We start from the raw sequence: 144,179 nt of genomic DNA on the forward strand, positions 1-144,179 counted from the left end.
CCGTATTAAATGCCAGGCACTGGCTAAATCTTTCACATAATTATCCTATTTAATCATCACAACAACTGCATGAGATTAACATTACCACTGCCCCTATGTTTGGAGTAAAAAGAAAAAAAATAATAATAACCCTAAGACGCAGAGAAGTTAAACAGTTTGCTTAAGGTCATCCAGCTGTTGAACAGCAGACTCAAGATTTGAACCCAAGGGGAGCCCGGGTGGCTCAGTTGGTTAAGCTGCTGCCTTCATTCAGCTTAGGTCATGATCTTAGGGTCCTGGGATCCAGCCCCACACCAGTATCCATGCTCAGCTGGGAGTCGGCTTCTCCCTCTGCCCCTCCCCCTGCTTGTGCTCTGTCTCTGTCTCTCTCAAATAAATAAATAAAGTCTTTTTAAAAATTTAAAAAAGAAAAAGATTTGAACCCAGGCCAGTGTGTTTTAGTCAGTTCAGGCCGCTGTAACGAACACCCCAGACGGAGTGACTTAAATGACAAACATTTATTTCTCATAGTTCTGGAGACTGAGAAGGACAAGACCAAAGTGCTGGCAGATCCAGTGACTGGAGAAAGTCCACTTCCTGGCTTGGAGATGGTTATCTTCTCGTATCCTCACATGGTGAGAGAAAAGCAAGCTCTCTCCTTTCTCTTCCTGTAAACGGCACAAATCCCACCACAAGGGCTCCACCCTGATGACCTAATTACCTCCCAAAGCTCTACCTAATACTATCACATTGAGGGTTAGGATTTCAACATCGGAATTTTGAGGGGACACATACAACCCATAACCCCGTGCAACTCCAGAATGCCCACAGCATACCACCTGGCCACTCAGACACCAAGAATGTGACATATTTGAAGCAATATTAACTGGTATTCCAAACATGAAACAGAAACAAATCACTGTGCAGGGGGAGGAGAGAGTGGTCCTTTGACCTTAAAGCGAAGACAGACCAGCAGAGCCATCAGCTCTTTGTATAAGCCTCCCTGGAAAAGGTCTCCCTCCAAAATCTTCTTCCTTTCATCTCTCCCAGCCTGCCCCTTACATCACAGCCCAAAGCCTTCTGTCTGGGGGTTATAAAGAGGTTTCTCAGTAGAAACCAAAAAGAAGGGATGGGAATCCAGGACCTGCCTGGGTCCGCATCCCACTGCAGTTGTGCAGGTGGGAGAGAGCCCTAGACAGAGCCGGAGAGGAGGAGAGGGCCACTGGCGTGGTGTATAGGGAAAACACACATGCCATCCCTCTTTGTAAAGGGTGCATCCTTCTTGTTGCCATTCACCCTGAGGACCCATGAAGATGTGGAACTGTGTATTGGGAGCGAGTCTTCGAAAATGCTGTGGGAATGAGGAGGAGACAGAGGAGGATGTAAATTAGAATGCTTATGGTTGCAAGCAACAAAATCTGAGTTCCGTCTTTTAACAAAATTTATTTAGTTAGTTAGTTAGTTAGTTAGTTGTTTTGTTATTTCACATCATCAAGGGAAGGTTGAAGGATCAGGCTTGAAAAATTGATTAACAGGACCAAATGTCTCCAAAGGGCTAAGAAACAGGAAATGGAACTATCATTGTGGGAGACTGCCACCATCACTCTTCATATGCCTCAATTGACATTCCATGTCCTAGGAAGGTCATAACATTTGTTCATTATACCCACATCCTAGAGGTTGAGATGTGGGCAGAGGCAGGATTTAGATCTTCCGGCTTCTGTAGTTGGAGGAAAAGCATTGCTTTCTACCAAGATCTCACACATGGGAAATGGCTTCCACATAGGAAGGCAAGTAGATGCTGGGCAGTGTCCTCCCTCCCCCCACCAAAATATCCACCATTACAATGGTCATGACATGTATTGGCCTAGACCTTTTATGATTTTTCAGACATGTTTTGTTATTTACCATGGGTATTCAAGATGAAAGTGTGAATTTTGTGTTTATCAATGAAATCTTTTTGTGCAAATATGTAAGACGTACCTAGAAATCCTACCCAGACCAAAGGATAGTATGTTTCAAGTTAGGACCTACTCTCTATGGAATTCATCTTGAATAGTCAAGAGAGAGAACACAGGACAATGCCAAAGAGAGAGGTTACATTATATCCATGAATGGATCATTACCTAGTATGAAAATAGGAGGAAGCACAGAAAGTAGAGGTAAATAGGAAAAATTTGTGGGGTGATTACCAGGCCACTGGAATACACTGACCATGAATGGAATATCCTAAAAGTAAAATAATTTAGCCTTGAGTTTGCTTATTAATCTTCCTGTTTCCCAGGGTAAGCTGGGATTCTCACTTTAGTCATCTCTACATTTTGCAATATGATAAATAAGTTTTAGGATGAACCAGGACAGAATGTCTTATCACCCTAAACACAACGTACCTTACACTGTTTTCCTAGCCAAATATCACTCCAATAGTTTAGGACTGCCAGTGATGAGCTGAAATATTTGGTTTGCACCATGAGGCTCAGCAAGGATTTTGTTTCACCTTATTCCAGAGGGACCATGCTCACAGACTGTGTGGGTAAAACCTCAAAAGAAATTTTAATAGAAAAATTGCTTTTCTATAAGAGAGGGCCACTGAATGGTAATACCCACTCTTAACTCCTGTCTTATTTTCTTTAGTCTCATCAATTTCTTTCTCCCCTAGAACACTGTAGCCATGCCTATTTTTCTCTGTCAAGGATTATTTTCCTTGTTCTTCACTGAACTCTTCCCTAGAATGTGTATTTGTCAGGAATTAATTCTGTTGCTATAGACAGAAAGCCAGCCTGAAATAGTTTAAAGGAAATGTATTGGCTCATCCAACTTGGAAATCAACCTAAATGGTGGATCTGTAGGTGTAGCTAGATGAAGGTGCGCAGTGTGTTATCAGACCTTGGTTTTTCTTCATCCTTCTGCTCCATTTTCCTCTATCCTGGCTTCATTGTTGGTGGCTCTTGGTGGGCTCTAGAAGCTTCAGTTAACATGGATACCCTTTTTCTCCCCTTGCTTTAGCAATTCTTCCACCACTGGGAGCCAAGACTGGCTCTTCTTGGATCAGGAGCCCACCTCAGAACCAATATCTGGAGCCAAGGGTACGAGTTGCTTGGCCAGCCTAGGTCACATGACTACCCCTATGGTGGGGAGGTGGGGTCTCTTGAATGACAAAATCCCCCAAAAAGGAATACTGAGCAGGTAGGAGAGTATGCAAAGTCAGACTACAAACATTGAGATCTCCCTATTTTCAGCCTTCAAATTAGTTTCCAATCTCTCTTCCTTCCTTTTGATTCTTATTTCTTGATGTGGAATTCTGAGCTGGGAATTGAACAGAGACTCAGAAACACCCATCCAGTCCTGCCATGGTCATCCCCACGCCTGAGATCCCGGAAGGAAATATTGGGTTACAAGACAAATGGGTAGAGAAACACTTTATTTTGAGCCACTCCAGAGCAGGTGTTCTAAGCACCCCCTGAATGGACCACTGTGTGTGACCTGGACTGGGGACTTTCACTGGGCAGGAGGTACCACCACCTCACGGAGCTGTTTGCATGGAATTATTCTTCCTCAGAATTACACCATCCAGAATAGCATTCCAAAACTTGTTCTTTACCACCAGTATAATGAAACTGATGAAATTTAATGTTCCATTCAAATAATACAGTGAGGTTTATTTGTAGGTATTTATCAGCTCCTTATGTAATAAAGTAATCATATTTTCCTAATTCCTCCCTCTTATCTCAGGTGTGTTGTAAGGATCGCCCACTTTCCTGCTTCCAGCATTGGGAAAATATAGAAAAGGAAGAGATAAAGAGGAGTGGGTGAGGTTTTGTATGCAATTTGTGTGTGATGCTGTGTGACCAGGTATTACATGTACCTTGTGTCCTGACCTTGAGCAGAAGAGGAGGACTGGGAGGATGAAATATTTTTTGCGAAGAGTCCTATTGTTGAATCACCTGTTTGCTCATCATGCTGGTCAGATTGTGAGCATATTGGGGGCTTCCCTCTGCCATTAACTCTTACTGGTTTCTTATGGTAAACCAGGAACACCAATCCTGGGCAGACATGGTCAGGGCATGAAGATGTTTTGTACGTAATACTTGTCACTCTTGTTTTCTGAGAAACTATAGGTACTGTGCTAAAAATGAAATATATTTCGGGGCACCTGGCTGCCTCAGTGGGTAGAACATGTGACTCTTGATCTTGGGGTCATGAATTCAAGCCCCACGTTGGGCATGGAGCCTATCTTTAAAAAAAAAATGAAGAAAGAAAGAAAGAAAGGAAGAAAGGAAGAAAGGAAGAAAGGAAGAAAGGAAGAAAGGAAGAAAGGAGAAAGAAAGAAAGAAAGAAAAGAAAGAAAGAAAAAGAAAGAAAGAAAGAAAGAAGGAAGGAAGGAAGGAGGAAGGAAGGAAGGAAGGAAAGAAGGAAGGAAGGAAGGAAGAAGAGGAGGAAGGAAGGAAGGAAGGAAGGAAGAGAGAGAAAGAAGAAAGAAGAAAAGAAAGAAAGAAGAAGAAGAAAGAAAGAAAGAAAGAAAAAAGAAAGAAAGAAAGAAAGAAAGAAAGAAGAAAGAAAGAAAGAAAAAAGAAAAAGAGGAAGGAAGGAAGAAGAAAGAAGAAAGGAAGGAAGAAAGAAGAAAAAAGAAGAAAGAAAGAAAGAAAGAAAGAAAAAGAAAGAAGAAAGAAAGAAGAAAGAAAAGAAAGAAAGAAAGAAAGAAAGAAAAAAGAAAGAAAAAGAAGAAAGAAAGAAAGAAAAGAAGAAAGAAAAGAAAAAGAAAAGAAAAGAAAGAAAGAAAGAAAGACGTTTAAATGCTTATTGATACTTTCAGGTTACAATCTCTGCTGCTTTAAAACAGGGCCTTCCCAATGAATGTGCAGTGGCACGCAACATTCTCTCCCCTTCTCCTTCTCTTGACCTCAGAATCTGGGTTTCTAAAGGCTGGTATATTTGCCCAGCACCGAGGATGCGACATTGTCTCTTATTCACTTCAGCCCCCAGCCCAGGGTTGTTTACCAAGTGGGCTCTGGTGCAACAGACCCCCACCTGCTCCAAGGGCACCCAGATACTTCATTCTTAGCTCTATTCCCTGTTGTCTCCAGGAGCTTCAGTGACTTTTCCAGACGTCCCCACTTCCACCCAGACCCAAGGGAGTCAAGATGGGAGTGGTGGGAAGATGTTTTCAGTCTTCCTCTGGCTAAATAGACCACTTTGTGGTATACTTCCCTCCCAGGTAACCCCAAGGCAGTGTGGAAGCCCTCCTGGGGGGAACCAGTTAAGAGCTTCTCAGATCTGGGATTCTCAGCAGCTCTGGGTCTGTACCTTCTCCCCATGCCTCATGGAGTTTTCATCAGAACAGAAAGTAGGTCCCACACTGGGTTCCTAAAGGCTGGCGTATTTGCCCAGCACTACTCAACCTGATGTCTCCAGCTCCCTCCCACTATACTCAAAGAGCTTTCCCCCTCCTTTTGTGGCCAACGTGCTTACACTGTGGCCCAGAGCCGGGGTTCTCAGACATGGGTGTGCATCACCTGGAGGGCTCGGTACAATACAGGTTGCTGGGCCCATCCCCAGAATTTCTGATTCAGTGGATGTTGTCAGTAGAATAAAGGTCCCTAGTAATGATCACAGTACGTGAATCTCCAGAACCTGTGAATATGTGACCTCGTGTGGCAAAAGGGACTTTGCAGATGCAATTAAATTAAAGATCTTAAGGAGATTATTCTGGATTATGTGTGGGCCCAGTGCCATCACAAGGGTCCTTATAAAAAGGAAGCAGAGTCAGAGGAGAGGAGACCACAGAAGCAGAGGTTGGGGTGATGCAGCCACGAGTAAAGGAATACAGGAGACCTGGAAGCTGGAAGAGGCAACAAATGAATTCACCCCTAGAGCCTCCAGAAGGAATGCACTTTTGCTGACAACTTGGTTTTAGCCCTGTAGGAGCCATTTCAGAATTCTGACTTCCTGAACTGTAAAATAATAAATGTATATTTTTAAACTGCTAAGTTTTTCATAATTTGTTACAGGAGCCATCATAAGAACCTAAAATATGACTGCTTTGGCTCCTGGGAATCTGCATTTCTAACTGACTCTCAGGTGCTGGTGATGCTGCGGTCCAGGGATCACTTTGAGGACCACTGCTTTAGAGTGAAACACATCATCCTCAGTCCTCTTCCAAATTCTGGTTATACAAACCCTTTGCTCTCTCAAGATCTGAAGCATGCAAATGAAAGCTTTGGCCTTGACAACTCTCATCTCCAAAAAGTACCTATTCTGGAAATCAGTGGTTAAAGCTTGAATTTTTTTTTTTTCTTTTCTTTCTGTTCTGCCGTAAAGCAATGATGGAGAACTACAGTGCAGCTGGCATGACCAACCATTAAAACTTTATCATATTAATAATTTCATAACTATCTATCTCACCACCTTATTTATTCTTTTCTTTTGAGGGAAAACTGCAGAACATCGTCAAGTTTATCTATTCTCCTAAAATCTCCATGAGGTTGGAAAATAGAAAAAGAACCTGCACATTCTAGAAAGGAAATGGAACAAAGAGAGGTTTGCAATGTCTGGACCTCTGCTTCCCTCATGTCAAGCTGCTGTTTTTTTCTAGTTCCTTTTATGTGCCCCCTGTTCACCAACTCCTCCCCTTTCGCCTCCCCCAGGTGAACTCGACCCCACCTCTCTTGGTACCTGACCTTGCTCCCTTTGGCTGGCTTCTCCAGGTAAAGATGCTGGCTTTTCCATCCTGGGATGTTCAGATGGAGGTGACAGTGATGGTTACTTTGGACACCAAGCCAGCCACTCACATGCCCTGGGTTTGCCAAAAGGCCTCTGGGGCCCTTCTTGAGATGGGGGACCACATCCTCTTATCTCTAGGCCTCCAGGGAGAGGAAAGGAGAGGAGGTGTGTGGAGCGCTGATTACACACTGGAATCAATACCTTGTATACAGTAGGTACAGCAGGCTATCAATTCATGGTGAGAAAGACTCCACTTGACTCTGGTCCTTGCCAGTTCCTCCTCTCTTTTCCCTTCCCTACCTCATTTTCCCCATCATCTTTTTCTCTTCCTCCTCTCCTGACAGGCGGTGGAGTCCAACCAACCTGGATTTCAATTCTAACTGCCTTTTGCTAGCTGTGTGACAATGAACTAGCACCCACCCTCTCTGATCCTTAATTCCCTTACTGTTAAGTAGGGGTAGAGATACCTACCTTGGTTCTCCGATGAGAACTAGATGAGAGAGTATCTGAAATGTATCTGTGCAGAGCAGGCACTCGATTAACGTCATTTCTACCCACTAGCCTTCTCACCACTAAGTCCTGGTCAATCAACAGAATTCACAGGGAATGCAAGGTAGGAAACCACAACTTTAATGGGAAGTTCAAGTTTCCCTTTCGTTCCAAGACTAACATTTCCACATATTTGCCCGTGTGGCCTGTTCTTCAGTAGGCCTACTTAATTAGCGCTCTGGGCAAGCCCCCTCCAAAGTTATGCAATTTTTGCTAAAATAATCAAATATGCCAGTAGGACTAAAGGAAACAAAGCAGATCAACGAATAAGCCATCGCCCCCGGCGCATAAAAGGCGAAGGGGCTCTTAGCAGACACAGCATGTCGGATGTCCAGGAGCACAGGGGACATATCTGTGCTGGCCTTCATGTTGATCAACTTAAGGTAATTCCGCTGCTCGAGGATGTAGTCCCGGCCGTAGTCTTCCTGAACGTCAGAGCTCAGGTGGTCCAAGATGTCCTTTTCTTGCTTGCTCCACTCTTCGCTGGAGCCTGCAATGTCTGCGATGCAAGCAGAAGGGGGGCTCAGATACTGGGGAGGCCGTATCGGGCATGTCTGACCCCCTACCAGGGAAGCAGGCCCTTGTGAATTGGCTTCTGTTGGGAAGGATGGGCGTTCTCAAACACCTTTTATGTAAATGTGCTTTAAAATGGTATTTAATATATTTTTTTTGACATACATACAGAAAAGTTCACACGGGACTGGGTTTCCACAAACTAAATAGCCCGTGCCGCCAGCGGCAGAAGAAGAAGGCAAACCGGCCTGGAAGGCCCCACTCCTAGCCCCCTTCCCAGGAGCCACTGTCCCAAGTTAACAGAACAGAGCAGTTTTGCCTGGATTTGGACATTACGTAAATGGAATCATATATTACGCTGTGAGATTCATCCATGTACCGTGCGGTTCAATTCCCGTCAGTGCAGTTTTCCATGTGTAAATATGTCATAAATTATTGGTCCATTATACTGTGATGGGTATTGGGGTTGTTTCCAATTTGGGATTCTTACAAATCGTGCTGCCACAAACATTCTATTACATCCATTTTCATGATAATTATATACAATATAAAATGTAACATATACAATATAATATACATGCATATATATGCATACACATATATACATCTATATATAATTTTTAATATAGAAGTGATAACCTATTTCTAGGTATAAAATTAAATACACAATGTTGACTATCATCTTATCTACCTAATAAATATAATTTTAAACAATATATAACAAATATACATTTAAATATACACTTAAATTTTAACATACAAATTATATGTGATTAAATATATAAACATTTAATATAGAAGCAATGGTTGCTTATCATATATAACTTAATTATATATATTTACTTGAAAATAGAGTAGCAATGCCTGCTCATTACATGAAATAAAGTAAATAATAGGATGTATATGTTTTTAAAATTAACCTCTCCTAAGGTAACTTACAATTTTGTGTGTCCTTCTGTATTCCCTCCTTGTTCATACAAACATATATACGCATAGAAGGCTTTGGCTTAACTTTATATTACCAGGAACAAACAAAATCCAAAAAGGCTCACACTATACAGTGTTTTCCAAAGATATGATTGCTTGCTTAGTAATAAATCACAGACCTGCCTCTGATAGTCAAGCCACAGATTTAAAACAGAGCAGCAGAAATTTCCCACTGAATAGCTTTTAGGCAACCACTTCTCTATCAAAGGACTTTGCAGTCATTCCTATGTTTCAACATTTCAGTGATGCTGCCACAAATAGCCTTGCACAATACATCCTTTTGTATTTTACTGTTGTTATGTCTGCAGGCAACTCCCACAATGCGGTTAGCTGGTCAAAAGGCATCTGCATTTTGAATTTTAATACCTTCTGCCAGATTACTTTCCAGAAAGGATGCAGCAGCTCATGCTCCCTCCTGCAAAGTGTGTGATCGCTCCAGGGATGGCTGTGGGATGAGCCTGGGTTTACTAGCTTGGGTGACTCCAGGATATCAGGTCTGTGGGGAAGCCTGGCTGTGAAACGTAATCCAGTGACTTTCAATTATACTCACAGAAATGCAAATGGATTTGCTCAGTTCTTTTCATGAAGGCACAAGACCACAAATAAAGAAACGATTACCCTGACAAGTACTCTCGAGGTTTCTGGGTCTAGAACAGCATGTTGTGTGAACTATGTTCCTCCAGCTAACTCTCCCCCAGTCTCTGCTTTCCCAGACTGAGGGATTCCTTTTCCTCCCCACTTCCTCCCTCTCTAAACACCTCATGGACTTTCTAACCACTTCTGTGGGTACTCTGTGCAGAGACCCCAAAGCTCTTTTTATTGGTAACAAAGCCACCAGACTTCTGTCAACTTTCGTCTGCCACTTTTGACACCCACAAACCCATCCTCTGCCACTTTGGGGCCATACACAACGAAATTGTTAGGGTGACCTGGACCTAAATCCCATCTCGGACTCGTACCACCTCTGTGGCTCTTAACCTCTCTGAGCCTCAGTTTTCTTCCTACCCAGCCCCGCCTCCCCCATACTCCTGGTGGGATGTGTGACACTCCTCGGAAGCTCCCAACTGTCTTAATGTTAATGCCTTACTAGACGGAAAAACAACCTGAACTTGACAATGGCAAAGGCCTCCAGTATCTTGGAGGTCCTCTTTAGCGTAGGAAAATCCTTTTGAAACCTCCCTTTACTTACCTCCCCCAACTCCCAAGTGTATAATCAGCCACCCCTCACAATCCTGGGGCAGCAGCTCTCTCTGCCCACGGGTTGTCCCTGTGCTTTAATTAAAACATGTTTTTGCCCCAAAGATGTCTCAAGAATTCTTTCATGGCCATTGGTTCCAGACCCCACTCCACCAAACTTCACCTACATTCCAAAACCACATCCAAAGGACCTTCAGCATCCCTTTCAGGGTGAACACTGAGGGAGGGACTCTTAGGCTTAGACACCTACTCGTTCTGAAGCCTCCAGGCTGGATGACAGAGACTTTAATTCCCCATTTGGAAAGCTCTTGTCTCATGACTGCTGAGAACATGGTCAGAGCCGCCTTGGATGAGCTATAGGCTGCCAGCTTTTCCATTGGGACCCCTCCTGTGGGAATGAGAGAAAAAAAATATCAGGTCTGATGTTTTCATTTGTTCATCCACTAAGTGTTTAAACAGGACCTACCGCGTGCCAGGAACTGGTATCAGTGGTGACTAAGGTGGAAAAAGGGCAGGTAAGGGGGCTTCTGTACCCAGGTTAGTGCCTGTTCTTGGTCACAACCATGATCCAGCTTCCCTTGCTTCTGCCGTCCATGGCAGCTCCCTCACAGCTGGTCCAATGACAAACCAAGTGGAAAGGTCAATCTGTCCTGGTTTCTAAGCTAAATGTGATTCAGGTGAGATAAAGAAGATCTGCCCCAGCCTCTGACCTTCCAGTTCAGCCAACCACTGTTCTGAGGTTCTGGGTGGACATATCTGGGGGAGGGGTACTGGTCAGCCCATTCCAGCACCTGTAGTTGAACAAACTGGAGCTAATACTTGTCAAAACAAGGCATAATGCACACCGTAGGGACTGTGGGGCATCTTTGTATGAGGGAGTGAGAAAGGGCTTATTCTAGGAGGGCCACCTAGGGCTGGGGGGGATGCTCTTTATTGCACCTGGACCACACTTTGCTTAGAAGCTGGGAGAAATTGATCCTTACACCAGGTCTATCGGATGGACCACATGTGCAGGAGGAGCTATGGAGAGCAGAAGCAAGGGGAGTCAAAGAAGTCAAGTGACCTTAATGGAGTAAGAGTCTCTGCAGATGTAATTAAAGTACAGATCTCAAGATGAGACCAACCCAGATCAGGATGGGCCCTAAATTCAATAATGGGCTTTCTTGTAAGGGACCAAAAATAAAACACACAGAGAACCAGGGGAACAGAACACGTGAGGGTGGAGGCAGAGATGGGAGGGATGCTGCCACAAGCCAAGGACGGCCTGGAGCCCCCCAAAGCTGGGAGAGTCAAAAAGGCATTCTTCCCTAGAGTCTTCACAGGGAGTTGACCCTGGCGACACCTTAATTAATTTTAATTCTGGTCTCCAGAACTGTGATGGAACAACTTCCTGTTGTTTTAAGCTACTGTAATTTGTTACAGTGGCCCTAGGAAATGAATACGGATGTGTTCCTGGTGTTCTTTTCTGGAAGACACCGAGACTGGGGAGGGCTGCAGACAGTGAGGCCTCACAGCACTCAGGGGACCTCATGGGGAACCCAGGGAGAGTGGACAATGACATGAGGGCTCCCAGCTTTGGCCAAGATTTCTCTAGTCAAAGAAGCAAGCACTGGGTGAATGGCTAAATGAACTCAGACACAGCCATGCAATGGAATACAACTCAGCCATTTTAAAAAGTTCATTGAAAGGACTGAACTTGAGGGGTCCCTGGCTGGTTCAGTCGGTGGAGCATGCAGCTCTGGATCTTGTGAATTCGCGCCCTGTGTTGAGTGTAGAGATTACTTAAAAATAAAATCTTTTTAAAACAAAAGGGAATAAATTTGATACACACAACAGCATAGATGAGTCTCAAAATAATTACGGTGAATGAAAGAGCCAGACAAAAAACAGTGTGGACTGTGTGATTCCATATATTTAAAATTCTAGGAAATGCAAACCAATCTATAGTGATATAAACAGATCAGTTGTTACCTGCAATGGGGCAGGGGAAGGATTAGAAAGGCAGACAAGGAAGCTTTTGGGGATGATGGACAATTTCACTATCTTAATTGTGGTGATGATTTCCTGGATACATACATATGTCTAAACTTACCAAATTGTGTACTTTAAAGATTTTATTTTATTTATTTTAGAAAGAGAGTGTGCATCAGCTGGGGGAGGGGCAGAGGGAGAGAAGCAGACTCCCTTCTGAGCACCGAGCCTAATGTGGGGCTCGATCCGATGAACCTGAGATCATGACCTGAGCTGAAAGCAAGAGTCAGATGTTTAACCAACTGAGCCACCCAGGAGCCCCACAAATTGTGTTCTTTAAGTACGAACAGTTTATTGTATATCAATTATATCAAATTTTAAGGGAAGGGAAGGGAAGAAAAGGCAAGGGAAGGGAAGGGAAGGGAAGGTCAGGCAAGGCAAGGCAAGGCAAGGCAAGGGAAGGGAAGGGAAGGGAAGGAAGAAAACACCACCACCTGGCTTCCAGAGACCATGCACATCAAGAAATGCCAAAGATGACTTCATGGTTATTCTCTGCCTAAATCCCCCAGGACATTTGCACAACCATCTCTGCATGGGTGGAAGACTTCCTGTGTTCCCTGCTTTTAACCTTTCCAGGCATCCCTGTGCCACTAGCTTTCCCAGCCTTCAGCAATTTCTCAGCAAACCAAACATGGGTCCAGTTTCCTATATGTGCTTGTCCTTGTTCTTCTGACTTCACAACTTTGGAAATGATTCCTTTCCCCTGTGAGAGTCTCTTTTCTTTTTTTTCTAATTGGGTATGTTTCATCCATGGAGAACATCTTCCTTAGCCTGAGTTCTCTTCGCCTGCATCCTACCTCTATCCCCAAATTAAAGTTGTCAGTGTATTTGAGACAACAAAATATGGCTCATACTCACATCTAACATTTACTAAAGATCATTTATCAAGGTATACTTAAGTCATCACCTTATGGTCTGTAATGGGTAGGACAAACCATTGTTTTTTGATAGGCTTTCCACTACATCCTCCTAGACCCCTATAAAACACTGAATTCATTTCTGCACACAAAGAAAGCATGACTCCAATGACCATGATGTGGTTTCTTAAAGAACAGTCTTAGTAGAGACATTAGCAATTCCCATGCCTTAAATTTGATTATCTAGCCTTGATCTGAAAGCATAGAATGCAATTAAAAGGAAAATGGGGAGGGGGAGGAGCTACATAGCGGAGGAGTAGGAGACCTGGATTTCGTCTGGTCCCAGGGATTCAGCTGAATAGGGATCAAACCATTCTGAACACCTACGAACTCAACAGGAGATCGAAGAGGAGAGTAGCAACAACTGTCTGAACAGAAAAGCAACCACTTTCTGGAAGGTAGGACATGCGGAGAAGTGAATCTGAGGCGATATTCGGGAGGATAGACGGCGGGGGAGGGGGCCTCCGTCGGCCACTTCTGGCAAGTGATAGAGCCGCGGAGCACAAAATCAGAACTTTGAGAAGCCGGCTCCGCTGAGGGACGTCGCTCCAGTGGCTAAGCGGGGGGTGGAACCCTCGCGGGACAGTGTGGTCTCAGGACCCTCGGGGTCACAGAAAGACCGGGGGTGCCTGAGTGCGCCAGAGCTCCCAGGTATCGGAGCGGGGAAGCCGGCTGCAGACACGGAGCCAAGGCGCGGGCTCTCAGCTCGGGGTGGCCATAAACCGTGATCCGCGGCCCAGTCGGTCCACTGCGCCTCCAGCAGGGACCCAACAAGCGGCAGAGCCGGGGAGACTCCCCTTCCTCCCCCGGGAGGAGCAGCGCGGGAGCGCACCGCAGGGATCTGCTGGGTTTGGAGACTCCACACGGGGTCGGGTGCCAGAGATAGAAACGCTCGGTCACAGGCCGGGTGAGCACGGAGTGCGGCTGGAGACCGGGGAAACGGGAGTGACTGCTTTTCTCTGGGGGCGCACTGAGGAGCGGGGCCCCGAGTTCTCGGCTCCTTCAGGCGGAGATTGGGAGGCCGCCATTTTCATTCTCGTCCTCCAAGGCTGTACGGAAGGCTTGCAGGGAACAAAAGCTCCCGAGAGCAAACCGGAGCAGCTTGCTTAGCCCGGACCAGCAAGGGTGGGGCAATTCCGCCTCCGGCAAAGACATTTGGGAACCACGGCAACAGGCCCCTCCCCCAGAAGATCAGCACAAACAGCCAGCAAGCCAAGACCAAGTTTACCGATCAAGGAGAACGGGAGAACTCCAGCGCTAGAGGAATACTGCACACAGAATTCATGGCTTTTTTACCATGATTCTTTAGTCTTTCAAAGTTAATTTTTTAACTGTCTTTTTTTTTAATGTTTCTTTTTCCCTATTTCAACCAACATCTTAGCAATCCCTTTTTTAAAAAACATTTCTTTTTCATTTTTAGAGTCATATTCTACCTCTTCATAGTAGTTACCCTTATTTTTGGCATATATATAAGTTGTTCTCTCTTTAAAATTTTGAGATACACTTTCTTCTAACAGATCAAAATATACCCTACATCTCTAGTGTATGGCTCTGTTCTAGTCTCCCGCCTGATCACAGTCTCTCCTTTTTTTTTCTTTGTTTTTTTTTAAATCCTCTTCTTTCTTTTTTCAACCAACTTCTTATCAATTCCTTTCATAAAATCTTTTATAATTTTCATCTTTACAATCATATTCCATCCCTTCATTGTATTAACCCTTATTTTTGTACAGATACAAGTTTTTCTTTCTTTAAAATTTTGGGAGGCAGTTTCTTCTAACAGACCAAAATATATCCAAAATCTAGTGTGTGGCACTGATCTATGCACCAGCCTGATCATATTTGATCATATTCTGTTTTTTGTTTTGTTTTGTTTTGTTCTGTTCTGTTCTGTTTTTATCTTTTTCTTTTTTCTTTCTTTCCCTTTCTTTTCCCCACATTTCAGGTCTTTTCTGATTTGTTTAGAGTATATTTTCTGGGGACGTTGTTACCCTGTTAGCATTTTGTTCTCTCATTCATCTATTCTCCTCTGAACAAAATGACAAGATGGAAAAAAATCACCTCAACAAAAAACAAGAGGCAATACCAACTGCCAGGGACCTACTCAATACAGACATTAGTCTGATGTTGGAACTAGAGTTCAGAATGATGATTTTAAAGAAACTAGCTGGGCTTGAAAAAAGCATAGAAGTTATTAGAGAAACCCTTTCTGGAGAAATAAAAGAACTAAAATCTAATCAAGTCGAAATCAAAAAGGCTATTAATGAGGTGCAATCAAAAATGGGGGCACTAACAGGATGAATGAGGCAGAAGAGAGAATTACTGATATAGAAGACCTAATGATGGAAAATAAAGAAGCTGAGAAAAAGAGAGATAAACAACTACTGGATCACGAGGGCAGAATTCGAGAGATAAGCGATACCATTAGACAAAACAACATTAGAATAATTGGGATCCCAGAAGAAGAAGAAGAAAGAGAGACGGGGGCAGAAGGTATATTGGAGCAAATTATACAAGAGAACTTCCCTAATGTGGGGAAGGAAACAGGCATCAAAATCCAGGAGGCAAAGACAACCCCTCTCAAAATCAATAAAAATAGGACAACACCCCAACGTCTAATAGTAAAACTTACGAGTCTTAGAGACAAAGAGAAAATCCTGAAAGCAGCTCAGGAGAAGAGATATGTAACCTACAATGGTAGAAACATTAGATTGGCAACAGACCTGTCCACAGAGACCTGGAAGGCCAGAAAGGACTGGCATGATATCCTCAGAGCAGTAAACGAGAAAAATATGCAGCCAAGAATACCATATCCAGCTAGGCTGTCATTGAAAATAGAAGGAGAGATAAAAAGCTTCCAGGACAAACAAAAACTAAAGGAATTTGCAAACACGAAACCAGCCCTACAAGAAATATTGAAAGGGGTCCACTAAGCAGAGAGAGAGCCTAAAAGCAACATAGACGAGAAAGGAACACAGACAATATACAGTCACAGTCACCTTACAGGCAATACAATGGCACTAAATTCATATCTTTCAATAGTTACCCTGAATGTAAATGGGCTAAATGCCCCAATCAAAAGACACAGGCTATCAGATTGGATAAAAAAACAAGACCCATCAATCTGCTGTCTGCAAGAGACTCATTTTAGACCCAAAGACACCCCCAGATTGAACGTGAGGGGGTGGAAAACCATTTACCATGCTAACGGACACCAAAAGAAAGCTGGGGTGGCAATCCTTATATCAGACCAATTAGATGTTAAACCAAAGACTGTAATAAGAGATGAGGAAGGACACTATATCCTACTTAAAGGGTCTATCCAATTAGAAAATCTAACAGTTGTAAATATCTATGTCCTTAACATGGGAGCAGCCAATTATATAAGCCAATTAATAACAAAAGCAAAAAACACACTGACAACAATACAATAATAGTGGGGGACTTTAACATCCCCCTGACTGAACAGATCATCTAAGCAAAAGATCAACAAGGAAATAAAGACTTTAAATGACACACTGGACCAAATGGACTTCACAGACATATTCAGAACATTCCATCCCAAAGCAACAGAATACACATTCTTCTCTAGTGCCCATGGAACATTCTCCAGAATAGATCACATCCTAGGTCACAAATCAGGTCTCAACCGGTACCAAAAGATTGGGATCATTCCCTGCATATTTTCAGACCACAATGCTTTGAAACTAGAACTCAGTCACAAGAGGAAAGTTGGAAAGAACTTAAATACACGGAGGCTAAAGAGCATCCTACTAAAGAATGAATGGGTCAACCAGGAAATTAAAGAAGAATTAAAAAAATTCATGGAAACCAATGAAAAGCAAAACACAACTATTCAAAATCTTTGGGAGGAAAGTATATAGCAATACAAGAGGAAAGTATATAGCAATACAAGCCTTTCTCAAGAAACAAGAAAGGCCTCAAATACACATCCTAACCCTACACCTAAAGGAGCTAGAGAAAAAACAGCAAATAAAGCCTAAACCCAGCAGGAGAAGAGAAATAATAAAAATCAGAGCAGAAATCAATGAAATAGAAACCAAAAGAACAGTAGAACAGATCAATGAAACCAGAAGCTCGTTCTTTCAAAGAATTAACAAGATTGATAAACCCCTGGCCAGACTTATCAAAAGGAAAAGAGAAATGACCCAAATCAACAAAATCATGAATGAAAGAGGAGAGATCACAACCAACACTAAAGAAATACAAACAATTATAAGAACATATTATGAGCAACTAGATGCCAGCAAATTAGATAACCTGGAAGAAATGGATGCATTCCTAGAGATGTATCAACTACTAAAACTGAACCAGGAAGAAATAGAAAACCTGAACAGATCTATAACCACTAAGGAAATTGAAGCAGTCATCAAAAGTCTCCCAACAAACAAAAGCCCAGGGCCAGATGGCTTCCCAGGGGAATTCTACCAAACATTTAAAGAAGAATTAATACCTATTCTTCTGAAACTGTTCCAAAAAATAGAAATGGAAGGAAAACTTCCAAACTCATTTTATGAGGCCATCATTACCTTGATTCCCAAACCAGACAAAGACCCCATCAAAAAGAATTACAGACCAATATCCTTGATGAACATGGATGCAAAAATTCTCACCCAAATACTAGCCAATAGGATCCCACAGTACATTAAAAGGATTATTCACCACGACCAAGTGGGATTTATCCCTGGGCTGCAAGGTTGGTTCAGCATCTGCAAATCAATCAACATGATATAATACATTAATGAAAGAACAAGAATCATATGATCCTCTCAATAGATGCAGAAAAAGCATTTGACAAAGTACAGCATCCTTTCTTGATCAAAACTCTTCAGAGTATAGGTATAGGGTCAGAGGGTCCATACCTCAACATCATAAAAGCCATCTATGAAAAACCCACAGTGAATATCATTCTCAATGGGGAAAAACTGAGAGCTTTCCTCCTAAGGTCAGGAACACGGCAGGGATGTCCACTCTCACCACTGCTATTCAACATAGTATTAGAAGTCGTAGCCACAGCAATCAGACAACAAAAAGATATCAAAGGCATCCAAATCAGAAAAGCAGAAGTCAAACTCACTGTTTGCAGATGATATGATACTTTATCTGGAAAACCCGAAAGACTCCACCCCAAAACTGCTAGAACTCATACAGGAATTCAGTAAAGTGGCAGGATATAAAATCAATGCACAGAAATCGGTGGCATTCCTATACACCAACAGCAAGACAGAAGAAAGAGAAATTAAGGAGTCGATCCCATTTACAATTGCACCCAAAACCATAAGATACCTAGGAATAAATCTAACCAAAGAGGCAAAGGATCTATACTCAGAAAATTGTAAAATACTCATGAAAGAAATTGAGGAAGACACAAAGAAATGGAAAAACGTTCCATGCTCATGGATTGGAAGAACAAATATTGTGAAGATGTCACCACTACCTAGAGCAATCTACACATTCAATGCAATCCCCATCAAAATACCATCCACTTTTTTCAAAGAAATGGAACAAATAATCCTAAAATTTGTATGGAACCAGAAGAGACCCCGAATGGCCAGAGGAATGTGGAAAAAGAAAAGCAAAGCTAGGGGCATCACAATTCCGGACTTCCAGCTCTATTACAAAGCTGTCATCATCAAGACAGTATGGTACTATGCAGAAGAATGAAACTGGACCATTTCCTTACACCACACACACAAATAGACTCCAAATGGTTGAAAGACCTAAATGTGAGACAGGAGTCCATCAAAATCCTTAAGGAGAACACAGGCAGCAACCTCTTCGTCCTCAGCCACAGCAACTTCTTCCTAGAAACATCGCCAAAGGCAAGGGTAGCAAGGGCAAAAATGAACTATTGGGACTTCATCAAGATAAAAAGCTTTTGCACAGCAAAAGAAACAGTCCACAAAACCAAAAGACAACTGACAGAATGGGAGAAAATATTTGCAAATGACATATCAGATAAAGGGCTAGTATGCAAAATCTATAAAGAACTTCTTAAACTCAACACCCAAAGAACAAATGATCTAATCAAGAAATGGGCAGAAGACATGAACAGACATTTTTCCAAAGAAGACATCCAAATGGCCACCAGACACATGAAATGTGCTCAACATTGCCCGGCATCAGGGAAATCCAAATCAAAACCTCAATGAGATACCACCTCACACCCGTCAGAATGGCTAAAATTAACAAGTCAGGAAACGACAGATGTTGGCGGGGATGCGGAGAAAGGGGAACCCTCCTACACTGTTGGTGGGAATGCAAGCTGGTGCAGCCACTCTGGAAAACAGGATGGAGGTTCCTCACAAAGTTGAAAATAGAGCTACCATACGAGCCAGCAATTGCACTACTGGGTATTTACCACAAAGATACAAATGTAGGGATCCGAAGGGGTACGTGCACCCCGATGTTTATAGCAGGAATGTCCACAATAGCCAAACTGTGGAAAGAGCCAAGATGTCCATCGACAGATGAATGGATAAAGAAGAAGTGGTATATATGTACAATGGAATATTATGCAGCCATCAAAAGGAATGAGATCTTGCCATTTGCAAGGACATGGGTGGAACTGGAGGGTGTTATGCTGAGCGAAATAAGTCAATCAGAGAAAGACATGTATCCTATGACCTCACTGATATGAGGAATTCTTAATCTCAGGAAACAAATGGAGGGTTGCTGGAGTGGTGGGGGGTGGGAGGGATGGGGTGGCTGGGTGATAGACATTGGGGAGGGTATGTGCTATGGTGAGCGCTGTGAAGTGTGCAAGACTGTTGAATCACAGATCTGTACCTCGGAAACAATGCAATATATGTTAAGAAAAAAAAAAGAAGAAGAAGATAGCAGGAGGGAAAGAATGAAGGGGGGCAAATCGGAGGGGGAAAAGAACCATGAGAGACAATGGACTCTGAGAAATAAACAGGGTTCTAGAGGGGAGGGGGTGGGGGGATGGGTTATCCTGGTGATGGGTATTAAAGAGGGCATGTTTTGCATGGAGCACTGGGTGTTATACACAAACAATGAATCATGGAACACTACATCAAAAACTAATGATGTAATGTATGGTGATTAACATAACAATAAAAAATTTAAAAAAAAGGAAAATGAACATGAAAATGTATGGAACCAAATACACACAAGTACAGGTCAAGTTGGGAAAATCTGAATAACACTGGTGGATTACCATTATTAGTATGCTGCTTATAATATTGTACTATAGTTTTGCAAAACAACTATTGGAGGAAACAGGGTAAAGAGTACATAAGATCTCTATTCTTTCTTAAAACTCTAGGTAAGTCTATGATGATCTCAAAAATTTCAATATAAAAAGAGCATAACATCTGCACCCTTGTGTTCATTGCAGCATTATTTACAACGGCCAAGACATGGAAACAACCTAAGTGTCCATCAGTGGAGGAATGGATAAAGAAAACTTAGTATATATATGCAATGGAATATTATTCAACTGTTAAAAGTTAGGAAGGCAATCCTGCCATTTGCACCAACATGGGTAGACCTTGAGAATCTTGAGGGCCTTGAGGGCATTATGCTAAGTGAAATAAGTCAGAAAGAAAAGAAATACTGTATGATCGCACTTTACAGATACAGGGAATGGGTTGATGGTTACCAGAGGTGGAGGGTGCGGTGAAATGGGTGAAGGTCAAAGAGTACAAACTTCCAGTTATAACATAGGTAAGTTCCAGAGATATAATGTACAACATAGTGATGGTTAATGATACCATATTATATATTTGAAAATTTGCTAGGAGAGTAAATCTTAAAAGTTTTCATCATAAGAAAAAGAAATTGTATCTATGTGAGGTGATAGATGGTAACTAAACTTTTGTGGTAATCATTTTGCAATATATACATATATCATATCAGTATATTATCTACCTTAAACTAATACAAGGTTATATGTCAACTATATCTCAATAAAACTGGTGAGGGGGATGGGGAGAGCATAGGCATTGAAGAAGAGAGACCTAGAATAATTCAATTATCATCCTTATTCTTACATGATTGTTAAAACTTTGGTCTGGCTCACATAATTTCGTTTTAGGAAATACTCATCCTTACCCCCCTGTTTTTGTGGGAAGACTATTGATTAATGTTTCTGTCTTCCTCATTGAAAGGGGCAGACTGACCCACCACAATACTCCATTCCCTGGACCAGGAGATTGGGTTGGGGCTGAGCATGTGACCTCAATTGAGCCAGAATCCTGAGGATGGTGGAAGGGAGATGACCTTATTGTTTATTCCTGGCTATGTGAGTAGGATAATGGTGGAAAGCCAGAACTCCCAGGGGTCATTTCTGCTACCATATTGGAGAAGGTAAGCAAAGGAAAGCAGAGGAGCAAGAAAGGGAGAGGAGAAGTTGTAAGTGGGGGGTTGCGAAGGGAAACAGGAGACGAGCTGGGGGGAAGAGCTATGATGAACCCATTTTATGACTTAGTTCTAGTCAGTGGGTGAGCCAATTAATTCCTTTTCCCTCTTCTGTTTTAGTTAGTTTGAGGATTGACCCTGTCACTTAAAAGAAAGAGTCCTGAGGCTTAACTGATGGAATTTCATTATAGCATCTGGCATCAAACACTAGACTCTGGGGGAGACAGAGGAAAAAGAAAAAAAACATTAAACTCTGGTTTCTGTCTTGCCTCAGATAACCAGCTGATTTTTTTTTTTTAAACATACGCTCCACACCCAGCATGGAGCCCAACCCAGGGCTTGAACTCACACCCCTGAGACCAAGAGCTCCACCCTTAACTGACTGAGTCACCCAGGTACCCCCAGCTGATTCTTTTTAAAGTTTTAGTATCACAAAATGTTAAGAGTTCCAAACCCAACTTTTTCCTTTTACTGGTGAGAAAGGCCCAAGAAGGTAAAGCAACATGTTCTAATTTGCAACCCAGTTTGCAGAGTTACACCCATCTCACTTCTCCACAATTTTACAGATAAGGAGAACCTGGCTGGCTACCATGTCGGTTAGCAGAGGGCTGTGGTAAAGAGCCGATTTTGAAGCCAGTGCTGCCTACGTTCAAATCCCAGGTCTGTCATTGATGAGTAAAATAAATTAAAATCAGGAAAGTCATTTTATGTTTATGTATCTCTGTTTTTTTCATCTGTAAATTGAGAATGATAGTATATGCATCACAGAGCTGTTGTGAAGGTCAAACATATTAATATATTAGAATGGTGCCTGGCACAAAGTAAGCTCCCTATACGAGCTTTCTTGTGTTAGGGCTACTCAAGGTTTTCAGAATTTTTCAATAGCCCAAAAGGTTCTGTATGTTTGGTGTTTCTTAGAGTAGTAAGCGCACCTGTTTCAGGCTTTCCCAACAGTACTTGTTTATGTGGATTTCTAGGACCCATCCTAGACCTACTGAAGCAGAATCTGCAAATGAAACCAATCCAAGTGATTCTTTTGACTACTAAGCCTTGAACTATTACCTTAGGGTTTTGGTCACATATTTCTGAATATGTGCTTTCAGGGTGACCTACTGCGTTACAGATGATAGGACAGGTGGTAAGAATTGATCATATCCCATATTATCAATCTACACAGAAAACGTGCTTTGGACCAAACAGTTAAGACACGTTTGTCTTTTGTATGATATCGAACCCTGTGAAGTTGCCATTATTAGACCATTTCTGCCCTACAAAATGGCAGTTCTGTAAGGTTCAACCTCATAGATTCAACCCTGCTGTTAATGTTTCCTAGTAGTGTCTAAGATTCCTGGGGGCATAGGATGAGGTAAGTGCAGATGTCCAAGTCTCGCTGACCGAGATCCTCACAGGGTCTCAGAGCATGCTTCCTTCTTGACTTTATGCACCCCTTCATTGCCTATCCAGTTAGATTTGTAATTTCTGTTTTTGTTCCGTTCAGGTTAAATTCCTATTGCCAGAAGTCAGCAAGGCAAGAGGTTGCCAAGAATGTGGTAAGTTTATTTCCATTTCTAAGGGAAAACTTGACTTCCAAAACAGAGGGCTTATCTATTGGGACGCAAAAGAACTGGTGAGGAACACACAACCCTGGGTAAACGTGTGGGTTATAGCGTTAATGACCGTACAGAGTACTGATGTAATTCCAAGAAGGCTGTCTTGGAAATCTACATACTCATCCACTAGCTGACATCAAATAAAACCAGAATGCCCAGAGAGACAAATATACACTTTGTGCTTATTTTTAAATTTTTTTTTAAAGATTTTATTTATTTATCAGGGAGAGACAGAGGCAGGCAGAGGGAGAAGCAGGCTCCTTGCTAAGCAAGGAGCTCGATGCGGGACTCGATCCCAGGACCCTGGGATCATGACCTGAGCCAAAGTCAGACGCTTAACCGACTGAGCCACCCAGGCGTCCCTAAATTTTGTTTTTAAATTCCAGATCTGTGGTATATAACTCGGTAGGCACAGAATCACCTTGGGAACATTAAAACACAGCAAAACAAAAAACATAAACAAAAAACTTAATGCCCAGGCCCTACCCTAGAACAAAGAAATAAAACAATTCTGGCAGTGGGACCTGAACATCAGTATTTAAATAAAACTCTGAAGGTGATTTTAATGTGAGGACAGTTTTTCTGAGTCAGTGGTTCTCAATGTTGGTGAGTATCAGAATCACCTGGGGAACTAATGAAGCAGCCAGAGGTCAAGGCCCTTCAAGGAGAAACGAGCCTCGGCTTTTGTGGTGTTCCCACATTCCCTGGGTGAACCTGATTTACTCCTGTGACCCCAAATTTTGAGACCCTCTGTTAATTGTTTTAGAGCAATAGTTTTCATACTTAGTAGCTATTGGAATTGCCTGGGGAGCTTTAAAAAAAGTCTATTCCTCCCCCCCACCTTCCCACGTGATTTAATTGATTTGTGGTTCATCATAGGCACTAGAATGTTTAAGAAGCTCCCCCAGGTGATTCTACTGTGCAGACAGTGTTGTTAAACATTTCTAGAGAACATTTCTGAAAATTTTCCATATATTTCTATCCTCTGGACATGTAAAAGCTCATACCAGCTTGAGATCTGAAAAAAAAAACCTAATCTCTGATTTGGCTGTAGAAGGTGCATATGATCTCAGACGTTGGATAGAGACCTGGCAGTGTTTACCCTTGATCTAAATCTCACAGATGTGGGGGGTAAGATATGTTGTGTTTTGGGAACTGAGATTAAAGAAACTTTCTAATGTTGTGCTGGAAGAAGGGGAGTTTTTGTGAGCTGTATAAGCCTGGATCAAAATATATTCCTTTCAAATTAGTTGAGTGAAAGCCACTCTCAAAAGGTTGCATATTGTATGGTTTCATTTATATGACATTCTTGAAATAAAATTACAGAGATGGAGAACAGATTCATGGTTGTCGGGGTTGGGAATGGGGTGAGGGAGTGGATGTGGCTGTAAAGGGGCATCTTGGAGGGTCCCTGTGATGGAACCCCTCTGTGTCTTGATTGTGTCAGTAGGTCACAGGAAGTGCACACATAAGTGAGTGCAGATATAACTGGTGAAATCTGAGTAATTCTTTGCACTGCAGCAATGTCTGTTACATGGTTTTTAAAATTTAAATTTGGGGCGCCTGGGTGGCTCAGTCATTAGGTGTCTGCCTTTGGCTCGGGTCATGGTCCCGGGGTCCTGGGATAGAACCCCGCATTGGGGCTCCCTGCCCTGCGGGAAGCCTGCTTCTCCCTCTCCTACTCCCCCTGCTTGTGTTCCCTCTCTCGCTGTGTCTCCCTCTGTCAAATAAATAAAATCTTTTTAAAAAATTTAAATTTAATTTAACTTAAATTTAAATAAAATTTAATTAACATATACTGTATTATTAGTTTCAGAGGTAGAATACAGCACCCAGTGCTCATTCCATCAATTTGCCCTCCTGAATACCATTCACCCAGTCACCCCATCCCCCACCCACCTCCCCTCCAGCAGCCCTGTTTGTTTCCTGTAGTTAAGAGTCTCTCATGTTTTGTCTCCCTCTCTGTTTTTGTCTTACTTTATTTTTCCTTCCCTTCCCTTATGTTCATCTATTTTGTTTCTTAATTCCACATGAGGGAAATCATACGGTATTTGTTTTTCTCTGACTGACTTATTTTGCTTTGCATAATATCCTCTAGTTCCATCCACGTCATTGCAAACACACACACCCCACCTCTTCTTTATCCATTCATATGTCGATAGACATCTGGGCTCTTTCCATACTCTGGCTATTGTGGACATTGCTGCTTCAAACACTGGGGTGCAGGTACCCCTTCGAGTCACTGTTTATATCCTTTGGATAAATACTTAGTAGTGCAATTGCTGGGTCGTAGGGTAGCTCTATTTTCAATTTTTTCAGGGACCTCCGTACTGTTTTCCAGAGTGGTTGCACCACATTACATGGTTTTGATACTCCATGTTTATGCAAGATGTTATTAGGGGAGGTGGGATGAAGGGTAAACAGAACTTCCTTGTACATATCCTTGCAACTTCCTGTGAATCTATTAATTATTTCCAAATAAAAGTTTAAAAAATACATACTCCCTTTAAGACAGGCTTAACAAGGGAGAATTGCTTAGCTCCCATGTAGGTCTTTGGCTGAATAAAGGTCCATAAAATCTCCTAAAATTTTGGTAAATAAAACTAAAAATTTAAGTTTTTGGAGTTTGTCATTGGAGGCCAAAAAGTAAGGCCTGGCTCATTTGAAATTTTAAAAGATGACAAATCCTCCTGGACAAGCTAGAGCTTTAGAAACATCTGCCAAGGGTGCAACCACATTTAAAGTGACAGTATACTTCTTTCCTGATGAGGGAGCAGAAGGCAAGCTGAGGACAAAGCATAAGCTGACACCCCTGAAATGCCACACCCACTACTCCTGGGTGGGATGTGTGACATTCCTCCAGGAAGCTCCCAACTGTCTTAATGTTAATGCCTTACTAGAGGGAAAAACAACCTGAACTTGACAATGGCAAGGCCTCCAGGATCTTGGAGGTCCTCTTTAGCGTAGGAAAATCCTTTTGGAAAACTCCCTTTTCCTTACCTCCCCCACCTCCCCCACCTCCCAAGTGTAATCAGCCACCCCTCACAATCCTGGGGCAGCAGCTCTCTCTGCCCTCGGGTTCTGTCCCCATGCTTTAATAAAACCACCTTTTTGCACCAAAGCCTTGTCTCCAGAATTCCTTCTTGGCCATTGGCTCCGGACCTCACCCCACCAACCCTCACCTATATTCCAAAACCGTATCATTTCTCACTCTATCCCACGCATACCCCCCATCACAGATGTGACTAATGTAAAAACAAAACTTTGCACTTAGCGCGGTACTTGCTTAGGACATACCAAAATTGAATGTTAGGTTTCCCCACAACAGATTCTAAGTAGCCAATTCTAATAAAATACTTGGGGTGACTTACCCAGTCACCAATGGGATTTATTTTAACCAACCACGCACAGACCTACAGACTCTTTCTGATGTGGGAAACAAAGGCAGAGGAAATGTAGATAAAATGAAACGTCCTTACAACTTGCAGCTCATTGACAAATGCTTTAGGCAGGTGGAGTATAAGGTTCTTCCGGGAAACTCCGGGACAGTCTTAATGTTAAGCCTTGCTAGAGGGAAAAACAACCTTAGGTTGACACTGGCCAGGCCTCCAGTACCCCAGGAGTCTTCTTTAGCATATGAAAGTCCTTTTGGAACTTCCCTTTGTCTTTACTTCCCCCAACCCCACAGTATCTAATCAATTGCTCCTCACAGTAGCTCTTTCTGTTCATGGATCCAGTCCCCGTGTTTAAAACTAAAAACACCTTTTTGCACCGAAGACGTCTCAAGCATTCTTTCCTGGCTGTCCACTCCAGACCCCGACACTACTCCAAATCACATCGTTTCCACCCTTCCTCCTAACTGCAAACTTTCTATCCTTACTTAGTGTAGCCACCATGACTATAGCGTCCCTTTCTCCAGAAGATTCCACCTTCTACCACCCAGTTTGTCTGTCTCAGGGAAATATTCAGTGGCTTTGTTCCCTGGCAAGTGAATAAACTCAGCGTTCATGTTGTTGATACTGTTGAGGTAGTTTTGGAATACAGGTGGGGTTTGGTGGGGTGAGAAGGTTGTTCTTCCCTCTAGTAAGGCATTAACATTAAGACAGTTGAGAGCTTCCTGGAAGAATGTCACACACATTCCACCCGGGACAGGTTGGGGGGAGGTTGCAGGATGTCAGCTTGTGCTTTGTCTTCAGTTAGCCTTCTGCTCCCTCATCACTGTTGGTCATGGACTAAAAATGAGGGAAACTTGAAGTTACAATTTTGGAGCTTTCAAAAGAATAGTGTCGACCCCCTCTCTCTCGCTGTTCTGAGGCATGGACTTTTCCTGACTCCCTTGGTATGGCATAAGCAGTAAGTTAGTAACATATCCTAAGGTTCTACCAGCCAAATGGCCCTGATGTCCTCTGAGATAACACGGGACCTCAAAACCTCTTCAGCACTGTCTGATCACTACCTACCTGATCCTCTCTTTTCTACCTAAAACTAGCATATGGGCACATAGGAATTATGGGACTCAAAGGGTTTTGCAAGTGGATGCCCCAGCAGGGGACGGAAATAGTGCAACCTTTCAGCCTGAGGCTGTTGATACTGTGATTTGTAATAAGAGATATTTATTTGGCCATTTCTAGCACAGAGCTCCTAAAACCCTTGGAATTTCCTAAGTGATGACCTCAGCAGATGTCTTTTGTTATGTTAATAACGAGTGACAAGAGCTCACCTAAGGGCGGGGACTGGTTGCCAAGGGAACCAACCAGCTGATTCAAGGGGCAGAACTTTCAGTCCTTCCCCAACCCCCCAGCTCCTGGGAGGGGAGAGGGGCTGGACATTGAGGTCAATCACCAATGGCCAAAAGATTTAATTACTAGTGCCCAAGTAATGAAGCCTCCATAAACACCTAAAAGGAAGAGGTTTGAAGAGTTCCCAGGCTGGTGAAAATGTAGATTCAGAGAGCACGGAAGCTCCCTGGCCTTTCCCTATGCCTTGTCCTACATATCTCTTCATCTGGCTGGTGATCTGTAGCCTTTAATATTCTATGTAATAAACTGGTAATCCAGTAAGTAAGCAGGTTTCCTGAGTTCTATGAGCAGCTCTAACAAATTAATTGAACCCAAGGAGAAGGTCCCTGGAAACTTCATTCTATAGCTGGTGGGTCCAGAAGCACAGGTGACAAACTGGCATCTGAAGTAGGGGGTGGAGGGGATGTCTTGTAGGACTGAGCCCTTAACCTGTAGGATCTGATGTTATCTCCAGGTAGATATTGGCAGAATTGAGTTGAATTACAGGACTCCACAGTGGAATTGGGTATAGGACATATTTATAGGATGACAAAAAGAAAAACTATAGGCCCAAAATGGAGTCACTTATGCTAGGCCACATCACCCAATGAAGGCTTGATACCTAACCTAATTACATTTTGAAACTCCTACAGAAATATAGTCTTAACTGGGTCCGTCAGGAGTTTTCTGACTGGCCACACCAGTGAGGTAATCTGTCACTTGGGCCCTCTCCATTCCCCCACCACCACCCCCAAAGGAAGACGAAGTGTTGATAAGACCCTCTGCTCTTCCCCCTAAGGGAAAGTGAATTTATCTGAAACAATCCTTTCTTTTGCTAGTTATCTCCATGCCCCACTCTCCTTCCTATAAAAACCTTCCATTTTGTACAACTCCTCAGATCTCCCCTTTACTTGCTAGATGGGGTGCTGCCCAATTCATGAATCAGTTAATAAAGCCAATTAGGTCTTAGAAATTTGCTCTGTTGAATTTTTGCTCTTTAACAAGGGGTCCCAAAGTCCCATGCCCACAGCAGCTGTCTCATTCTCTAATACCTTCCTAAGCCAGAACTCAGATGACCTTGTTTTAGGAAAATGTAATGCGGGCTCCCAGCCAGTTTCTCCCTCCTCTAAGGTCATCTGGAGTCAACTCAAGTAACAAAGTCCATTCCTTTATTGAGCTTTTCCAAGCTGAAAATACAGACTAAGCACGTGGCCCCAAGAGAATCAGGTTTGCTAATCTCCTTTAGGCATGGTTCGAAGAAATTTGAGACTAATAGCATTTGGTTGTTCCTTGTAATCCAACAGTCCCTGGGGATGTGACAAACCATTTGAATATCAAAGTCAAAGTTTGGGACCTTGTCATTCAAAGTGTGGTTGGTAGCCAGGAGCAGCCCTTGGAAGCTGTTAGAAGTGCAAATCCTCAGGTCTCACTCCAGTGCAATTGAATCAGAAATCTGGCGGTGGGTACAATTTTTTTTTATTTTGGTAAAATGCATATAAAATTCACCATATACCCTTTTTAAGGTACACAATTCAGTGGCATTTAGTATTTTCACAATACCATACAAACATCACTGCTATCTAGCTCATTCTCATTGTCTCAGAAGAAAAACCTATAACCATTAGGGGCACAGTTGGTTAAGCATCTGGCTCTTAGTTTCAGCTCAGGTAGTGATCTCGGGGTCCTGATCTCAGGGTCATGAGATTGAGCCCTGGGACAAGCTCACATAAAGCCCCCTGTCCAGCCCCGAGTCAGGCTCCACGCTCAGCCCTGAATCTGCTTAAGTTTCTCTCTCCCTCTCCCTCTGCCCCTTCCCTGCCATACTCATCTGCTCGCTCGCTCGCTCTCAAATAAAAAAATAATCGAGAGAGAGGGAGAGAGAAAGGAGGAAGAGAGGCAGGGAGGGAGGGAGGGAGGGAGGAAGGAAGGAAGGAAGGAACGAAGGAAGGAAGGAAGGAAGGAAGGAAGGAAAGAAGGAAGAAAGGAAGAAAACCCTGTAGCCATTAAGCAGTCCCTTCTTATTCCCTCTCCTCCCGCCCCTGACAAAGGCTAATATGCTCTCCATCTCTCTGGATTTGCCTTTTTTAGACACTTCATATAAATAGGATCATCTAATATGTGGCTTTTTGTGTCTGGTTTCTGTCACTTACCATAATCTTTTCAAGGTTCATTCATTCTGTACCATGTATCAGTGGTTCATTCATTTCTATGGATTAATAATATCCCATTGTATGAATAGATGACGTTTTGCTTATCGTTTCATTAGTTAATGAACAATTTGGGTTATTTCCACCTCTATTATGAATCATGAATGCTATAAACAACTGTGTACAAGTTTTTGTTTGAACACCTGTTTTCTGTTCTCTTGAGTATATGTAGGAATTGAATTGCTGGGTCATATGGTAACTCTATGTTTAAGTTGTTACGGAACCACCAAGTGTTTCCATAGAGGCTGGGCCATTTTATGCTCCCATCAGAACTCATGAGTGTTCCAATATCTGCACACCCTTGCCACCGAGTGTTGTTTTCTGGTTTTTGTTTTGTTTTGTTTTGTTTTGTTTTTTGTAGCCATCCTAGTGGATATGAAATGCTATCTCACTGTAGTTTTGATTTCCTGCTGTTGTTTTTAACTAGCCCTCCTTGGTGATTCTAATGCATCAGAAATTTGAAAAAGTTGTCCAGGGACCAATAGCATCCACTCAGAAGCTAGTTTTAGAAATGCAGAGTCTTAGACCAATTAAGACTATTCTGTCAAATTCTGCATTTTAATAAGATCCCCAGGTGATCACAACATACCTTGGTGTTGTTTGAGAAGCACTGGTGAAGGAGACATCCCTAATTGTTAACGCTTCCTAATCATCTTTTAAATTTGCTAGAGTGAGGGTCTGTGTTTTTAATGCCCCATTTATCTAGTTTATTCTTGTTGGACAGTCTGGAAAAGCGAGAGGAACACAGAACTTGGAGTAAAACAGGCAAACCCAGTTTCCACTACTGACTCTATTGCTCACGGGCTGGATGACCCCAGGCTAGTGTGCTTGATCTAGAAGAGGAATTAATATCTGCATCCTGCACCCATTAGAGTTAAATGACTTTAGCCATGTGTAAGCATCTAATACAACTCAGCGCCAAGGAGTTCACTCAATCTGGTTCTACCTCCTCCCCTCCGGACACTAGTCCTGGTTATCTTGTGAGAGTTTTAGGGAAGCAAATCTCAGCTTTGGCCTTCTGCCACATCAATGAGCCTCTGAGGGACTGGCTAAATGATTTGCCAGATGATTTCCTTAAGGCAGCCAGCTTGGCAAGAAGTTTAGGATTGATCCTACAGTCAACTTCCCTGGACTAAGTAGGACCTTGCTCAAGGCTGGACCTGTGAATTCTATGGGATACTTATAATTTATAGAATTGTAAGAATCTCTAGGGCCACTTACTTTTGGTGTAAAGTAATTTTAATGCATTTTCAATAGCTCGGTGGGGTGGGCACCTATTACTGTCTCTCAGTAGAGGGTACTAGGGTACTTTCTATGCACCAGTAGCTATTACTTTCTAAGCACTCAGAACCCACAGTGCGTTTAAATCTCCAGCCAAGACCAGAGGTTCTCGACTAGGGGCTGTTTTGCACGCGCGCGCGTGCACACACACACACACACACACACACACACACACACACACCTCCCCCCAGGGGACATGTGGCAACACTACTTGCATCTACTGGGTAGAGAACACAGTCACTGCTAAACATCCTGGAATGCATCAGGCATCCCCACAGAGAAAGACTTAGCCTCTCCCCAGATATCGATACTACTGACGTTGAGAAACACTGCCCTAGACTCAGGGGCTGCAACAGCCTATCACAGACAGATGATAAAATGGACTCTTAGAGAAGTGGGGTGATCTGCCTGCGATCACCCAGCTAGTGACAGAAGAGCAGGATTCAAACCACAACTGGCTCAAAATCCCTGAGGCCGGAGTTGTTTTATAATGTTTGTTTTCAACCGTTCCTGTTCAAGCATAGCTTGCAACTGTTTACTCTGAAATTTAGGAGGAAAATTGGCCAGAAAAGGCTTTTAGACCGCTCAAAGATTTTTCTCCTGCCCTTTGTACAATCAATCAGAGCCACCTCCCAGTTCCTCTGAGACTCGGTTAAATATTTATCCAACTGCCTTGCAGGGATTTGGGTTAAAGAGCTGTTGCGTTTCTGAGAGGGCTGATAAACACGCTGATAGGGTTAAGACTCTCCCAGAGCAGTTGTGGTCAGAGGTGGAAATAGTGACTTGTTGGAGTTATCTGCCCAGGGGCTAGTGTGTGACAGGGAGCAGCAGGTTGAAAGGTAACTCGGTGTCACAGTCCGGGGTGGCTGTGCCAGTACGTGCAGGATGGAAAGCCACAGGCACACATAGAGCCAGCCTGTCCCCCAGAGAGGCCCCTTAGGTCTGCCACCTGCCAGGTGTGAGGCTCCTGCTTACGTGCGTGTCATTGCATGTGGTCTCCCCATGGCCCTAAGAAGCAGCAGTTCTTATGCCCATCGTCCTATGCGGTCACTTGCACCCAGAGGCTCAGGACCTTGGTCTGGGCCACTCAGTTGCCAGTGATAAAGACAGTATCAAAACCTGGAGGCAGTTTGTCTCCATGCTGTGTGGCTGGCTTCCTCTTCTTTTTGAAATCTGATTCTACCTGCGTAGCTACATGGTGTCTCTCTCACTCTTTCTGTTTCTTATTCCTTTCTTCAGGGATGGGAGTTGTGCAAGGGAAGGGTGTATTTATAATGTGGTTGACCCCTCTGTGTATCTTCTAGAAAAGAATTTAAAGAAGCTATGTTTCTTCCCTGGCCTGATCCTAGAACTTCCCAGCCATAGGAGTAGATTTAGATGTAGGCTCTTTGACCTTATCCCCGCCTGGGAATGGGGGTGAGGCTGGAGCAAGCATTCGGCAGTGGGGCTAGTTGGTGGAGGTGATAACTTTGGGAAGATTCCTTGAGGCTCTTGGCCTTGTGGTTGACATGGTGGTAACACCTGCACCAGCTGAAACAACAGGGGAGGCTGTAGCTTGGTGAGTCAGAACGTGAAGCCAGAGTTCAAATTCGAGCGGTAGCTGGAGGGCCAGTCACAGAACTCTTCTGGACCTCGGTTTTCACAGCTGCAAAATGGGGATACTAATACTATGCAAGGGTGTTGGGATCATATATCTGATAGTACCCCCAAAATGCTTGAAGCATAAGAAATGCTCTGTAACAATTACTAACATTTATTAGATATCCACTGCATGCCAGGCACTGTTCTGAGTATTTTAACATCAGTTTTAATGGTGACGACTGTCCTGTGAGGTAGGTTCAGTTATTATCCTCATTAACTCTATCTGAGAAGATAAAAAAAATCAAAGTGCAAAGATCTTAACCTGACACTGAAGGTCACAGAAAGTGATAGTAAGAGCTAACTCTTACATAGAATTTTCAGTGTGCACACAAACACTCGCACATGAATGTTCATTGCCACGTTACTCACAGTAGCGAAAACGTGAATGTCCATCCACTGACGAATGGATAAACAAAATGTGGCCTGCCATACGGTGGGAAACTACTCAGCTTTAAAAAGGAATGGAGTTCGGTTACATGCTTATAAGAAGGATGAACCTTGAAGAGATGAATGAGGAAAAATTGTGGAACCAGCAGGGGGAGGGAGAAACTCAACCAGAGGAGAGGTGTCTAGTGGCTGAAGATCTTGGGGAGGAGAAAAGAAGCATCTAAAAGCGTTTTCATTAAAATGAGTTTTGTGGGGCAGCAGCTCCTTCTGCCCACGGGTCCTCTCCCTTTGCTTTAATAAAATCCCCTTTTTGCACCAAATAAATAAATCAATAAGGCAAATGAGTTTTGTGGTATAGGATATAACTCTTTCTTCAATCGTCGCACAAAATCTTCTTTTAAATTAAATTTTAGTTAACATACAGTGCAATCTTGGTTTCAAGAGTGGAATTCAGTGATTCATCACTTACAGACAACACCCAGAACTCATCACAACAAGTGCCCCCCTTAATACCCATCACCCCTCCAGCCCATCCCCACCTCCATCTCCCTCCATCGACCTTCAGTTTGTTCTCTGCTGTTGAGAATCTCTCAGGGCTTGGGGCGCCTGGGTGGCTCAGTTGGTTAAGCAACTGCCTTCGGCTCAGGTCATGATCCTGGAGTCCCGGGATCGAGTCCTGCATCGGGCTCCCTGCTCGGCAGGGAGTCTGCTTCTCCCTCTGACCCTCCCCCCTCTCATGTGCTCTCTCTCTCTCTCTCTCACTCTCTCAAATAAATAAATAAAATCTTTAAAAAAAAAAAAAAAAAAGAATCTCTCAGGGCTTGTTTCTGGCTCTCCTTTGCCCGCCCCCCCCCCGTCCCATATATTCATCTGTTTTGTTTCTTAAATTCCACATAAGAGTGAAATCATATGGTGTTGGTCTTTGACTTATTTCACTTAGCATTCTATACTCACTCCATCCACACCGTGGCAGATGGCAGGATTTCATTTTTTGATGACTGAGTAATATTCCATTGTCCATATACACCACATCTTCTTTATCCATTCATCAGTCAATGGACATTTGGGCTCTTTCCATAGTTTGGCTATTGTTGATAATGCTGCTATAAACACCGGGGTGCAAGTGTTCCTTCAAATCTGTATTTTTGTAGCCTTTCGGTAAATAGCTAGTAGTGCAATTGAAGGATCATAGAGTAGCTCTATTTTTAACTTTTTGAGGAAACTCCAGACTGTTTTCCACAGTGCTGGACCAGTTTGCATTCCCACCACAGTACAAGAGGGTTCCCCCCTTTCTCCGCATCCTCATCAACACCTGTTGTTAATTTTAGCCATTCTGACAGGTGCACAAAGTCTTTAGTAAAATCTACACTAAAGATCTGAGCCAATCTGACGTTGGCTTTGCTTTTGGGGGAATGCAATAAAGTGCTAAGTATTGATTCCGTACAATATGAAGGGTGAGGGGGAGAAAGCTGTCCGTGGGTCCCGAGGTTGTATAAGTGTGTTAAGGTCCCGAGAAAGTAAAATGTTCGGAATAGGAAATTAGGTATATATGATAAGTTATTCATCGGAAATAATTCAAATTTGACATAGAGAAAGAACCAAATTAGGATTGTAAAGCATGTACTTACCACTGCGGCAGGAATTGGTGACACCTTGTTGCTTAAGTTGAATCAAATGTTGACAGTTCTTCAGGCATTTCTACTATAATATTGGAATTGAACGCATTGGCCAAATAAAGTTGAAATTAAAAAAAAAAAAAGAATTGATGCCTTACTAGGAAGCATGTCTGTCTGGGAGTTCAAACTGCAGAGTGAGCTTTGATACGGATAGCCAGTGCTGGGTATTAGAAAGGAAGGCCAGCCCTACAGTCGCCCCCTCCCCCGACATCGCCCCACCCCCACTAGTGGGGAAGGCAGGGAGGAGGTGTAGATGTGCCTCCATCCACCTTTAAAGAAACTGGGATGGGCCCAGAGGTATTACTTTGTGGCAAATTGCCACAAATTTAGGGGCTTAAACAATAAAAATGTATTATCTTACAATTCTGAAGGTCAGAGGTTACACTGGGCTAAAACAAGGTGTCAGCAGGGCTGCAATCCTGGAGTCTTCAAGGGAAAGTCAGTTCCCCTGACTTTTTCTGCTTCTGTAAGGTGTCTGCATTCCTTGGCTCCGGGTCCCTTCCCCCATCTTCCAATCTCTCTTTGACTCTGACCCTCCTGCCTCCCTCTTATAAGGACTCTTGTATCGGAACCATCTAGATAATGCAGGATAATCCTGCCATTTCTAGATCCTTAACTCAATCATACTGGCAAGGCCCCCTTTTGCCAGGCAAGGTTACATATTCCAGGTTCCAGGAATTAGGATGTGCCCCAAATCTCAAATATGGATTTGAGGAACCACTATACTGTCTACCAAACCAATCACCTATCTGCTCACACCAGCCTGAGATACTTTTTTGGGGATTATTTGTTATGCAGCAATGGATAACTGGAACAGAATGATTGATTCCAGCTCAGCTCCTCCTGGCTGAAGCAAACTTCCATGATAAATCTACCCCACTGAAATTCTTGTCATGCAGAGGGTGGTAGGGGTACACCAGGCTCAAGACAACCTGATGGGTCAGGGCTACCATGAGCTCCTTTAAAGAACACTTATTAGTGACTGATTGCCTGTCTTTCTCCATGACCCCTACTTCAAAATGAGAAAAATACCAGGGATGAATTCCCAGATAAGCACGTTTTCCATAATTGCTATTATATCATTAACTTTGCCAAGAGATGTATCAAGTTGGCATTAAAGTGGATGCTAATTTCTATGGATTGGTTTGTTATTTATTGTCTTTTATACATGCGTTGACTTTCCTGATCCTGTGTTACATTCTAGCTCCTTATCGCCCTGCTCAAAATCTTTTCCATTGTTTTGCGAAATTCTTATCAGCCAAGTGCTAGGGATTCCCTTGTTTTCTGCTGAATTTCTCTGCTTCTCATCACTGAAGGAAACTATAAGCATCATTTAAGAGTTTTGCTCCTATCTTTCTACAAACACCTGCTCTGTCAGGTACATATGCTTCCCATCTGTTCTGATTTCTTGCTGTTGCTTTAACAACTTTATAAAATACCTTAGGTGGCTTCTGAGTCCGGCAAATGAACTTATTTCTGGAGTTTCTTTGGGACATAAGGATTTATTTTTTTTAAAAAGATTCTATTTAGTTATTTGACAGAGAGAGACACAGCGAGAGAGGGAACACAAGCAGGGGGAGTGGGAGAGGGGGAAGCAGGCTTCCCGCTGAGCAGGGAGCCCGATGCGGGGCTCGATCCCAGGACCCTGGGATCATGACCCGAGCCAAAGGCAGACGCTTAACGACTGAGCCACCCAGGCGCCCCTGGGATATAAGGATTTAAAACTGGATGTGATAAAGGAAGACTCCATACATCTTGGTGACTGACTGGGTGAGAGAAAGGAGGGAAAGGCAGAGGGAGAAACAAATCCAAGAAGGCTCAAAGCTCTGCAATTCAACAGACAAGGAGAAGAACTGAAAGAAGGGGAGCAAGCTTTGACTTGCTGATAACAACTTTGGTGTCAGATATGTTGACTTGGTGATGATGGTAAAATGATGGAATGGAAATAGTAAAGCTGGATGCAAAGAATTTGCACATCCACGGTGAGAATGAGAGTAAACGTATGTGATTTATTTTAACACTCAAGTTTCCCTCCAGTGGAAATATATGAGAATCGAGTACTGAGTCTTGGCTTAGAAAAAGCTTTCGAAGGGCACCCGAGTGGCTCAGTCGGTTGAGTGTTGGACTCTTGATTTTGGCCCACGTCATGATCTTGGGTTGTGGGATCAAGCCCCGCATCAGGCTCTGCACTCAGCGTGGAGTCTGCTTGGGATTCTCTTTCTCTTTCTCCTTCTTCCTCTGCCCTTCCCCCGTTCACATTCTCGTGCTCGCTCTCTCTCTCTCTCTCAAATAAATAAATCTTTTTAAAAATTGCATTAAATGGGCGTCTGGGTGGCTCAGTTGGTTGAGCGTCCGACTTTTGATTTCCGCTCAGGTCATGATCTCGGGTGGTGGGATTGAGCCCTGCATCGGGCTTTGTGCTCAGCGGGGAGTCTACGTAGGATTCTCTCTCCCACTCCTCTGCCCCTCCCCGACTCATGCATGCAAGCGCATTCTTTCTCCCTTTCTGAATACATAGATAAAATCTTTAAAAAAAAAAAAAAGGAAAGAGCTGTAGAAGCCAAGTTGAAGATGTATGAATGGGCATCCTCTGCACTGTAAATTCTTTACTCCGTTCATTCATCCATGTTTCATTTATTCTCACACTTGCATTTCTTCATTTATTCATTGAGCTTCCTATATGCCAGACACCAGGTCCATAGTACGTAGTGTGCATGTTAGGTGATAACTAAAGTAAAATCTTCTGAATGAGCTTCTCCAAGTTGAGAACAAAGAGAGAAAAGAGAAAAACTGGGGCGCCTGGGTGGCTTAGTCAGTTAATCGTCTGCCTTCGGCTCAGGTCAGGATCCTGGGGTCCTGGGATCCAGCCCTGCATGAGGCTCCCTGCTCAGCAGGGAACCTGCCTCTCCTTCCCCCTGCCCTGTGGCCCCCTTGCTTGTGCTCCCTCTCTTTCTCTCTCTCAAATAAATAAATAAAATCTTTAATAAAAGAAAGAAAAACTTTCTTGCCAATGTGTCAAGAAGCAGGTATTTCAGTAAATATTTGTTGAATGAGTGAGGCAAGGAACATGGGAGACTTTTTCAGAAGTACCAGGCTGTGCCAGGGCACTGAGAACGGTGAGGTTTCCACAGAGGTAAAAATTTGAAGGTGGAGTTCAGACGGAAGATAAGGGTGAAATACTGCAAATGTGTTTTCCCAGGATTTGTTTGCTTCTGCAGGTAGCAAGAAATTGGAAATACTTCAGGGTCCTCATACAAGTTAAAATATAATACTCATTGTTTTTTTTTAAAGATTTTATTTATGTATTTGACAGAGAGAGACACAGCGAGAGAGGGAACACAGGCAGGGGGAGTGGGGGAGGGAGAAGCAGGCTTCCCGCGGAGCAGGGAGCCCCACGCGGGGCTCCATCCCAGGACCCTGGGATCGTGACCTGAGCCGAAGGCAGACGCTTGACGACTGAGCCACCCAGGTGCCCCAATACTCATTGCTCTTAACCACCTTAGACTTCTCTCTCCCCATTCTCTTTCTCCTCCTTCCCTCTTTTCCTTCTTTCCTTGCTTCTTTCCTCCTCAGGCCAACCACCAACTTAGTAACACACACTCACATAGCAGCTAAGTTCAAGGAAGTTGAGTGAAAGCCAGGAAAGGGAATATGGTGGACAATGATAATTGCCTAGTTAATACAAAGAACATCCCCTCAAAAAACAATGAAACAAAATAAAATAACTATTGGATGCCTTATTAAAAAAAGAAAATATTCTTTGGAACCGACTGATCAAACAGAGACGAGCAGTGTTCCTCTGTTCAAAAGCAGGATCCTGGAGTCCACGCCCCCACCCCCTTGGCTTCCCTTTCACCCATGCAGTGGCCTGAAAGACAATTCCAAGGACATTCCCAAAGCCAAGTCAGGATCTAAGGAACCCCGGTCGGAAAATAAAACCTGTCCCAGAAGAAAGGATGTGTTATGGCATACATGAGCATTGTTTATGGAAGGGAGGTTGTTAAACCCTGGACTCGAGTTGTTGATTCTCCATTTTTTGAAATGGAAAAAGATGAGTCATCAAATGTCATATCTGACCCAACTACCCTGAGATTGTAAAATGATGGGAAGGATCTTAGGGAAAGCTCCAGTGGGCAGCCAACCGAGACACGGAGCTCTGGCTGTGCCAACAGTGGAGACACTTGCCTACTCATCTCACAGGGAACAACAGAGTGTGCCCAGTTCAAAGAGCATTGAAAACGGATTACTATGTGGGATTTCCTGTCCAAATCTAGGAAGCTTATGTGCTAGGAAGATATATAAAACCCTAAATCCCCAGTAATGAATAGATGAATTGAGAGGTAATAGTTTGTACATGAAAGGATTTGAAAGGCAAGGTTTTATTGTATTAAGATCAATGGTAAACATACAATTTGACTAATCTTGACCCAGCCCTGCAGAAGTGCGTCCTGCTTTCTTGTTTGGCCCACAAAGAATGTAACCAGCCAGGTCTTGCACAACAGTGATCTCACAACCTTGAGGGGAAAAGGCCAACTCACCTGCCATGCTGCTGATGTTCACCAGCCTGCCCTTGGATTTCCTAAGAAGAGGCAAAAATGCCTTCGTGACCTCCACAGCCCCGAAGAAGTTCACAGCCATGCATTTTTTGTACTCAGTCATGGGAATGAGCTCCCCGTCAGCTGGTAAGCCGATGATCCCAGCATTGTTGACCACAGCCCACAGTCCTGAGAACAGAAAGGAATGGCTTTAATGTCCAGTGATGCTGAAGGGCAGGAGGATTTTTAACACTTGAAGCTCTGGAGTGTAAAGGGCCCCTTTGAGATTTAGGATCTAGGCAGATGACTCAAGCCCTTGGACCTTAATCTCCTTGAACACCTGAATCTACCTACTCTGGGGGGTTGTGTGGAGAATAAATTTGAAATAGTAAGCGATGGGTTTTTGGAGGTATCTTCTCTTCCTTAAAGCACTTCCCTAGATATAGCTAGATATTTGCAGTATCTGGGGACAGAGGACACAGCAAGGGGGAGAGTAATAAAAGGCTATAACATGTTTCTCCCTCAAAGGACTGTGTGGAGACAGTCTAATATCTTCAGGACCAGGCAGGATGATATACGAGCCTTATCCCTAGGCTAGAAGAGATCCCCTAATTCAGGGAAACAGGAAAACTAGAGAGGTGCCAAGAACTAAGAAGACTGCAGAGTCCCTGAGCCCTAGTCCCTTCCCCAACCAGCCTAATCCTGTTGATTGCATCAGAATCACCAGGAAGTCTTGTTCGAATGGATTGCTGGGTCCCACCTCCAGAGAATCTCATTTAGGGTGTCTGGGATGGGGCCTGAGAATCTACATTTCTACCAGGTTCCCAGGTGATGTTGATGCTGCAGGTCTGGACCACACTTGGAGAACCTCTGTCCTCAAGTAGTGGTTTTCAACCTTAACTGTATGTTAGAATCACCTGGGGAGCTTTTTAACACCCCACCCCCATCGCCTAATGCCCAGCCACATCATAGCCAATTAGATCAGAAATTCTGGGTTAGGGGAGAGAAGGGATCTTGACATGGAATTTAAAAATTCCCCAGGTGATTCCAGTGTACAAACAAGCTTGGGAACCATGGCCCTAAGAAGCAGGAAAGAACTCCAGTTCTTTTTCAAGGGGCAGGATTTGTAGCAGAGGTGAGTGACCTGGGTCCTCTTTACCCGACAGAGGTGACAGAATCTGGGGTACGTTTAGTTAGGCAGACCTGAAGCAGATTCTCTGAGTTCCCTGAGCCTCCGTGTGGTTTAGAATAATGATCCTCAAGATGTGGTCCAGAACCAGCAGCATCAAACGGGAACTTAGAAATGCAAATTCCAGGGGCATCTGAGCGGCTCAGTCAGTGAAGCATCCAACTCTTGGTTTCAGCTCAGGTCATGAGCTCGGGATCATGAGATGGAGCCCCGCTTTGGGCTCTGTGCTGGGTGTGAAGCCTGCTTAAGATTCTCTCTCTCCTGGGGCGCCTGGGTGGCTCAGTCATTAAGCATCTGCCTTTGGCTCAGGTCATGATTCCCAGGGTCCTGGGATCGAGCCCTGCGTCGGGCTCCCTGCTCCTCAGGAAGCCTGCTTCTCCCTCCCGGGACCACTCCCCCTGCCTATGTTCCCTCTCTTGCTGTGTCTCTCTCTGTCAAATAAGTAAATAAAATCTTTACAAAAAAGAAAAAAGTTTCTCCCTCTCCATCTGCTCCTCCCCTCCCCCTTGCACGTGTGCACTCTCTCTTTCTCAAAATAAAATTAAAAAAAAAAATGCAACTTCTAGAACCCCACTTCAGACCTGTTGGATCGGAAACTGGCGATCAGAAATTGTTGTTGAAGCTCAGCATCTGTGACAGGACATGCCCGCTCCCGTGCAAGAGCCTCAGTATGTACCGAAGCCGAATGAGCCTCAGCGCTAAGAGAGACACAAATGGCAGGAGGTCCAGCCCTTGCTGGCATCAAGGAGGTAGGTGGCAGCCAGATTGCACAAGGACTGGACAGAGCATTGGACATCTCCGCAGGGGCCAGCATGAAGCATTGATGATCGAAGATGAAATGTCTCATCCTCAGGAATTTAGATGCCACCCTGGGGAAATGAGGCAAAGCTCAAACTGAAATGGTTCTTGGCACACGGCAGAAAGACAGCTCAAAATAGAAACAGAGTTGAGTTGTAGAAAATAAATGACATTTCTCACGCACCTGAGCTGGGGGTCTGACATTTACACACAGTAATGACTGGGGGCATTAAGTGACAGAATGACGGGCTTGTAGAAAGAGCTCAACAGCTATTAGGAGGACGCCGATGGGTGCAGAGGATGCTTGTGCTAGCCCCTCCAGGGGATGGTTTTAATTCGCTCAGCCTGATGCACACCTTTGACAGGCAACATGCAGGCAGCAGCTTGAGGCTGCACTAGAATGGGGGTGAGCAAACGTTTCCTAGGAAAGGCCAGGTAGTGACTATTTTAGTTGCAGGCGCTACTGTTTCAACTCTGCTATTTTCGTGTAAGAGCAGCTGTAGACTTCATCTGTAAATGAATGAAAATGTGAGCAGGGCTCCAATAAAACTTGATTTGTGGACATGGACATTTGAATTCCATTTAATTGTCACTTGCCAAAATAATATTCTTCTTCTGATTGTTTTAACTGGGTGGCTCAGTCGGTTGAGCATCTGACTCTTCATTTCAGCTCAGGTGGAGATCTCAGGGTCATGAGATCGAGTCCCACATCAGGCTTCCCAGGGTGTGGAGCCTGCTTAGGACTCTCTCTCTCCTTCTCCCTTTGCCCCTCCTCCCCAGCCCCCACCACCTGCTGGCACTCTCTCTCTCAAAAATAATAATAATAACAATAAATAAAAATAAAAATGTAGCATGAGAGCTTGGTGGTGATAGAACAGTTCTGTGTTTTGATTGTGGAGCTTTTGCACAAAGCTACATACACACACACACACACACACACACACACACACCCACACACTTGTATATATAGCTGGCAAAATCTAAATAAGCTGCGTGGATTACACCAACGCCCATTTCCTGGTTTTGATATTGTACCATAGTTAATGCAAGATGTTAACATTGAGGGAGACTTGGCAAAGTATGCACAGGAACTCTCTGTACACTTATTTGCAACTTCCTGTGAATCTACAATTCTTTCAAAATAAAATGTTAAAATAATAATAAACCGGGGCTATAGTTTGCCAACCCCTGCCATAGAATTTTAAGCTGGCCGGGGCGCCTGGGTGGCTCAGTCGTTAAGCGTCTGTCTTGGCGCAGGTCATGGTCCCAGGGTCCTGGGATCGAGCCCCACATCGGACTCCCTGCTCCGCGGGAAGCCTGCTTCTCCCTCTCCCACTCCCCCTGCTTGTGTTTCCTCTCTCGCTGTGTCTCTCTCTGTGAAATAAAAAAATAAAATATTTTTAAAAAAAAAGAATTTTAAGCTGCCCAATAAGCTCATTATACCTGTGGGGACTTATTAAGTTTAAAAATAATATTAATTAGGGATGCCTGGGTGGCTCAGTCGTTAAGCGTCTGCCTTCGGCTCAGGTCACGATCCCAGTGTCCTGGGATCCAGCCCAGAATCGAATCGGGCTCCCTGCTCCGCGGGAAGCCTGCTTCTCCCTCTGCCCCTCCCCTAGCTTGTGCTCTCTCTTGAGCGTGCACTCTCTGTCTCTCTCTCTCTCTCTCTCTCAAATAAATAAAATCTTTAAAAAAGAAAAGAAACAGAGACTGAAACCTGGTGACATTGCTTAAGGATCCAGACATTCCTGAAGCCAACAGGTCTTTTCAATTAAGCATATACATTCCTTTATACATTAGCAATTTCGAATAGGGCCATGCCACTGGCATCTGAAAGAATCCTGATGGAAACATGGATCTGGTTCTCAAGGGACCTAGTGGTGAGGAGTGGGAGATGGACAGATATTTATATTAATGCAGTAATACAAGTGTGTGCAGGACATAACAAGTGAGTGTCCAGAAGAGGAAGTGAATAATGTAACCTGGATCACGAGGAAGGTCATGCAAGAGATGCTATGTTTGAGCCAGGTCTCCTGTGGGAGTAGAGTCTGCAGTTGGACAAAGTCAAGAGCCTTAGAAAAGGGGAATAGAGGCAAGAGTGAAATTTGGGTAAGAGGAAGCTGAATGTGCAAAGATGTGGCACATATAGCACATTCTATTTTGGAAACCAATCAGAATTTACTGAGTAGACCATCAGGTATTACAAATTAAGGGTTTGTCCAGGGCTATTACCCTGAAAGCCCTCAAATCCTTGTGAAGATGTTTAGGTTTTATTTGGTGGTGGATAGAGAACCACTGAACCATTCAATGAGACAAAGCAGAAGACCTTAGCAAAGGCTGGCTCATGGGAAGAACCCAAGACATGGAGGCTCTGTATGTCCAAGGATTTTTAGGAGATGGGTGACATTGTAAAGTGCACATTGTAAAGATTACTGTCCATTTGGAAAGTAATGGGAAAGGAAAGCTATTGAGGGGCCCAGGTGGAAGGTGAGGGCCTGCACTAAGCCATAGCAGCCTGGTGATGACAGAAAGGGACTGGAATGATAAAGATCTAGGAGACAGCACTGAAGGACTCAGGACCAATAGGATTCAGGGACTGAGGGTAAGCTGCAGGTCTCAGTGACCCCCAGGCTGCTGGCTTGGATGACAGACTAGATGGCAGTACCGGGGTTGTAGCAGGGTTAAGCTCATTTGCAGACCTGCAACAGGGGAAAAGATAATGAGGTCAGGTTTTGCCAAACTGAGGTGGAATGCCTGGCAGACAATTTTATATACATAGAAGTCCAGATGTTGAGAAGAGGGCTAAGTTGGTAATATAGATTTGGACGTGACTGGCATACATCTCACTGTTTCTCAACTCTGGCAGAAGACTGGCATCACCTAGGGAGCTCTCAAATATACTGAGACCTGGGCCCCCAAATAGGATCTTCTTTACAGCTGACATTCCTAGCAAAAGGAGAGCAACAGTAGCAGCCCGCTTATTGCAGGATCAGCTGAGTCCTTCCATGTAGACACCGATTTAATTGTTTGGAGGACGGTGCCCAGGCTGGGTGGGCATCATGGGTGTGCCGCCTGTGTAGCCACATAGGGTCCTGTGCTTCTGAAAGGTCTCATGCTTGTTTTAATTCTCTGTTAGCATCATCTTCAAGTCTTAGTCATTTTTTTAAACAAGGGGCCCCACATAACTTTCAGCTGGGTCCTCCAAGTTATGTAGGCCATCTTGAGCCCAAGCATGGGTATTTTCAGACATTCCCTGGGTGATTCTAATGTGCAGCTGGGTTGAGAGTCCCTAGCACAGACAGAGAACAGCTTAGCCCAGATAATGTGGAGTGGGAAGTTTGGGGATGGAGCCCTTGGAAACATTCACATCTATGGGAGGAATGGAGGAAGGGGTTCATGCAGGAGAAGCAGAAAAATGACCAGAGAACTAGGGAGGCAGTGCAGGGTGGGGGCTGGAGACCCCGAAGTTAAGACAAGGGAAGGTAATGAACACATGGAAATATTGCTGAGAGGTAAAGAGCTTGGTGTTCCACATGATATTTATCAGCTTGGCCAGACCAGTTAGCCAACGCGGGATTGAAGGTGAAGAAGTAAAAACAGGGCAGTAGTGATCCAAAGAGCTGGACCACAAAGGAAAGGGAAGAAAAAGGGCTGTGGCTAAAGGAAGAAGGTGACTGTTAAACTTTTTTTTAAATCTGATCCATGTTAATATTAGTAGGAGGAAATCAATGGGGGGTGCGGGCATGAAGGTAAGTAATGGAAGAGCAATCAAGCCAATGTTGGACGAATGGGTTAAATAATTCTTCAAGTTCTGTGAGGAGGGGCGATTCCTGACTTACTCATACCATCTTTGTGTTTGCCAGAGGCCCATGTCAGGGGGGCGGTTGAACAGGTGACAGGTGCCTGGTACAGGTGTCCTCAAGGTGTGGTCAGCAGCCAGAATGGACTAGAGGGCAGCAGTAACCAGTGTTGGTCATTTGTGAGGAGGTGGGGAGCAACTGAGGACATGGACAGACGAAGGCAGTACCTCTGTTCTGCAACTTTTCCATCACTTTTCTGTGGGCGTCTTTTATCTGCTGTGGGTCGGTGATGTCCATCTGGAGCACAGAGAGGCGCTTGGAGCAGGTTCTTCGCAATTCCTCTGCTCCTGATCCCGTTTCATCCAGAACTCCCACAAATACCGTGAAGCCAAGCTCATCCAGATATTTAGACAGAGCATGGCCAAATCCGGAATCGCCACCTGCAAGGGGTTAAGGCAACACGGAGTGGGTTCAAATGCAAGTGGCAGGAGAAATTACTTAATAAAGAAAACATTGCATACTATGTATGATTCTCCATGTTTTCTGGAGAGAGTGGGACTTGAGGACCTTTCTTTATCTGCTAAGTGGGAAAATGGGCAGAGGAGCTGAAACAGACACATTTCTCTGTATAAAAAGAAGAAAAGCAAGGTAGAATTTGGAATGGGGGCCTAACTAGAAGGAGAACTGCTGATGAAGGGATGGTTTAGGAGTGGTTGGTGGTTAAAGAACTGGGGAGGGAGAACTAAGACATCTACTGGAGATTTTTCTATTAATCTCCATTGTGTCATATTTGATGTAACCTCCATCACTCCATAAAATCTTCAGTGAGTCATTCATTGCAAATTAATACTTTGGAGTTGGTTTGGGGTTTTAGAAATCTAACAAAATGTTGGGTCCTGCTTCAGAGTGGACACAAGTCAACAACAAGAGGCTTCCCAGTTCCTTCTAGGTTCTGAAAGATGGTGGCTCATAGCCACCTGCACTTAAAAGTGGGCACTCCTGCTCCTCAGGCACCCCTATTATGGAATGAAGGCATCGAGTTGCCATAATTGATTGCATTTAACTTTTTAAAAGTTATAGTTGACACAGTGTTACCTTGGTTTCAGGTGTACAACATAGTGATTCCATGGCTCTATACATTCTGCTGTGTTCTCCACAAGTGTAGCCACCATCTGTCCCCACACAGCGCTCTTGCAATACCACCGACTATATTCCCTATGCTCTCCCCTTCATCCCCATGACTTATTCATTGCATAACTGGAAGCCTCTACCTCCCACTCCCCTTCCCCCATTTTGCCCAGCCCCCAGCTGCCACTTTGTTCTTTGGATCTGTTTCTGGTTTTTTGTTTATTTGTTTGTTTATTTTGTAGATTCCTCATATGGTATTTGTCTTTCTCTGTCTGACTCATTTCACTTCGCAAAATACCCTCTAGGTCCATCCACATTGTTGCAGATGGCAAGCTCTCACTTTTTTTTATGGCTGCAGAATATTCCAGCATGTACATGTGGCGTGTGTGTGTGAGTGTGTGTGTGTGTGTGTGTGTGTGTGTGTGTGTGTGTGTGTACCACATCTTCTTTTTCCATCCATTTATCAATGGACAGTTGGGTTGCTTCCATGTTTTGCCTACTATAAATAATGCTGATTGCATTTAACTTTTGCTCCATCTCCTTCCTCCTTATATGTCCATGTGCATCTATGCTCAGGAAACAGGTCTCTGTGTACGCATGATTCACCATCTGGGCCTGGCCAGAGGAAGAGACGGTAGCATTTTAGGCACACACACGTATCTGGGCCATGTGACAATCTCTGCCTTGGTGTAAATTAGCATATTAGAATTATGGTTCTTCTAACATATAATAATATATGTGTATAACAGTTTTGTGAGCCCAGTGAATGTGGGCTTTGCCCTGTAGAAATAGACCTACAGCTGGACAAATCCAACTTCTGAGTCTATAGTGGTGAGGCCAGATCCTGGACAATGGCAAGTTCACAAGAGAGTGGGTACAATGTGTGCAACCCTTTTCTGGAAACCCCAATGGCACTGGTGATCAATAATGTCTTGCAAAATTATTCTCCAAATGTCAACAGTCAAGATTACCTTTCCCATTTTACACGTGGGAAACCTGAAAAGGAGAGACACCATTGTCACAGAGTTAGTCGGAATGGACTTGGACTCTTTGCCAGAGTCTAAACCCAAGTCCATGCCTCTTCATCATCCTGGACCAGCCACCTTCTTCTCCTTTATCTGTATAAATAGAGAAGGGAGGTATAAATAGAGAGGGGAAGCCAACTCCAGAATGGTCCTCTTGTGGCCCAGCAAGGAAGGGTATGATTAACCTAAAAATAACTAACTTAGAACCAGATTGGAGTGAAGAGTGGATCTAGAGCTGGGTTATACATGCTCTACCGGGTGAGGCCAGGTGTTCATGGAGGGCCCCTCCCACTTGTAAAACACCACACCCTGTGTTTCTGCTTCCTGTTGGCACAGCTGGACATATTGGGGCCATGAATTTTAAAGCTTCCCGTTCCCCTGACAGGTTTGTGTCCTGTCAGGTGCCAGCACGTTCCCTCCCCGCACAGAGAATCGTTCTGCTGTGCAGAGATGAAGGCTGTGGCCCTCGGTTCCATGCATCAAAGTCAGCCAGGGTATGTACAGAGGAAGGTGAGAAACTGTTGTCCACCCCAATGTCTGTCAATTGATGATTGGATAAAAAAATGTGGTGTATCCATCTAGTAAAATATTATTCAGACACAGGAGGGAGTAAAGTTGTGATACACACTACAGCAGTGGTGAATCTTGCAAACTTTATGCTAGGTGAGAGAAGAAGGAGACACATTGATCCTGACTCCATGTTCTCTGAGCAGAGAACAATCTGGAAGATATTTTTGAAGGTAGTGCCTGTGACCAGCTTCGTGAACCTAGGCCTTAACTCTCTCTGGAGAAAGATCCTAGGAAGAGCCTGGCATATAGTAGGCAAACCTCAGAGATATTGTTGGTACAGTTCTAGACCACCACAATAAAGCAAGTCAAATGAATGTTTTGATTTCCCAGTGCATATAAAAGTTATGTTTATATTATACTGTGGTCTATTAAATGTACAAAAGCATTATGTCTAAAAAAAAACAAAAACAAAAACAATGTACATGCCTGAATTCAAAAATAACTTAATGGGGGCGCCTGGCTGGTTCAGTCAGTAGAGCATGTGATTCTTGATCTCAGGGTGGTGAGTTCAATCCCCACATTGGGTGTAGAGCGTGCTTCAAATAAATTAATCCATTTAAAAAATACTTTATTGATAAAGAATGATAACCATCATCTGGGCTTTCAGCAAGTCATAATCTTTTTGCTGGTGGAGGGTCTTGCCTCGAAGCTGATGGCTGCTGACTGAGCGGGGTGGTGGTTGCTGTGGCAATTTCTTAAAATAAGATAACAATAAAGCTTGCCACATCAATTGACTCTTCCTTTGCGAACAATTTCTCTGTTTCACGTGATGTTATTTAATAACATTTTACCCACAGTAGAACTTCTTTCAAAATTGGAGTCAATCCTCTCCAACCCTGCTGCTGCTTTATCAACTCAGTTTATGTACTATTCTAAATCCTCTGTTGTCATTTCAACAATCTTCAAAACATCTTCACCGAGAGTAGAAACCACTTTCACAAGAAACCACTTTCTTTGCTCATCCATGAGAAGCAACTCCTCACCCACTGAGAGTTTTATCGTGAGATTACAGCAATGCAGTTCCATCTTCAGGCTCCACTTCTGATTCTGGTTCTTCTGCTCTTTCCACCACATCTGCAGTGACTTTCTCCCCTGAAGTCTTGAACCCCTCAAAGTCATGCATAAGGGTTGGAATCAACTTCTTCCAAACTCCCGTTAATATGTTGACCTCTTCCCATGAAACATGAATGTTCTGAATGGCATCTAGAATGGTGAATCCTTTCTGGAAGGTTTTCAATTGACTTTGCCCAGATCCATCAGAGGAATCACTACTTACGGCATCTTTAGCCTTACAAAATGTATTTCTTAGATAATAAGACATGAAAGTCAAAATTATTTCTTGATCCATGGGCTGCAGAATGGATGTTGTGTTAGCAGGCATGAAAACATTAATGTCATTGTCCATCTCCATCAGAGCTCTTGGGTGACCAGGTGCACTGTCAATGAGCAGTCATATTTTGAAAGGAACTTTTTTTTCCTGAGCAGTAAGTCTCAACAGTGGGCTTAAAGTATTCGGTAAACCATGTTGTAAATGGATGTGCTATCATCCACGCTTTCTTGTCCCATTTATAGATCACAGACAGGGCAGATGTAGTGTGATTCTGAAGGGCTCAAGGACTTTCAGAATGGTAAATGAGCACTGGCTTCAACTTCAAGTCACCAGCTGCATTAGCCCCTAATTAAGAGAGTCACCCTGTTCTTTGCAGCTTTGAAGCCAGGCATTGACTTCTCCCTAGCTATGACAGTCCTTCTGTTGAGCGAAAATCTGTTGGTCAGTGCAGCTGCCTTCCTTGTCTCACTCAGCTCGATCTCTGAAGAACTTGCTACAGCTTCTACATCAGCACTTGCTGCTTTGCCATGCACTTTTAGTTGTAAAGACGGCTTCTTTCCTTACACCTCCTGAACCAACCCCTGCTAGCTTCAGACTTTTCTTCTGCAGCTTCCCCACCTCTCAGCCTTCGCAGAATTGAAGAGAGTTAGGACTTTGCTCTGGATTAGTTAGGCTTTGGCTAAAGGGAATGTTGTGGCTGTTTGATCTTCTATCCAGATCACTGAAACTTTCTCCATATCAGCAATAAGGTTTTTTCACTTTCTTAACATTTGTGTGTTCACTGGAGTAGCACTTTTAATTTCCTTCAAGAACTTTCCCTTTCCATTCACAACTTGGCTAACTGGCACGAGAGGCCTGGCTCCAGCCTATCTCGGCTTTCAACATGCCTTTCTCACCGAGCTTAATCACTTCAAGCTTTTGACTTAAGGTGAGAGATGGGGGACTCTTCCTTTCACTTGAACACTTTGAGGCCATTGTAGGATTACTAACTGGTCTAATTTTGATGCTGTTGAGTCTCAGGGAACAGGGAAGCCCAAGGGTAGGGGGAGAGATCTGGGAACAGACATTTAATGGAGGAGGCAGGACACACACACCCTTTATCAATTAAGTTCGCCATCTTTTATGAGCACACTTCGTGGCACCCCAAAACAATTACAACAGTAACATCAAAGATCACTGATCACAGATCACCATAACAAATACAATCGTAATGAAAAATTTGAAATATTGTGAGAATTACCAAAATGGGACCTACAGACATGAAGTGAGCAGATGCTGTTGGAAAAATGGCGCCAATAGACTTGCTCGATGCAGGATGGCCACAAACCTTCAATTTGTAAAAATCGCATTATCTGCAAAGCACACTAAAGCAAAGTGCACTAAAAGGAGGTGTGTCTGTACTGGATGCAAACTGAGTGATGACACGTTGATCTCTGCCAGGCCCTGTGATCCTGGAAAACAGCAAACAGAAATGCCCCTACTCTTTGTGTTTTCGGAAACAACTTAATGCAAAGTCACCTTCCCCATGTGACTTAGATAGGACTCACTGATGTCCGTCTTGTTTACCAATGGTAAGGCCAGACCCAAGCCCTCCAAACTTCCATTCAATGCTTCATAAATGATTAGCGAAACTGCCTGTTGCCAGTGAATCATTGAAGCCAAATACTTGTGCGCTAAACTTGGGTACAGATTCTCTCCTTTCCGCAGGTCCTGGCCAACCCGCAGCCTCAGCCAGGACACAGCCCCTCCTGAGAAGAGGCTGGTCTCAGGGGGAAACATTCTCTCCTCTTCCTTCTGGTCATGTCACACTCCTGTCCATCCCAATCCCCCTCACCTGGTTCTGTGGGGACATGTTTACCCCCATGAAAGCAACATTCTTTTTTTGCCTAACTCTTGGGATACTTGCAGACCTATGGTCAGAGTGTTCCCCATACTGCAACAATTCTGTCCCCCCACAATAACCCTTTCAAATAAAGTCTCTCCTTACTAAATCTGTATTTGTTTTTATTCAATGGTGCATTAATAAAGCCAAAGTTCATAGGAGGCCACCTGCTTGTCCTTAGGAAGCGTAGCAGCACTGAAGCCTGGGAGTAAGCCTGGGTCCCACCATCCCTACCTGTGCAACCCTGGTCAGTTTATTTAGCCTCTCTGTGAACTCCGTTTCCTCACCTATAAAACGGGCTTAATAATGGTACCTATATCAGTTAATATTTGTGATATGCTTAGCAGTGCCTGTTCCAAGTAATTATTTTAGAGATCTTTTTTTTTTTTAATAAAACTGTCATCCTTCCTGATTTTCAGGCCTTTACACACACAAACTGGTAGATGGGGAATTTGTGTCTAGTGAGAAGCAACTAAACATCTCGGTTAAGACCCAGGCTGCCTGAATCTGCCTCTTCCAGGTATGAGCTTTGGGGAAAGTTCCATGGAGTTGTGTGGAGCTTCCATGGAAGTGAGGTTGTGACAGTACCTCTCTCCCAGGCTGATGTTGGGAGGTAACACACAGAGGATGTCTTACATAAGACCCAGCATGCTGTAAGTGGCTGTTATCAGGAGTGTGACTGACTCTAACCTGGACATCCTCCGTGATCTACAGTGTTAAAGATCAGGCTGTCCTAGCCCTGGTGTGTTAAGGGTGTGAGCCTGTGCAGGTGTCAGAGGGCCTTGGAAAAGTATATGGCTGGGGAGCCACTCCCTGTTGAGATAGGAAAACCCTTGTGCACTCCTGAAACCCAAAGTCAAGCCTGGGGCCTTCCATGTTTACCAAGTTCCAGCCAGCCTTCTCCATACTAACTCATTACATCCTCCCCACCACTCTGAAAGGGAGGTCCTTTCTCTGTCGCCAATTACAGAGCAGGAAACTGAGACACAACAGGGTTAAGTCATTCACCGGGGACATGGCAGAGTTAGGTTGGAACCTAGGCAGGGTTCAGGATATAAACACCTGGGATGTTTTCTCAGAGCGGAATGTTACTTCGCCTAGTGGAAGGCACAAACAGAAACTGAAAACCTGCTAGGTGTTGATAAGAAGACAGGGTCTGCATATGCGTTTTGTTTGCATGGGCTATTTTGTAGAAATCTACACTCACACTTAGAATCAGGTGATTTCACCTGGGAATCCAGGTCAGTGGTTTCTCTTGATTACCCAGAAGATGGGCCAACTCCAGTCTTGCCTTCCAACAAGGAGCCCACAAGTTGAAGCTGAGGATCCCGATGGCTGCTTGCTTCCATGGGCCAGACTCTCACAGCAGGGCTCCATGGTGGGCACAGGGCCACTGCAAGCATTCCTCACTAATGATACCACCCCCACCCCTGTAACCTTTTGAGCCCAAGACCCCTGATATCCTTTGTCCCACTTACAAAGGTTGTCTGGGTCCAGAGCTGTTTATCTTGAAACCTGCAGAAAACTAAGGAGGAAAGGAGTTTCCTCTCCCTTGTTTCAGACTTAAGCAATCCATCAGATTGCCACTCTCATGTTGACACTGCCTGTTCCCTATAAAATAGATCAGGGTATGATAAAATGGTAGATAAATAAAATAAGACTGTAGTGCACTTAAGACCTCCCTGAGGGCCATTTAAGGCTCAGCTTCAAGTCCAAGAAGAGCAAATACTTGACGATTGTAACATCAACACTCATCTCCTTTGCCCATTGAATTCTCAAAGGGTAATAACTGTTGGGTGGTGAGGCCCTGGGGAAAGACCATTTTTTAATGGAAGTAATTGCATTTTTCCTGGAACATAACCTTTATGAATGAACGCTATTGTTATTCCTATCTTAAGGTAGGCAACTGAGATGCCAAAAATTTTGGTTACACAGCTGGGATATGCCAGAATTGTCTTTCTTTCTTTCTTTTTAAATTTTATTTATTTATTTGAGAGAGAGAGTGAGCGAGAGCAAGAGCGAGCGAGAGAGAGAGCACAAGCAGAGGGGAGAGGGAGAAGTAGACTCCCCTCTGAACAGGGAATCCAAATGGGGCTCAATCCCGGGACTCTGGGATCATGACCTGAGCCAAAGGCAGATACCCAACCGACTGAGTCACCCAGGCGCCCCCAGAATCGTCTTTTGAACCCAGATTTGCTCTTTCTAAAGCCATGTTCTTTTACTGCTATGAGTTATTGTCTCCTTGAGCACCTTGGGCAGGGTGGTGGTGGGGGGATGCACAAAGTGGGGGCACCAATGATGAGAGCTATCTGCTAAAGAAGGGTCCCCATCACTGGTGTCAGCTCCCTTCATCATCCGTGCAACAGCACAAACTTCTGACAGCTGCTCTTCCAGAAAGGAAAATGCCATGATTTGTTCTCAGTGGTGCAGGAGGGAACAGCTCCTGGCATGGCTGCAAAATAAGCAACCAATCAAAGTAACTCTGCTGGGTTTGAACAAGAGGTTGTATTCCCAGACTACAGTCCAGTCCTGATGCCTCTCCTGAACTTTACCTGCTGCCACCTCCAGTGCATCCCCAATTGCTTCACCTTCTGGAATTACTTGTTCTCCTAACTGGCGTCCCCCTCCTTGCAGTTACCCAACACCAATGCCTTCTCTCCCGATCCTCACCTCCATTCAGTACCCTTGCCTTCCATCCTAAGATGTTGACAACTCTCTCCATATCTCCTTTTCTGCATCGCATGACAAAAAAAAAAAAAAAAAAAAGCCAGGTCAACTCCGCTCAACCCGCCCTCAGATTGCTACCAAGTCGGGGATGTACTTTCTCAGGTGCGGCAGAAGATGACATCATAATTGTCCAAAATTTCACACTACATCTGTTGAGATTATACCAGTTAAGAAACAATGGACATGACTCTCGATACTGACATCCCTGAAGCTGATGCTGATGGGGATGATGTGATCAGAATTTCAGAAATCCTTGGCCAAGACCAGAAGCCATTAGAAAGAGATAGCTTAAATATCCAGATTAGGGTGGGAAAACTCCCTGTTGGCAATACTAGGGGCCTCAGCCAAGACTTCTCGGTCCCTTTTCCTCTAAGGGTGTCTTTGCAGAGGTTTGGAGAATCCTTTTTTTTAAATCCCTACTTCATGCCCACCTTCTCACGAAGAAAGAAAATAGGAAGAGACTATCCAACAGTTGGTGTCCATGACCATAAAAAAATGTAGTACGCTGCTGGCTCTCCCCAAATGCCACTTTTAAAATTGGACATGTCTTCCTGTCTCTCTACCCATTTATTCATTTGCACATGCATCATTCATTCAGAGATCACTGTGTTAGGTCCTAGAAACACCACCACAAAAGAGAGACATCTGCCCACGTTCATGGAGCTTACTGCCTAGGAGACAGAGCTTCTCAATCCCGAGTCCCACTAGAATCCCTGGGACACTCTCCAAAAATGTCAGTGCCCAGGCCCCATGCGCAGACAGTGTTGTTTAGTTAGTCTGGGATGGGGCCAAGTATTGGCAACAGTTTCTAAAGCTCCCAGGTAATTCTAGTGTGCAGTCAGTGTTGAGAAACACTGATCTGAGGCAGGGACCTCAACCGGTGGTGACTTTGCTCCCCTGGATATTGGGCAATATTTGGAGGCATTTTTGTTTGTTACAACTCTGAGGGTGTTATCGGCATCTAATGGGTAGATACTAGGGATGCTCTCCGACATCCTAGGGCACATAGGGTGGTCCCCACCACAAAGAATCATCTGGCCCCAAATGGCATAGTGCCAAGGCTGGGATACGCTGACCTAGGGGAAGACAGACATTAGGTAAATCGTTACAATACGGAGTGATAAATGTTATACATAGAAAGTTCTAGGAACTGTGGGCCATAGCTTATATATATATATATATATATATGTATATATATATATATATATATATTTAAGATTTTATTTATTTGACAGAGAGAGAGACACAGCAAGAGAGGGAACACAAGCAGGGGGAGTGGGAGAGGGAGAAGCAGGCTTTCCGCTGAGCAGGGAGCCCGATGCGGGGCTCGATCCCAGGACGCTGGGACCATGACCTGAGCCCAAGGCAGACGCTTAACGACTGAGCCACCCAGGCACCCGCCATAGCTTACATTTACAGAGAACTCCAAGTCCCTGCTTTAGTAAACACTCCATCAGAGAAGAATACAGGCAGGAAAGAGAAGGAATGAGGTCACCTCCATCAGGAAGGGACTCTCTTGTGCTATCTAGTTCACTCTTCTATCCCCTGTGCCTAAAACAGTGCTGGGCATGCTGTAACTGCTCAGTAAATATTTGCCAAATGACAAAACGCTCAGCACATTAAATGGAGGTGTCAGGTACCCTCACCTTTTCCATCACCTTGCTCTGCATGCGTTTCCTGGACTCACAGCTCCTCCTCCCCAGCCTGCTAGCCCCTGCCTGCCATCTCTCTGGCCCACAGTGCCCACTTCTGTCCCTGAGCTTACCTTTCCTCTGCTTCACAGCCTCCGACGTTTCCACAGACCATGGGATAAAAATCAAGTTCTTAAGTCCAGCGTCCAAGGCTGCATGATCTGATTCCAGTCTACATTTCCAAGTTTATCTCCTCCTATCCTTCCACGTGTATGCAGAATGTCACACACAACCATACCTGGAATGTCCTGTGTGCTTCCTTACCCACATCTTTGATGACATTGGACTTTCTGCCTGGAGTACGCATGCTTTTACCATTCCTTGCCATTTTAATTTTCTAAAAACTATTGCCTACCAAAAAAAATAGAGAATTGTATAATGGACTATGTACCCACCTTCCATCAGCAAGAATTGTCAATACTTTGTTTTTATCTATTTCCTCCCCACACACTTTCTCTCTTTTTCCTGAATTTTAAAGCAAATCCCCAACCTTCATATCATGTTATCCATACACCTGTAAATACATCAGTATACACCAAGAACAGACATGGACTTTTCAAATCCAACTCCATGGCCATTGTAAGCCTGCTGCAATGAACAGTTCTTCTTTAATGTCATCTAATACCCAGGTTGCATTCAAATTTCCCTGCTTATTTCAAAAATGTTTTTTTAAAGTTGGCTTGATTCAAGGTACAAACAAGTTCCACACCACACATTTGGTTTTCGTGTCTCTTAAGTCTCATCTATTCTGCAAAATTCTTTTCCCTTTTCCCATGCCATTTATTTGTTGAAGAAACCATGGCGTTTGTCCTTTAGAATATCCCACATCCTAAATTGGGCGCATCGCTTCCTTGTGCTGTCGGTTAATTTGTTCCTCTGTCCTCTGTATTTCTGAGAAAGTTAGATCTAGAGGCTTAGTTTGATTTAGGTTCATTTTCCGCTCCCAGGACTGCCTTGTAGGTGGTGCTGGGCTGCCTCCTGTTGCGGGGCCAACAGATGCAAGGATGAGTCCTGTCCGCTTTTCATGATGATGATTGATCAGAGAATTCAGGTGTTGTCAACCCAACCATATAATTCAAAGTTCCCCATCGACCTTTCACACGAGGCTTAGCATACATTAATGACAGTAATGATTGTTGCCTCCGTTCACATTTCATTCAGGATAAAAAACAAACAAACAAACACAAGTTTTCTACTTCTGTCATTTCTTTTGCATTTGTTAGCTAAAATTGTGAAGACTGACAAAAATTTTAAATTGCATTCGTTAGCCTTATTATTATTATTATTATTATTGTAATTTCTTATTACTTTGAACTGTCATATCTATATCAAGAATAAAGCAAATTAAAGTATTAGGAACCAAGACGTTCAGCATGGAAGGAGTTCAGTAAAAGTCTTGTCATCTTAAATTTGGATTGAGGCATACCTGGGTGGCTCAGTCCGGGAAGTGTCTGCCTTCAGCTCAGGTCATGATCCCAGGGTCCTGGGATCGAGTCCCATATCAGGCTCCCCGCTCAGCAGGGAGCCTGCTTCTCCTTCCCCTTCTCCCTCTGCCCCTCCCCCCACCCCTGCTTGTGCTCTCTCCCTCTCGCGCTCATTCACTCTCTCTCAAATAAATAAATAAAACCTTTAAATGTAAATCGAAAGTATCAAGATAAATTCATGATTTTTTTCCCCTTTCTAAACATCACATGTTCCTTAGTTCTGTCCCCTGAAAAGGCTTCGAAGCAATAAGAGTCCCCTAAATTCATATTTTGAAACCCCAATCCCAATGTGATGGCATTAGGAGCTGGGGCCTCTGAGAGGGGATTAGGTCATGAGGCTGGAGCCTCGTGAATGGGATTAGTGCTCTTACCAGAAGAGGTCATAGAGCTAGCCTGCTCTCTTTCTACCAGGGGGGTCGGGGGTGGACAGGATATGAGATATGAGGAGAATCAACCGCCAGCACCCTGGAAAGAGCCCTTCCCCGAAGCTGACCATGCTGGTACCAGAACTGTGAGAAATATATTTCTCTTGTTTATAAGCTGCCCGGTGTATGGTATTTTGTTACAGTAACCTGAGCTAAGCCACTGTTAAGCTGCCAACGATTTAACAATCAGCTCCCCAAATTTCTCAATATTTAACACTTGCCTCTCCAGCACACAGCAGCTTGAGAAATACCTGCAGTTAGTTATCAGGAACCTAGAAAAGATGTACCTCAGGGAGGAAAAAGAATATTAACTTATTATTCTCAGTGGCTTAGGTCAGATGTATCCATACTACATTCTTTCCTACCTCAGGACCTTCACACATACAATACTTATTTATCTCATTTTCTCTCTCTCTCTCTCTTTGTTTTTTGGTTTTGGGTTGGTTTTGTTTTGTTTTTGTGGGTTTTTGTGTTTTTTTTGTTGGCCTTGTTGGCTCACCGTCATCCTCCAGGCCTTAGCTTAATGTTACCATCTCAGAGAGACCTTCCTGACTATTGTGTTTAAAGTAGATATCCCCGGGGCGCCTGGGTGTCTCAGTTCATTAAGCGGCTGACTCTCGGTTTCAGCTCAGGGTCACAAGATTGAGCCCCGCGTCGGGCTCCGTGCTCAGCACGGGATTCTGCTTCTCTCTGTCTCTCTCTGTCTCCCTCTGCCCACCTCTCCCCTTCCTCTCTCAAATAAAGAAATAAAAATCTTTAAGAAAATAAATAAAGTAGATGTCCCCTACCTCTGGTGGTGGATGCTCCTGAGATGTACCACCCCAATTCCCTTCCAGAAGGACTCGCCCCAGACGTTGGGACTGCTGTCGCCAGACAGCCTTCGGAAGTCAGCTCCTCCACAGGGATTGTCTCAGCTAAAGAGAGCCACCCTCCCAAATGTGGTCCACATCCAATAACGGATCAATGCAAGAGCACAAGCCAAGGCCTGGCCATTTCAGCCCAACCTGAAGGGAGAAATCCCAAGGGACCGACCATCCTGCTTCCTTCCCCACTTCCCACAGCACATATCCCAGAACATTCCTTAGGAAATACCTTGCAGGCTCAACTCTGCCTCAGAGTCCATTTCCCAGGGGACCCAAACTGCACCATTCCCCATCCCAAATCTCACACCCCATTATTCTTTATCTCAGCCTCTTCACTGTTTCCTTCAATTCAAAAGTTAATTGTATTTGTTGATTGACTTGCTTTTTAAAAAAATTCCCTTAGTAGATGGGCACCTGGGTGGCTCAGTCGGTTAAGCGTCTGATTCTTGATTCTGGCTCAGGTCATGATCTCAGCGTTGTGAGATGGAGCCCTGGGCTCAGCGGGGAGTCTGCTTGAGATTCTCTCTCCCTCTCCTTCTGCCCACCCCCCTATAAATAAATAAATAAATCTTTTTAAAAAAATTCCCTTAGTAGACTATAAAGTGACAATTTATGCACAGGGACTGTTTGTTCTTATACACCTATGCTGTCACAGTGGCCAACATGTAATAGGTATTCAATGACTTTCTTAAAAATCAATTCTCCAAGTATAATCAATGCTGCACTGATGGGACCACAAAAAGACCCCCACCCCAAATTCAGATCCTTTTTTAACGACCATTTTCATCCATTCATTTTTTAATATACACCTAACTTGTTAAAGGTTTCTCAAATTTTTATATTCACAAATGAAATTAGAGTACACAAATAACTCTAATTCAGCATTCTACTGAGATCTGGCTGAAAAATCTGCTTTGCCCCTAGGGCATATAGGAACCAATAAAAAGCTGGTATGGCAATGGGTGGAGTAGGCAGGCCCTAATGAATTTTGCACCATCTAAGGGAACCAGGTTTCAAAGGTTTGAGAGCCTTATCTTTATATTATCATGGTGCCTGGGTGGCTCAGATGGTTGAGCGCCCAACTCTTGTTATCAGCTCAGGTCTTATCTCAGGGTCATGAGTTCAAGCCCCGCATTGGGCTCCATGCTGGGGGTAGAGCCTACTAAGAGAAAAGAAAAAAACAAAACATTATTTCATTTCATGCCTCAGATCTCAAGGTAAAGTGGGTCTTTTTAAAAAAATAGATTTTAATTTTTGAAGCACCTGGCTGGCTCAGTCAGTGGAATGTGTGACTCTTGATCTTGGAGTTGTAGGTTTGAGCCCCATGTGAAGGGTAGAGATTACTTAAATAAAATCTTTAAAATAAATAAATAAGTAAAAATAGATTTTAATTTTTTAGGACAGTTGTAGATTTACAGAAAAATTGGGAAGACTGTGTAGAGGTCCTGTATACCCCACACACAGTTTCCCCTATTATCCACATCTTGTGTTAGTACGTGACATTTTCTACAACCAGTGAACCAAAATGGATACATTACCATGAACTACAACCCATATTTATTCAGATTTCCTAACTTTTTACTTAATGTCCTTTTTCTGTGCCAGGACATTCCATTTAGTGGTCAGGTCTCCTTGGGTTCCTCTTGGCCGTGGCAGTTCTCAGCCCTTTTTTGTTCTGGGTATCTTTGATGGTTTCAAAGAGTACTGGTCAGGTGTATGGTTAAGATGCTCCTCTCCTGGAATTTGTCTGATGTTTTTCTTCTGATTAGACTGCAGTTGTGGGTTTGGGCGAAGAGATCACAGAGATAAAGTGCTATTCATCATATCATATAAGAAGTACATACTATCATCATGACTTATGAGTGTTGATGTTACCCTTGATCACCTGGGTGAAGCAATGTTGGCAAGTTTCCCTACTATAAAATTACTCTCTTTTCCCCTTCTGTAGTTTGCTGTTGGGAAGGCAGTCTCTGTGCATAGCTCACACCAAAGGAGCGAGGAGCTATCTTCCCTCCTTTTAGAATGAAGTATCTAGGTGAATTATTTGGAATTTTTCCACATGGGAGATTTGTCTTTTCTCCCTCATTTATTAATTTATTCCATTATTTATTTATGTCATTATGGACTCATGGGTATTCATTTTATACTTTGGGTTATAATCCAATACCATTTTATTGCTCATATTGTTCCAGCTTTGGCCATTTGGAGTCCTTTCAGTTGGCTCCTATAAAAGTATATCTTTTTATTCCTATTTTAAAGATGAGGAAACCAAGCTTCAAAGAATATAGTGTTTCCACCATCATTCAACTAACAAGAGTAGAGGTGCAATGAGAATCGTGAGATTCTACAGCACGTGTTTTTGGTTTTGTTTTGGTTTTGTTTTTTGTTTCCCTACTTATCATGTTTCATCTGAATATAGTCAATCTTTATAAATCAATAACTGGTGTATATCTCACGTGATGGAGTTGTTTAAGGCATTAACAGTTTTGAGACTCTCATTGCTCTGTGTACATTATAGGGGAAGTTTCTTAGCTACTTTTTGACTTTTTATCGTATACACCATGATGAATTTTCACAGTGAATCCACTCATGCAACCAGTACCCAGATCAGGACACAGATCATCACCAGCTCACCAAAACCCTCCCTGTGCTCCCTTCCGGGTCATCTCCCACGGCCAAGGTTGCCACTATCCTGACTTCTAGCAGCACCGATCAGTTGTGCCTGATTTTTATCTTAAATAAAAGGAATCGTACATTAGTCCTTTTAGAGGCTGGATTCTTTTGCTCATTCTCCTGTTTTCATGTGGTTGGGTTGGTGGAATTTTTTTTTAAGGTTCCAGCTATATATTTCACAAGAAAGGTTACAAACCCTTATACTTGTAAAAGCATGTTAAGCAACTACATAAAAAATACCACGCTGTCACATAAAAAGTAAATTTACTTAAGAGGAACATACCACAAAGAAGAGAAAACTACCTAGAGATGTAGCTAAATTGCCCCATTATCCTGAGGTGGCTTAGGTCCTCCTCCCTGTCATTATCTGTAGTTTCATCTACAAAGGGCTGCCTTTAATAACGTCTCCCTGGATCTTTTTCACAGGAAAGGTGTTTCCTGAGGGACAGGATGACATTCGTGCCAACATATAGCCCAAATCTCATCCGGCTGCTTCTAACATGTGATGGTGCAAGACACTGCCTGCCAAATTTGACTAAAATGCTGTGCAGAAACCCAAAAGATCCCTGATTTACAGTTCTCTGTTTTTTGTCTCAATCACAATCACTGCCATTGACCCACTGGTGTGGTTCCTGGATCCAACAGGGGTAGCAAACCCTTGAGGCCTCTGCCATCACACCCTTCTGATGCCACCATGGACGTTGTTAAAGTGAAGCGCTCTCTCCCCTAGAACCCACTTGCCCCAACACCCCCAACCAAGCAGAGATGGCACAAGAGAGAAAACCTGTGTGCCACCCCTGCCCACCCCCCACAAATCGTTACGTTAATTTCTAGCTGGATCCAGGTTTCCATTGCATTGTTTTCCAGTTGGAGTCAGGCATCTAATCTCTACTCCACCCTTATCACATCTCCCCCCTCTTTGTGAAACTGCTCTGGCTCCTACGTGTGTGATAAGTAATAGATGAAGGACCCGGCCTGGACACAATCAACAATAGCTGGGTTTGCACACACCCGACCAAGCCCAGCTTCCAGACCTCCTGTGATTCTAGTTCCGCTGTTTTCGTCACCATCTCACCTGCGTCCTGCTTTTTCTACCCTGTGTGCTCCTTCCTAAGCTTCTAATGGTCATACATTGATGCATTAATTCATTCCTTCAACCTTGTCACATTCTTTCAATATATTCATTAAGTGCCTCCTATGTGCTACAGACTCTTTTAGATCCCGGGGGTACAGCAGTACCTAAAACCATCCAAGTCCCTGTCCTGTGGAGCTTACATTGTAGAGGAAGATGCAGTGCCTTCAATATACAAACAGATGCAGATGGTGTCAAGTGGCGGTGAGTGTTAATGAAGCAGAATGGTGACTGAGGAGGAAAATGCCACGTTCTTTATGGAAGTCAGGGAAGGCAACCTGAACAGGGAACAGTTGAGCAGATCCCACAGGGAAGGGCAGGGACAAAGGCTCTTAGACAGGGACACAGTCTTGGAGGAGGAACAAGGAAGCCATTTTGGCCGGAGCAGAGTAAGTCAAAAGACAATAGAAGAAGGTAAATCAGAGCAGTAGTTCAAAGCTAGTTCATGTGGGGCCTTTAAGCCAAGGGCTCTCAAAGGGGCTGATTTTTCTCCCCCAGGGGACATCTAATGATATCTGGAGAGATTTTTGGTTGTCACAGTTGGGTGGTGCTACTGGCATCTAGTGCGGAGAGTCCGAGGATCCTCCTCAACATCCTATACCACGTAGGATAGCCCCCTAATGAGGAAGCATCCAGCCCCACTGTCAGTAGTGCCAAGGTTGAGAAACCTTACTTTAAACCATGGTAAAGACTATGGTTTTTATACCAAGTGTGATGAGATGTCATTAGAAACTTAGAACAAAGGAGTGATCTGAACTCACCTAAATTTTAAAAGGATCGCTTTAGACACTGTAGTAAATCACACCTGGAATAATAAGAGTGATATAAAACAGTGACACAATTTCTTGAGCACTTATATTTGAGATACTGTGCTAAACATCTTATCTAAGACATCATGCTATTTTTCTTCATTGTTCCTACCGCTGCCTGACATTGTATTACATGTTGGCACATGAATTTCTAAGTATTTGTTTCCCCTCAACAGAATGCACACTAGGTGAGGGCAAGAACTTCACTTGGTGACCTGCTGAACCTCCAGCACCTAGGACAGTGCCCAGTGTACCCTGGGCGCTCTGTTATCTGCTGAATGAATAAATGGCTTCTAGGGTCAATTTGTTCATCCCCATTGCACAGACAAGAAAACTGAGTTTCGGCGTCAGTTGTCTAAACCACAACTGTGAGCAAATCTGCATCCAGTGGCTATCCTACCATAAGACTGGCTGGCTTGAACGACAGAAATCCATTCTCCCACAGTTCTAGAGGCCAGAAATCAGAGACCAGAGTGCCAGCATGGTCAACGTTCTGGCAACGGCTATCTTGCTAGCCTCACAATGTCTTCGTCTGGCAGAGAGAGGGAGAGAGATGGAGAGAAAGAGAGAGTAAGAGCAAGAGAGAGCCCTCTGGTATCTCTTCTAATAAGGACAGTGATCCTATCATTGGGGCCTCACCCTCATGACTTCATCTAAACCTAATTACCTCTCAAAGGCCCCCACCTCCAAATGCCAACTCATTGGGGGGTTAGGGCTTCAACCAGTGAATTTTGGGGGAACACAGTTCAGTCTATAGCATTGTCCTCACAAAATTTACCATTCAGTGTGGGATATAGACGGTAGTACATGCATGATGTAAAAAAGGAAAGCATGAATTGTGGTAAGTTCTACAAGGAACTGTGGAAAGGAAAACAAATGTTGTGATGAATGATTGAAGTGTCAGGGAGGAGGCAAATCATAGGAGACTTCCATAAGGAAGCAACATACAAACAAATCATCAAAAATTCGGTGCCATGAAAAATACCTCATTAAGAATTTTTATACCCATTATATGTTGAAATAATATGTCGGATATATTGTGTTATATAAAACAGATTATTAAAATTAATGTTACCCATTGCTTTTTTACTTTTGAAAATGTGACTACTGGAAAAATTTTAATTACTTATGTGGCTTGCATTGTGTTCCTACTGGACAGCACTGCCATATACGATTCTCTTCCCACTAAAGACACCAGTGTGGAAGGAAAGACTGATTTCCCCAAAGAGGCAAGGTTGAGTGGGAATGGAGACCAATATGGCAGGGGAGCTTGGGAAGTCAAGTTGGCAGAATTACTGATATTTTAAGAATGGGTAGTCTGCTAATGGTTACAGGTTTCTTTTGGGGGTGATGAAAATTTGGAATTAAACAGTGGTGATGGTTGCATAACCTTATGAATATACTAACAACTACCGAACTGCACACTTTAAAGGGGGAATTTCATGATATGTGAATTATAGCTCAATAAAAAGTAAAATATGAAAAAACAATAGGACAGTCTAATATCTACAGCATCTGCTATAACAGAAGACCCTTGAATTTCCTGGAGAGCTTCTACTTTCAGCTGATGTGTGTGTGTGTGTGTGTGTGTGTGTGTGTGTGTGTGTGCGCGCGCGTGCGCGCGCGCCAGGGTAATTAAGGAAAAAGAATGCTTACATGTTTTGGCTGAAAGCAGGGAAAGAACCAGACATCACCTTCACTAAAAATCAGAGTCAGAAGTGACTTGGAGGAAAATGAGCTGGGAATTTGCAAACATGTTGTGAGGGTACCAGAGGACCCGTCCCAGGGTACAGCAGAGGGACTCAAGCAGACAGTACATGGAGACTACTGGGGCAGAGTGACTTTCCCTGATATCTGAGTCGCTTTGATTATTAGGAACTGTTTAATTAAATCAAAATGCCAACTTCTATCTATGATTATATGTTTTAGGTTAGAACCTCCCTTGTGTAATGCAAAAGGGGTACTTGGCCCATTGCGCACTCTCTATACCTAGCAGCAACCTGAGGTAAGCTTCCTCTCCAGGGGCAACAGCATACACAGTCAAGAGTTCTCTGTGCACAGTCTCAGAGTGGATTTAGAACATCCTCAGAAGCCAGCTCCAACCAGAGTGTCTCACTTATTAATTCACTCAGTTTCTCTCTGCCCCACACTGGGCTTGGTACGAGGGGTCAAATGATGACCAAGATGGACCCAGTCCCTGCCTTTAAGAGGCGACAGGAACTCGGAGGTTATGGCTGGCACTTTGAACTTTTCCCCACCCTGTCAAATTTCTTATTGGTTATACTGGTAATTGTCTTAGTTGGCAACCTCTGTCATTGTGTTGTTGTTGTTGTTGTTTTTTAACTCAGGAGAATGAAAAATGGTAATGATTTCAATGACCTCTTCCGTCCTCTGTAGACGCCACAAAAGGGGTGTGTTCATATTCACCTGTGGACTGTGGGCCTCTTCCAAATCTCCCCTACTGTTAATATTTTTTGGTTTGGTTTCTTTTCTCTACAGTCCAGGTACACTAATTCCCTAATTGTGCTGGCTTCTGTACCTCTGCTGTTAGGAAAACGAGTTCTTAGAAAGAACCTTTAATCAAGGAATGTTGACAATGCAGCACTGAAGTAACACCGAGAACTGGAAGTTATGACCAAGGTCGGTCATTTAGTAAAATGTTTATTTAATGAGGAAATGACAGGAGAATGAACATTTCTTAGAAGTGTAGTGGACATCTGTTGCTTTTCCTGATGCATCAGTCAGGATCGCTAGAGCAAGGACATGGCATAGTGGGTGATTGCAAGAAAATTCAGTAAAGGGTGTGGGAGGGGTTAGAGTACCCCTGGGCACGTTAAAAGTCAGGGTACCCTTTCCTAGGCCTGATGGAACAAGGGGAGGGATTACTGGAAGGGGAGTTGCTGGAATTTAGAAAGGGTAAACAGTGACCTTCAGGCAAGGGATTTGAACAGTCCACGGTGACCCTGCAGGGAGGGTGCCAGGGGGAATAATCTGATTTCACATTTCTCCCTTCCTACAACCTCTGTCCCATGTTCTCCATTGGCTGAAGTTGGCCTCCAGGATTGAGAGCAGAGAGGGGAAGATGAATGGGGAAGGGAAGGTACAGTACAGATTCACCTACAACCAGCACATCAGCTCATCTCCCATCCCCTCTTCCGGTAATGGGACCTTGCGTTGGTTTGGGAGAATGTTATAAGTTAATTGTGTCCCACCTCCATCCCCAAAAGATATGTTGAAGTCCTAATCTCTACTACCTCAGAATGTGACCCTGTTTGGGAATGGGGTAGTTACAGATGGACTTTGCTAAGATGAGGTTATAGTGAAGGTGGTGGGTCCTTAATCCTATATGGCTGGTGTTCTTCTAAGAATAGGACATCTGGATGCAGACACGAAGGGAAGAAGGCCCTAGAAAGAAGGAGGCAGAGATCTGAGTAATGCTGCTACAAGCCGGGGACCACTGGGGGCCACCAGAAGCTGGAAGAAGCAAGGAAGTATCCTCTTCTAGAGGCTTCAGATAGAAAGAAGCCCTGCCTGACACCTTGATTTTGGAGTTCTAGCTTCAGAACTCTAAAACAATGTAAAACAACTGTACTGTTGTTTGTCGTCCTTTGTTACAGCAGCCCTAGGACACTACAGATGGGGCTACCCCTTCTCTACCACATATGGTCTTGGTTGGACAGCCCAACCCTGCCCGGGCTGGGGGAAAGGATGCTTTTCCCCTGGAATGTGGATTTTGAGCATGAAAATAGGGAGATGGACAAGACCTAGATTCAGACTCCAGCTTTGCCTAGCGGAAGTGGGATGAGCCAGTCCCAAGGGAAATGCATACTCCAGGGCTGGCCTCCTCTAGAGATTTCCTAAGCAGATAGGAGACCTCAAAAGGATGCCTCTTGAAGAGCTTGTGCCACGAGGAAACTGGAACTCATTGTCAACTCTGCTCATGAGACCTCTTGTCTAGAAGCATTTTGAAGATATGAAGATTAACTTCTCTGACCAAAGCCTAGAGAAGAAGGAGGAAATAGAGAGGTAAGAGGACCCTAGCCTATCTTCCCAGTTTTCTGCAAGAAGCCAGAATGCTCACCTGAACATGGACCTACAACAAAGAGGGCTGCAGCCTCCCCGGCATCATGACCCACCAAGGAGGGACTTGGGACTGGTCATTTGCCCCAGGGATGAACCCCATAAGAATCATCTCCGCAGACTGGCCATGGTGCTGTGATTAAAGCACAGATACAACTTGGCTCCTGGTTATACTCTGCGGAGCTCATTGGCTGAGCACCTCAATATGCTCGGGCATGGCGGGTACAGTGTTGTTCCCATCCTCGGTGTTGGTGAGCTCTGGAGGAGACCTGCATCAGCAGCCAAGGACATGTGAAAAAGCATCAAAATCACCTGGGATCTGGGAGAGAGCAGGAAGAAATACATAGTTGATCAGATGCTCAGGGATAGCACCCCCATTTCACAGATGACTATTCTGAAGCTCTGAGAGGTTAAGTAAGCCATCCCAGGTCACACAGCCAGGAAGCCAGAATCCACCGGTCCCAAAGTCCATGCTCTTTCTGCCACGCTAAGTCATCCTCCACCCGGGGCGGGGGGGAGGCAATTGTATACCCAGCAGTACCAGTTTGCTCATTCATGCATGCATCTGTTCAGTGCATGTTTACTGAGTATGTGCTATGTGTATCTGTGTTAGAGGCTGGTAATACAGAACTGGGTTAAATAGTCAAGGTAGACTAGTAGGGAGCATGCGGACACAAATACTTCCTAGAGAAATAAATGTATATTTCATTTCAAGGTGAGAAGAGCGCTATGAAAGTAACAAAATATGGAAATTGAGAACACCAGCTGGAGACTTAAAGCCTGGCCACTAGGGAACACCTCCTCAAGAAGGTGATATTTCAACCAGTAGTGTTTCCACTGGCCCGCAATGTCCCCATGGGACATTTGGCAATGTCTGGAGACATTTTGGCTGGGGAGTGACATGCTACTAGCATCTAGTAAGTAGAGGCCATGGATGCTTCTAAACATTCTACAATGCACAGGACAGCTCCAACCAAAAAAAGAATTTTCTGGCCTAAAGTGTCAATGGTGCCAAGACTGAGAAACCCTGATTTAGACTAACAACGAAAACAAAGAAGGAGCCAGCCTGGTAAAGGAGCTCCCCACGCAAGCATTCCAAGTGAAAGGAACAGCAAAGGCTATTAATTCCCAGGAAAAGCTTGGTATTTCAAGCTAATGAGTACAGGAGAGGGGAGTGAAATGAGAGAGGCCAGATCATACAGGGCCTCTGGTCTTGGGCAGAAGTTTGGGATTTTATTCTTTACAGTCGAAAGCCTTTGATGGGTCTTAAACCAGAGAGGGGCGCTCTGGCTACTCGGCAGAGAATGGGTTGGAGAGGCAGGCGTGGAATCCCAAAGGCCAGGGTAGCCCAGGAAGAAATGACAGCAGTTTTGACTAGTGCAGAGGCCTTGGAAAAGGAGCAGTGCATTTATCAAGATGCATTCTGAAAGTACCAGTTACAGTGCTGGGAATGAATTGGATATGGAGAGAGAAGGAGAAGAAACAGGGATTAACAGTGACTCTCAGAGATTCTGGTCTCTGCAGGGTGCCGGGTAGAGTGGCTCAGCAACGTGAAGTAAGACAGGGTCCCAAATCAAGAGCTCTGTTTCAGACACATAAATTCCAAGACATTCAGTGGAACTGGGTACACAGGTGCTAGAGAGAGGAATTGCTCATATAACGCTTTGAGCTGTGGTATATTCTCAACGTGGAGCTACACTTTAGCTTCACCTGGGGTGGGGGTGCTCTAAAAAGACACCAGTGCTCAAGACACACACCTTAGATCAGGTAAACCTGAGCTCCGGGAGCTGGTGCCCAAACATCGGTATGCTTTAAAGGCGTTTCTGATGCCCAGTGATGGTTGACATCCACCGGACTCCCAAGGTGGAGTTGTGCTCTGTGCACGGCAGCCCACAGTGGGCTGAGAAGCCTCACCTTTGTGCATTACCCAAGAAACGCTCTCTATTTTGTGTCTATTTAAAATTCTCTCTCTGCTGCTTCAGTGGTTGGCTGAATTCTATCTGTCAAAACAACAAACGGCTCATAGTCTTGGGTGTTCTTGTGTTACCTGTGGTTCCAGACCCTTTGTTCTGTGACTCTCTTGTTTATAGCAATGTCAGTCTCCTGGTGAAGCCCCAGGGCTGTTCATCTTTTCTATCCCTTTGGGGATAGAATATATGCAGTCTCCTTTGTGAACTTTCTTCCCAGGTAACTCCCAGCACCCTCTGCCACTGTGTACTCAAAGCAGAAGAAAATACATTCAGACCTGGTCTATTCTGCAAGCTCCATTCCAGTCCCTATTTCCTTTTATTATTATTGGGTGCCCCATGGAACTTGCTCTGTGCCTGGCACTTGGGGATCCCATGATCAATGAGAATGAAATGGCCACTGATCTAGGGAACTCACACTCTAGCACAGGGTGTTTCATCTCAGCAGCATTAACACCTGAGATCAAACAGTTCTTTGTGGTGGGCTGACCTTTGCATTGCATGCTGTATATAGCAGCATCCCTGGTTTCCGCCAGCTAGATACCAATAGCATGTTCCCTATGCCTCCCCCAAAATATCTTCAGACAATGCTAATATGTCCCCTGAGAAGCAACATTTCTCCCAGTCAAGAACTGTTTTAGGAGGAAGGAGTTTTTTTGTTTTGTTTTGTTTTTTTACCAGCAAAAATGGATTTATTCAGGAATAGCAGAGAATGGCAATCTGGGAGCAGCAAGCTACAGCAAAACCAAAGGCAAGTCCCTAGGAGGAAGAAGATAGTAAATAAATGCTCATAAAGGTTGATACAGGTGATGAAAGGGGCATCAACAGGAGAGATCTAATTTAACTTGATAGAGAGAGATGAGTGCCCAACATGGAGACTACCTGTTCCAGTCCAGGAAATAGATGGTATTATTTCCACTGTGATGCTTTCTCTGATGACTTTATTGTCTTTTGTCCCCTCCAGTCTCCTAGGTAGCAGTCACCAATTATGTCCTATGCAGCCAGGTGCCATATTAAGCATTTGGCATGCCTTATTTCACTTTATTCTCATCACTACCCTGAACCATAACAGGCACCACAAACTATTGAAGATTCGCTGTGTAAGTAAATTGCCTTTTTAACCAATAGTTTTGCATATTCATCTTGTAAACTAACTAGAACGAAAGCTGAGACACTCAAGGCTACTACTTTTCCTTCGACAACGGCTTCCTACTTCATCAGTTACCACAATCCCTTTTGCACTGTCATTGTCTTCTTCATTGAGTCCTTCCTGCAGGGACTCCAAAATCACTCCCCAAAATTCCTCCGTCCCTCACATTTCTTCTTTTGATCTTACTATTCCCTAGAGCTAATCTCCCATCCTGCTTCTTGCTTTTTCCACCGGGGTTGTCAAGACTCCAGGGTTGCCCACTAACACTATCTCCTCATCGTCTTTGCACTGGGGCTCCTTCTCATACCCTTTACTGAAGGAAGCAATTCTCTCCAGTCGGTACTTCCCAGGGCACTGAAGCCAGAGATATCTTGTCATCCCGTTCAATCTCTCCTCCATGTTGAACGTTGTTCGTCACTCTTTTCCTCGGAAACGTTCTCTTCCTTGGAACCCTACACTATTGCAGGTCTACCTTCTACCTCCTACCTGTGGATTTGGGTGGACTCCCCTGCCTAGTTCCTCCAATGTCCTAATCTCTATCTAGATTTCTCTCTCCCGTGCCATTTCAGTTTCCAGAGCTTCATTTACCCGAGCTCTGTGGAAGATTAACCCAATTGTTATCTTCAGTCTTGGACTCGTTCTTGGATTTTAGCCTCACTTCTCCAAATCCATCTGGACATCTCCAGTTGGGTACAACCATGGCAACTCAAATTGAACATGTCTCAAACAAAAGGCTTTATCTTTTCTTCAAAGTCAGCATCTTCCCCCTCAGTCTCTCAAAACCCATTGTTTCTTAGTTGTAAGAATCATTCTCAGACCCTCAGAATTATTCTCTACATTCATTTGTTCATGAATTCATTCCTTGAGCCTGTTGTGGGCACCATACTTTACACATTGTTGTCCACACAGAGTCCACAGTCCATGTGGCAAGACAGATGGGCAAAAGGAACTACAAAAGGCTTTGATGAGGATTACAGGAGGGCAAGTCCAGTGTGTGGTGGATCTTTCCTCTTCTTCTCTACCTAGATCCAATGAGCCAGCAAGTCCTCTGATTCTTCCGCCACAAAGTCCCTTTAATTCACTGCTTGCTCGCCAAACCCATGGCCTCTGCCCCAGCCTCATGGGTGGTCTTCTCTCCTCTCACTCTGGCCACTTCTCTGAACTCTCATAGGCTGCACTGCCTTGTAATGTCCTGGTTTCTTTCTATCTCCCCCACTACACCAAAAGTTTATTCAGAATGCATGCTATGTCACTATATGCATGAATGCTCTGTCACTGTAGGCATGAATGTCACTGTATTCCCAGTACCTGGCACAGAGCGCTCAATAATTATTCATGAAATAATGAATGAATGGATTCTAATCCCCCTTCCACACTACCAAAAGCATCATAAAACTCAACGATACACAAGATAGGTTTGAAGTAATAACCTGAAGGTAGCCGAGTGACAGCCCCCCAGGCACAGCTGGGAATATTTGGAAAACGGGGACTGATTCCGTGAGACATGAGAAGGCATCTTGCACGGGGCACTAATGGCTTCTCATTGGACACGTAATAGCCCTGCTAATGGAGAGCAGATTCAGGGAAGTCGGACCCTGGCCATTCAGTCCTTAGGGTTCTCTGGAGCTGCCAAGGCAAGCATCGCTGGGTGACAGAGTTCTCTTTTTATTGCTGAAAGTCAGCTTTGCCATAGGACCCTGGGTCTGAATGTGGAAGCCAAAGATGCTTGGGGCAGCTTAGCAGAAATACTTGGTAGTCGTTGTCCCTTTCCCTCAGGGGGCCCTCCTGCCATTCCCCTGTCTGCACTGCATGTGCCATCCCTTGAATTCTAGCACTGCTGCTTACTTATTTTATGTTATATGATCTTAGTTATCTCTTGAAATCCCCAATTTCTTCATCTCTGAATGGGATTAGTAATAGAAATTATCTCCTCGATCCCTTGATCATGGTTGTTCTAGAATATGCATATTGGGCATGTTGTCGGTATTCATTCTACTTTTTGCATATTTAAAGCTTTTCATGTTTAAAAGAAATGATCTGATAAGGTGTCTGTGAGAATTAAGTAAAATTAGGCATGGAAATGCTAATCACAGGGCCTGACACAAAGAAACCTCCAATAAAAGGTAGCTGCTAGTAGTACAGTGAAACCATTACCCATGCCTTCGAAGTCTTTCAGTGCTGACAGTACCTCACCTATTTAGTGGTGTGTCTGTTGTATGTCTTCCGCCACTAGATGACGCTTCATGAGGGCAGAGACCTCGTCTATCTTTACTCTCCACTGTACCTCAAGTGCATGTAGTAGACAGTGGACAAGTGGTTAGTAAGACATGAACTGTGTCAACCCCTGGGAAAATGGCAACGGCCAAAGACCCGAGCAACCACTGTAGAATTGCCACAGCAGCAGGCTCTCCACTGTGTGAGCTGATGGGCCATGTCACTGGGTAACTTGAGGACAACATATTTGGAGGAATTTTATCTTGAAACTGACCAAACTCTTACTGTGTAAGACAAGACACTTGAATCATTGAGGATCCAAGTTGTGATCTGAATTCTGTAACATTTTTATAAGGGTAAAAGAGCACCACTACTCTAATTACTGTTACAAAGAGCTTCATAATGTTAAAGACTCATTACTTAATTCTATGACTTTTGAATTTTCATTTTTTCAAAGGATATATAAAACTTTACTTTTTAAACTAAATTTTAATGCAATATGTAATTAAAACAACAACAACGATATGAACCATGAAAACAAGCAGCTTTGGGGCGCCTGGGTGGCTCAGTTGGTTCAGCGACTGCCTTCGGCTCAGGTCATGATGCCGTCGAGTCCCACATCGGGCTCCCTGCTCAGCAGGGAGTCTGCTTCTCCCTCTGACCCTCCCCCCTCTCATGCTCTCTCTCTCTCTCTCATTCTCTCTCTCAAATAAATAAATAAATAAATAAAATCTTTAAAAAAAAAAAAGAAAAGAAAACAAGCAGCTTTGTCTCCCACCACAGGTCAGATCAGTCACACACCCTCATCCCTCAGCACCATCACAGCCACCACGGCCCATACACGGCCGGAGACTCAGAAGGAAAGGTGGCCACCAAACATTTTGCCCAAAGCAAGATCTTTATAACTCAGTGCCCTCAAAAGACTCTCTCTCCAATAGAAAAACTGAAAAGACAACTTGAAGAAAAGGGTACAGACTGAGAAGAATCAAGGGAGAAAATTCAAGAGACCAGAGTGGTTACACAGGGAACCCTCAGATGAGGCCAGAGCTTAGCAGGGCAAGAGCCCCAGGTAGACGTAGCACAGAACCAAGGGTCTCAGTACAGGAGAAGCCCTACTCACCTGTAAGAAAAGCATCTGTAGACAAAAAAACTCAGATTAGGGGCACCTGGTTAAGTATCTACCTTCAGCTCAGGTCATGATCTCAGGGTCATGGAATCGAGCCCTGAGTTGGACTGCCTGCTCAGCAGAGTGTGCTTCTCCCTCTCCCTCTGTCCCTCCCCCTGCTCGTGCGCTCTCTCTCAAATAAATGAATAAAATCTTAAAAAACAAAAAACAAACAAAGAAAAACACCCAGATTAGACAGGCCTGCAGAAGCCAGTTAACCACAGAAAGAGGACTAGGCAGTCAATGAAAGGTCATAATGCAAATGAACAAAGGGGCAGGACACCAATGAATGAGGCCAGGGAGCTGGCATTCATGAATAGTAGAGGAGGCAGAACTACCAAACTCCTCTTTTGTTTGTGTCTCCTTTGCCAAGAAGATTATTAGACAAGACAAGATGAGGAAAAGGGAAAAATCATTATATTTCACGAAGCATCTACTATGTGCCATGCAGCACGCATATATATATATATCATAATCTTATTTAATCCTGAGAACAGGTACAAGTCATGATTCCTGCTTTACGTATGAGGACAATAACCTCAGGTGAAGCAGCTTGTTCAACCCAGAGCCAGTGAGTGGTCTAATACTTCCATTTAGATACTGTGCTTCTTAAGAGTGAAGTTTTGTGTATGTGTTTCTCTTTTTTTTTAAGATTTTTTTATTTATTTGAGAGAGGGAGAGAAATAGGGAGAGAGAGAGAAAGAGAGAGAACAAGTGGGGGAGGGGCAGAGGGAGAGAATGAAGCAGACTCCCTGCTGAGCGCAGAGCCTGATGCAGGGCTCCATCTCACAACCCATGAGATCACTACCTGAGGTGAAACCAAGAGTCAGACGCCCAACCGACTGAGCCACCCAGGTGCCCCTGTGTATGTGTTTCTGTTGGGGGACATGGAGGGGTTGAGGGAGGAGGTTGTGGGCAAACAGCTCACCATTGCCCCCATTTAAGTTTTCAGTCACACCTTCCTGGACCTCTGTCATACAAGCTGCAGTTTTGAGAGAGTATCCTCCATCCAGAGAGCTGGTTTTCAGAGCCTAGTAGTAGGGGGAACACTTCTTCCCCACTTCCTATGCTTCCTTCAATATGGAGGGATACCTATCAGTGTGACACTCCTGGCAGCTCTCTCCTCCCCTGCGAAGGTGGAGCAAAGTATTTGCTGGGTTTGACAGAACAGGACAAGAATGTTTCAGTCAAATGCAAAGGTCTCTTGTCTCTCTAGGAAAAGAGCCAAAAGGACAATTCAGAGCAATTCACAAACTCATCACCCCAGAGTAGTCAGGACAAAAAGTGGACCAGAGAACTCAAGAGGTCAGAGTGTCATAGGAAAGCTTTCTGCTCTTCCTCAGGATCTCCCAGCTGGCAAAATGCCTGTGCTCTTGGGCTGGGATGATGTCGCAGTTCAACCCAAGCCCTTCCCCATGGGTGAGGCTTGAGACTTTTCCACCCTGTCTTGAGTGGTGCACCATGAACACCACACATCCAAGACACTTTCTCCGGTGCTTCCGTTGGGAATAAAGCTGAGGTCTCCATCCCCACCTGCCTTGCTTCCCTGTCTCAATCAGTTCAGAACTCAGCTGGGGAAAAAGGGTTGTTATGGACTGACTCCACCAAACCAAGCAACAACATCTGATGAAGAACCTCGCATTTATTCTGACTTCATTTCACCTCATTAGCTCCAGTCTGGTTTGCATTGCTCATACCAGGATGGCGCATGATGTTAAGTCTGAGTCAACATCTCAAAGGAATGACAAGTAACTGGAAATGGTTCAGAGAAGACAGAGTAGAATAATGAAAGTTCTGGAAACCCCGCCTTGGGGGGAATGGTAAAAGGAATGAGAAGATTTAGTTCAAAGCAGATTTGGCCATGATAAGATACAGTCTTCATGTCTTTCAAGGGCTCTCATGCAAAAGAGTGCTTTAATTAGATTACGTGACTCCCAAGGGCAGAACTAAGTGCATTGATGAAGGTTCCAAGGAGGCATATTTTGGCTCATTAGGAGGAAGATATTTACAACTATTAGCATTGTATAAGAATGGAATGATTTTCCTGAGGAGGTAGTGAGCTTTCCATCACTGGGGCTATTCAAACAACCCCACTGGATGAAAGGGATGATCCTGAAAAGAGCATTGGGAGATGACTGGTTGTGTAAACCCCACAATGGCAAAGCGGGATGTTTTTCCCCCTCATCACTTCTCTCCTCCAACCCAGTATCACAACTGACCTGTAATGAGGGGAGTGGGCCAGGGGAGACCCCTTGCATGTGGCCAAACCCTGCCTGGGCAATAAGATACAGTGAAATCCCAACCCCTACACTGTTGCCCTCAGATGACTTACTGGTTTACTGTCTGTGTGTGAACACACACTTCCTGTGGCTTACTCTAAAGCTTCTCTCAAACTGTAAATGGGAAAAGGTGTGCGTGTTGGGAGGGAGGATTCTGACAGAGTGATTTCCTCTGTCTTATATCCCAGGGCCTGTTGCAGTCATCCTCACTCTCTTTCATATCTTTCCAGAGTTGGGGGGGGCTATTTTAGCAACCTCATCCTCTGACTATCTGATCAGCGGCACCCTCAGGCAGCCCTGTTTGGCTCAGGATGAGAATTACCAACTACAGATGGCCCTTTTGGTGTGTTATTTCATTCCATCCTGGCAATAATCCCAGGGAGATCAGTCTTATGATTAGCTCCACTTTACAGATAAGGAACTAAAGTTCAGAGATGTTAACTCACTTGTCCTAGGTCAGAAAGCTAGTGAGTGGCAAGGCAGGAGTTGGTAGCCAGATTGGTCACTGTCTTAAGTGTGTCACCTTAACCACTGCACCCTCCCCAAATGACAGTGACCAGACCTGCAATTAGGTGTACATATGTTATGGCTCTGTTTGAAGAAAGGAACATAATTTTGGTTTTGTTTCTGATCGCATTCTTTTTTTTTTTTTTTTTAAGAGAGGGAGAGGTGGGAGGAGGGACAGAAGGAGATGGAGAGAGAGAGAATCTTAAGCAGGCTCCACAGCCAGCTTGGAGTCCGATGTGGGGCTCGATCTCATGTCCCTGAGATCAGGACCTGAGCCAAAATCAAGAGTCTGACGCTTAACCAACTGAGCCACCCAGGTACCCCTCTAATCACCTTCTTAATGATGCCTGGGTTTGGTTTGACTCTGTAGGCCTCAGGACTTCAGTAAACACAGTCTTTAGAAAACAGGATTCAATGAAACCCAGTCCCTTTCCAGTGTTTCATTGACCTATCAGAGCCTTTGACTCATAAAAGTAGAATTTGGGTTCTATTCAGTCTAAGACCATGTTGGGCACTGACTCAAATTTAAAATGTCCCTGGCCCAGGGCTGGACTTTGAGTCTTCTGCACACAAAGGTCATTCAGTACCAGGTTCCTAATGGTTTCTGTTCTTGGATTTTAGAATTGTTTCTCAGTGGACATATATCTTTCCAATGTCCTGCTTATGGCATGAAGTTAAGGGGAGTTGGTATTTCTGAGCACAGAGGGAGGATCTTGTGATGCGGAGGAGTCAGGGAGTGACAGAGTATAGTCTGTAGTGAATCCTGTGCTTAAGAGGAGATGCCACTTTGTGATGACGGGTGGGAGGGAACTCCCAGGGGTCACTGGATCATCCAAGCTGGGCAAGTTCCCCTATTCCACTCCATCACTGCTCCCTGCCTACTTGGCCCCCATCTTGTCCTCTTTGAGACCTGGATTTACTGATTTTCCTCATTCCAGGTCATCTGCTTATGTCTGTTTGGTTCAGTACAACAGAACTATCTGAACCATCTACCCACTAACCTGATGCCAATGGCCTTACCTCAGAACATTTGCTGATTGAACAAACACATTTTATATCCTAGACACCATGGCTAGTTGGTGACACTGGTAATGGCAGTGGTTAAGAGCATGGCTTTGGGTGGTAGGTAGGTGTGACCTGGTTTTAGCCCACCTCTGCTACTTAATAGCTCGGTGACTTTGGACATGTAGTGCCCTTGTTCACAAGATATAAGTGATTAGGGTTATGAGAATCAAATATAAAATGTAAAACTCTGAACACAGTGATGTTATTTCTTAGTCCCATGGTAAATATTTACCCATCTTAGTAATCTAATGTTAGATCCAAATCCCAAGCAATGCCAACAGTGTTCAGTTTTAGAACCTTAATTGGACTATTAATAAGTCCCAGAAGGGGTCACTATCCACCTAGGACCCTTTGTTTAGAGCATAACATAAGGACTTCCACATAACACAGATCCTTCGTCCGGCCCTTCATCCATCCCCCATTGTATGCTGTTTTGAAAACTCCAATTAAAAATTATCCAACTCAACAAGTTTTAATGAGTGCTGGTTGTGTTGTGTAGTAGCTGCTTAACCAATTAGCCTGGAAGACCTTCCTATTTTCCCTGTAGAAAGCTACTTTTCCATTCCTAATGAGGTCCCTCTTTTGTCAAGCTTTCCGCAGCCTCTAACACGGAGCCTGGCCCACCCCTGGGCTCCAGGCACTCAGGAACCCTCCTGGAGGCACCTCTGTGCCCCATCGCACAGCCATGCTTAGGTATGGCCACATCTCTCCCAGCAGACTGTGAAGCCCTCTAGGTGTGTGCCCTGCACCCAACAGATGCTGAATCAAGTTGGTTGGGAAAGATGGAGGGGCCAGGATGGAAGGCCCAAGGGCAGAAAATCAAAGTTACCTTTGCGTTTTCCACCTAGTTGCAAGGGTAGGCTGAGAAGGATAATGCACCACCTCAGAGGAGGAGGAGAAACCCAGTGGTCAAAGGTCTAGGGAAACTGGAAACTTTGATCCCATCATTTGACAACATTGTGATTGCATGGGCTTTAATTTTCTTCCCCCATTGCTTCTAGAAGGTACACCGCACATACTGAGCACTCAATAAATAGCTGTTACATAAATAAATGAATGTTTCTTCTCTCCATTTCTTTGTCAGACTTTCTTTTTCTTTGTTCTACCTAACCCCTACTCTTCAACCTTTCCCCTCACCACCTGATGCACAAAATCTCCTCCCTTCTCCCTCCCTCTTTCCCTCTCCCTCTGTCTCATCCACTAAAGCCATCTATGCGAGAGAGAGAGAGAGAGAGAGAGAGAGAGAGAGAGTGTGTGTGTGTGTGTGTACTGTCATTTCTAGTCTACAGAGGAGAAAACGGAAGTTCAAAAGCCCAAAGCTGGGTACCAATGGTCACACAGCTAACAAGAGGTATGTAACAGGTAATGTCATACTGCCCCAGATCCTTTGGCCATTTTTGTGTGCTCTAATCCATGGAGTTCTCCACTCTCAGTAGCCAGCACCTGCAACTTTGTTCCAGGGCTGCCCCAGGACACCAGAGCTCACTTTGCCAGTGAACATGGAACATGGAAAACCACAAGTGCCAGGAGTTTAAGCCTCCCCACCTCCCCACCACCAAGGCGGGGTGACAGCCCTTAACTAATGACTGACAGTGTGAGGGCATTGGGACTACAGCTCCCTGGCCCCCAATGGGGACAGCTCTCATGTGTGACCCCCACTGCCTCCAGATCAGCCCAAGCGAGTAAGCCAACATGACCTTCAGCCAACTCCCCTTGAGGCTGCACCCCAGCTTGGCTTCCCTTCCCTGCCCATTTTCCCTACTCCTGGACCAGTGTTCCTTGGAAACCTTCCTAATAAAGCCTTTTCCCCTAAATCCTTATCTCAAGCCCGGTTTCTGGAAGATGCAGTCTAAGGCAAGTTAATGTAGGATTCAAACCCAAGCCTGTCAGACTTCAGCATTTTTTTTTTTCCATTATATTGTGCCTGAGATGCCATTGCAACGATATGGGCCTTCTCTTCACTAATTTCATAGCCATTTAAAAAATTGAATGGTTACTATAGCTTCAGGTGCCTTGAAGACAAATATGACGTTTCCGAAGCTCTATGCTTGCTTCTTTCTTCTTACTATAATTATACGTCTCTGAGACAAAAGATCTTTTAAATAGCCTAGCAAAATGAAGTAAGGGACTCAAAGAAAAATGTTACTGTTTTCAACTTATCTTTGTAATTGTCTTATACCGGGGTCCGTAATTAAACAGGCACTAAAACGGACTTCATCCTTTCAACGTGATCTCTCTTTAAAATGTTTTCATTATAGAAGGAATAGAACTGCACTGGAGGAATTCTAGGGGGGGAAACAAATCTAAGTGCTCGAGTCCAGCCATTCACAATTTCCTTCAGTGTTTTCCTATCCCTCTGACACAGGTACGGTCTTATTCAAAAGCCTGGAGCCCCTGGGTCTCCCGTTAGCCCATCTTTCCATTTTGTGACACAGTCCTGTGGTTGTCATCTTTAATTCTCGTCCGTTGTTACACCCAGAGGATAGATGGTAACCTGTCACCATTTTAATCGCTTTTGATATTTCATGATTGTAAATGATGGCACTGAACAACGTTGTGAATATGCCATGTTGTTTGCATCTACCCTTTTCCCGTACTTCAGATTATTTCTTTAAGGGAAGTCTCCAAATCTTGAATTGCCAGATAAAGGAATAAAATGTATGGCTTTTGATGTACACCGCCACAGGTCTTCAACCCACCCTAAAATGAGTACCCATTTATAACATAAGCCGACCTGAAACAAAGATTATTATTCCAAGTAAGGGTGCCTTATTTGTTAATGAGTTCTGCTCTAACTAGATGGATTCATTTTAAATTTCTCCATTTAGTAGAAAGGTCTGGAAACCTTCTCTAGAATTATACTGAAACTGTGGCATACCTCATGAAAATGACTTAGAACCTTAAGGGGACATTGCAGTCATCCTTAAATGGATGTAGCTCCTTTCTTAATTCCAAGCTAATTGCTAAGCATTTCATGGAGGGATTAGTCACTGGACTTGAGTTCCTAATTGAATCAGTCATTTTATACACAACAAAACACAAGTCAGGACATTTCAATGGCTGATGTAGGCTAACTGACTTGGGTGTGTATTTTGTGCGTTTCTGCATGCCTACATCTTCAAAAACAGAGGATACGGTACACTGACAAGATAAATAAACAAGACAGAATTCCTGTTTTCTCAGTCACCTTGAAGTTTGCCAGAGTTTACCCCAAGGTTTGGTATTTTTGCTTATTAGCCTGTGAAGTACTGCTCCCTGAAATTGATTTTCCAGGACTTTTTGGACCGCCAAGAGATCATGTCCCATTAGCATCAAGCACAGTATGACTGTTATGTATTTTTTTTTAACATGTTTAATTGTTCCATCTTCTTTCAGGCAAGTGGGAAAGTACAATAAATAAAAACCTGCAATTATTCTGAAGATCACGGGTACACACATGGTACGCATAGAACAGAGGATTTTAGACTGCTATTACAGCTTTTCACTCAGCCCCCCTGCGTAAGGATTCTAGTGAAAAGTGGAAAACCTACCCCGTCTTCTAGATGCATGATTCCAGGCGATACTAGACATTCATTAGATAAACATCCTATTGATCAACTGTATTTTCTACCTTTGAACTGTTTGGGTTGTTCCCCCCCCCCCCTTGAAAAATCTTGTTTTCCATAGCATTCCAAAACTCCAACAAGTGCCAACCTGCATTTTATCTTAAGAGAGAATTTCACTATCAGGGTAACGTCAAAGGCAAAATGGACAGGTCACTTGACAGTCCATTTCTCAGTGCAATGAGAAGAGGCCTGATTTGCTTCCATCCACACCCTAAGTTTGCCTTCATCCCAGCAGGTCACAGCCTTGGGGCGGCGTGTGGGGTGATGACCTCGGGGCAAATGCTTCTGCAGCAGATGCCTCACCTGGGCAGGACTTTCTGGGTTAGGATATCGATGGGTAATCCTAATTAAAGCCCCATCCAAGCTCAAACTTCACAACCAAACAAACCAGTTTTACAACACACAGGAATTTAATTTGGCCTCACACTTGCAGTGGAAAAAGAAACACAAAAGAAGAAAAAGGCTGGTGGCTGAGCTAATGAGCAACTGCCTTCCAGACACACTGCCAACTTGATTCAATTAAGAAACATTAGTGGTCTAATGACAGATTTGAAGACAAAAGGTTCAGATGAGGCATGGTTTTATGACCGCAGCCAGGCAAACCGCAAAATTTCCAACCTGGGTAAGAGTCCCTTTGATATTTCAAAAATCCAGCAAAGTACAAGGGGAGGCTGATTTTGCAAGCTTTCTTGCACATCTAAGGAATAAGAAGAGCCTAAGCCTAGAACACAGCCAAACATTAATCTCAGAGCAAAATTCCATTTAAGCCGAAAGAAACCTATGTGGCTTTCCTGGGTCCAACAAAACACATGAAATACCAGAGGTTTGCTTTTTCTTCTTTATCCTGGGAAATGAACAAAATCATGGCTTGGGTGCCCTTCCCTCCATCAGTCCCTCTTACCTCCAGCCCCTTCCAGTTCATCTCGTGAAAAAAAGCAAACCAAAACACCGCAGTGAGAGACACTTAGGGATGTGCTTCCATTTACTCCATGCCAAGTATTTTATCTTTAAAGCTAATTTGAAAATTCCCGCTACCCCAAAGCCCATGCCAGGTTCTGCCCTGAGTGAGAACTGCAGTACCGTCCACTTACCTGTGATCAGCACAGCCTTTTGATCCACAGGTAACAACTCTTGACCTGATAGGTAAGTATACAGGAGGAAACAGGACGGGAGGCAGAGGATCAAGCTCCAGGAGAGGGACAGGCTGAGCAGCAGGTAAGCCCCTCCCCAGAGACCCGCCAGGCAGACCACCTTTCTGCTGGCCTGCCCTGGGCTCTTCTTGAGATTGCAAAGAGCTATTCCTGCCAGCACTACGGCGACAGCCAGGCAGAGCCACGCTGTCTCAGAGAAGGTGCTCATTCTCAGAGACGTGCTGCACCTTTGCGTGCTCAGGACCAGCGAGACAAGCGGGCAAAGGCTGGGTGGAGGCAGCCTGGGTTATATGTACAGAGAGGCAAGAAGGGAGGGGGAGAAAGTGGCTCTGGCACACTTCAGATGAACAGGGATTAAGCACACTCACACAGGCACATTTTTGCCGGTGGGTCCTTGAAACCAGTGAGCAGTTTCATATAAATACCAGAGCACTTCCTATTCAATAGCTCCCCCAAAGCCACCCGCACACATGACACATACACATACTCACCCACAACAAACGCACACAGGTTATGTTTTCATGACCTCTGGTGAGATAACTAGTTGGATAATAATTGACAGAATTCAATCTGAACACTGAATAACAAAACCTTTAGCTCACAGGAAACATCTTCTGCTTTAGGAGCCCGGGCGTGACTGTCAAGTTCTCTTTCCGACTGGAGGTGGGGGCCGGGTGGGTTGGGGGGGACAGGGACCGGGTGTGTGTGTGTGTGTGTGTGTGCGCGCGCGCGCATGCATGTGTAAATGCAAGCAACCGATGAGGTTTGGAAGATCTGGAGGGGAAGACCACTCTGATTTTGTTCGTGTCTGCACGCCATCTCCCACCTGCATCAGGCTGAAGTGTTGCATAGCGAGGGAAGATAGAATACAGAGGAAGAGATTCTTGGCAGATGACAAGTGAGCTGGTCTTGCCAGAAAGGAGGTATGCCAGGCAGAGATAACAATGATAATACGATTATAATGGTCAATATCCACTGGTACTTATTTATGCCAGGGGCCACGTTCCGCTACTTATTCATTTATTCTCTTTTTTGAGACCCTATTCTCTGCCATGCCCTGCTCCAGGCAATGGGACTCAGCAGTCAATATGCCCAGTCTCTTCGAATACAGTGTCTTTATGAGGAAGATTCTCTCTTTGTAGTGATTTTACAAGGGAGGACACTGAGGCACAGAGAGGTCAGAGACTTGCTCAAGGGGCGCCTGGGTGGCTCAGTCGGTTGGGTGCCTGCTTTCGGCTCGGGTCATGATCCCGGGGTCCTGGGATCAAGCCCTGCATTGGGCTCCCTGCTCGGCAGGGAGTCTGCTTCTCCCTCTGCCACTCCCCTTGTGCTCTCTCCCTCTTCCTCTCTCAAATAAATAAATAAAATTTAAAAAAAAAGCAGACACTTGCTCGAGATCACGCAGCAGTGGAGTCAAGCAGCCTTGTTTCAGTGGCTCTGAGCCACTCTACTGCCTGCTTTAGGCAAAAAATAAAACACTATGTTATAAACTAGCCCTTCCCTGCTTTAGCCTTGTTTGAACCTCATGAAACACTTAAGGGATCAGTATGCTCATTTACAGAGGAAAACTGCAGCTAGGAGAGGGTACATTCCTTATGAAAGAGCAGGTACATCCTGACCATGCCCGTGACCCACTGGCTCAAGAGCCCACACTCTGGAGCCTTGACACCTAATTGACCACCAGTGACAACACTGACAGCCCCAAAGGGCACGGCCGCTGGGCTTATGGCACATCTTCCGTGTGCTGGGCAGAATTCTGATAAAGGCAGGGTGTTAGCATATCTGGAGAGACAAGAAAAGCTCTCACTTGGAGGTCAGATTACCTATATTCAAATCTAACCTGAGCCCTGCCACTTACTAACCAGGAAGTCAGGAGGGTCTACTTCCCTAGACCCCCAATCAGCTGTAAAATAAAAATACCAAGGTAAAGCCCTTAGCTCACCCTGCCTGGCACACCAGACGTAGTCTCATAAATGCTGGCAATGCATGCTTTTTATTTTTTTAGATCGATTTTATTTATTTATTTATTTATTTATTTATTTATTTATTTATTTATTTATAGAAGGAGCAGGGGGAGGGGCAGAGGGAGAGCAAGAGAGAATCCCTAAGCAGACTCCCACTGAGCAGGGAGCCCAATGCCGGGCTGGATCCCAGGACTCTCAGATCATCGTGACCTGAGCCGAAATCTAGAGTCAGATGCTTAACTGACGGAACCACCCTAGGCGCCCAATTCATGCTTTTTAAACAGGAAAGGAAGAACTTCAGGAGTAGAAGAAAGGGCCCAGTGGAATATATACTAGTCCCCAGGTATGGGCTGAGGGGCCAGGAGGAAGGCAAGACCGCACTTCCAGGGGCGTGCGGGAGGCAGGGCTTCGGAGGAAATGTACCCAGCAGTCTGTGATGGACGAAGGTAGAGAGAAATTTGGACAGGGAGTTGGGGAAATGAGAATCGCTCATCTGCTCTTGGCCAGGGTAATTACAAAGGCAGCCCTCCTGGGGCTCAGGGCTATCTCCAGGTCCGAGGGAGAGCAGGTGGGAGGCAATGACTTGTGGACCTTAGCATACAGTGGAACTGTGTGGGGTGACCACAAAGCCCTTACAGGGGTCTTGTGTGGGGCAATGACACATCTTGTCTGCCCCCCCAGCTGCATGGACACCTGAGGTGGGGAGAGATTGCTAGCTCCAGGCCAGGAAGCATTGGGGTGAGGATTTGGAATTCCCTTGGCTAGACCTGAGGTCTTCCTCCTTCCACACACCCCGTTCCCTCCTGTCAGCTGTGTGCACACCCATCCCAGGAGCAGGGACCTCCCCTGGGCCTCATGGTCTCACTACCCCGGGAGGATTCAGTCAGGCTAGCTCAGGTATTGGATAGCTTTCTAGGTGAGGGTGCAGGACGGGTTATGGCTCTTGGCTGTGGGCCTTGGCACTTCTTCAGGGCTCCCACACTGGGGCTGAGGCCAAACACCCTTGTGGGTTTCCTGATGTGGGCACACCCACTGAAAATGAAGCAAATCTCCTGGTGGCAGCCCACTTGGCTTCTCAGCTGCTCAGTCCTGGGGCTCCGGAGGAGAGGCCAAAAGCTGCCATGGCACAGAAGTCTAGGTAAGGATGCTCTGCACCCTCTGATGGGGCAGGAGGTGCACAATATTAGGATGGTGAGTTGTACTGGAGGGTGTTACGCTGAGTGAAATAAGTCAATCAGAGAAAGACATGTATCCTATGACCTCACTGATATGAGGAATTCTTAATCTCAGGAAACAAACTGAGGGTTGGAGTGGTGGGGGGTGGGAGGGATGGGGTGGCTGGGTGATAGACATTGGGGAGGGTATGTGCTATGGTGAGCGCTGTAAATTGTACAAGACTGATGAATCACGGATCTGTACTTCTGAAACAAATAATGCAATATATGTTAAGAAAAAAAGAAGAAGAAGAAGACAGCAGGAGGGGAAGAATGAAGGGGAGTAAGTCGGAGGGGGAGACGAACCATGAGAGACGATGGACTCTGAAAAGCAAACTGAGGGTTCTAGAGGGGAGGGGGGTGGGGGGATGGGTTAACCTGGTGATGGGTATCAAAGAGGGCACATTCTGCGCGGAGCACTGGGTGTTATGCACAAACAATGAATCATGGAACACTACATCAAAAACTAATGATGTAATGTATGGTGATTAACATAACAATAAAAATTATTTTAAAAAATTAAATTAAATTAAATTAAAAAAATAAAGTGGGTTTCTTGTATACAAAAAAAAAAAAGCACACGGTTTGGCTTTTATGCACTGATTCTTTTCTTCACTCATGTTTCATTGGTTTGCATAATAACAACAACAAAAAAAGGATGGTGAGTTGTAAAGCCCTGTGGAACTGAGTTCAAATCCTGACTCTGCCACCTCCTAGCCCTTCCTGAGGCTCCATTTCCTCTTCTAAAGAAAGGGAACCCAGCCCCCTAAGGTTTTGTTTTTGTTTTGTTTTTAAGATTTATTTATTTATTTGAGAGAGAGAGTACACCAGAGGCAGAGGGAGAGACTCCCAAACAGACGCTGCACTGAGCACAGAGCCCGACATGGGGCTGGATCTCACAACCCTCAGATCAAGACCTGAGCCAAAACCAAGGGTTGGACCGACTGAGCCACCCACATGCCCGGGTGCCTGGCACTGACTCCTGGGCAGAGGAGAAGGTTCTTGCCAATCCCATCATCACATGTTCATTTCTTCATTTAGTTCATCACATAGCTCTTGCCCTTGCCATCCTTCAGACACCTGCTTCCATGTCACTTCTCGCCACCCAACCTCAATCTCTTCCATCACCACTGTATTCACCCCTTACCTGCAGTTAGCTCCATTCATAATTCTGAACATAATTTATTTTTAAGACTGTTCTGTCTCAGGACACCTGGGTGGTTCAGTCGGTTGAGCATCTGCCTTCGGCTCAAGTCATGATCCCAGGGTCCTGGGATCAAGTCCTGCTCCAGGCTCCCTGCTCAGCAGGGAGCTTGTTTCTCCCTCTGCCTGCCGCTCCCCCCTGCTTGTGCTCTCTTGCGCTCTCTCTCTCAAATAAATAAATAAAATCTTAAAAAAAAAAAGACTGTTCTGTCTCCCCTACTAGACCATGAACTTCATGAGGGCAAGAACCATATCTGTTTTTTGTTTTTTATTCACTGTGCACAAAATGCCTAGCCTAGTGTCAGTCCCATGGCATGTACATAATTAACATCTGTTGAATGAATAAAGGAAAGAGCAAATCTTTACAGAGTGCCTTCTAGGTGGCCGATTCTGCACCAGCCATGAGGGAATTCACCAGTGAATAATATGGACCCAGTTCCTGACCTTGGGGAGTAGCTGCCACAGGAGCAGTGACTAGTGGGGCTGGATGGTGGGGGAAAGAAAGGCCTTATATCAACTGGGAACACAAATGGAGACGCAGAATTCTCCAGTAAGAAGTAGCCCAACTCCTTCTGGCCCCTGAATGAGGACCTTAGGGTCCCGGTCTATCTGAGGGCTGCCCTGCCTCTGAATGAGGACCTCCTCCATCTGGCTGAGCTGATTTGTATCTCCTTTTTGTCCCCATCATTTTGTTTTAGGGCTATCCTTGAGGCCATCCTTGCTTGGAAGTGTCTCATTTTTTTGCATGCTTCTTCTGAGGGAAGGAGCCAATTGGATCGAGTTATTCTCGCTAATGATGCCAACGGGTAAATGAGTTGCTTCCTTCTGCTGGTAGAGGTGGCTTCCAAAAGGCGCTTCTGAAGACAAGATATCTTACCCGTAAGAGAGGATTTCCCAACTTGGGCCAAAACAAACAAACAAACAAACAAACAAAAAAACATTTCTGAGAATCCTGGAACGAACACTTTCTTAGTACCAGTGGCCCTTGAGTTTAGAAGGGAATTGGAAGTAACTTCACGTTAGATTCTCTCTGTAACATCTCCACCAAGTGGTCATCTTGTCAGTACACCTCTGATCACAGGCACAGACAAGCCTCTGAAGGCTGACTTTCCAGTTGAGGACATTATTAGAAAGTTCTCCTCTAGATTAAGTTTGATCCTGTGATCTGTCCTTTCTTTGCCACTTGGAGTCACACAGACCACATCTACTCCTTATTTCTTTCAGACATTTGAAGATTGCTCTCTTCCTTCTCCAGGCTGATAGTCTTCAATTCTCTTAAGTGCCCCTTATAGACATCCTAATGTGGCTTATCTGGCACAAAGTGCCTGAAGCATCCACAAGGTTAAGAGTTCAAACACTTGGGGCACCTGGGCGGCTCAGCCGGTTGAGCATCTGCTCTCAGGGTCGTGGGATCAGGCCCCGCGTTGCGCTCTGCTCACCGGCGGGTCTGCTTCTCCCTTTCACTCTCCCCCTGGTTCTCTCTCTCTCTCTCTCAAATAAATAAATAACATCTTTAAAAAAAAGGGTTCAAACACTTAAAAAATCATGTTGCAGTAAGTGAAGAACATGTCATTATTATGGTGAGGGTGGCATGGTGATGGTGTGATTCACCAAGCAGGGAATGACCACGTGTTGATGTCATGGTCACCCAAACTTCATGGTATGGACTGGGTGGGACAGGTAATAACAGATCATCTCATGGACATCAGGGAAGTCTTGCTGGTAACACAAGTTTTGTTGTGATTTTCACACTTTTTGGACAATAACTAATGTCTTAAGTGTTGATTTGTAATTTGTGTAAATTTTCTATATCTCATTCTCTATTTCATACAGTGGGAGAGAAAAACACTAGGAGAAGACAACCAGAAGTTGGGGCTGGATCAAGTCTTTGTTCTGTCATTGACGTGTGTGAGTTGAAGATGTCTAAACTCCACAATTATCATTAATTCCAAATAGGTCTCATATCTTATGTACTGTATAAAGTTTCAAGGATCCTTAGCAGCCTGGCCTTTCTTAGAATGGGATCCAGTTAATTCTTCCCTGGAAGGTTGGACCCAGAACAGGGCACAATATTTTTCACTACGGTGCAAATAGTACAGAATAGGGCGAGATTATTACCTCCCCTGGCCTTGAAGCTACATTTTTACTCATATGTCTAAAGACTCATTTGCTCATTTGATAACTGACTCTTGTTCAGTTGACCCTCACTGTGTTTGCTGTCAAATAAAATTCCGGTTTTTGTAGGAAGTTTGTTGTCATTTGAAGTTTTTTTGTTGTAAAATACACGTGGAGAAATTGTCCAAAATATAAATGTAAATAAATATCCACGGATCCATGTGGATATAAATAAATGATGGAATAAATAAATGGAGGAAAAAAGACAAATGTCCCACATGGCAAAATTCCAAGTAACTTATGTAGATATTCCCCACTCAAGGAGGTGATGCAGAACTCACTTAATGAGCTTGGCAGCACAGCATGGAGACAGGGAAACAGAGTAAGCTGATGCTGGAGAAACCTGACAAACACAACCTCAACCGGGTAATCAAGGTCAACATCAACAGTGATAAGTCATGTGATGAAAATGGCCCCTTTGTCATTGCAGAACATTCTACAAAAGGCCTGATCAGCACTGTCAAGATTATCTAAAAGAAGGAACTTCTGAGAAATGGTCACAGTCAAGAGGAACCTAAGGAGCCATGAGCAATAAATGTCATGCAGGATCTTGGATATGACTCTGGAGCAGAACAAGGACATCAGGTAAAAACTAAGGAAATCTGAATAAAGCATGAACTTTAGATAATGAGAATGTATTGTATTGGTTCATTAGTTGTGACAATGCCCCATAGTAATGGAAGATGTTGTGAGTATGGGAAAGTGCCTGTGGGTATACGGGAACTCCATCCTGTCTTCAAATTTTTCAGTAAGCCTAAAGGTATTCTAAAGTTAAAAGTTTATTTATTTAAGTATATGATAATATATATATTATATATATATATATATAATCCCAAATATGATAAATATTAGTAATTTTATAATAATATAATTTAATGTTTTAGATTTATACCTCTATGAGTATATGATAGTAAATATATTTAATTATAATAAAAATAAATAGATGTAAAAATATATTTAAGTAAACTTTTTATTTTAGAATAGATTTACAGGGACACCTGGGTGGCTCAGTCAGTTGAGCGTCTGCCTTCGGCTGGGGTCCTGGGACTGAGTCCCATGTCTGGCTCCTTGCTCGTCGGGGAGCCTGCTGCTCCCGCTGTTCATCCTCTCTCTGACAAATAAATTAATTAATTAATTTAAAAAAAAGAATAGATTTACAAAAAACTATGAAGATAGTAGTTTTATTTATACATATACATATGTAGCAGTATATATATACATATATAGTAATATATTATTATAAATATATTATATATAAACATATTTATATTATATAATGTATATATAATTATATGTATAAAAATATATGCACATATCTCAATGAATGAAAGAAATTATAACACCCCTTTGGTCAAGAAGAAGAACATTGTCAGCAACCCCCAGAAACCCCTTTCATGCTCCCTCCCAATTACTCTCCTTTCTCTCTTCCTCAAAAATAACCATTATCCTGACTTTTAACAGCATAATCTAGCTTTGCCAGTTTTTTTAAACTTTGTATAAATAGAATCGTATAATATTAATGTCAGCTGGGTCACTTGACACTGTATAGATCCATCCATGTTGTATGGATAACTAATTTTCATTGCAGAAAACAAGGTTGGCAAATTACAGACGATGGCACAAATCTGGTCTGTTAACATGTTTTGGTAAATGAAGTTTTACTGGAGTACAGCCATGCTCATTTATTTACTTACTTCTGTGTCTGTTTTCCTGCTACAATGGCAAAGTTGGTTAGTCGAGAAAGAGATCATAAGACCTGCAAAGCCGAAAATCTTCACTATCTTGTTCTTTACGTAAGCATTTTGCCAACCTCTGCTGTAAAGCATTTTGTTGCATAAATATACCTCTGTTTGTTTCTCCATTGTATTAACGGAAAAATTAGTTTTTCACTTTGCTGGCTATCGGGTGAGGCCTAGAGGGAGAGGAAGAGAAAATCTCAAGGGGGCTCCACGCTAAGCACAGAGCCGGAGGCAGGACTCAACCTTACGACCCTGAGATCATGACCTGAGCCGAAATCCAGAGGCAGATGCCTAGCCGACTGAGCCCTCCAGGTGCCCCTGCTATAAATATTCTTATAAACATATCTTGAAGCACATGTGCATCCACTGCCCTTGGGTACATTCAATGGAGTGGAACTATGGAAGCCATGGCGTATACATGAATTCAGCTTTAGTGCCATTCTTTTCCTCCTAAAATGATTGCACCATTTCCAAGTAGACTATGAGAGTTCCAGTTGCTCCACACTGTTCCTCAAATTTGGTATTGTCAGGCTTCATTTTAACTATTCTGATAGATCTGCAGTTGGATCTAATTGAGTTTCACATTTCTTTTCTCTGATGACTAATAATTTTGAAAAACTTTTCATATGTTGATTGGCTATGTGATATTCTCTTTGTGAGGTGCTTTATCAAGTTTTTTCTAACTTCTCTAGATGGATGGTTTTTTAAGCCTTTTTTCTTTTTAAACTAAATGCGTTTTAAGGCTGAACGATATTTTTAAGTATGTCTGAGTTGCATTCCCCGTGTTTGGTATGTACTATTTTCATTATTGTTCAATGAAAAATGTTTTATCATTTCTATTAGGATTTGTTCTTTGTTACATGGGTTATTTAGAAATTTTATATTTTATACTTTCAGGGGCGCCTGGGTGGCTCAGTTCGTTAAGTGTCTGCCTTCGACTCAGGTCATGATCCCAGGGTCCTGGGATCAAGCCCCGAGTTGGGCTCCCTGCTCAGTGGGGAGTCTGCTTCTCCCTCTTCCCTGCCCCTGCTCATGCTTGTGTGCTCTCTCTCTCACCTCTCTCTCTGAAATAAATAAATATAAACTTTTTAAAAAAGAAATGTATTTTATAATTTCATATGGGAAATTTTAATGATATCTTATTGCACTTCCTAGCTTAACTTTACTCATATTGAAAAACATATTATGGGTGATTTCAGTCCTTTGAAATATCTTGAGTCTTGCTCTATGGCCCATCACATAGTTGATTTCTATAAACATTCACATGTGCTTAGAATGTATATTCTGTGGTTTGTTCCACTGATCCATGCATATCAAAGAGGGTCTTTTCCATCCCTCATAGTTTCAGTTATGCTGAATTCTTACATTTCAGATAGTCTCTTCAAAGCACCAGATACTAGGGTACTTGTTTTCTTTTCCAGTGTAACAATCTTTGTCTTTTACACAAGCAATTTAGTTCATTTACGTTTCATGTAAGTATTGATATGTTTAGTTTAAATCTATCATTTTACTGGTTACCTTCTATTAGTCTTTTCTATTCTTTATTACTTTTCTTCTACTTTCTTGACTTCCTCTGAATTAATTATTCTTTGTTATTCTTCCACCCTCCCCCCTTATTACCTTGATATGGATGCACTCCTTGTGATTCTTTTAACAGTTACTTAAATGACTTACCAAAGTTCACCATGACTTGGTATTTTTGCTCCCTTGGTAGATCATGCCAGGACCTTTGGACACTTGCACACCACTCCCCACCATCCTTAGTTATATGCTATAGTCCTCATAAATTTTTATTATCTAGACATGTCAAATCCCACAGGATGTTATTATATTTGTTTTATACAGTCAACAGTCATTTAGATTTTCCAACAAAGTAGTTAGCCTTTTGCGGCTTCTCATTCCTTCCCATTATCACCATGCTTGCCCTTGAGATCATTTTTCTTTAGTCTTTCTTTTTCTTTGTTTAAGATTTATTCATTTATTTATTTGAGAGAGGGAGAGAGTGTGCAGGGAGGGGCAGCGGGAGAGAGAAACTTCAGCAGACTCCTCACGGAGCTTGGAGCCCGACACGGGGCTTGATCTCACAACCCTGAGATCATGACCTGAGCCAAAACCAAGGGCCAGACGCTTAACCAACTGCACCACCCAGGGGCCCCCTTTTTTAGTATTTCTTTGGTGTGGGTGCGAGTGATGAAATCTTTTTTTTTTTTTCTGAAAATGTCTTCATTGCACCATTTTTGAAGGATATATTCACTTCAAGGGCATAGAATTTTGAGTTGGCAGTTGTTCTCTTTCAGCATTTGATGCCTTTGAGGAGTTATATTTTATCTGGCTCTGTTGGATAAGCCCTCAGCAAGAGAGTTGATCCTAATTATCTTCTTTGCCATTACCAGAAGCAAAGTTCCTAAGTCTTTTTTATACCGTCTGGTAAGGCTCAGCTCTCCCTGTCCCTATAAGATATCTTATTTGTATGAAAATGTAAATGAAAACCCTGTTAAAGTTCATGTTAAGATTGAGTCCTCTATCCCTTCCTCCTAGTGACATATCATGGGAAAACCTAAGTGAATGTTCCATAGCTTTGTAAGTGTTGAAGCAAGACATTTCATAAGATGTTCATTCATTCACCACATATTTACTACTATGTGCCAGGTGTTGTTCTAGGTACTGAGAATATAAGAGTAAGTAAAATGTCTTGGTTCCTGCCCTCACAGAGAAGCCTAAATTCTAATTAGGGAGACAGACCAGTAAATAGACAATTACAATATAGCTATGAGTGACATACCTCTGGAAATCTTTCAAGTTGATATTAATCATCTGACATTTCTTTATTTTGCCAACAATGATATCAAAAGTGACTTTGTCAAATCCCTTGCTGAAATCCAAAATCTGTGTGTTTACTCATTCCACTAAGCAATAGAGTCATCCTAATCTGACATGTTTATTTATTGGTCAGCCATGTTACGTCCTAGTAACCATCTGTTCCTCTTCTAAGATTACGCAAACCACTCTTTTCCTAAGAGTCATGAAGAGAATCAGATTCCCCTCTGCTCTGTGGTTTTCAGAAGACATTTTCTTTCTCTTTTTGAAAAAGACAAAAATTGGGAGCTTGGGGCTTTCAGAGCTCAGAAGTGCTTCTTCAGAGTTTTTAATCTATGAATATGCTCACGACATCAAAGGTGTTTGTTGATAAAATCCAAATCTGGATTTTAGTATTAGAGAGAAAGTTATCCTACCTTTAAGTTTAGAAATGTTTTACATTTTTTAGTTTCTGTACTGTGTAATCTTCTTACAAATCTTTGATGTGATTCTGGCTGATAATTTCCTGGGACTGTAACTAAATAATTAGACTGCAACTAAATAATAAAATTGCCTAGATCAGTACTTCCCAAATTTTGTACTTGATAACCAGTGCAATCTTTTTAAAAGGAGAGAGATACACATTCAGTCTCCACCATTTAACTTTGCCGAGTAAGAATGCATTTAAAAATCAACTATCAACAGTCTACAAAAGAAAAGGTATTTTAACACTAAAGAAAAAAGGAAACAGTCTCAGAATGAAATAAGGTCTCATACTGAATAAATTTAACTTTATGAGAAATTTTCTATGTTGTCTTCATTTTTTAGAGAGCCCCCCGCCCCGGCCGGTAAAAGTTTTCTCACTGTCAGCAGGCAATGTGGGAACCAAAGTGAGAAAGCTATAGGGCTCTGCTCCTAAGACAACAATAGAAATTATACTCGTGAGATTTAGGGAATAAGTTCTAGATTCTGTGAACAGGAGGTGGCATGCTAAATCCTGATATTTTTATCTGTACTCTTCTTGGGCTGATTTCCTTCTCTTCTCGGCACTAAGCACAGCAAAGAACAAAACAGCATCAAGAATGGAAAAGTCAAACACATTAACCCATTGTCCTTGCCTCCCATACATTGTGTATCAAAGCAAAAGCATTAGGAAAGAGCCAGCTTGAAAGTTCCCTGAGTTCTGGGCGCCTGGGTGGCTCAGTTGGTTGGGCAACTGCCTTCGGCTCAGGTCTCGGCTCAGGTCATGATCCTGGAGTCCTGGGATCGAGTCCTGCATCGGGCTCCCTGCTCGGTGGGGAGTCTGCTTCTCCCTCTGACCCTCTTCCCTCTCGTGCTCTCTATCTCTCATTCTCTCTCTCTCAAATAATAAATAAAATCTTAAAAAAAAAAATCCCTGAGTTCTATCTGACATTATGTATCCAAACAGTAACATTAGGGAGGGGGGTGTGGGGGATGGAGTCACTGGGCGATGGGCAGTATTAAGTAGGGCACGTGTGGTGATGAGCACTGGGTGTTATATGCAACTAATGAATCGTTGAACACTACATCCAAAACTAATGATGTACTATATGCTGGCTAATTGAACACAATAATAAAAATAAATAAATAAATAAAAATTAAAAATTAAAAAAAATAACATTAGTAAAGAGCCAGCTTGAAAGATCCCTGAGTTGTATTTGGACTTATCCACGTTATATACTGACACGGGTTGGTTCTCTACCTATACAGCTTATTTCTCATGCGTACATTAAGGAATCAACATGTATAAAACTATTTCTGCCCATGCCTCCAAATCGCTCTCCTTTCTTATTCTCCCTTAAATGCCTTGCAATTAGTCTACAGCCTCTGTCTTCACTTCCTTTCCTCCCTTTTGGGAAGGGCCAGAGTGTGAGAATTCTACTCTGAATCAAGGGGGATAATAGCATGAATGACCCAACTCTCACTAGGCTGAATGGTGTGCCGGCTTCTTCCTGCCGCAGAAGGAAGGCCATGTATCTCCTTCCACGCGGGTCAGGCAAGCCCGAGCAACCATTCCATCAAGGCACTGATGATAATACAGCTTCTGGAAGCAATTCTTAAATGTGCTGGAGAGATAGTAACCACTTTTCACTGGCCCATGGTGACATGATGGTCCAGTAAGCACATCTGCTGAGTTTGCATGAGACTGAAGTCATTCAATTTCAAGGATTATCCTCAGAGACTACAGCCTTCCTCTCTTTTTGGCATTAAAATATATTTTGGTGAATGAAATGGTGATGAGAGGATACCACAGTTTAGTTGTTTTTTCTGTTTTGATGCCCTTACTCGACAAAATTAAAAGCTGGCAAGCCTACATGTCTTCCCAAATTTTGGTCTGAAATCTTACCAGTGTTCAAAATTCAAAAATGTAAGAGCCCCACTAATAGACAATATGGTAGCTTTGAGTTAGCTAAGTTCTGGGTAGAAATCCGGCTCTGCTATTTACTTGACTGTATGAACGGCTCCCTCTGCTCCGAGCCACAGCCTCTTGCCAATAGTGGGATGATAATTCATACCTCATATTGGCTATAAAGATAATCTGTGTAAAAGGCCTGGCATATCGGAGTTTTCAATGGCAGCCATTATCACAAGAATCTTTTCGGTCTCAACAAGATTTCCTTTCTTTCAGTTTCTGTCCCTTTTCCTCGGGACTTGCAAATTGAGAAGTAGGAGCTGAAGGCACCAATGCACAGTTGGGCATGGCTTCTCTCATATAGTCGTGGCTCCCAGGCTGAAGGTTCACAGAAGGAAACACACTTGCATCTGTATCTCCAGAAGGGAGATTAAATCTAGGATGAGTCTATTAGAAAGACAACATTTCAGAATTTGGGAGCACAGCTGAATACCAAAAGTAAATTACACCATAAGCCAGATGTTCCAGGAACTTCTTTTCCATTTTTTTTTTCCTTTTGCCTGAAGGGAAAGTTTTAGTTCATAAAGAAAACAATGAGCAGAAATTGCTATTGCAAAATTGTTCACGGTTATTTAAAATGAGCCCATTTGAAAATAATCAAAGATGTGCACAATGATTTATAGAGGAAGTTGTTCATTTCAGTGTTATTTATCATATGTAAAACATAGAAACACCCTAAATGGCTAACCATAAAGGATTTGTTATATAAATTACAGTACTTTCATTTGACGGACTGCTATACAGCCATTAAAAACCATGTTGTTGAAGAATATTTAATGACTTGAGAAAACATTTGCAACATTTTTTGAGCGAAGAGAGCAGGTTACAAAGTAGAATATATAATATGATCACATTTTACGTCCTTATAACACAGATACCAGCTGGAACTTCCTAGTCGGGATCCAGATAAGATTGGCTCAAATTCCCCATCCTATGGCCTAGGGTCGTCAAAGCCTTGCCTACATTCCTCAAGATCCTAGGGACCTGCCCTCTTATAGTTCCTTCTGCCTCTTGTCAGTCACTGCTTCTCTCTACCATTCTGAACTCAGCATGAAACTCAACTTCTCTTTTCTGTTTGCAAAACAAAATGTATAGCAGTAAAGTCAGCTGTGGCAAAGTTCCTCTGGATTTTAATGACCTGAGAGTTGGGCCTGGGAGAGAGGGAGGGATGGAAGAATCATGTACATCACTGTAGTGGGGTGAATAGTGGCTCCCAAAAGATATGTCCATGTCCCAAATCCACGAATCTGTGAATGTGATATTATTTGGAAAAAGTGTGTTTGGCAATGTAATTAAGGATCTTTTTTTTTTTTTTTAAGAATAAAACTTTTTATTTTTTTTATGGTGAAAAAGTTTATGTTTCGATTCAGCCAGTTGGCCTCAGTTTGGGTGATCCCAAATTTGTTGGCAACATCCAAAGCATTATCATCAGGAGCCAGTTGAACATATGCCTTCTTCTCTCCATTGGGCCTGATCAGGGTGTTGATCTTGGCCACGTCAGTGTCCTAGAGCTTCTTCACCGCCTGTTTGATCCGGAACTTGTTAGCCTTGATGTCCATAATGAACACACGTGTGCTACTGTCTTCTGTTTTCTTCATGGCTGACTCAGGAGTCAGGGAGAACTTGATAATGGCAGAGTGGTCAAGCTTGTCTCTCCTGGGGATGCTCTTATGAGGATATTCGAGTACTTTTTCCTGTGTGTGTGACTGGGGATGCCTTTCAGCACTGCTTTCTTGGCGTTCCAAGCCTTTGCCTTGGCTTCGGCTTTGGGAGGGCAGAGGCTTCCTTCTTCACCTTCGGCACCATCTTTATGATAGGAAGTTAAGGATCTTTAGATTAGATCATTCTGGATTAGGACGGACCCAAAGTCCAATGACAGGTATCCTTACTGTGGCATGGCCTTCCACTTCTCCTCCCTCACCCTGCAGAGTTACCAGCTCACAACTCACTCTGGGCCTACTCCCACCGAGTACCTTCCAGAAGCACTTCACCACAGCCTTCCACATCTCAGTGAGGCCAGTGGGGAGCCAGCTTCTCCTTCTCCTTCCTCGTGCACTCATTCTCTCTCTCTCTCTCAAATAAATAAATAAAATATTTTTACAAAGGAAATATGAAATTTTTTCCCCTAACAGCTGATCATTAAATATCATTGGGGGCATATAACTCAGAAAGAACTCAAATACTTCGATTTGGCTGACTGACTTGGCAAGGCGGAATGGCTTTGCCAATTATATGATGAATATCTTCCATAGTTGAAAGAGGTAAATCGGTTACAAAGTTGCCATAAAATATATTTAAGACCCTTGGTCAAAGTGTCTTAGCAAAAATATGACACACCCACAGTATGGCACTTGTATTGGAATTAACTGTTTTGATTTGCCCAACTCTGAGTATACCGAGTTAAACAAGATGCCTGTGAGTGAAAGAACAGTGGCCACTCCACAGAGCCACCCCATGGAGAGGCAGGAGCCTCTCTCACTCTTATCTCTCTCCTTCCACATTCCCAAGTCCTGTGGTCCATGTGGTGCCCGCATTGCCCCATCTCGTGTCCTACGCTCTTACCTGGGGCTCTCTCTCAGCTTGGCCTTACTGCACAGGACTGGAAGCCGTGGGGTTTTTAGACCCTGGGAGGGGAGGAAGGGAGTGAGGAGGGAGCTCTGTGGCCTGGCCTCAACATGGATTGTCTCTAAGACATATTCACACTCCTCGGCCAGCCAAGATTAACGCTCTGACACTCTGGGGTGTTACCCTTGTTAGGAGGCCATCAGGAAAGTGGAAAGGAAGCAGAAGCAATGGAAAGAGAGAATGAATCTGAGACACTTTACCGGGCAAAAGTACATGGGCACAAGAATGATGGAAAAGAAGGAAGTGTCAAAATGACGCAGCCAATACCGGGTGTTGCTGGAGAGAAGGAGTATACCTCTGGACGTGAGGTTCAGATAGGGGGGCTTCCCCATAAATAGCTCCCAGGGGTAAGATCCTATATGTCTGTGAGTCCCTCATGCAGGGTTAAGAGTTGGAACCAAGATAACTAGAGAGTTCTTTCAGGCAAAGGATGTAGATGGAGAAGGAAAGAAAGCTGGAGGTTGAATCTTGGGGTGGGAAGAAAGATCAAAGGAGGCAAAGAGAGATGGGGGGGGCGAAGGGGGAGGGGAAGGAGGAAGAAGAGACAGAGACGAGCATAGAGAGGGGAGTGTTAGTCAAAGGAGAAGGGCTCCCAGAGGAAAAGCGGGAGAGTGATACTGTCCGTGACAGAAATTCAAATACCAGGCAACTAGCGAGGAAAGGGTTTTACAAAAAGGAAAATCTAAACAAATGGTAAATTTTAATTTGTCTTGCATAACTGAATCCCTAATGAAACATCTGTGCAAGAATTGCATTTAGTATCATATAAGGAACTCATCACACTCACGGGATTGCCTTTAGTTTTGTAGATGCAGCTGAATAGGATACACGTTGCTCTTTCAAGAAACACCACCTCAATGTTCCTTACAAACGGAGAGGGGGGAATAAGAGGAACTTCATTTCTGTACCGTGCGTACCTATTCATATTATATCGTACTGCCATGCTGTCTGAGGGAGGAACACCTTTGGGTATGCCGTGGGTTAGGTAAACACCCACTAAATATTGATGCCTGCATAATTAGAATGACTCAAATAATCCTGGCATAAAATTACCCTAGCAGTTAGAAGAGAGACAAAATGAAGTAATTTGATCATGAAAATTAATACAAGTCGACTCTCGGTTTTCAATGCAGCTAATTGGAAGCCATTTATTATACAAACCCCGCTTTTGCTCATGTTCTGTACTCTTTTCTCTTTGCCCTGAGAAAGAGGAAGGGGGGAGGAGAGTCCTGGGGGCAAAGCTCTCATACTGGGCCGGTGGAAAGGAGAAGTGTGCTTATTTCTCGAAGGCAGCGGCTCCTAAACTCTTACGTGTATTGATTTTGTGATCTACGGCACGCTTCTGTGGGCATGTCCAGGATGATTGGCCATCCTGTTCTCTCCTACTTAAATGACATTGCAATTGCAAAGAGACAAACGTTATTGTAGGTGTAGTCTTTTTTTTTTTTTTTAAGCTTTTATTTATTTATTTGTCAGAGAGAGAGAGAGCACAAGCAGGGGAGGGGCAGAGGGAGAAGCAGGCTCTCCGCGGAGCAGGGAGCCCGATGCGGGGCTCGATCCCAGGACCCTGGGATCATGACCTGAGCTGAAGGCAGATGCTTAACCGACTGAGCCACCCAGATGTCCCATGGTTTAATCTTTTTTAAATAAGAGTTTTAATGAGCTATATAATTCATATATCGTAAAACCCACGCATGGAAAGGGTGATTTACAAATCGGGGATTGTTAGTCTTGACAGAGCTATACAATCATCACCACATGTCATCCCTGTAGAAAGAAACCCTATTCCCACAACCAATCTGCTTTCTGTCTCTATGGATTTGCCTATTCTGGACATTTCATATAAATGGAATCATGAAGTATGTGGTCTTTCGTGACTGGCTTCTGAAACTGGCTAATAAAAACATGAGCACAATGTTTTCTAGGTTCATCCATGGTGTAGCATGTATCAGTACAGACGGCCCCTGACCTAAGACTTAGGATGGTTCGACTTTTGATTTTTCAACTTTACCACGGTGAGGAAGCAATGTGCCTTCAGGAGAAACTGCACTTCGAATTTGGAATTTGGGATTTGGATCTTTTCCCCAGGCTACCAATATTTAGGATGATCCTCTCTCATGATGCTGGGTGGCAGCAGCAAGCGAAAGCTCCCAGTGAACCATGCTATCGTAAGGATAAACAACTGAGCCACTTACAACTATTCTGTGTTTCACTTCCAATACAGTATTTGATAAATTACACAAGATACTCAAACTCTATTATAAAACAGGCTTTGTGTTAGATGATTTTGCCCAACTGTAGGCTAATGGAAGTGTTCTGAGCACATTTAAAGTAGGTTCAACTAAGCTATGATATTCAATAGGTTAGGTGTAGTAAATGCATTTTTGACTTAAGATACTTTCAACCTATGATGGCTTTCTCAGGACATAACCCCACTGTAAGTCGAGGAAGGTCTGTACTTGGTTACTTTTTACAGCTGAATAATATTCTGTTTGTGTGGATGTATCACATTTTATTTACCCATTCACCCATTAATGGACATTTGGATTATTTCTTTTTTGGAGCTATTATGAATAGTGCAGATGTGAACATTCCTGTAAACGTTTTGCATGTATAGTCTTGAAGGTGCTCTGTAACAGAAGCAGCGAATATTGCCCAGCAGGTGTCTGTGGGGGACACAGACCTCACCTCATCTCATCAGCTCAGGATTCCTCTGTGCAGAGTCGGCGTTCAAATCCCCACTGCTCTGATTCCAAGGTCTGTTTCTTACTTCCTTGCTATACCTCCTCTAAGTCTAAAGACTAGAAAGGGAAGTTATTCATTACTTCATGCTCACTACTATACTCTAGGTAGGACATTAGTTATAACACCTCCTAGCTGATCACAACACATACCATTTGAAAACCGCCAACCATGAAAGTGTGGCCTCCTGGAGAAAGGATCTTGAGAGGCAGAAGGAAGCCCTCAAAGTGTATCAGGACAGTGTTTTTCAGATGCTGCAATTCCCTGAAACCACAGCAGAGGTGTAAAGAGGCTCCAGTATCTGAGTAGTATGCAGAACCGTATTTCCCTTTTCTTGCTAGAACAGACATAGCCTGCACCTCTCTATTCCTCAGACGTATCACACTCAATCCCGACTCTACACTTTTGCCCTGTTGTTTCTTCCACCAAAATGTCCCTTTCTTCTCTTCTTGGGCTGCCTCCTATTCATTCTTTAGGGCTCGTGTCATAAGCCACTTCCTCAGTAGACACCTGAGGAGCTGTGCCCAAGGAAATCACTGGGATTGGAGAGAAAGCCCACTCCTCAGCAACCTCAATATGGAGCACCCTTAAAAAGCACAGCATTAGAGGATTCTGGTGCGTAGCAGATGCTACTGGTGTCCCACTGCCATCCCCTCACACCTACTGGAATTTTGAAAAAGAAGGAAAATCAGGGACACCGGAAAACATATGCATACACATAAATCTGGAAGCTCAGAGATGGAGAGTTAAAAAGACACATGCAGGTGAATATTCAGGAGTCTTATGGAGCCTCATCCGTCATCCATCCATTCATCATCCATCTATCTATCCAAGCAATACTGATTGAGCTGAGACACCCGCCCCCCTCCACACACACACACACACACACACACACATTTATCAGGCACTGTGCTCAGCACTGTGGGTACACAAAGACGGAGGCGGAAGTCTGAAAGCAGAAATTGGACGTGGGAATAAAAGTAGATGTGACCCTGAAGCTGGAACAGTCGGGCTGGGTACGTAGGGTAGATTCCTGGAGCAAACCCACCGGCCCAGCTCAGGCGAGGATGGACGTGAAACCTGCACATCATAGAGATGCCGAAACCTCCGGCCTTCCTAGAGAGGCCCGGAAGTGGCTCCCCGAGACCGGTCAGACGGCACGGGCGCGGGGCGGGGCGGGGCGCGGGGCGGGGCAGGGGCGGGCTCGCGAGGCCTGGGACCCTGGCCTGTCGCGGTCCGAAGGTGCTCCCGTCTTCGACGCTGTGAGTGGGCCAGGGTCGGAGGGCGGCCGCCTCCGCCCTGCGGGGTCCGGGGTCCCGGCCGGCGGGAGCGCCGAGGGCAGAGCGGCTGTGGGCGGCCCCGCCTGTGCCTGCGCTCAGTGGTCGGCCCGGTGGTAGGGGGCGCGGCAGTGGGTGACGCCCACCCTGGTGGCGGGAACTACCCCCCTTTCCAGCTCTCTGCCGGATTCCAAGGAGCCAGTCGCGCCGGGCTTTCTAGAATGTCTCGGAGGCCTCAAACCCTGGCCGCTGGGTGTTTTTTGTTTTGTTTTGTTTTGTTTTATAAAGAGCCGACCCCAAGCTCAGAGTTTTCATCAGGCATCTCTATCTGGCTAGACTTGATCATTTGTTTTCATCTCACAGTTCCTGGAAATACTACCTTCCCTTAGACAAATGATTCTGATTTCCCATTTAAAGTGGGAATGTGAGGGTCGCACTTAAAATGAATGTATTTCTTGTAAAAAGGTAAATAGGTTTAAACAAACATAATAGGTAGCGGAGGTACCAGGTGTGACAGAAATTGTAAAGGTGGTAAGTAAACAGTGCACTGTCCCAACCCCATGTGGGGGGCGACTCGCCTGGTTAAGAGCCCAGCCTTGGGGGGTGGGGAGGACGCCTGGGTAGCGCAGTCCTTTTGGACTTTTTTTTTTTTCCACTTTACTACGACCTTAGTTTTGACTTTTTTTTTAAAATTTAATTGTGTTAATGTTAGTAACCATGATTCACCGTTTGCGCATAACGCCCAGTGCTCCATGCAACACGTTTGGACTCAGTCTCAGCTCAGGCCTGATCTCAGGGTCGTGAGATGGAGCCCCACCTGAGTTCTGAAATCAGTGCAGAATGTGCTTGAGTTTCTCTCTCCGTCCTCCTATGCCCCCCGCACTGAGCGCCATCTCTCTCCCTACCCCCCTCTCTCTCTGAAATAAATAAATCTTAAAAAGGGCCCAGGCTTGGGAGTGCTGCACATCTGGCTTCAAGCCCTGGGTCTAGCTCAGCCACTTACAACCAGTTCTGGGTGCGGAATTTAAGATTTTTTTTTTTTTCTTCCTGCTAATTGAGATAATTGACATAACACTAGTTTTAAGGTGTACAATGTGATGATTTGTTATACTGTGAAGTGGTAACCACAGTAAGGTTTGTTAACATCTCAGGCACCTCACATAATTAGTTTTTTGTGTGTATGCTGAGAGCACTAAAGATCTAGTCTTGGCAACTTTCAAGTACATGGTAAGGTATTGTTGACTGTAGTCAGGTATACTGCTGCGTATTAGATCCCCAGAACTCATTCTGCCTTATTACTGGAAATGTGTACCCTTTGACCAACATCTCATTTCGCCTAGCCCCCAGCCCCTGGTAACCACGATGTTACCCCCTGGAGTATGTCGACTTTCCACTTAATGCTATGCCCTCAGCTAATTTTCTTCCCAAATGTGTCTGGCCTTTTAGTTTGTATACCTTACGTCCCTTTTACCTGTTATCAGGGTTACTCCCCTTATCATCTTTACTGACTTTGTCTTTATTGCTTTGACTGCTTTGTATTAAGCACAAATAATTTTCAGATCATGCATGGAATTTGAACAGCACCATTTCTAAACCGTCTAGCCTCGATTATTTTCCTGATCTCAATACAGTAAGAACACAGTTACCTTTTGCCTCTAGGTAGTACTTGGGCAGTAATTTAAAACATACCACCACAGAGTTAAACGACTTGGAGCTGTTTTTATCTTCCTTGAAGCAAACATAGTAAAATTTTATTTTTATGAAAGCAGTCTTCAATTCTCCTATCTGTTCTGGACTCCAGTGGTACCTAGATTTGTATATTGCATTATACCCGAGGGTTACTAGTGTCATCTTGAACTCAGGGGATGAAGGAACTGTGTACGTAATCTAAGGTTCTTTTTTACTGATCCTTAGCATTTTAATTAGGGCTTTGTAAATTTAAAGTACCCATAGTCATTTTTATGAGTTTTCTCATAACTTCCCTGTGAGATATCAACTTTATTACCCTCACTTTTATCTTAGTATTATCAAGAGGTCAGGCAGATCTAAATTTCATTTTTTCTTGTTTGTAATTAAGATTCCTTTTTCTGCCTCATGCACTTAACTTTAACACATATCCACTAGAGTGACTGCTCAGGTCAGATGTGACCGTTCACCCTCCGCCCAGGGGAAAGCAATTACTAAGCCGGGTTTTGAAAGAACCTTAAAGCAGTTGAGATTGAGTGCCCAGCCCCAGAAGGAATCAGATGGTAACTAATTAATAAAAAGAAAGGCCATAAAGTGTAAAGATCAGGCAGCTGGTTGAGGAAAAACTGTATCTACTCTTCTCCCTTCTGGCTTAGTGTTCTTGGGAGTTTCTTGCAATTTCCTGAGAAATGTGTCTACTGCGTTTCCTCTATGCTTATTGATGTGGGGAACCAGGAAAGGAGGCCTTGGCTCCTGGTGGTAATGCTAATGGCTGGTAACCTGTGAAGATTTTACCTACCTGGTGGATAGGCTTCGTTTCCGCGCTGTTTTCTTGCTAAATCATTATTTTTTCCTTACTCATTGCCACCTTTCTCCTCTGACCCTCCTGATCGGGTCAGTTATATAAATTCTTGCTTCAGATCATTGTGGAATTAGTTGGAAAGTAATAAGGAGTAGCATGAATAGGCCTGGCAGGTACTCTGATGTGTTAATAATTTGAACTTGTACATTCCCAGCATGACTAATGTGCACATGAACCATGGCTGACTTGTGGTCCTGTGACTGCGCTGGAATGTGCAATTTTAAAATCAAAGGATAATTAGAGATTAGGAAGAATTTCTGTTGGAATTTTCCTAATTGGACTCTGAGGCCCCGTCCATTTTCTGAATCCCTCCTCGTGGAATGCTTTTTTTTTTAATATTTTATTTATTTATTTGAGAGAGAGAATGAGAGAGAGCATGAGAGGGGGAGGGTCAGAGGGAGAAGCAGGCTCCCCGCTGAGCAGGGAGCCCGATGCGGGACTCGATCCCGGGACTCCAGGATCATGACCTGAGCCGAAGGCAGCTGCGTAACCAACTGAGCCGCCCAGGCGTCCCTTCCTCGTGGAATTCTTGTGGAGATACTGAGAATATTTTAAACTTTGTTATCTGGCATCCTATTACTCAGAATAGAACGTCTGTTAACCAAATGGAACATTTCTAAAACCTGTGTGTGCTGTTTCAGTGAATGACCGCACACTCTTCACCTGGACGCTGCCCACTGGGGTCTCAGTTGCTCACCAGATCCTGTCCTGTTTCCAGCTCAGCACACTGGCATTTCTTCCTCACAGATAAGCCTCTAGCCCAGTCCCATCACCCTTTACTGAGACTCTTAGCTGTTTCCAGCCTCACCCTCCTCCAGGGAAAGCTTGACCCTTAGCAAGGACCAAAGGGAGCAAGCCTGTTCAGTAAACCTACAAAGGCTTTCAACTGTCTAAAGAATAGAATCTACACTCCCCACCAGGAACTCAGAGGTGTCTGAAAGCCACCCCTAGGCCATCTTTCCCACCTCAATCACCAGCTCCGTGTTTTGGCTTCAGTTTGCATACCAACCACAGTGGACTCACCATATTAATTGCCCAACACAGCGTTCCTGTTGCTGTTCCATTCATTAATGATGTCCCCTCAGCCTGTGGTACCCCTCTGCCTTGCCTCAGCCCACCTGAATCTTCCTGTTGCCCTGACTCACGCCTCAGTGAAGTCTTCTCTAATACGCCCTCCGGAATCAGTTTCTCTTGACACCACCTCGGCACTCCCATAGCACCTTGCTTACACCAACATATGACAGGAATCTTGTTTTCTCCTTTTTGCTTTGTAGTTTAGATATTTGCAAAAGGCTCTCTCCGTCATCATTTCCAGAAAGCAGGAATTCTGTCTCATTTAGTTTTGTGTTGTTTTCACTCCATAACTCAGCATTTCTTAGAAGAGAAGTTAAATGAAAGTAGCAGTGTTCGTTGCCAAACATAACAATGACTCTTCCACACTGCAGAGCCCTGCGCCATTTGTGCCCATCATAATTTTACTGAACTGGATGTATTTCACAGTGTTCAAAATCGTCCATAATTTGAACAAATATTTGTTGAGCATCTGCCATGTCCTAGGTTCTGGTACAGACCTGTCAGTGGAAGAGGCAGAAGGTCTCAGTTCTCATGGAACTTACGTTCTCTTGGAAGGAGAGCAATAGTAAAAAAAAAAAAAAAAAAGTAGATAATTTTATATAGCAAAATGTACCATGAAGAAACAAAGCAGTATTTAAGGTAAGGGGAGCTCTTTTACGGGGATCAGAGAAGCATCTCTGATTGAGCAAGTGACATTCAAGCAGACCTACATACTGAAGGGAAGAAGTCTGGGGTGAAGTATCAGGGAGTGACATCCGGTGTGTTTGGAAACAGCCTCAGTAGCTGCCACACCAACTGATCGCTGCATGATGGACCGGTTAGCTTTTCTGGCCATCTGAGGTAATTAGTACACTCATCCAGAAAAACTTGTCAGGCTTTGTGCAACCCTGTACGTTTGAAAGGTGTAATCATGGTATGTGGAAATGTAATAGATCAATCAATCCCCAGACTCCAGAGCTTGAAGAAAAGGAAATTGGAGAAATGGCTTCATGGAGTGCCCATTATGTCGGGCATTTTGGTGGGTCTTCATAAGCCTGGGAGCTTATCAGCCCCCTGCTTTTTGCTGCAGCAGTAGCCTCTGAGGGATCAGTAACAGTGTTGCATACTTCTTTCTTATAGATCCCGTGATCTTTTGACTGTCACACATGGACTTCCAAAAAGCTCTAAAGGAAACTGTCCTCATTACAGGAGGAGGTGGCTATTTTGGTTTCCGGTCAGTGCTTCAATCACACATGTCCATGGAATTATTTTACTGGTAGTTGCTGGAAAAAACAGAGCCTTCAACTCTGACATTAATCTAGTGTCAGTTTCTACTTGTTTGAATAGTGTCAAATCAGAAATGAACTAGGTTGCCCACTGCTCAGATGCTGAAATTCAGAACTACAGATGTATTCTACTTTAAGAAAAATTCTTTGTAAAGGTATTAAATTAGGGAGATAACTGACATCACCAAAAACATTAGAAATAATAGTTATTCTTTTGCAGTTCTGTTATTCATAAATATTCCAAAGAATGGGTGGTGGTTTCATAAACGGGGGGCGGGGGGAATGGAACATGTAGATGCCACCATATTAGAAGATAAAACCTCTCAGTGTAATTCGAGTAGACGTGTGGATCCTCAGTTTTGAATATTTGCATACTTACGTACATAAGTAAGAGTTGCACCAATGAACATGTAAAGTAAGGGACTCCGGATGAGCCTAGAAGGCTTGGATCAGCCCTACATTTATGCACTTTTCTTTAGGCATAGCTTACTAGCGATTTGATCTAACTTGCTTCTCATCTCAGCCTAGGCTGTGCTCTGAACCAGAAAGGATTCCATGTGATTCTGTTTGACATCAGCAGCCCTGCTCATTCTATTCCAGAAGGGATCAAGTTTATCCATGGAGACATTCGCCACCTCTCTGACGTGGAGAACGCCTTCCAGGATGTGGATGTCACGTGTGTGTTCCATATTGCCTCCTATGGCATGTCAGGGCGGGAGCAGCTGAATCGGAGCCTGATTGAAGAAGTCAATGTGGGGGGCACAGACAATATCCTCCAGGTTTGCAGGAGGAGAGGGGTGCCAAGATTTGTTTACACCAGCACTTTCAATGTCATCTTTGGAGGTCAAGTTATCAGAAATGGAGATGAGTCTCTGCCTTACCTACCTCTTCACCTCCATCCCGATCACTACTCTCGGACCAAATCTATTGCAGAGAAGAAGGTACTGGAGGCCAATGGTACCAGCCTGGTAAGAAGTGATGGTGTCTTAAGAACCTGTGCTCTGCGCCCGGCTGGTATCTATGGGCCTGGAGAACAAAGGCACCTTCCCAGGATAGTGAGGTACATTGAGAGGGGTCTGTTCAAGTTTGTGTACGGAGATCCTAGGAGCCTGGTTGAATTTGTCCATGTGGATAACTTGGTACAGGCTCACATTCTGGCCTCAGAGGCTCTGAAAGCTGACAAGGGCCACATTGCCTCTGGGCAGCCCTACTTCATTTCAGATGGCAGGCCCGTGAACAACTTTGAGTTCTTCCGGCCTTTGGTTGAGGGCCTAGGCTACACGTTCCCATCTGTCCGCCTGCCATTGACCCTCATCTACTGCTTTGCTTTCCTAACAGAAATGGTTCACTTCATTTTAGGTCAACTCTACAACTTCCAGCCCTTCCTCACCCGCACAGAAGTTTACAAAACTGGCGTCACACATTACTTTAGCCTAGAGAAGGCCCAGAAGGAGCTCGGTTATGAGCCTCAGCCATTTGACCTCCAGGAAGTAGTAGAATGGTTTAAAGCCCATGGTCATGGCAGAAGTCCTGGGAATCATGACTCTGAGTGTCTTGTTGGGGATGGGCTGATGGCCTTACTCTTGGCTCTAGCTGTTCTCACGTGGCTGCCTGCTTTTGTGGTTCTGTCACTATGAGGGAACTAGAAATAAGGACCTGAACACACTTGCTGAGATGGTTTTCAAGAATTGTGAGTTTAAAATGTCTGTCTAGGCAGGAGGGGAAGAATGAAGGGGGGGAAATCAGAGGGAGAGACGAACCATGAGAGACAATGGTCTCTGAAAAACAAACAGGGTTCTAGAGGGGAGGGGGGTGGGGGGATGGGTTAGCCTGGTGACGGGTATTAAAGAGGGCATGCTCTGCGTGGAGCACTGGGTGTTACGCACAAACAATGAATCATAAAATGTCTATCTAGATCTAAATATATCTATAGATAGATATCTAGATAGGTGGAAATAGATATCTGGTAGCAAATTTGGCTCTTCAAATTGCTACTTTAGAATAGATTCTTGGATTAAGTCTTCATTTCTTACCTTCTTGCACTAATCCTGATAGGAGAAAAAAAGAAGCAAAGACAAAGTTGAAATGTAATTTCTTGTATCCTCCTTTAGATGGATATGATAGAAATCATACTGGAGCCATGGAGCCAGACTGAGGAAGATTGGAAATGTCTTGAATTTCTCTGAGCCAAAAATGTACTTATTTCTGTTCTCTACACTCTGCATCCACTGAAAATAGACTAAAATGTGCACTGATATGAGAATGGCAAAACACTAACAGGCTTGAAAATGTGTGAAAAACCCCAAATTGGGTCAGATCCCTACAGACCAACCCTCTGAGGAGATGGTAGCTGTTGAGAGGCATTAGCTCTTCATTCCTGTAGGATTTAGGAATCAGTTCTTACCCTTTATGATAAAAGGGCATGACCCATGTGTGACCGCGTGGTAACGTTTGAGTTTTAAACAAACAGAACTTTGTCTTACCTCATAGGATTCTTTTGAGGATTAAATTAGACAAGACATATAAAGTGCCACTCAACACACAAGCCATTGTTTTTATTAATATCGTTGCTATATATTCCTTGTGAGGGTTTTCTTCGTCAGGGGAATTCTGTTCAGAGGGTGCTGTTGCCACTAACCTTTCTGGAACGTCTTTGTGATAAGCCCTCAGTCTGTAACAAGCATGTTTGAATATACGCAGTGTTTGTAAAGTTTTGGTCTCTGAGCTTAGATTGAAGTTTAGGAAACAGCTACAAATCTGATTAAGAAAGATGATCAAGCTAATGATGCCATTTGTAATTTAAAAATGAAACATAACTCTCAACTAGTAGACTGGTTTTCTTCTGGGAAGAAGTTGGGTTCTCAGAAGGCAACTTCCAGTGAAGAATGTTTTGAACAATGGAGGTATTGTCCAGCCACCCTTGAGGCCTGCTGTGGAAGGCATTCAAGGTGTCCTGTTGCACAGGAACCAAAGTGAAAAGAAGACAGAGAATCTTTACCCGTTTCATGATTCCAGCTTCAGAAAAGACAGTATTCAAGCACAAGGCAGAGAGATTGCTGCAGAAGGTTACGTTAGAATTGTGTTGAGATTATTGGCAGAAAGAGGAAGCTAGATGAATACTCCCTGGTAAATGCTACCTGGGTATTTTGGAAAAAGTGCTCAACCTGATACCAGAACACCTGCAACCATGAAGATATTGTGTGGCTTTAATCCAGTAACTGAAGCCTCTTACTTTCCTCACTTGGGAAATAGGAATGACTTGTATTTGCCTTTTCTACAAACCCACCACCCACCTCACAGGGTTTGTTGTGAGCACAAAATAAGATGTCGGGAAAGTACTTTTGATATATAAATTACCACATAAATATGAGGTAGTGGTAGTGTTCATTTTTGGTAAAATGTTTTTGGAGTCTTCTATTTTAATTTTTTTTGTTGTTGGGGGCGGGTAGGGGCAGAGGGAGCGAGGTAATCCCAAGCAGGCTCCACGCCCAGCACGGAGCCTGATGCGGGGCTCGATCTCACGACTCAGACCATGACCTGAGCTGAAATCAAGAGTTGGATGCTTAACTACTGAGCCACCCAGGTGCCCCTATCTTAAGCTTTTGCTTGTATGAGCACCTATGGCATACCCAACAGTACAGGTGCTGTAGGGCAGGTTCCTCTGCCCTCTGCCACCTTACAGCCCACAATGGCGTGGCGTGTCCACACGAGGATACTTGATAGTGTGGGTATGTTCAGTAAAACACAATGGCGTGGGGTGTCCACACGACACTGATAGAGTGGGTACGTTCAGTAAAACCCACAATGGTGTGGCGTGTCCACACGAGGACACTGGTAGAGTGGGTACGTTCAGTAAAACCCACAATGATGTGGCGTGTCCACACGAGGACACTGATAGAGTGGGTAAGTTCAGTAAAACACTTGCCCACTGTTATTGAGAGGCGTCGCAGCCTTTCAAAACATGTTTTGAATGAAGTCCTTCAAAAGAATAATAGATAACTTCTTAGTTTTCTTACACCAAGTATACTCAGTATAGTGGGGTTTTGATTGGTTTTGTTGTTTTCCACAATCGAGATCCACATGAAATTCAGGGTGGATATATGGGGTCTCTTGTCATCCAGGTGTGAGGTATTTGGCTATGCCACAACATTTGACACTGTTGTCCACTGAAACATAGTTCATTCGCTGTTCATGAACTCATTCTTGGTCTTTCTCCTTGTATTAGTTACCTATTGTACTACCTCAAGATCTACTACAAATTACCCTAAGACATATCTTAACAAATCACTCTTAGACATATGATCCTAAAACAACAAACGTTATGTCCCAGTTTCTATGGGTCAGGCATTTGGGTGCAGCTGAACTGGGTTGGTCTTGCATAGGGTTCCTCATGAGGGTCATCTCGTGATATCTGGAATGTGGTCATCTGGAAGCCTGACTGAAGCCGGAGGATGGCTCATCCACATGACTGTTGGCAGGAGGCTCCGTTCCTCACCGTGTAGGCATCTCCATTGGACGGCTTGAAAGTTTTCATGACATGGTAGCTGGTTTCCCCCAGAGCGGGTGATCCAAGAGAGCATGGTGGAAGGTACAATGTCTTTCATGACTTATCCTCAAAGGTCACAACTGTCCCTCCATAATATACTGTTTACACAGGTCAGTCCTATTCAGTGTGGGAAGGAAGTACCCAAAGGTGTGAATACCAGAAGGTGGGGGAAGGTTGGAGGCCATCTTGGAAGCTGGGCTCTTGGTTCCATCCTCTGAGTCTCCTTTTTCCATTAAAGGTAGCCCATGTTTACAGCTACATCGTTTTCTCAGCCTGCTGACACCCAGCAGGATTTGGGAGGTCTAAAGACCTCTTTACACTTTGTAGTGTATCTCTTTTCAGCCCAAGCTGGTGGTGTTACTGCAAATATAATTTTTCTGAACACTGTGTGTCTCCTGGGAGTCTTATTCCAGTTTGCTCCATTATGCAAAAGCCACACCCACACATTTCTTTGAGATCAGTCCTTCTCTACCTTGGGCTTCTGCTCAGGCTGCTGAGGGACAATACCCTTAAGATTCTTAAAAGCTTTATTATTTGAACATTTTTAGGTACCACCTTAGGTCTCTCTTAAAAGGTTTTATAGCCACAACCTCAGTCATGCACTGTCATTTGCACAATACCATATTGGCTACACAGGTTAGCCCTGTTCCATGTGGGAGGAGACTACCCAGGACGTGAAGACCAGGTGGTGGGGAATCACTGGTGGCCATGGTGGAGCCCACTACCACACTCCTATGTCTCGTCAGTTCCCTTATCCTCTCCTCCACTCCAGTCCTAAGTGGTAGATTTCTTCAGTGCTCAGTACTAGACCCTCTTCTAATACCATAATTTCTCCAAGCTCCTGATCTCGTCCAAACCCCTGGCTTTCATTTCCATCCCTATCCCAGATACATACTACTAAATAGAGTTCCAGCTCAGACCATTCTGAGCTCCAGACCCATCTAGCCAAGTCCCTTGGCATCTCCACTTGGGTACGTCACATGCACCTCTCCATCAACATATCACACAACCCCTCCAAATTATAGGGTTTCTTTCTTTAGTAAGCATCACCAGTACCCGCTGAATTTCTTATGCCGGAAATCTGGGATAATCTTCGATCCCTGCCTGCCCTTGACACACCTAACCCCCTTGAAGCCCACTGTCTTTAACATCTGGTCGTGCCTCAGTGTTGTCCAGTGAGCAGGTGTTAACCTCTCTCTCCTAGGCTCCAATAATGTCCTCTTTTCTCTTCCACCTACATACCCTCCTGCCTTCCTTCAGTCCGTTCTCCATGGGCCAAGCAAAGTGATCCTATATGAAAATGTAGGTCACTTCCCTGCTCAAAACTCTCTTCAGATATAGGCTGAAAATCCTTAATGTGAGTCCGAGGGAGGCCTTGCTTGATCTGGGCCCTGCTAACGGCTTCAAGATCACCTCCCCGCACACTCCCTTCTCTGCCCGAACTACACCAGGTGCTTGCAGGTTCCGGCTTCCCAGCTTCTCACACCCCTCCTCACTTGATGCCTAATGTTTCTTTCACGTCTCAGCTTCAGCTCTCTTCTTCCAGATGCCTTCCATGATCCCAACAGTGTAGGTGTGGTCCTCCTGCTACAAACTCTCATACCACCTGCTTCTTTTTTACAGCCTTTATCACAACTGGAATAGTTGATGCAATTATTTGTCTAATGCCTGTAAGCTCCTCTATGCCTAACACCTTGCACAGAAGAGGAGTTTGGTAGGTATTTGTTAAGGAACATTTATTTTTCCTTCTGAGGGTGAACACTCCTTTCTGGTGCTACATTAGCGTTTGTAAACTGTTGACTGGGAAAAATGGCCAACCTACTATTCTAGCGTCGTGTGTTGACAAAATCAAGACTAGTTGGGGTCTAGTAAATAAGCAAGGTCATGTTCCATGTGATGTGGTGGAAGCTCCGATATGCTGGAAGAAGTTCAGGGAAGGGCGAGGGATGTGGGCAAAGTGGAAAGTTGTTTGAGTTCTCTCCACGTCGCAGCTGGAAACGGACCACTTGAAAGAAGTCAGTCTATTTTTTTTTTTTTTTTTAGATTTTATTTATTTGACAGGGAGAGACACAGAGAGAGAACACAAACTGGGGGAGTGGGAGAGGGAGAAGCAGGCTTCCCGCCGAGCAGGGAGCCCCACGCGGGGCTCGATCCCAGGACGCTGGGATCAATGACCCGAGCTGAAGGCAGACGTTTTAACGACTGAGCCACCCAGGCACCCCAGGTCTATTTTCTGAAAGGTAAGGCACTTCCTTTCTCAGGTCAGGAGATACCACAGTTAAGGAATCTCATTAGTTCTAACATTCCCAGCTGCCCTCCCCTTCCCTCAACCTTGGATTGAATCCCCAAACCTGCCTAAGGATACGAAACCATGTTTACGCTTGTGCACACAGGGGCGCTTCTACACACTGGGCATGAACCAGCCAGCACTGCCACCCCAACCAGTGCTTCCAAGGTATAGTTGGGCGGTCATTGGTAAGTGTGTTAGAGGATCATACCCTGTGACAAAGAGCCTTGCAGTGGAAACCAAAGGTAACGCAAAACCGCCTACGTCTGCAAAAAAAAGGAAGAGGGGCCTTTTCGGTCCGGTGGAAACACTTGATTTCCTTAGTGCTGTTCTAAACACGAGTGTCAGAGGGTGCCATGTTACAAACAGCAGTTTCCTGGGGGCCAAATGACAATTCTGGCACCAAATGACCTAGGCTACAGAGTAGGCCTTGGGGGGGGGGGAGATTTTATTTTATTTTTTAAAGATTTTTTTTTATTTATTTGACAGAGAGAGAGAGCACAAGCAGGGGGAGGGATAGTGGCAGAGGGAGAAGCAGGCTCCCCGATGAGCAGGGAGCCCGATGCTCTGCTCCATCCCAGGACCCTGGGATCATGACCTGAGAAAGGCACCCCAAGGTTTTATTTTTCTCAATCACCTAAAATGTTGATTATAAGGAAGCCAGTATTGTTTTGCTGTAGATTGTTTTACTGACAATTGTTGGTGTACCTCCTATCTCGTATTCTTTTCCAAATTCCCTCGCCTTCCAGACAGCGTAGAAGAACTAGCTCTCACCCCCTTGGGCACCCTGGGGTTAATGGTCCCCATGTTAGCTGGTCTTGGCATCCAACATCAGCAGTTCGTGTCTTATTAAAACTGTCCCTGTCTGCCAGCACCTCTTGCTCTGGAGAACGACACCCCTCTCCCCTCTTTGGTGAGAGAAACCCATTCCCAGCCCATTCCATGGCGCTGACCGCCTTGTGCAAGACCTGGCCAATCAGAAGGCGGCCATCCTCCCGAGCACAGTCATTGGTCAAGGGGGGGCCAATCAGCATCGTCCCTTCCACTTTTCTCCTGGAGCTGTTTGGAGAAACTCTGCCTGTTGGGGTGGCTTCGTCCCGAGGTTAGGGTTCAGGGCTGCCGGGGACTCTTCTACCCCGAAGGAGCTCTGTTTTCAGACTAAGCTCTGAAAACGTTGTTTGGGCTCCTGGCTCCGGCTGGGAGTTAAGGACCCCAGAGCCCGGAAAGGACGACAGAGAAGGTCCTTGAAGACCTCACCGAGTCTGCCACCCAGCTGTACCCAAGGCTAACTTTATCCTGGATCATCTTGTCCTGTGAGTCTCACTGCATTTTCTTCCTGCTTCAAGTTTTCGTTTGTTTTGAGTTGGGTTTTTCTCCATGCATTGCAAAAGGTCTTAGTTAATAGTCTCCACAGCGCACTCCTGGGCACAGTTGAACGCACTCTGTGGTGCCTAAGGGCACTCATTCTCCACTCACCTGTGTGCTTTCTGACCTGGGGGGTGGGGAGCCCAAGGGGAGTGCGCTTTTATCCCGCGGGGAACCGAACATTCACTGGCATTCTTCTTGCTGAGTTGGACTAATATCCTTTTATAGAATACTGCGTGTTTGGGCTGATAGGCTTGCAGCAACCTAGTTCAAACTCTCTCTTTATTAAGAAAATTGTTTGACAGAGTGGTTTGTTCCCCAGAATTTTGGGATCGTATGAGGGCAGGGGCCATGGCTGTTTTGTCAACTTCTTTATCCAGAGAACACCATACAGCCCCTTCCCCTGCCCAATAAACGCTTCTTGATTGGCTGAATGCATTTATCAGCCAGGTGACCTCATGTGGCTCTGCTGTTCCCCTTACCCATTCCTTTAAATCTGCGGCTCGCAGCTCTCCCTGAACATAACACTGGAGGCCCAAGTTAAAAATACAGATGTCAGTATTCAGTACAGGATTGTTAACTGCAGCCCCCCTGGGGTATGTTAGCGCTCTAGATTTATTTCAGGTGCTCTCATCACAAAAGTAACTATGGGAGGAGATGATTAGCTTGACTCTAGTAAATACTTCATTTTCTGTATATATGTAAGATCCTTATGTTGTACACCTTAAATATATACCATTTTTATTTTAAAAAAGAAAGTAACAGAGGAGCGACGTGATGCAGAATAGCAGAGAGAGAAGCTTTAGGGGTTAGTTGTTTCGCCAAAGCAACCAGTAAACCAGGGGAAAAAATCAGAAACCAACAATTTCAGAACTCTGTGTTATGTATACTTTACTACAATAAAAATTCTATGCAGATTCCAGACTCTTCCCCTGGCAGTTCCTGGTTCAGAAGGGCTGGGTGGGCTGGGAATGTGTATTCCAGGTGTTTCTTGTCTTCCAACAAGGAGGTGAGAAATGCTGCCCGATACCCTTTGCAGGATGCTAAGTGCTAAAGGCTCCTGAATGCTCCTTTCTCTTCCCTCCTAGTGTGTTGTGACACCACGTGCTCAGCACCCCTTTGCTGAATGAATAAAGAGGGGGATGGGACTTACAAAAGGACTTTAGACTCAGGTGACCTCCCGCCTCCCCCTTTGTGCAGATACAGTCCTTGGTTCCCTGACAAGCCTGGCCACATCTCTGTGCAGACTCCAGTCTACCTGGAACCGGCTGCTTTTGGCCAAAGGGCTTGTTCTGCAGTGCATGTGGTTGGGCCTGGTTACCTGATCTTTTAGCACAGACTTGCCATTTGCTATTGAAAATCTAACCAGGAATGGAGTCAACCAGTCCATGGTATTTCTAAGCTGTGCAAATTGATAAGATGTTACCCTTCTGTATTTTAGAACTCATGCGCACCCAGAAATATATCTTTGTTACTGGAATCGAGTAATTACTGCTGGGGCAAAACCTAGCTCACTACAAAGAAATTACACATAGTCAAGTGACCTGGGCAAGTGTCTTTCAGCCAACAAGGGGTTTAACTGCAGTGTTTTGCAATGCTTATTTTTAACAGAGTTGGTTGAAGCATGCAAGTAATTAAATTCTTCATTGGTAATAGGTAGGATTTTAATCCTGGTGAATATTCTAGATGTATTTTTTCCTCCAGTCTTCCAGGGAGCCTTATTACAGATCTAAGAGTGAAATAATTTCTTGCCAATACGTATTTTTAAATTGTGTTACGAGAATGAGTCGTCGCATACCCTTAACCATCCCTCCCTACATGTTAGTGCCTTGAGTAGCTAATAGAGGTTTGAAGCGCTGCCCGGCTTTGAGGAGAAATTATTTGCTGTGTTGCTGGGGCTTAAAACAGCCCCACTGAGTTGTGGTCAAGTAGCTTCCCTAGGGATTTTGCTCCTAGGTGTGTTCAACACTGGGATAATGATGAATACTACCTGGCACTCTCATTGACTAAGTCACTCAGAAACAATCATTGTTAATAGTTAATTGCTACTATTTGTTGACCATTTACCATGTGTAAGGCTGTCTATATTTCTTAAGCTCCTTTAGTTGTCTCAATGGCTTTTTTTTAAAAAAAGATCTTATTTATTTGAGATAGAGTGTGAGCGCGTGCGTGAGTAGGCGAGTAGCAAGTGGGGAGGGGGGGAAGCCGAGGTAGAAGCAGACTCCCTGCTGCTCTGAGCAGGGAGCCTGATGTGAGGCCCAATCCTAGGATCCTGAGATCATGACCTGAGCCAAAGGCAGACGCTTAACTGAGCCACCCAGGCACCCCCTCAATGACTTTTAAAAGTAGGTACATTTATTATCTCTAGTTTACATGTGAGGAAATGGAGGTTTACACAGATGGAGCATCTTACCCAAGGTCATTCATCTAGGAAGTGGCAAAGCTGAGATTTGAGCTATGTTCACTTGGATCCAGACACCAAACTCTTGATGGCCATGTCTGCAGTGGCCATCATGCATGGTGTGTATTCATGGTGTGCATTCAAGGCCAGATACCACCCAACCACTATTTGTCATTAAAATACTATTACTATTTTATTTGTTGCAAGAAGCACTTACCTGTACATCGTGACTTGTGCTGCACAAACTCCTAGTTCTACCGACAAGCAAAGCATTTTACTGTATATACAAATGCACGTGTGTTGGGGCTGGAGTGTGTTTGTGTGTGTGTGTGTGTGTAGGTCAGTTAAGCAGTATGGCATGTTAGAGCCTTAATAACCCATAGAACATTCTCTAAGAATACTTGATTTGTTTTTGGCACCTAATCCAATACTGGCGTTGCTCATACTGCACATGTGCTAATCTCCCCTCCTAGAGTAGCACCTTAAATCCTATCTTGGGAGCAGAGCCCAGGGATTACCCTCTGGTGATGGACAATGTGACCTCCCCTGCAGTCTCTTACACCATTCTGGGTATGGAACACGAGCCTGATAAAAACCTGCCAAAGTAATGAAAATGCAAAGTCCAACTTGTCAGGCTATCCATAAATGATTCAGCTCTCCCACAGAAAGGTGAACTTTTTTCGAAGCACTTCCGAGGGGAGGTTTCTCTAAGGCCTGGGAAGTGGAAAAGAATTACTTGGTGGTGGGTGTTCATGGCCCCCCAGTGCTCAGGGAACACATGCATTTGTTTGCCCTGCCTTAGGTGGGATCCTCCTCTTACTAGCAATGTGACTTTGAACCAATCTGCCACTCATCTGTAAGGAGGAGATAAAGCATTTCCTACTCCTCTCACAGGGGAGCTTGGTCAGTGAGGTGGCGTGGAGGCCCCTTTGTAACCTGCGAAGCATTATATGCCCGTAGATTGTTAAAATTAATAGCTGTTCTGCTGGGGGAGGTGGGAGGGTTTTGGAGGGGGAGCTGGTGGTGTACGGGAGTCGATGGGACCTCCTGGTTGAGTTTGAGGCATTCAAGTGGAAGACTCCCTAAGCAATTAGCCATGCGGGACTGGGGTGTGAATGAGAATTCGATGTTCAGACAGGGAAGGTGGAGATGAAAATGATTCATTGACTCCTGGCCTTGTAATAGGTGCCATCTTGTTTACTGTGGTTTTAATAAAGACCTCAGTTCAGTGATGTTTTGAGCTCTGAAGTTCCAGAGGCTTTTTTTTTTTTTTTTTTAAGCTGGAGAGCAGGTTACACTCTTAGAGGAAAAAATGGTAATCTGTGCCTGTCTGCTTTACATTTTGTTGTATTTGGACAGTCACAATGGTGTGTCTTTGTTTTAAACCCTGCAGGCTGAAAAACCAACTCAAAATGGAGTATCAGTCAAGCTGTTAATCCTATACACTCAGAATACCCCTTTTTAGTTTTAAAAGTAACTGTACAACTAATGCATGAATACATTTTCCTTGTAAAAAGTTAAAACACTGCAGGCTTTTACCAATGTTTTCGAAATTCTGTACGTGTATAGACTTGTATAGGAAATAGGGCTGTAGTATTCCTTTTTCTCCATACTGTTGTCTCCTACCCTACAGTTCCTTCTGCTGTTTGTGTTTCTCATTAAATAGAGCATCATGGGGTGCCTGGGTAGTACAGTAGGTTAAGTGTCCAACTCTTGATTTTGGTTCAGGTTATGATCTCAGAGTTGTGGGATCGAGTCCAGTGCTGAGCTCTGCACTCAGGGAGCCTGCTTGGAATTCTTTCTCCTTTTTCCTCTGCCTACCCCCCCCCCCGCCCCCACCACATGCTTTCTCTCTCTCTCTCTCTTTCTCAAAAATAGTGCATCATGACTGTCTACTGATATTAGTATATATTCTTTATTTGCTGACATAGGAGGTGTGCCGGTATATAATGTGACTGCATGTCGCAGTTTGGCAAGGACCGTTCCAATTCCATTCCTGTAGTCTCATCCTAATTTTTAATAGTGCTGCCTTTCACTTTCTTTTTTTTTAAAGATTTTAAAGTATTTATTTATTTGAGAGAGAGAGGAAGAGCAAGGAGGAGAGGCAGAGGCAGAGGGAGAAGCAGATTCCCCACTGAGCAGGGAGCCCGACGTGGAGCTTGATCCCAGGACTCTGGGATCATGACCTGAGCTGAAGGCAGCAGCTTAACTGACTGAACCACCCAGGCATGCCCCCCCCCCCCGCTTTCACTTTCAAATGTGTCTCATTGTCTATAATAAATTGAATGGTCACTATATAAGATACCAGAATTATATAAAGAATTAAGTATTTTTCCATAATATATGCATTAAAGCTATTATGAAGTGGTTTTAAAGGAAACAAATATCGTTTTGTACATGTACGATAGAATCAAGTAGGAAGTCCTAAATTCTGAGTATGCAGCAGTATTTTACGAACCCTGAAATATCAGTATAAAATTACCTAGCTAAAGGAAATCTTATGTATATGTGTTTGTCAGTGATCCTTTGATGTAGCTAGCTGCAGAACATATTTACTGGTGGAAGAGAAGGTAATTTGACATGTGGGAGTATACCAGCCAACACTGGCACTATATTTTATTGAATACTGGGAACTAAAAAAGAAAACCACGATGCAAAATATATTTGAAGGCATTTTTCTGCAGTACAGGCAAAATGAAGCAAATCTCAGTAAAACTTGGTAAAAGTCATGTAGCAAACTAATACATTGGAATGAATTCCTCTTCCAGGAGCCATTGTGCATGTAGAAAAATAAATATTTCAGTAAATATTGGTACAAATTATGCAGCACAATGATACACTTGAAAGAACTCCAGTATCAACCTTGTGAATGCCGTAGAATAAACTATTTTGCAGAATACTGTAGGATTTAAGCAACAAGGAAAACATTCCAGTGAATTCAAATGGAACTTGATATTTCAGTAAATAGAGCAACATGGCTCCAAAAGTGTTTGTAAAATGCGTCGTAACTGTTTTACTCCTCATTTTCTCAAAACCTCAAAAGCCATCTGCACCCATGAGCACAGGTAATTGTCCCTGGAATTGGCCATCCCTGCATTGGTGGTAGAGTCAACAGTAGCTTCAAAAGATGTGTTGTCCTTCGCAATATTATGGTGGCTACTCCAGTGATTTCACCATCTCAAACTTGGGAAGCGATCCACAAGGCCTGCTCAGGCCGGCACTATAGGGACAGAAGTGTTCAGAACAGGGGGTGGCTGCCCCCGGCCCCACCCCGGGCTGCTCTAGAAGCCCGAAGCTCCGCAGGTGCGGGAAGAGCTCGCCTTCTAGGTGTTCATCAGAACTTCACTCCCGGCTGTGGTTGCGCTCTGTCTACCTCTCCCACCTCCCTGTGGAAGTCACCTGCATGACTCCTAGCGGGAGGCCTAGGAGCTGGGAGGTCTAAGGCCCGGATTGCCTTTCTGCACCCCATGCTGGGTACACATTGGGCTGTAACCAGGCTCCAAGGGAGAAGCTGCAGCAGGTCAGCTTGCCTTTGTTTTATAGGACCAGTGACATCAGCGTGTGATACCATGGGGGCATGGAATGGGTTGTCTTTATGACCATCAAATGAAGTAGATCTACCCAAGTCTTTTTAGGAGCTGCCTAGTATTCCATGGTGTACATACACCATTGTTGATAGAACCATTGCCTTAGTGGTGCTTATTCAGTTTTCTACTTGGCCACTGCTCAAACCGCACCGCTGTGAATGCCCTTCTGTACCTCTCCAAATGAGTCGTGATGATAGACACCCAGAAGCAGAACTGATTGTACCGTGCCAGACATGCATTTAGCTGCTCCTTTAAAAACTTAGCTCAGAGTAGCTTAAACAAACAGGGGTTGGTTGTTCTTATGCTGCAAAGGAGTCCAGAAGTCAGCAGGTGTAGGATGGTGACCTCAGGGACCAGGCCCTATCTTTCCACAGTTAGGCCTGCATTCTAATGTCCTTGCTGAGAAGGTGGCTGCATTTCTACCTGTCGTCATAGGGCAAGAAGGAGAGAAACCATAAGGTCAAAGGGAATTCCAGTCTCTGCTCCTTTTAAAAAGCCTTCTGGAAAACCTACTCTGGTTTCTTCTTGCACCTGCTGGCCAGAACAGAGACCCCATAGCTACGCCTAGACCAACACCGGAAGGGGGGTGGGGGGTGGGATGGCCACCTTGTTCGCTTATTTGGTAACGTGGCCATACAAATCTACCCTCCCACCAGAGTTCCTAGCTCCCCAAGACCATTGTCTGAATTTTCTCATTTAATTTTTTGCCAATCTGATGAGTAGAAAATGGGTTTATTATTTTTTTTATTTTTTATTTTTACCCTTCTGTGATTACTACTAAAGATAGCATCTTGTTGGGTACTTGTTAGAGGTCTGGGTTTTCCAGGTGAATTACAAGGTCCTAGTTTTCCGGACTTCTCTGTCAGGTTGCTCATTTTTGTCCGGATTTCTAGGATGTATTCTAGATGATGCATTTTACCAGATGAGACAGAGATGGGTTCTCGAACCTTTGCCCTTTAATTTGTTCCATTTGTCTTTTTAGTTACACAGGACTTTTAATTTAGATGCTAATCTATCTTCTTCGTTGTTTTTTTTTTTTTAAAGATTTTATTTATTTATTTCACAGAGAGAGAGGGAACACAAGCAGGAGGAGCGGGAGAGGGAGAAGCAGGCTTCCCGCTGAGTGGGGAGCCCGATGCGGGGCTCGATCCCAGGACGCTGGGATCATGTCCTGAGCCGAAGGCAGACGCTTAACGCCTGAGCCACCCAGGCGCCCCTGTTTTTTTCTTTTAATATTCGTGAAAGTCTTTCCCATTCCAAAGGAAAAAAATATTTCTTTGAATAATTTTAAAGTTCTGGTTTTTACCCTACTACCTTTATCTGATATTTAGTTTTATGAATGATGTGAAGTAAATGTGTAACTTGGGGTTTACTAAATGACCAGTCATCTCCACGGAATTGGATTAGTCACCCTACTAACGTTCTATCCCTATTCCTCTACCCCTCGCTCCCCTCATTTCCCCCTCCCCGTGTCCCTGTTTCTCTCTCAACGTTTTCTCAAGTTGATTGATTTATACCTTTCACTGTGGAGATAACATAGTTTCAATTATTATGGATTTATAAGGTCTTTTGCATTTGCTAGGACATATGTCCCCCTTCTGGTTTCTTTTCAAAATTGCCAGGTTATTTCTATACATTATTCATGTGACTTTTGAAATCAGCTTATAAAATTCGATGAAAATCCTCCCTTCAGCTCTGTCTCCTGCCCACAGCCCCGGGCACTCCATGTGGGGCCACCTGCAGCCCTCTCCTGACCCGGGTTGTCCCCACTGACCGCCTCCTCCCTGGGTCCTCAGAGGGCAGCACACATACTTTCCATTAGGTCTTGAGAACTGCAGTGGACAGTTGTAAATAAATGCTTTGTGGCTTTTATTGTGAACCCTTAAAAAAAATCCGAGTACAAGTGGACCCCTGTGGGTACACCCCACCCCCATGGCTTGGTCAATATTTGTAAATGTGCTTAAACAAAAGCAGTACCCTTTGGGTGCAGAGTTGCGGTGTATTTGTAGGAGCATATGTGTGCACTTGATCAGACTTGTGACTTGTATTACTCAGATTCTCTTTGTCCTTATTTTGTTACCTTAACTCTTAGTCCCTAACTACAGTTGTGAACTTGTTTCTCTCCCCCAACCTGCTTTTACCTGAGAAGCCTCACATACTGTGAGAAGCATCAAGGTTTGTGTCTACTGCAGTTTGTTGGGGCAGTGTTCTTGTTATCAGTGTAAAATGTTACTGTGGGGGGGGGGTACCTGCCTTGCTTTGCAATTTATTTGATATTAACAAGCTATTCCCTCTGTGCTTTTATTAAAATTTGCCAGGTAAATCTTTTTTATATAGTTTCCTTTTTTTTTTTTGAAAGTAAAATTGAAAAAAAGAATAATATATATTGATGCAAAATGAACCTTTTTAAAAAACATTTTTTAAAGATTTATTTATTTTAGAGAGTGTGCGTGTGGGGTGGGGGAGGATGAGAAGGGGAGAGAGAATCCCAAGCGGACTCTGTGCTTGATGCCCACGACCCCGAGATCACAACCTGAGCCAAAACCAAGAGTGGGAGGCTCAACTGACTGAACCACCCAGACTCCGCTTTAAAATTTTTAAAGAGCAGGGAAGAGTTTTATTTGAAGCCAAGTTAAGACAGCTGCCCAGGATAGACAATCCTCAAAAAGAAGAGAGTGCTCCAGGGAAGGAATTTTCTTTCAGTGGAGGGTTATAGATGTTTTTTGTTTTTGTTTGTTTGTTTTGTTTTTTGAAGATTTTATTTATTTATTTGACGGAGTACACAAGCAGGGGGAGCAGCAGAGGGAGAAGCAAACTCCCTGATGAGCAGGGAGCCTGATGTGGGGCTTGATCCCAGGACCCTGGGATCTTGACCAGAGCCGAAGGCAGGTACTTAACCAACTGAGCCACCCAGATGCCCCCTTGTTTTATTTTACACAAAGAGTTACAAATCATCATGAGGAAGGACATTCCAGAAAGTTACAGATTTTATCTTGTTTTCAGGAGCCAGGGAAGGGTGTGTGCATGGGTGTGTGATCTTTACATTTAGAATGTTCCTTTTGGGTTATTATTTTTTAACAAAGCCAATGTACAGCATGCACTCCGGGCAGAAATACAGCCCGTGCTTTGAGGTTTGGCTGAGTCCTTTTGACCCAACTAACTGTTAAAGTATAGCTTCCTGAGCCCACAAGCTGGTCCCACAAACCTTAAAAGTTGGAAGTTTCCTTTCTCATATAATGGCATCTTCTCACTACCCAGAAATATTAGCTGCTAACATTTTGGACTATTTCTTTTAGTTTTCATCTCCCGTGGTCTCTCTCCCTCCCTCCTTCTGATTCCTCTCCTCCCCCCTCCCTCCTTCTGATTCCTCTCCTCCCCCCTCCCCAGGCTTACTCCCTCATTGATTTTTCATTACTTCTATTCTAAGTGTTCACGCATGGACTGGAAAGATGGGATATGCCTGTATCCAGTTGTGGTAGAGCAAGCCCTCTTGCATGTTTGTGCCAAGCAGAGCAACCCTTCCGGTGTTTGAAAGAGAAAAATCTATGATGGAGCTAAACTTGCCCTGTCACCTCACCTATGCCTTCCCACTGACTCCATCTTTGACTTTTAGAGGCTCCTTTCAGTCCATTTTGACGCTTTTTCCTGTCCATCCATATGTCTGCTAACAAGCAGTGTAGAATGCAGTTTGCGTGCAGTTTTTAAAAAGTGTGTAACATATGGTACCGCTGGGTATGCACTGCCCTGCATTTTGCGTTCCTCCAACAACAGTGGGTAAAGGTGTCCGTGTTACCCATATGTGCTGTGCTGCGTTCTGTTTCCTTCTTATCCTATCTCCTCTTACGGATAGCCTACATTTTCCTGTATATTCTTCTACTAATTTAGATTATTCCATTTTTTCCTTTGCTACATTTGTGTGTTTCTAGCCTCTTTCACTCAGCTTGTAGTTGAGGTCTGTCCATGTTGTTACATGTTGTCATAGCTCAGTCGTTTGTCATCATTGTCTATGCTTCGTTGTGAAAACACATACATACAGTCGACCAGTTCTGCAGTAGATGGACAGTAGCACTCTTCTGTTTTTGACTATTGTGAATAACTGTACTGTGGACACTCTGGTACATGCCTTTTGGTGTGTATATGCATGCATTTCTATTAGGCATATATTTAGGAGTGGAATTGCTGGGCCGTAGGGTATGCACATGGTTTAACTTAGTAGAGAATGTCAGATATCTTTATAATGTAATTTTGTAGCAATTGACACAAAAAGTAGTGTGCCGATCCCTCTACCTTCTTGCCAAGTTGCTAATGTTATTAGGCTTTTAAATTTTTGCCACTCTAATAATTGTGTAGTGGCATTTTATTGTGGTTTTAATTTACATTTTCTCTTAAGAATAATGAGTGCGCATCTTTTCATATACTTATCAGCCGTTTGGATATAGTCTTGTAAGTTGCTTATTCATGGAACTTGCCCTTTTTCTAATGAATTGTCTTTTTCTTACTGATTTGTTGGAGGGATAGAGTCCTATTTTGACTGAGGTTCTCTGTCAGATGTTATTGCTAGTACCTTCTCCCACCCTGCAGCTTGCCTTTTTGTTCTTCTAATTGCATCTCTTGATAAACACCAGTTGTGAACTTGAGTCTAATTTAGCAGTCTTCCTTGAGGGTTGGTGCCTTTGCTTTTTGTCAAAGCAGCTTTTCTCTATTCCAAGGTTGTGAATACCTTCTAGAAATGTTACCATTTTATCTTTTACATTTTGATCTGCAATCTTAACTGGACTTGATTTTTGTGTGTGGTGTAAGGTAGGGGGTCAGATTTCATGTCCGCTGGTGATGCTGAAATAAATTCGCTTAATAGATATAAAACTTGGCAAAACTGGTTGATAGCCACAGACAGTGAACATTTGAATCTCTACTGGACATAGTTTGCATGTCTATGGACAAGAATCATCTGAGTTACAATAACAAGTGTAGAATCAGATGATCTGGACATCTGATAGCCTGTATTATGTATTGTTCTTTGAATTACTCTCTGAACCAGTGTAACATTTTATTGGTTCCCTTGTTAATGAGTTAAATTTTTTGACCTGTCATTTTTTTTTAAAGATTTTATTTATTTGAGAGAGAGAATGAGAGAGAGAGAGAGAGAGCGCGCACATGAAGGGGGGGAGGGTCAGAGGGAGAAGCAGACTCCCTGCTGAGCAGGGAGCCTGATGCGGGACTCGATCCCGGGACTCTGGGATCATGACCTGAGCCAAAGGCAGTCGCTTAACCAACTGAGCCACCCAGGCACCCAACCTGTCTTCATTTTATATCTTTATGAGAGTTCTAACTTTATCCATTAAAAAAGATAGCTTAGTAGTTCTAATTCCTTCTTTGCCTTTGCTTTTTGCTACTCGTTCATCTTCTAAATGCAGGGGGCTTGTCATAGGCTTTTCTTAAGTTTTTGGAAGATGGTGACTAATCCAATCAGTGGCTGAGGGTCAGGGGTGGGACAATCCTAGGATACACAACATGGTTTCCCATGTACCAGGCACTTTTGGCAAGAAAATACGATGACTGATGATTCTAGCATGCCCTATCACTTAGTTGAGAAATACAAGTGCTTATAATAACCTCATTGCCCCTCTAGCACCAAATACTCTTCCAAAGACTGACAGACTGCTGAGTGGTCATGTATTAATTGTATAAACTTGGGTTTCTACACTGAGTGACTTTTTCCTGAAAGGAAGATAGATCAGTAACCTAGAAGAAAAGTGTAATAGGATAGAAAAACACTATTTTATTATTGTTTTAGAGGGCGTGCCTGAGCTGGGGGGTGGACTGGGGGGTGCAGAGCAGAGGGGGAGAGAGAATCTTAAGCAGGCTGCACACCCAGCACAGAGCCCGACACGGAGTTTGATCTCACGACCCTGAGATCATGACCTGAGTCGAAATCAAGAGTTGCTCACTTAACTGACTGAGCCCCCCAGGCGCCCCAAAAACACATGTTATTATTATTATTTTTAAAGATTTTATTTGACAGAGACAGCAAGAGAGGGAACACAAGCAGGGGAAGTGGGAGAAGGAGAAGCAATCCTCCCGCTGAGCCGGGAGCCTGATGCAGGGCTCAATCCCAGGACCCTGGGATCATGACCTGAGCCCAAGGCCGACTCTTAATGACTGAGTCATCCAGGTTCCCCAAAAAACACATTTTAAGAAAAGAATTGTAACTGTACCTATCTCAAGGCTGAAGTATTTATTGTTTTACATGGGAGCAAAAAAGTGATTCATATTTAAAACACACACACACACACACACACACACACACCCCAATTGTGGGCAGATTGCTGTATTCATTTAGACCAAATCTTTATTTTTTAAAGAATGTGATACAGCCATTTAATTTTCACATTAGCAGTAGCCAATATTTTTGTGATGCATTCACATGACTTTCTATGTACACACAAGCACACAGTTTATATAAAAAATAAATTAGGCTTTAATAATGAAACACAAGTTTACAAATGCAGCTTTTTAAAGCCTATTGAAAAGTAAGAAATGAGGAAATTTCTGAAAGACAGGGTCATTGTAGAATCTGGTTCTTCAGGAAGAAAAATTTTCAGAAAGGACAGAACCAAGAGAAATCACTGAGTGTTTTTCAAATGCCAATTTTGTCATTCTGCATATTTCTTAACCTATTTATTAACTTTCCATTGGTCAGAGTATGGCTTTTTAGGGTTGTCTCCAAAAAGCAGTCACCCAAGTTGAAAGTTGAAAGTTAACTTCATTTTTTTTTTTTTTTTTTTAAGTATGCTTCATGCCCAGCTTGGGGCTTGAACTAACTACCCTGAGATCAAGACCTAAACTGAGATCGTGAGTTGGACGCTTAACCAACTAAGCCACCCTGGTGCCCTGAAAATTAGTTTTATCCATTTTAAATTTGTTAAAAGGATTGGGGCCCCTTTTAGCTGTCCTTCTTGGTTTCAAGTGCAACTCATCATTTAGTGGCCCCAGATCAGCCGTCTTAAAATTTAACACTCAGAGACCTCTTCAGTGAATTTTGAAAATCTGAGTATCCACCTGAACATTTCTAAATGGATGTCTAAAATTTTTCATCGTAAATCATTGCAAAGGATCCAAGTTGTCAGCATGTTGTAGATACTGCATCTTTAAATAAAATGCTTACATTCCTCTTTAAGTTTAGCCTAGAGGTTCTAAATACAAGAGCTGAGAGACACTATCACCCTTGTAAAAAATTACATGAATAAGGCAATTTTTGATGGTAGGAAATAGCACACTTTTTCCTTTTACTCCTTGAATGTGTATTTTTATTCTACTACTTCCCTTCAAAATTTAAGCCTATTGATTTTTGGCTTTTATATTGTTTCTTTGCATATTTGTAACACAGTTCTATATTCTATAAATCATAAGGCTCTATGTATTTGAAACTTTCTTCTGGATTAAACTTGATCAATAAAACTAATATAGTACAAATTTTAATAATTAAACATAGTAAAATTTCATTGGCAATGTGTCAGTGTGTTGAAGGAAGCTTCTCCCCCTTTATTTCATCTCTCTGTAGATGAAGGTTACCTTTGTTAGAACGGTCACAGTATCAATTCTTTTCTCCCTTGGCAATTTTATGTATGGAAGTGTTGCTGATCTTTGTTCGAGGAGGTAAGGAGACGGGAACAGAAGGCGCTTTTGTGATAGCGTGATAGCTGAATTCTTCCAAGGCCTTCAGAACTACATGCTAAAATACTGAGAAATCTTGGGTGTTCCTTCAACTTCATTGAAATCAAAAGAATTGAGAGCCACCGGAATGGCAGAAGGATTTGTACCTGATTGTTAAGAGGCTTTCACTTTCCAAGCACTCATATTTTAAATGTTATACCTTGAGTCATGCTCCATAATTTAAGACTGACTCTGGGGAAAGAGCATTTTCATTTTAAGGGGAGAAAAAGGCATTTTCTGAGGCAGATGAGTCTTAAGAAAGAGTAAAATAGGAAGGTAAGGATCTGAAAATTGACCCCCTAAAACTATTTGAGCCCTGTGTATTCCTTAGAAAGCTGTGGTAGATAGGTGGGGGTAAGGCTGCCCCATTTTATGACCATTGGCCTTAGTGGCTTAAGTTCAGATTTTATTTAACTAAGTCACAAAGTATATCAATTATTAGATTCTGTTGCCTGGCTGCCTTTTTAATTTTTTAGTAATCTCTACACCCAACATGGAGCTTCAAGCTCATGACCCCGAGATCAAGAGTTGCTTGCTCTTCCAACTGAGGCAGTCATGCACCCCTGTGGCTGTCTTCTTCATAGAGCAGCCGGCCCTCAATTGTGCTGCCTTGCACACTAGTCCCAGGAGATAGACATCCCTTGGTGAAAGGATTGAGAAATCTAATTTGGGAAATGTGATATTCCACACCTCTCTTGACTGTGCACTTTAGGACAGCCACGTTTCGCAGCAGAGAAATTATTTAACTTTGTACGACCTGAATTTCCCAAACTCTAATGATCTAACCAGCCCCACCCCTTTATTTTTTCCACGTCGTAAAACCTATTCTAAATGCTCCACCTAGAGAAACGGATAACGAAAACAGTGTAACACGTACACAGTCGTGGTTTGGATCTGCTATGCTGCTGGTGTCTCTCAAGATGCTCCTCTGTTCTGCTTGGGCCTGAATTGTGCTTATTCCACGATGGTTAAGCCACAATCTCAGCTGAATGTCTTATGCTTAGGTTCTGCGGCATCCGGGCAGACTATGGGGAGAGTAGTGGTATCACCGGTGCCCTTCATGTTCCCTCTCCGTGTCTTTCCTGAGAGAATCCTGGCCCCACCTTCTCTCAGTTAAATTCAGGTTTTCCCCTATTAAGGGGAGAATGGATGAGCAAAAGCCAATACTCCCTAATGGTGGATTCAAGTCACTGTAGCACCTAGGAGGAGACAGTCTTAGGGAAAGAGTTCTTCCCAGCACCATTTATGCTCTAACCCCCACTACCCCCAGTGTCTGCTTTTTCTCAGCATAGGTGTGGCTGGGTATGGATTTTACATGGTAACAGCTGGAAAGATGCTTCGTTTTTGCCTTCTATGCCACCCCATCTTAATTTCTTTGACACACTAGCAGAAAATCCATTTTAAGCAGAAAGGGGATCCAGGCTTTAGCTCTTTGACTTTAAAATGGAGTGAAGTGGGAAGGTTTAGGTCTCTTACTCCCTGCTGAGCTGAAAACGGGGGACGACAGCAGCCCCTGAGCTCTGTGGTGTAGAGGTAATGATGGAGGCAAAAGAAGTCTGGAGGTAGGGCTGGGGGTGCAATGATTAGGCTTCAGTGGCCACCTGGCCAATGGTGAACAGGACACTGGCTCTAGAGTCTGCAAATTCCTTTGCTGTAGCACTCAGCTCAGTGTCTTTGCTTCTCACTTCTATTCAAAGTTGCTTTGAACATTTGCCACCATCAGGAATATTCGCTCAGTTGCTACTGCCAAATAAAATAGCAACTCCAGTTCGATAAATAAGTAATGTCACAAGGTAACAGCTCCACCGAGTCAGACTGCTGTTACCTATACTTCGGGCTTCAGGTAAGGTAAAATGCACTTCTTTCAGGAGCATGTGGATAATGTTCCAGAAGAACAGCGAGCATGACCTTTTTTTAACCCCTATTTTTTTTTTTTTTTTTTTTTTTTTACATCGTACCCCTGACCATGGGCACAGTGCTTGGTATTTTGAGGTGCTTAAAAACTTTTTTTGGAATGCAGGCATAAGGCCTTTTGATCACACACAGCCTGGCTGGTTTTAATGGACTTCCCAGCAATAACGCAGACTTGCTAAGGCCAGGGTAACTAGGTGGGGGCTGAAGGGGTTGCTAGGATCCAGTTCCAAGCAGTCAACCCACCAGGCTTCTTGCTAGTTGGTCATCCTGATACAATGTGTTTTCTCACAATTACCTCCCCTCCCCCACCAAGTCAATTCTCCATTCCCTCTGGGCAAGTTGTGACTTTACAGAGCCCCGCCCTCCACCCCCACACTATCCTTGTCTTTGAGAAACCTTATTAAACCCTCACCCTGTACCCATCACTCGGTCGTATCCGCATCGAGCTGGAGAGGAATACCCTCTGTCCTAGGTGGGTCAGCCCCTTCCGGGATGGCTGCAGATGGGGTTTTTTTGTGCTAAGGCTTAGCTTGGTGGTCCAGAAAAATGGGATGACCCGGAGGGCTAACTGTCGTCACTTTTTCAAATCAGTAGATGACCTCTTGTCTGTGGAGAGCTGTGGACTCGGGGCCTCTCCACGGGCTCGCAGCCAGCTCCTGAGTGAGCAGAGCCAGGGGTTAAGAGGCTGGCTGAGCCTTCAGTGAGTTTCTGGTCTCTCTGACAGACTTTCTAATTCAAAGGGGTCCCCACCCCCCCCCCCCATAACTGCGGTCCCAGAGCAAGCCTCCACCATGGACTGAAGCTGTCCTCCTGAAGATTCAATCCCCCTTTGAGGGGGGAATCCACCCCCCCTTTGAGGTGCGGCCAGCCAGCGGGAGCATGCTTGGAGCTGAGCCCGCTGACCCGGGCCAGGGGAGGCCGCAGGGACGGCAGCCGGGGGCAGGGCTCCTCCGGGGGCCCTGGTGAAAGCCGGTGGCCTTAACTGAGGAATCGTTTGCCTTTTAGTTAACCTCCTTTGCAGAATCTAATGAATCCGTTCCTTACATATTGGCCGCCTCCCCCCGTGGAAGTCAACTACCTGGGTCTCTAGAGGTGGAAAAGGGATGCTGGTCATTGTATGGGTCGTGCACGGGAGGGGGGACTGAGCGGGATTTTCACGGCTTTTATTCAAGGGGGTTTGGAACACGAGAGGCCAAAAACGAGGAACACAGTTTCCACGATCCTCTATAGAAAATATAAGTTAAGAAATTGTCCGAGATGAAAAAATGAGCAGGAAATAACCTCAACTCCTGCCAATGGGATCTCCAGAAATGTCCTCTTGGGGGCCAGGCTTGAGGAGAGGATGACCCCACAGATGAGCATATTTCCAGGGCCTGAAGAGAGGACAAATGCACACGTGACCCCCTCAGTCATGTACCCCGTCTCCTAGGAGTAAAACCTGCTGTTGCTGACTCTCTTCTCTCTCAACCTGCAATAAAACAGATTTCAGCATCAGGCATTAGGCTCAGACCCGGGCCGTGTGCCCAACAGCTGCAGGACCTCTGTGGCTGGCTGGAAGAGGGCTGACGGTGAGGGAGGTGGGCTCCTGGCAAGACACGTAGCCTCTCTGAATCTCCGTGTCCTCACTGGGCAATGCACTGGGCTCCCTGCTACCCTTAGGCTATGGTTCGGACGAAATGAGCATGTGGGTAGAGTCTACACTGTTTCCCGCTGAGTCTGTTTGGGCGGTTCAGGCTAGTTCTGTTGAGCAGGGCTGTCTGGCACACTGCAGGGCCCTGGGCGGACCTGGCTGCCCACCCCCCTCCCCACATTACTTCCGTAGCACAACCAGAAGCCTCCCTTGGGGGCCAGGGGGTGGGTTCTGCCCCAGTCCAGAACCACTGGACCGCAGGAACGTGACAAGGTTCTTTGGAAGGTAGAGGTCACAGTTTAGTTTCACTGTTACATCAAAGTGTCCTCCTAGTGGTGACAGTTCGGCTTAGGGAAGGTGCAGATACTTAAGAAAAATTACTGTAAGTTTATTTATAGAGCAAAGAGCCTTAGCATTGAGGGATCAGTCAAGGAATTTCTAAAGATGGGGGCCAGGCTTCAAGTGCCCCACATCACTGCTTGGAGGAGCAAGACCTGGGCATCTGCAGTTGGGGGAGGGGCCAGCCTACCTCCGGTTGCACTTCTCCTGGTACAGCTGGAGCTGGTTCTCATTGACGTTGAACTCTTTAATGAGGGCGTCCCGGTTGGCATTGCGCAAGTTCTGGTGTGTGTCGTACAGAAAGAGCTGATTGTTCAGTTCTTCCTGCCGCCTTCTGAGCTGGCGGCAGGAGGAGTAAAGTTCCTCTTCGCTTTCCTGGAGGGGAGAGAACAGCCACATGGGGACCGTGTGGGGCTCTGTATCTTCACAGAGTGAGTGAGCGGAGCAGGGGGCAGAAGTTTCAAAACTGGGATTATCCCCCCCCCCCAAAAAAGGCAGGGCCCATTTTAACCGAAGATAAAACTCACAAATATTTATTCCATTGGAAGCAAGCAGTTTGAAAAACCCCTGTCCCCCCAATAAAGGGTGGCTTTTTTGTGAAACACTGCAATAACCACATTGCCCACTGATCCTAGGGCCTAAATCTGGGTTTTCATTCTCTGTCCCCTTCTGGTCCTTAACCGAATGCAAAGGGTCTAAGTAGCTTTGTGCTTAAAGTAGGACACAACAGGGAAGGGGGAGAGCAGCCTAATAGGACAGAAAGGGAAGCAGGGGCCGGCAGATCTTTGACGACCTTAAAACGCAAGATCGCACATTACAACATGGATGAGCCTTGCAAACATTATTTAAGTTAAAGAAGCCAGTTCCAAAAGACCACACACGTTGATTGCATTTCTATGAAATGTCCAGAACAGGTAAATTCATACAGACAGAAAAGTAGTGGTTGCCTGGGCTGGGGGTAGACATAGCTAAAGAGCAAGTGTTTGTTTTTGGGGTGATGAAAATGTTCTAAAATTGATCATGGTGATGGATGCACAACTCTGAATATACTAAAAACCACCGAATAGCACATCTTAAATGGGTGATTTATATGGTGTATGAATTATATCGCAAAGCTGTTACACCATCCCTCCCAAACCAAACTAACATAGGTTATGCCCCCCAGAGGTGGTATGCAACTCTGTTCTGGCTAGTAATGATGTCTTACTCCCCCTGCCCACCACCTGTGAGCACAAACCAAGCCAGGCCAATTCCATGGGAGTTTGGTTGGTGCTCTTGTTAGGGGAAAAAAAAAAAAAAAAATTTCTTTTCTTGGAGATCAGTTGAAAGAGCAGTGAATGTTTCTAGTTGATAGTGGTCCCTTTGCTATCATGTAGAGAAAGTTGGGAATGAAGTTAAGAGAGAGGGAAATAGAGCCACTGGAATGAGCACCTGGATCCAGCCATGACTGAAGCAAGCTCTACCATTAAACACTGCAGTTGTCCTACCCAAAATATTCCCTCCATTATGTTAAGAAAAAAAAAATTATCACAGTAAGGAGTTGAGATTTCAGCATGGGAGAAAGAGGATGTTTTACTCTACTGATTTTTTATAATTTAAATTTTTAATTGAAGTATAGTTGACCTACAATATTGGTTTCAGTTGTACAACATAGTGATTTGGCAATTACAGACGTTATGAAAGCTAACCACCATAAGTGTTGTTACCATCTGTCACCATACGAAGTTATTTCAATATTGACTACATTCCCTCTGCTGTACTTTTCATTCCCATGACTTAGAACTGGAAGTGTGTACCTCTCAGTCCCCTTCAGCTGTTTTGCTAATCCTCCCACTCCAACTCTCTCTCTGTATGAGTCTATTTCTGTTTTGTTAATTTGTTTTGGTTTTTAAATTCTACATCTAAGTGAAATCCTATAGTATTGGTCCTTCTCTTATTTCATGTAACATAATACCTTCTAGGCCCATCCATGTGGCTGCAGATGGCAGGATTTCAATCTTTATTGATGGCTGAGTAATAGTCCATTGTATATGTACCACATTTTCTTTACCCATTCATCTATCAGTAGACACTTAGGTTGCTTCCCTATCTTGGCTGTTGTGTATAATGCTACAATAAACATAGGGGTGCATATATCTTTTTGAATTAGTGTTTTCTTTTTCTTTGGGTGAATACCCAGAAGTGGAATTACTGGACTGTATGGTAGTTCTAGTTTTAATTTTTTGAAGGACCCTCCATACTGTTTCCACAATGGCCGCACGAATTTCCATTCCTACCAACGCTGAGGTTGTCTTTCCACACCCTTGCCAACATGTGCTCTTTTTGCTTTTCAATACTAGTCCTTCTGACAGGTGTGAGGTTGATTTCTCATTGTGGTTTTGATTTGCATTCCCCGATGATCAGTAATATTGAGCATCTTTTCATGTGTCTGTTGGCCATCTCTGTATGTCTTCTTTGGAAGAATGTCCAGATCCTCTGCCCATTTTTTAATCAGATTGGTTTGTTTGTTTTTTGGTGTTGGGTTGTATGAATTCAGTAGGTTGCCTTTTCATTTTGTTGATGATTTCCTTTGCTGTGAAAAAAGCTTTTTAGTTTGATGTAGTAGGCCCACTTGTTTATTTTTGCTTTTGTTTTCCTTGCCTGAGGAGACAGATCCAGAAAAGTATTGTTAAGGCCGATGTCCAAAGAGTTTACTACCTGTATTTTCTTTTAGGAGTTCTGTGGTTTCGGGTCTTTACATTTAGGTCTTTAATTCATTTTGAGTTTATTTTTGTGTATGGTGTATGGAAGTAGTGCAATTTCATTCTTTTCCAGGAAGCTGTCCAGTTTCCCCAACAGCATTTATTGAAGAGTCTGTCTTTTCCCATTGTATATTATTGCCTACTTTGTCATTGACCATGTAAGTGTGGCTTATTTCTGCACTCTCCATTCTGTTCCATTGATCTATGTGTCTGTTTTTGTGCTAGTACCACACTGTTTTGATTACTGTAGTTTGTAGTTTATCTTGAAATCTGGAAGTGTGATACCTCCAGCCTTGTTCTTTCTCAAGACTGCTTTGGCTGTTCTTTTGTGATTCCATACAAGTTTGAAGATTATTCTATTTTTGTGAAAAATGCTGTTGGTATTTTGATAAGGATTGCATTGAATCTGTAGATTACCTTGGGTAGTATGGACATTTTAACAACATTCTTCCAATCCATGAGCATGGTATAACTTTTCATCTAATCGCATCATCTTCAGTTTCTTTCATCAGTGTTTTAAAGTTTTCAGGGTACAGGTCTTTCACCTCCTTGGTGAAATTTATTTCTAGGTACTTTATCCTTTATGATGCAATTGTGGATGGGATTTTTTTAAATTTCTCTTTCGGTTAACTTGTTATTGGTGTACAGAAACACGACAGACTTCTGTATGTTAATTTTGTATCCTGCAACTTAATTCACTTATTAGTTATAATGGCTTTTTTTTGGTGGTTTTTAGGATTTTCCATATATAGTGTCATGTCATCTGCTAAGTTTTACTTCTTCCTTACCAATCTGGATTCCTTTTATTGTCTTATTGCTGTGGCTAGGACTTCCAATAGTATGTTGAATTAGAGTGTACACCCTTGTCCTGTTCTTGATCTTAGAGGAAAAGCTTTTAGCTTTTCACTGTTGAGTATGATGTTTGCTCTGGGCTTGTCATATATGGCCTTTATTATTTTGAGGTATGTTCCCTCTACCCCCACTTTGAGAGATTTTATAATAAATGGATGTTGAATTTTGACAAATGTTTTTCCCGCATCTATTGAGATGATTTTTATCCTTTATTTAATGTGATAAATACTTTGATGTGTGGATAATGACCCATTCTTGCACCCCTGAAATAAATCCCCCTTCATGGTGGTGAATGGTGCTTTTAATGTATTGTTGAATTCACTTTGCTAATATGTTGTTGAGGATTTTTGCATCTATGTTTATCAGGCATATTGGTGTGTAATTTTCATGTGTATATGTGTGTCTGTCTGGTTTTGGCATCTGGATAATGCTGGCCTCACAATGAAATTTGAAGCATTCCTTCCTCTTCAGCTTTTTGGAATAGTTTGAGAAGGATAGGTTACTAACTCTTTAAATGCTTGGTAAAGGGCACCCGGGTGGCTCAGTGGGTTAAGCATCTGCCTACGGCTCAGGTCATGGTCTCAGGGTCCTGGGATCAAGTCCCACATGGGGCTCCCTGCTCGGCTGGGACGCCGCTCCCCCTGCTCGTGCCCTTTCTCTCTCAAATAAATAAAATCTTTAAAAAAAAAAAATGCTTGGTAGAATTCACCTGTGAAGCCATCTGGTCCTGAGCTTTTTTGTTGTGAGTTTTTTGATCGTTGATTTGATTTGCTTACTAGTCTATTTTCTGTTCTTCATTCGATCTTAGAAGACTGTATGTTTCTAGGAATTTATCCATTTCTTCTACGTAGTCCAACTTGGTGTATAATTTTTGGTAGTATTTTATAATCCTTTATATTTCTGTGGTGTCACTTGTAACTTTTCCTGCATGAAGTCCCCTTTAATTTTGGGTCCGATGAGTCTGGCTAAAGGTTTATCAATTTTATCTTTTCAAAGAAACAGCCCTTCCTTCCAGTAGTGGTTGTTTTTTTTGTTTTTTTTTTTTTTTTGTAGTCTCCATTTCCATTCTGATCTTTATTATTTCCTTCTACTAACTTTGGGCTTTGTTTTTTGTTCTTATTCTAGTTCCTTTAAGTAAAAGTAGAGATTGTTTGAGATTTGTTTTTTTCTTGGGTTAAGTCTATAATATTTCCAGTAGCTTCGCCCTTAGAACTGCTCTTGCTGCATCCCAGAGATTTCGAACTGTTGTTTCCGTTTTCATTTTTCTCAGGTGTTTTCTGATTTCCTCTTTGATATCTTTGTTGACCCACTGGTCGTTTAGTATCCTGTTTAGTTTCCTTGTTTTTTCCCAAGTATTTTTCATAATTGGTCTCTAGTTTCAGACCGTTGTGGTTGGAAAAATGTTGCATATGATTTCAGTCTTCTTAAATTTAATGACACTCGTTTTGTGGCCTAAAATGTAACCTATCCTGGAGATTGTTCCACGTGCCCCTGAAAAGAATGTGTATTCTGCTGGTTTGGGATGGAATGTTCTGTATATACCTGTTAAGTTCATCTGGTCTAAAGTGTTCCTCAGAACCACTGTTTCCTTCCTGATTTTATGTCTGGATAATCTATTCATTGATTTAAGGGACATGTTAAAGTCCCCTCCGATTATTTTATTGTCCATTTCTCCCTTTAGATGCTCCTACGTTGGGTGCATAGATATTTACAATTGCTATAGCCTCTTGCTGGATTGATCCCTTTATCATTATGCAATGGCCTTGTCTCTTGTTACGCTTTTTTTTAAGTATTTTTTTTTCTTTTTCAGACATAAGTATTGCTATTGCAACTCTTTTTTTTTTTTTCACTTCCATTTGCATGGAGTATTTCTGTACCCATCCCTCACTTTCAGTGTTTTTACATCCGAATTGAGTTTCTTGGAGGAAGCACATAGACGGCAGCATAGAGATAGAACATTTAGTCCACTGACATTTCAAGTAATTACTTATAGGCATATACTTATTGCCATTTTGTTCATTGTTTTCTGATTGTTTTTGTAGGTCTGTGTTCTTTTCTTTTTCTTTTTTCAGGATTTGATGACTTTCTTTAGTGTTACGCTTGGATTCCTTTCTATCTTTTTGTGTAACTATTATAGGTTTTTGGTTTGTGATTACAACAAGGATCACATATATCCTGTGTATATTAGCAGTCTCTACTAAGTTGATCTCTTAAGTTCAAACCGAAGTTTGAACAGCCTAAAAGCACTACATTTTTACTCCCTTGCTTCACATTTTATGTATATGGCATCACAATTTACATCTTTTTATTTTGTGTCCCTTAACTAATTTCTGTCTACAGAACTGATTTTACTACTTTTGTCTTTTAAACTTTGTACTAGCTTTATAAGTGATCTACTACCTTTATGTTTGCTTTTACCACTGAAATTTTTTCCTTTCATAATTTTCTTCTAGTTATGGGCTTTTCTACTGAAATAAGTCTCTTTACCATTTCTTGTGAGGCTGGTTTAGTGGTGATAAACTCCTTTACCTTTTGTCTAGGAAACTCACTCTCTCCTTCAATTCTGAATAACTTGCCACGTAGAGTATTCTTGGTTTTAGGATTGTTTGTTTGTTTTTTCCTTTTAGCACTTTGAATATATGATACCACTCCCTTTGGTCTGCAAAGTTTCTGCTGAAAAAAATCAGCTGATGCCATATGGTGTTTCCCTTGTATGTAACTATTTTCTTTTCTCTTGATTTTAAGATTTTCTATCTTTAACCTTCAACATTTTAATTATTATGTGTCTTGATGTGGATTTCCTTGGGTTCATCTTATTTGGGACTCTCTGTGCTTCCTGAACATGGATGTGTTTCCTTCCACCTTAGGGAAGTTTTCAGCTATTATTTCTTAAGTTTTCTGCCCCGTTCTCTTCTCTTTATGGGACTCCTATAATGTGAAAGTTAGTATACTTGATGTTTCCCAAAAGTCCCTTAACCTATCCTCATTATTTTTTATTCTTTTTGCTATTTAGCTTGGATGCTTTCCACTGTCCTGTCTTCCAGATCATTGATCTGCTCTACATCCTTCACCCTCCTTTTGAGTGTGGTTTTAAGTTATTGTATTCAATTTTGATCGGTTCTTTATATTTTCTATTTCTGCTAAAATTTGAGTTCAAGTCTGGTGACCATCTTTATGACCATTACTTTAAACTCTTGACTAAAAATAAAAATAAAAAAAATAAACGCTTGACTAGGTAGATTGTTAATCTCCATTTCATTTAGTTCTTTTTCTAAGGTTTTATCTTGTTCTTTCATTTGGAACATAGTCCTCTGTCTCATTTTGTCTGTTTGTTTCTATGTATTAGGTAGGTCAGCTACGTCTCCTGGTCTTCAAAGCAGCAGCTTTATGGAGATGTACTGTGGGGCCCAGTAGTGCGATGGCCCCTGGTCACAAGAACCAGGAGCTCCATGGTTGTGTATGCCCCCCTATGGTGATTGGGCCTGCCTCCCCCTCCCCAGGAGTCACTTTGGAGGGGCTCTGGTCTTGACCAGAGCTGCCCACTGCCTGTGGCAGGGTGGTATTTGCTGAGGGCAGGGGCACCTGCTGGGGTTGGGGGGAGTCTGCAGGAGAATGCCTGGTGGGGTGAATGGCGCTAGCACAGTAGATGGAGAATGTCAGAATTGGCTGCTACCAGCATCCTGCCAGCTAGGCTGAAGGAGGGCAAGAAAAATGGCATCTACCCGCACTTCCATTCCTAGAGACAACTCCTACAGATCCCAGACCCTCCAGCACATGCCCTGAAACTAGTAACTCCATGTGTCACCCAGGTGCTTTCAAACAGCTGCCTCTGTGTGGGGTCTCAGACGGAGCGACACAGCACCATGGCCCTGCACGAGTGGAGTCTTGGTTTCCTATCGCCTGCTGACTCTGGCACTTCAGCCGCATTGATCTTCAAAGCCAGACTGGGGGCTTGTCTTCCCAGGGCAGGTCCCCGGGGCCCGGCGTTCCTGATGTGGGACTGGATTCCGTTGCTCTGCAGGGAGCACCTCTTCACCTGGGATATTCCTCCTGCTTGTGGGTCACTGCACTGGGGGGTTGGGTCCCAACCTTGTTTCTGCCCCTCGGACCCTTCTTGCTGTGGCTTTTTCTTAGGTCTTTAGCTGGGGACAATCTGCTCTGACACTCTTCGGGGCATTTTCTGAGTGGGTTTCTTATCTGTAGATTTCTCAATGTGTCCACGGGAGGAGATGAGCTCAGGACCCTCCTACTCCGCCATCTACCATTATGAAAAGGATACTCCGGAGGTCAGTCTGTTAGCTGCTATTACTGATGGAGTAGTTCAAGTGAGAGACTCCAGCGCTACAAAAATGTGCCATCAGTATTCAAGAATGGGTTTCTCTTGTCATTTATCTTTACAAAAAAGTGGACTCAGACCATACCTTGCTCTGCACACTTTTTTCCCCACCTTAACAACCTAACAAAACATCATGGACATCCACCAGGATAACTAGAACTCTGACTTTGGAGAGTGGGGAGGGCAATGGCAGAGAGTATTCTGGCCACTTGCAAAGGCGCAGAGGAGAAAAAGCAGACCGACTTGCACAGAGCGAGGAGGTGAGAGGGACGGTCCCTGTGACTATTCAGTACATGCAGTGAGGCACTGGGGAGAGTCAGTAGTGGCTCTACTTCATGTTTGCCCAAGGAGACCAGCTTCTCTTCCTATTAAGAATAAAGCAGAGGGGCTCCTGAGTGGCATAGTCGGTTAAGCATCCAACTCGGTTTCGGCTCAGGTCGTGATTTCGAGCCCCACGTCAGGCTCTGTGTTCAGCACAGAGTCTGCTAAAGAGTCTCTCCCCCTCTGCCCCTCCCATTTGTGCTCGCTCTCAAATAAAATCTTTAAAAGAAATAGAGCAGAAGTTGCATTTAAGTCTTAAACCTGTACTACAAATGATCTCTCTTCACCTTCCCTCTACCCAGAGTAAAACAACTTCTGTTGCTTTCATTTATAATGACTTTGGTTCAGGTTAAGTTCAAGATCCATGTTTTCTACTAATGCATCTATGCTTGCAGACCTTTATCTCATTTTCTGAATCCCAGTGCGTTTATACCATGTTATATATATATATAAATTCGGTACTCTGTATTCTATAACGAGTATTCAGAGAAGTATGTAGAAATATATACACGGTTTAATTAATAACTATAAACAGCTGTGGAGATGCCAAAAGAGGAAATAGAAGATTGTCTGCCCTGTGCACCCTTCTTGATCAAGACTCCCTCATTCCCTCTTAGAATTTTGGGATCGTTATTTCCTGGTTTTCTTTTGAGTCAGAGTTTTCACACAAAATTTAGCTTTTTCCAAGTCCACAGTTGTTCGTTTTTTTTTTTTTATTAGAGAGCAGAGAGAAAGAGCACATAAGCAGGGTGGGGAGGGGCAGAAGGCAGAGGGAGAAGCAGGCTTCCCGCCAAGCAGGGAGCACGATGCGGGGCTCTGGGATCATGACCGGAGCCGAAGGCAGACACTTAACTGACTGAGCCACGCAGATGCCCCCTACAGTTATTTGGTTTTTTGTTTTGTTTTTATTATGTTATGTTAATCACCGTACATTATATCATTAGTTCTTGATGTAGTGTTCCATGATATTTTCTAATAGTTTACTGATTTCATGGGTCACCATCGCTTCTTGCATTGTAGTCCTTCTTGCCTAAGTAAGGACTTTGGTAGTTCTTTTTAGCAAAGGTTTATTGGTACTAAATCATCTATCTCTGTAGGTCTGAAAACTATCATTTTGCCCTCACTCTTGAATGGTAATTATTAGGATACAGAATGTCTAGACTTACAGCTTTGTGTCTTAAGTCTTCTGAAGATATCCCTTAGTCTTGAGGCTGCGGGTGCTATAGAGGGGAGTGCTTGTGGTCTGCCAGTCCTTCATAGAATCCTTTATAGGTAACCTTTTTCATTTTTATAATTTTCTCTTTATTCTGGTTTTCTGCCAGTTCAGTGGAATGGGTCTTTATGTGCATATTCATACTGCTGTTGATTATAGGTGGAGAGTACGTGCTTCTTCAGTACCAGAAGATTTTTAGCCATGAACATTTCCAATACTTTATGCTGGAGCTCTGCATTCTATACTTTTTTTTTTTTTTTACCCTTTTCATATTTTTATCTTGTCTTGCAGTTTGAAAGCAAACTCCCTAATACAATCTTTACATTTACAGATTCTTTCCTTAATCATATCCATTCCAGAATTCCCCACTACTAAGCTGTAAAAGGAAATTAAGGGTTTTCAAACTGTATTTCCAGGATTTCTAACTGGCCCTCTCAGTCCTACATAATAGTAAAAAAGGTGGTTCTTTTTAAAATGCAGATACTCATTGGATTGTTTTTTAAAAAAAAATTCAAAATTATTTTCAGATTCACTGGGTGAATCCTCTTGCTGTTATATTTGTTAGCTATATTTTCCTCAAGCATCTTAAAATGATAACGTGCAAGCTCATCTTGAATGGGGTTTCTTTCCTCCCTGAATCTATACATTGGTATCTGGTTTTCTGAATGTTCTTTTTTTTTTTTTTTTTTAATTATTTATTTAGGTAACCTCCACAGCCAACGTGGGGCTCAGACTCAGGACTCTGAGATCAAGACTTGCATGCCCTTCCAAGTGAGCCAGCCAGGGGCCCCGGTCCTTTACTGAATGTTCTAAATGGGGATTCACAGGGTAGGGCCAGCAAAGGGCTAAGGTGATTGCTTAGAGCTCCAGGTTCTCAGGAATAGTACATATCCTGGCTTCAGCGCTGTGTCCACTTTTACCCCAGTCCCTCCAGCAAGCGACCGATCACTGGCCTGAGTCCTGGGCACGTGCCATGTCCTTTTTTCTGAAGTGTGTTTCAGGAGAGGAAGCGTCACCTAGCCCTGAATCATCTACTTGGGGATGGCCTTCAGCCCCCATTGTATTAGCACCCAAAAAGGTTGGGAAATAAATGAATTAAATATCCAAACACAAGGAGTTGTAAAAAGAACAGGTCTAAGGGAAGCAGACTGAGTCAGTAAAGGTAAACCTAGAAATGGTAGGAATTTGTGAAATAAAAACCAAGATGGTCATGAAAAGAATATGTATTTGTATTTGTTATAAGGCTCTTACATCTCCAATTTTTATTATAGACAAACATATATTTCTATTATAGAAAATTATCCCATAAGAAAAAAAAAACTGTAAGAGACTCATTTTATCCTAGAAGAAAATGAGAAAGCTCTTATGACTCGCCCAGAAAGTTTCACAAATGATGTCTTTAACATGTTAGGTGTAGTCAGTAATTATTTCAGTTCTATTCAAAATGTGCCACAGCTCTGAGAAAGAATGCCTCCATGTAATTGTTAAGAAGCCGGCCTAACAAAACCTGACCGAAAACTACAGACTTTCAGTGCAAAAATCCAAAATATTAATATGCCTCTATCATAGAAGCACGTTAAACAATACAATCCTGCTGTATTTAAGCAATTCTCTTTCCTGCTCTCTTAAGATGACTGTTTCACACCTCTCGCTCAGACCTCCCTGGTTTCGGCTAATGGCCTTACTTCTTGTCTTACGTGGAACAGAGGAGAAATTACATGGGAAATCTGCCCATCCTGGGCCCGCGGGCTATATCCATTC

At 43.7% G+C, this 144,179-nt stretch overlaps 3 protein-coding genes and 2 long non-coding RNA genes across 6 annotated transcripts in view; 3 read left to right on the forward strand and 2 right to left on the reverse strand.

Moving 5' to 3' along the window:
* Positions 1 to 7,313: 7,313 nt before the first annotated feature.
* On the reverse strand, positions 7,314 to 82,325 carry HSD17B2 (hydroxysteroid 17-beta dehydrogenase 2). The gene is made up of 5 exons (XM_027619047.2): positions 82,058 to 82,325; positions 45,423 to 45,635; positions 39,412 to 39,597; positions 10,196 to 10,333; positions 7,314 to 7,747 (listed from the first exon to the last, which is right to left on the reverse strand). The coding sequence occupies exons 1-5, from the start codon at positions 82,323 to 82,325 to the stop codon at positions 7,419 to 7,421; spliced, it is 1,134 nt and encodes a 377-aa protein (XP_027474848.2). The 3' UTR covers positions 7,314 to 7,418.
* Positions 82,085 to 89,252, forward strand: LOC113936102. Its single transcript, XR_003524198.1, has 3 exons — positions 82,085 to 82,181; positions 88,332 to 88,406; positions 89,104 to 89,252. It is a non-coding gene; the product is annotated as an uncharacterized LOC113936102 (long non-coding RNA).
* Positions 89,253 to 102,190: 12,938 nt separating this feature from the next.
* Positions 102,191 to 112,091, forward strand: SDR42E1 (short chain dehydrogenase/reductase family 42E, member 1). Of its 2 annotated transcripts, none has more exons than XM_027619865.2 (3): positions 102,191 to 102,271; positions 107,028 to 107,121; positions 107,697 to 112,091. In XM_027619865.2, exons 2-3 carry the CDS (start codon positions 107,054 to 107,056, stop codon positions 108,808 to 108,810), a joined length of 1,182 nt encoding a protein of 393 aa, XP_027475666.1. In that variant the 5' UTR covers positions 102,191 to 102,271; positions 107,028 to 107,053; the 3' UTR covers positions 108,811 to 112,091. The 2 variants fall into 2 exon arrangements, with proteins under 2 accessions (XP_027475666.1, XP_027475667.1); XM_027619866.2 differs by lacking the exon at positions 102,191 to 102,271 and adding an exon at positions 102,288 to 102,817.
* Positions 112,092 to 115,107: 3,016 nt separating this feature from the next.
* Positions 115,108 to 144,179, forward strand: part of LOC113936076 — a 58,219-nt gene continuing 29,147 nt past the window's right edge. The window contains exon 1 of the long non-coding RNA XR_003524190.1: positions 115,108 to 115,319. This is a non-coding gene — a long non-coding RNA (uncharacterized LOC113936076). The remainder of the gene's footprint in view (positions 115,320 to 144,179) is intronic.
* Positions 132,135 to 144,179, reverse strand: part of PLCG2 (phospholipase C gamma 2) — a 141,157-nt gene continuing 129,112 nt past the window's right edge. The window contains exons 32-33 of the mRNA XM_027618978.2: positions 133,146 to 133,330; positions 132,135 to 132,454 (exon numbers count right to left, since the gene is read on the reverse strand). Of these exons, the coding sequence (XP_027474779.1) occupies positions 132,412 to 132,454; positions 133,146 to 133,330 (228 nt within the window). The 3' untranslated portion in view covers positions 132,135 to 132,411. The remainder of the gene's footprint in view (positions 132,455 to 133,145; positions 133,331 to 144,179) is intronic.

Source organism: Zalophus californianus, chromosome 17, assembly GCF_009762305.2.
Source record: "Zalophus californianus isolate mZalCal1 chromosome 17, mZalCal1.pri.v2, whole genome shotgun sequence".
Lineage (NCBI taxonomy): Eukaryota > Metazoa > Chordata > Mammalia > Carnivora > Otariidae > Zalophus > Zalophus californianus.

Coding starts and splice junctions, on each gene's coding strand:
- HSD17B2 (XM_027619047.2), bottom strand. CDS start 82,325: ATGAGCACCTTCTCTGAGACAGCGTGGCTCTGCCTGGCTGTCGCCGTA. Junction 39,598..45,422: donor GGAAAAGTTGCAGAACAGAG/GTACTGCCTTCG, acceptor TTCTGTTCTCAG/GACTGTGGGCTGTGGTCAAC. Junction 10,334..39,411: donor GAACATCAGCAGCATGGCAG/GTGAGTTGGCCT, acceptor TCATTCCCACAG/GAGGGGTCCCAATGGAAAAG.
- SDR42E1 (XM_027619865.2), top strand. CDS start 107,054: ATGGACTTCCAAAAAGCTCTAAAGGAAACTGTCCTCATTACAGGAGGA. Junction 107,122..107,696: donor GGTGGCTATTTTGGTTTCCG/GTCAGTGCTTCA, acceptor TTCTCATCTCAG/CCTAGGCTGTGCTCTGAACC.